This window comes from Pholis gunnellus (assembly GCF_910591455.1).
Source record: "Pholis gunnellus genome assembly, chromosome: 13".
NCBI classification, from domain to species: Eukaryota; Metazoa; Chordata; class Actinopteri; order Perciformes; family Pholidae; genus Pholis; species Pholis gunnellus.
Genome location: NC_136540.1, coordinates 6040671 through 6183200, shown reverse-complemented (window position 1 = coordinate 6183200; position 142530 = coordinate 6040671). Strand labels below are relative to the sequence as shown.

General features: G+C 42.4%; 10 protein-coding genes across 15 annotated transcripts; 3 read left to right on the top strand and 7 right to left on the bottom strand.

Moving 5' to 3' along the window:
- Window positions 1-1085: 1085 nt before the first annotated feature.
- On the bottom strand, window positions 1086-9656 carry gucy2d (guanylate cyclase 2D, retinal; the record flags this gene model as incomplete). Its single annotated transcript, XM_079170962.1, has 18 exons — window positions 1086-1170; window positions 1281-1363; window positions 1456-1550; window positions 2806-2904; window positions 3446-3620; window positions 3866-4058; window positions 5400-5563; window positions 5677-5825; window positions 6207-6356; window positions 6452-6608; window positions 6699-6875; window positions 7025-7105; window positions 7196-7315; window positions 7464-7572; window positions 7657-7741; window positions 7848-8220; window positions 8368-8669; window positions 8807-9656. The coding sequence occupies 18 exons, from the start codon at window positions 9654-9656 to the stop codon at window positions 1086-1088; spliced, it is 3447 nt and encodes a 1148-aa protein (XP_079027088.1).
- A 6289-nt stretch (window positions 9657-15945) lies between these two features.
- On the top strand, window positions 15946-22124 carry hsd20b2 (hydroxysteroid (20-beta) dehydrogenase 2; the record flags this gene model as incomplete). The annotated part of the gene is made up of 11 exons (XM_079171975.1): window positions 15946-16096; window positions 17979-18025; window positions 18205-18280; window positions 18959-19069; window positions 19686-19753; window positions 19909-19953; window positions 20090-20124; window positions 20219-20300; window positions 20439-20504; window positions 21615-21764; window positions 21855-22124. The coding sequence occupies 11 exons, from the start codon at window positions 15946-15948 to the stop codon at window positions 21996-21998; spliced, it is 975 nt and encodes a 324-aa protein (XP_079028101.1). The 3' UTR covers window positions 21999-22124.
- Window positions 22125-22180: 56 nt separating this feature from the next.
- Window positions 22181-31308, bottom strand: slc12a9 (solute carrier family 12 member 9). The gene is made up of 14 exons (XM_079171974.1): window positions 31129-31308; window positions 28857-29088; window positions 28570-28704; window positions 28338-28475; window positions 27912-28214; window positions 27684-27791; window positions 27356-27467; window positions 27111-27268; window positions 26943-27025; window positions 26745-26869; window positions 26088-26280; window positions 25820-25994; window positions 24463-24609; window positions 22181-24378 (listed from the first exon to the last, which is right to left on the bottom strand). Exons 2-14 carry the CDS (start codon window positions 29059-29061, stop codon window positions 23537-23539), a joined length of 2724 nt encoding a protein of 907 aa, XP_079028100.1. The 5' UTR covers window positions 29062-29088; window positions 31129-31308; the 3' UTR covers window positions 22181-23536.
- A 2743-nt stretch (window positions 31309-34051) lies between these two features.
- Window positions 34052-41672, top strand: gnb2 (guanine nucleotide binding protein (G protein), beta polypeptide 2). The gene is made up of 10 exons (XM_079172056.1): window positions 34052-34265; window positions 36091-36170; window positions 36270-36308; window positions 36726-36832; window positions 37478-37541; window positions 37677-37839; window positions 38404-38470; window positions 38559-38760; window positions 39570-39786; window positions 40382-41672. The coding sequence occupies exons 2-10, from the start codon at window positions 36114-36116 to the stop codon at window positions 40486-40488; spliced, it is 1023 nt and encodes a 340-aa protein (XP_079028182.1). The 5' UTR covers window positions 34052-34265; window positions 36091-36113; the 3' UTR covers window positions 40489-41672.
- Window positions 41673-42897: 1225 nt separating this feature from the next.
- Window positions 42898-73278, bottom strand: mink1 (misshapen-like kinase 1). Of its 3 annotated transcripts, XM_079171960.1 has the most exons (32): window positions 72041-73278; window positions 67480-67545; window positions 66924-67106; window positions 66722-66832; window positions 66542-66632; window positions 66305-66435; window positions 66161-66215; window positions 64134-64212; window positions 62214-62389; window positions 61989-62058; window positions 61670-61880; window positions 58659-58766; window positions 57970-58056; window positions 56024-56059; window positions 55658-55834; window positions 55384-55554; window positions 54787-54993; window positions 54192-54271; window positions 53982-54085; window positions 53797-53888; window positions 52905-53056; window positions 52613-52730; window positions 51720-51836; window positions 51331-51442; window positions 51004-51153; window positions 50277-50420; window positions 49663-49797; window positions 49427-49527; window positions 49164-49313; window positions 48919-49078; window positions 48670-48809; window positions 42898-48567 (listed from the first exon to the last, which is right to left on the bottom strand). In XM_079171960.1, exons 1-32 carry the CDS (start codon window positions 72095-72097, stop codon window positions 48484-48486), a joined length of 3855 nt encoding a protein of 1284 aa, XP_079028086.1. In that variant the 5' UTR covers window positions 72098-73278; the 3' UTR covers window positions 42898-48483. The 3 variants fall into 3 exon arrangements, with proteins under 3 accessions (XP_079028086.1, XP_079028087.1, XP_079028088.1); XM_079171961.1 differs by lacking the exon at window positions 56024-56059; XM_079171962.1 differs by lacking the exons at window positions 56024-56059; window positions 57970-58056.
- Window positions 73279-74288: 1010 nt separating this feature from the next.
- Window positions 74289-89246, bottom strand: pld2 (phospholipase D2). 3 transcript variants are annotated; one of them, XM_079171426.1, is made up of 24 exons: window positions 89111-89246; window positions 85477-85634; window positions 85247-85374; window positions 85005-85147; window positions 84759-84852; window positions 84300-84365; window positions 84147-84205; window positions 83806-84051; window positions 83551-83694; window positions 83379-83462; window positions 83171-83249; window positions 82944-83054; window positions 82642-82851; window positions 82379-82535; window positions 82168-82286; window positions 81667-81780; window positions 80416-80520; window positions 79920-80011; window positions 79559-79672; window positions 79227-79273; window positions 78815-78949; window positions 77466-77619; window positions 76969-77086; window positions 74289-76825 (listed from the first exon to the last, which is right to left on the bottom strand). In XM_079171426.1, exons 2-24 carry the CDS (start codon window positions 85604-85606, stop codon window positions 76601-76603), a joined length of 2874 nt encoding a protein of 957 aa, XP_079027552.1. In that variant the 5' UTR covers window positions 85607-85634; window positions 89111-89246; the 3' UTR covers window positions 74289-76600. The 3 variants fall into 3 exon arrangements, with proteins under 3 accessions (XP_079027552.1, XP_079027554.1, XP_079027553.1); XM_079171428.1 differs by having other exon boundaries at window positions 85477-85629; window positions 89111-89243; XM_079171427.1 differs by lacking the exon at window positions 89111-89246 and adding an exon at window positions 88925-89033.
- A 1651-nt stretch (window positions 89247-90897) lies between these two features.
- chrne (cholinergic receptor, nicotinic, epsilon) lies at window positions 90898-97911 on the bottom strand. 2 transcript variants are annotated; one of them, XM_079172367.1, is made up of 12 exons: window positions 97816-97911; window positions 94560-94693; window positions 94310-94354; window positions 94021-94130; window positions 93759-93914; window positions 93453-93553; window positions 93173-93373; window positions 92638-92752; window positions 92411-92525; window positions 92111-92318; window positions 91875-92008; window positions 90898-91718 (listed from the first exon to the last, which is right to left on the bottom strand). In XM_079172367.1, the coding sequence occupies exons 1-12, from the start codon at window positions 97883-97885 to the stop codon at window positions 91551-91553; spliced, it is 1557 nt and encodes a 518-aa protein (XP_079028493.1). In that variant the 5' UTR covers window positions 97886-97911; the 3' UTR covers window positions 90898-91550. The 2 variants fall into 2 exon arrangements, with proteins under 2 accessions (XP_079028493.1, XP_079028494.1); XM_079172368.1 differs by having other exon boundaries at window positions 94560-94688; window positions 97816-97860.
- Window positions 97912-101344: 3433 nt separating this feature from the next.
- gltpd2b (glycolipid transfer protein domain containing 2b) lies at window positions 101345-106029 on the top strand. Its single transcript, XM_079171236.1, has 4 exons — window positions 101345-101536; window positions 104113-104171; window positions 104352-104530; window positions 104662-106029. The coding sequence occupies exons 1-4, from the start codon at window positions 101467-101469 to the stop codon at window positions 105278-105280; spliced, it is 927 nt and encodes a 308-aa protein (XP_079027362.1). The 5' UTR covers window positions 101345-101466; the 3' UTR covers window positions 105281-106029.
- A 5763-nt stretch (window positions 106030-111792) lies between these two features.
- atp1b2b (ATPase Na+/K+ transporting subunit beta 2b) lies at window positions 111793-121812 on the bottom strand (the record flags this gene model as incomplete). Its single annotated transcript, XM_079172353.1, has 8 exons — window positions 111793-111957; window positions 112117-112212; window positions 112455-112481; window positions 112735-112794; window positions 113045-113250; window positions 113443-113550; window positions 113644-113772; window positions 121722-121812. The coding sequence occupies 8 exons, from the start codon at window positions 121810-121812 to the stop codon at window positions 111793-111795; spliced, it is 882 nt and encodes a 293-aa protein (XP_079028479.1).
- A 3411-nt stretch (window positions 121813-125223) lies between these two features.
- nyap1 (neuronal tyrosine phosphorylated phosphoinositide-3-kinase adaptor 1) lies at window positions 125224-137135 on the bottom strand (the record flags this gene model as incomplete). Its single annotated transcript, XM_079171226.1, has 6 exons — window positions 136933-137135; window positions 129749-130116; window positions 127812-129668; window positions 127453-127695; window positions 126249-126355; window positions 125224-125655 (listed from the first exon to the last, which is right to left on the bottom strand). Exons 1-6 carry the CDS (start codon window positions 137118-137120, stop codon window positions 125224-125226), a joined length of 3195 nt encoding a protein of 1064 aa, XP_079027352.1. The 5' UTR covers window positions 137121-137135.
- Window positions 137136-142530: the final 5395 nt, after the last annotated feature.

The window sequence follows — 142530 nt, the reverse complement described above, 5'->3', positions numbered from 1 at the left end:
GAGCAGAAATACTGTGCGCGACAGAAATCAGGTCTCCCCATTGCTGTGCTATTGGAACCCGGTTAAACACACAGCTGTACAGTACACTCAGCCATGCATGCAGCATGTTTCAGTAATAGGCTACATGTAGCTACTTTAGGGGAAGCAATAGTGAAAATGCATTGTCGTTAATGAGCAATGGGTCTTGTTTCATGTTGTGTACATCTTCTATGATTTGGTAGAAAATGTCAGGAAAGCAATACACACATTGTTAAAAAACAATACATACAGTATGTATAGTATCATGACGTTATTGGGGAGAGAAACATATCTTTAAAAACAATATTTTGTGGGTCACTTAGCATTTTTCTGAAAATGATCTTTCATTAAATGTTGGATTTTATTCATTATTTCAAGCTTTGCAGATGTTTTGGCCCCGATATCATTTCCAGTATGTATCTTTATAATTACCACTGGGACAAGTAATCTAATCTAAAATGTAGAGCACATCTTTATCTAATTGAATTGACGAGTTAGTCAAATATGCCTATTGCAGTAAGGGGACAAAATGTCAGGTGACATTATCACAAAGATATTGTGGTTTGTTTTTTCATCTATATTCATCAAACATTAAATAAACAAACCAGATCATTCGTTTGACACATTTGAACAATTTTTTGGATTATGAGGTTTCATTCATCAAATGTGTGAATAATCAGAGTAATGCTGCCGCCAAAGCAAAATCAGAGCCACCCTTGACCGGAGCGCTCAACCTGTCTGATCTATCCGGTGCTCTCCAGCTTAACTTACTGTGAACATGTTTCCATTCCGAGTTGTTGCAAAAGGCTAATGCTTTGAAAGTGAGTGTTCTATTTTACCCGAGATGAATAGTCAGACAGTAATAGCTTCCACCCCCGGGATGTTCATGATAAAATATCTCCAATATCTCTACAAAGCACAAAGATAAGTACAAATACGGAAAAAAACCGTACAAGTACAAATACATCCAGTACTTGAAGTACACCAGTGTTACACATGATACTGTAAACGACTCATCCATCACAAGCACTTCTTGCTGTCCTCTAAACCAATGCAATTTGGTCAGCCTAGCCCATCTTCTTCTGTCGATCCAGGAATTTTTGTCGTCTGTCCGGAGGTATCTCATCTAAACCGATACCATGATTGGCTCCCCTGTAATAGGAAATACAGCTTCTTATGCACAGAGTAATGCAGTGTAAAGATGAAATCAGGCAAATCACATTAATGCATAATGTGGAGGAGCAATGAAAACATTCTCTTACCCTGTAAGGTCTGGAGGAATAGGCAGAGGCTTGGTGAAATCCTCTCTTCCTACCAACCAATATGTGTTCTCAACCCCTTTTCCCTAAAAATAAACAATCATTAGAATTCATTAGCTATTATTACGATGCCAGTGTTACTGTGGGTACATTATGAAAGCGTGTCTAGTCATTTTACCTTTAACTCTGTCATGCCTCTGTGTTCAATTTTGTATCCCAGCTTCAATTCGTTCAGAACATCGACCGTTCTTCGGTTGACATGGATTCTGTAAGCTATGATGGAAATGACAGAAGCACACGGCAACATTTCCACACTGAACGGGCTTTAATATCAGCTGAACATGTAAAATCTCTACTGTCTTTGGAACTTTAAGGTTTAAAATGATAATATCTGAGAAATGTATAGAGTCAGGCTGTCGTTTTGGTATTAATCCACCTGGTGGCAGTAGACTACACATTAATACCTTGCTGCTAATGGCGTAAATTCCTAATTGTTATTTTCACAGTGGATCGTTTACTTCAGTAAAAATCCACACTGTGAAAATAATCCACTACAGATTATAGCTCTGCGTTCAAATCTGTACTTAAGTAAAAGTATTAAACAATCATCAGCAAGATTTACTTAAATTATCAAAAGTAAAAGTACTTATTGTGTAGTAAAATGTTACTTGTCAGTATTTTACGATTATATATGATGTTTATTGGATTAATATGACTGCTGCCTTAATGTGTATGTTGCATTAGTGACTGTCGTAGATGTGTAAGAAACATGCTCCTCTATAAAGTAAACTCTTAATGAGCTCAGAAATAGAGCCCTGCGTTCAGCTTTGTGACGATGCATTTTCCAGCTGACCCAAGAGGCTATTTATATAGTTTATTTAGCTGAAGATGTAGAAGAAATTTCTCAACACATAAAGCAATAAGATAAATAAATTCATTTTTCAAAATCATCAGTAACCACTAGTACAAACTAGTAACTAAAGCTTTTTGACAAATGTGGTGGAGAAAAAAAAAGTACAAACACTTGCTTTAGAGATAAAGTGGAGTAGAACTATAAATCTGCATGAAATGGAAATACTCAGATTTGTACCTAAGTACAGTACTTGAGTACTGAGTTTCATATATAGTAAATTAGACTTCTACTGATCAGTTCAAAAGGTGAATAGTTTCATGTATTACAGATCTTCTGGGAGCTCCATCAAATGGAAGAGTTTTATTCCTAAACATAAGTTAAGTGTACTTAGCAGCTAATACGTAAGTTCATAGTTATTCAGCATGCAGAGTGTAGCGGAGTCAGAATTGGTCACTGATGTTGACGTTTACACCGAAACGTCAAATTGGCCTCTAATTCTGCTGATAGTCTTAAAGGATTAGCAAGGACTGCTAACTCAAAGCCCTGTTTAGGCTCAGGCAGCATGCACACAGACTACATACTGTATGTACTCTCAACCACGATATCACTTTGAAAAAAAAAGAAAAAAGAAGAGGAGCTCCGTCTGGTCTATATATTGATGTATGAGACACTCACGCAACCCTGTGGACTCCATTCGAGATGCCGTGTTGACAGTGTCTCCAAACAGGCAGTACCGAGGCATCGTAAGACCCACTACTCCTGCTACCACTGGGCCTGCAAACATAGCAAGCAAACACACACACACACACACACACACATGACTATGACGCTTCTCCTAGACAAGCAGTACATCGTAACCCATTTTGTTTTCTTTTTAGACTCCGAATCAATTTTCATTTCAATAAAAGCACGCTAATTATTTTCACAAAACAAGACGTTAAAGCTATGAACTGCCACTTCTGTGTGCATAAAGAAATTCCTAGATTAGAGTTAGAAATCTCAAGTATGCAGTGTGTTAATTGGATGACAGCGCTCTAAGTGGATAGCGTTTCACTGTTCCAGGAATAAGTTCCAGACGAGGATAAAGGAGGTAAAAATACCCCCTTGCCTTAGCAGCTTGGGCTCCTGCACTCTTATTCCTCTCTAACATATACACCTTTACTCACTCTGGAAGGAGGTTTTGATTTATTTCATGCCATATTACTCATTAAACGTGCATGTGGCTCTTACAGTAATCACTCATGGCAAATATGCAACATTACCACCGTATATAGAGAGAGCATTACAGCACAGAAAGGACGGACATATTGCTCACCAGAGTGCAGGCCGATACGAATTCTGACCCTCAGTTCAGGCATGTGCCTCATCTTGAAGGTCCCGATGCAGTGGAGGATGTCAAGAGACATGTTGGCCATCTCGGCTGCATGACGGTTGCCGTTCCTAGTGGGGACTCCTGAGGCTACCATGTAGGCGTCTCCGATAGTTTCCACCTTAATGCAAAAAAAAAATAACAGTTCAGCAAACACACAACTGCATAGAATTCTTTTGATAAACAGTGGACATAAATTGAGGTGGCACATGATTTCCTGGATCAGATCAGATTCAGGAGCAACAGAAGAAATATTTAACAACATCAAGCAATTATTTTAGAGATTTTGATGGGAGATACAAAAAAGACCATAAGCAGAGTAAAATAGGTCAAAAACAGAGTCGTTCTTCGTTACTATACACTCACCTTGTAGACATCATGCAGTCCAATGATGGCGTCAAAGAGTGTGTAGAGGTCGTTGAGCAGGTCGACCACCTCGATGGGATCGCTGAGAGCTGAGATGGTGGTGAAGCCCACGATGTCACTGAAGTACAGCGTGACCTCGCTGAAATGCTCGGGTTTGACTGGCTTGCCTGTCTTCAGCGCCTGGGCCACAGACCTGGAGGAGGAAGATGATGAGCGGGCGGCACTGCTGAGGTGCTGAAGCAGAAACAGTCTCGAGACTGAGCTTGAGACTGCTCTAAGTAATCTTACATTTATTTGGCAGATCAGTGATGATTTCAAACACAAATATGATAAAATATGATAAAGATTCAATAAGAAATGATTAAACTAATCCAATGCAATGAAGAACACAGTTGAGTATTCACCCCCTTGCAATCTTTCCTTTTGTTGCATAACAACTTGGAATTAAAACTGATTTTTATGTGTCACATAATGTGTCACATGATCTAACGGAGCAGCATTAAATCCATGAATAGGAAATGGAATGAACTACAACAAACCTGCAACAATACCCACGGACCGGACAAGAAAGGCATCAGAGAAGCAACAAAGAGACCAAAGACAACCCTGAAGAGGAGATTGGAGTATCTGTCCATGTAGGATCACTTTAAGCCGTACACTACACAGAGCCGGGCTTTATGGAAGAGTGGCCAGAAAACAGACATTATAAAGACAAGTAAAAATAAGACATTTGGAGTTTGCCAAAAGTATGTGGGACACTCCAAATGTGTTTTCTTATTTTGTTTTGTTGCATCTCTGATTAATGCCCTCCTTGACTGGTCCCTGAGTTTTGGCGGATGCCAAATTATTTCCATTTTCTAATAATGGATTTAATGGTGCTCCATTATATCATGTGACACTTAAAGTGCACACAGCTGGACTCTATTTAACAAATGACGTGATGTTACCGATTGATTGTCATTGTGATGTTATTTAGGGACAATTCTAATGTGAAGCCCTAAAACAGATTACAAATCATACAGGAAACACAACTGAGGTGCTGATCAGTTGCACATACTGAGGCACATCCACATCATTGGTTGTTGCACTTAATATTCCCACATTCGAAAATTGCCCCATAACTAGAGCTATGTGTTTGGTAGAAAAATGTAAGAGAAAGATAGAAAAATAGGTTTTGACTGTTTGTGTTATCCTGCTTAATGACAGCCCCATTCAAGAAGAATCTCACATCATGTTTTTTACTTTGGTGTTGATTCACCCGCATTTTGGTCCCCACAGCTCCTGAGAGTTATTACGTTAAACCTCTGCAGGAGACCTGATACTAATACAGTATGTCAGGGAGCAGCCACCCTGCTGAACTGAGTCCCTAATAGCTTCAGCGAGGCCCTCTCTGACCTTTGACCTCCCTGAAGATACAAAAGTAAGCATAATCTGTTGTAATTGTGCTGATGCTCTACAGGCCTCAAGAGGCCATGGTCTTTAGTGACACACGACGACGTCTGTCGTGTGTCAGGTAAAGTTGCTGGACACTCACTTGGGCAACATCTGAGCCACCAGTTTGTCAGTCTTCTGCCTCTCCACCTCCAGCTCCTCTGTCCTCTCTCTGATCAGGTCCTCCAAGTTGGAGGAGTACTGCTCCAACATGCGCAGCATGGAGTCGATGATGTTGGTCTTCTTTCCTTTGGTGATGTTCTTGAACTGTCATGTGAAAAGGAGGGAACAGGATGTTCATCTCCAGCTTGCTACTTTCACACAGAATAACAAATAAGGAGGAGCAGACGTGGATCGACACGCGTTTTCAGTGTTTTTACCAGTTTGAAGATCTCCTCAAAGGTCGGCCTCTTCGCTGGCTCTTCATTCCAGGACTGTTTTATAACCTGTATCACATCCACTGGGGACTCGTCAGTAGACAGGACAGGCCGACACAACGGAGGAGGCTCTTTGAGCTTGCTGATAATCTCTGTCAACACATACAGATGTTATGCATCAAAAACAGACAAAACACTTCGGAAGGAAAAATCATTGTCTCTAATGTGATTTTCTGCACCCAATTTTGTCAAATAAACAAGAACGTCATTGGTGATTACACCGGGCCGCATTTTCAGCAACAATCCTAATATTTGTAATGTTCTTTTCAGCTCAGTGGGAACTGTTTTGTGCATAAGGTGAGCGGAGAGAAATACAAAAACAGCATGTCATTAACATAAAAGACAGGATTTCAAATAGAACCTGTACAAAACTATTTAAAATCTTCGTAGATCTTTTGTACATGGCCTTGTACTACGTCACCGTTTCTTTTCGCGTATCCACCCTTTGGGGTTGCTAATGCCATATCACTCACCCTTGGGCGGCATGTCCAGCATGCAGTAAGGTGTAGAGCGGGTGATGATCTCCTGCCCGATGATGGAGAAGCTGTAGACATCCCCAGCGTAAGTGCCCTTCCTCCTTAGACTGGCGTTTCTCAGCAGCTCAGGAGCCGTCCAAAGCAGATCTTTACAAAGATTGCACAAAGTAATAAATAAACACAAAGTATTGATAGGCACGAGCTTGGTCACTAAATTAATCAGCGAATGCACATGAACTCACTTTCTGGCTTTTGATCATCAGTGTCAATGCCTTGGGCAATCAAAATTTCATTGAACCCATAGTCTGTCACCTTCAATACAAAGCGGCCGTCTACCACACAGTTACGGGATTTGAGCCGTCCGTGGATGATGTCACGATTGTGCAGGTACTTCATTGCCTGAAGACAGTTTGAGATAAACGTCTGAGCGATGAGGCAACATGACAAGATGGGAAATGAAAGGCATGTTGGTCATTTCGTCTCTCTCACCCGAATCAGATCCATTAACAGGGAAGACTTGAACATCCAGTCAAGACGCACTTCCTCATTGTTGAGCAGATTCTCCAAGCTGCCCCTGGTGCAGTGTTCGGTCACAATTGCAAGGATCCCAGAGTCGCAGAACAGTCCCAGGAACAGATTGAGGTTCTCGTGCCTCATGTCTCGGAGCTGATTGGAAGACAATGGAAACATCAAGACACAAGTCACTCAGTTTGATGCGTTTTATTGCGGCCAGGGACCAGACCAGTCTGTATTTGGGGTTTCCTGGCAACAATGGAAAGTCAGTCATTTGGATAATGACATACACATTCACGAACCTTGACAAAGACAAACTCAGTGCTGCTGTTGACACCTGATACAGATCCACCGGGGCATTTCTTCAACCAAACCCAGTCACCCTGGGACAAACACAAAACGACAGTCTTTGTGAAACCAAAAACCAACCAAAAGGATAAATCAGAGTTTATTGAATGTGTCAGTCGCCTCACCTCAAACACAGCAACATTGGAGCTGTCCGGTGTGGACGCCATGTAGCTGCGACCGGACACCGAGTGATGAGGTGTCTTCAAATCAAGCTGGCTTTTCAGGATACTTTCGTCATTGATCCTCTGCTCACACACACACAGTTGAAAAAGGACGGGGCAGCTCAGAGTACATCATATTTTACAGGCAAACAACTGCCACACAACACATACTTGCAAAGCAGAGCGAAGCAAAATACAGACAGTATAGACAGAGATTCAGCAAGGAACTGACCCGTTTGCTGAGTTGAGTGTTGATGAAGACCAGGTCGTCCAGTGTCAGCACTACCTTTGTTGATCCACCGTTACTACCTCCAAAGCTGAACCCAATCCTGCCACTTTTCCTGGACAAAAGAAAAAATCTGTGTTTCTGAAAGATCACACAAGACCGGGTGAGATGTGATTCTTTGATACTCTGCTGTACATACTTGAGACTAATAAAGAAGTTAGCTCCACATCCAATGACTGCAATGAACACAAGGAGAAGAAAGAAGAAAGTGACTGCGTCCAGGCCTTTGGGAAGAGAAGAGAAACACAAAGACAGTTTGAATGCACTGTATTATTTAGCAGTGCACCGGCTTATATTTATTTCCTGCGATGACACAACCAGTGCCCTCACCTCCAGTACAGGCAAAGTATGGGCTAAACCAGCAGCCGGAGTCTGTGTAGGGCGTGCTGCCCGCAAAATGGACGGAACGGCCGAGGTATTTCAAGCTTCCGACCCCTCCATATGTATGAGCGGCATCCAGAACATGGGTGGAGTAGAGATAGTGGCCAATGCCGCTGTAGTCCAGCACTACATAGCGAGCTTGCATGCCTTCCCCTTCCTTGCCAGCCGTCAAGTGCTGATTAAAGCCGTCAAATTCAAAGCCGCCCTTGCTCTCACCCAGGATCGGACCGGTTACCCAGCGGCCTCCATTGGTGCGGGCCTGCTCAGCAGCCATAGCCGTGTAGTAGAGCATGTTGTAGATGGTGCCAAAGAATGGAGAAACCTTGCAGAGGAGACAGTAATGTGATGATTTTGAGTCAATTACAATGTTTGCATAAGTGCCTTTGTGTATCCTCTTCTTCCAGATTTGTCATATTTTTTCTATTATCATTTACCATTACTATACACAAAGGTGTCACACAAATCTCACCTGTTCTGGTGGGGTGGTGGTGCGGATTTCATAGCTGTCCTGAGCGTCTTTGAAAGCCTCATGGAAATTGCGTTCGCCAGAGTCCATAGTGATGGTGAGGACTCCGTCAAAAGCTTTGCGCAGCTTGGTGTCATTGCCAAGCATATAGTAGGGTGCATCGTTGTAGGGTAGTGAGTAGAGGAGGGCGTCGTAGGGGATAAACACGTAGCCACGGTCGATCATACGCATGAACAGGGCTGTTGTCAGAAGCTCGTACTGGGCTTGGCCACCAATCAGGACAGAGGGCATGCACATAATCACCACTGTGAAGAGAAGAGGGATTAAAAACGGATTCATTTGCATGATTCATGTGGAATAAAACAGTGTGAAGGACATTTTAATGTTGTTACATTCAGGTTTTTTTGTTCTTGTTTCAGTCATCTTCACATCTAAAACTCACCTCTGACCCGGTCTGCTTCCCGCACCTTTTTCAGCGCTCTCCGAGGCCCATCCTTGTCGGACTCCATGGTCACCACAGGGTTGACAGGCAGGCCAAGGGCCCTCAGTGACGAGGCCAGCTCCTGTCCCGTGGCTTCCCACAAATCTGTCTCCTCTGAGATTATGGAAACGTGGGCCCAACCAAAGTATCGCAAAACCGAGAAAAGTACACGGGAGGACAGTGGCAGCGGCCGCAGGAAGTTGGAATACATCCCTAATTTATTCATGTTGGGTTTGAGGCAACCCCAGGAAAGAATCCCAACATCCCACTCTTTTGCATACAAAGCGGCGGAGGAGCAGTAGCCTGGGTTGGCAGGGCCCAGAAATGCAGCGCCATAACCTTCCAGCTCAGCAAAGCGAGCCAGGGCACGGGATGACTTGCAGTCCTCATTGACCAGCGTGTAGTCATACCAGTAGCCTTTGTTGAGGTAGGGGTCCTTGTTTATGCGAGCAGTGGCAAGGCGGGCTGCCAAGTCAGGAAGTGCTTTGGAGTATAAGAGGTCACAAGTCCAGGGTCCAACCAGGACCACCTTGAAAGTGGTCGCCCAGGCCTGACAGGGCAGTAATGAGAGTATGAGCAACGGCAGAATGAGCCAGTTCCCACACCAGCTCCTGGAACCTTGCATGGAGAATGATGGCAACTGTGGTTTTGATGGTGAAGCTGCTAATGATTTGAATACACTATATCCACTGCAACTGTTTGCAGCCACTGTCCGCACGCGTCCCTTTCTCTTCACTTTTGTTGAGTCGTGCCGCCATCGTGGGTGGTAGGACAGGTTGTGCAGAAAGCGAGGGTCTCTGTGACTTGCCATTTTCCTCTCACAGCTATGCTTTAGACACAGCAGGGGGAGCGGAGAGTTTGTGGTGTGACAGTGAATGTGTCTTTGTGGATAGGACTGCCTCCCTTGGCACTCAGCAGGCCTCTAGTCCAAAACTGGACAGGCGACGAGACAACCCCAAGTCATCACTGCCTCCGGGGAATAAGGGAGAAAAAAAAGGTGCAATTAGAAAATGTGTTGCTCAACAATTTAGTGTGATCTGCTTTCGCTTCTTAGGTTCTGTGACACAAAAAAAGGATACCTCAGGGCTTAAACAGTCTTGTACTGACATGATCCCTGGCCTGACTGTGCAATTGTGGAGCGGTTTGTGCCACAGAATGTGATGTTGCATTGTGTCAGCATCCATCTGTCTCACTGAGTCCATGGTATCCACAGTGCCAGTGCTATTCCTTGAAGAATTAATGGCTTGTGTGGCAAGCTGATAAGCTCTGCTGGGCCCATGGAGTTTATAAAATCAAGTGCCAGGTAACAAGCTAAATCTGGCCTTGGCATCTCTTCTCCCTTCAATAGTCATTCTCATTGATTTCTGGATTATTCTATCCTCGGATTCCTAAAACCAGCATCTAAATTTGCACCAGCTGCTGAAATATCTAGGATGAAATGATAGATTTACACTGCGGGTTCAGGTTAAATTAAGAAAGACAGTCGAACCCTATTAATCTTCAAACATTAACTGAATTGAGAGTTTGAATTTATTTCTGAAAACGAGGACACAAAAAAATCAAACTGAACATAAAGTTGTTGCAAATAGTTTCTATTATGTGCTGGACTAACTTTAAAAATATAAAAGACTGATGCTGACTATAATCTTCTGCATTGGGCGCTTTAATAACCAAGTGTAACCCTGGCAATTTGAAAACCTACTTTTAAATCCTGTTTGTAACTAATACACTAAAATAGCTGACTTCATTCTGTGTTCAGAAACACTTAAGAATGGCTGCTAATGCCAAAAGAAGGGACATTGACAGCTGAGCAAAAGGCCTGACCAACCTGCCAGTGGTGAGGGGAACTTCAGTGGCAGCTAGTGCTAAAATTCAGAGCATTGCTTCTGAGGTTTAAGGACGTTCAGCTTGAAAGAAATAAAAAAGTTCCACCAAGATAATGCTGGTTCATAAAGAGAATTTAAAAAACTTAAAGTTCACAGCTTAAAATACTGACAGAATTTCCCTTTAGTGAAACAACAGTGGATGACAAAAGTGCTACTCTTGTGCTTGTTGTGTTGCGTATATATTATAGTCTGACTGATACTGGATATTTTCAGGCCAACATCGAAATCTGAGAATCTAATGGTGAGTGTTTGTTTTTTTTTTACATAAAATATGTCATAAACTAATATCTTGTTATTGATTCCTTTGATGAAATAAAGAAAATTAATTAAGAATTGTGACAATAATATACACTAAGTGGAACATTTTACAGCTAAAAGATGAACTTGTCAGTTCTCTCTGATAGACAAACTATAAAAGACTACCCCCGCTTCTAAATGATCTCAAACTTAGTTCGACATTTCTGTCCTGCAATCTCTTTATATCGATATGTCTCCTATAATCGGCCCATTTATCAGCCTGGCTGATTTATCTCTCAAGCTCTAGTATTTATGTGCTTGAATCTTAAATGAGGCCAAAATCTATGTTAAACCTTACATATAAACCACCTGTAGCCATCAGTGGTTCAAAAATGACATTTTAAAAGCCAAGAATACTGGCTGATTTGAGTAACCTTCAAGCAAGCGGCGACCAACAGGCCTTCTAAAGTGACTAATACGGTCATTGGCTTATCAGTTCATAATAGGTTCAGAGTAGCACTGACCTATATGCTAGCATTGTTCTAAAGTGATGCTGAGAATAAGAAATAGGTGAAATTATGTTAACACATCAAAATGCTTTTTACATTTCATGAATAGTGGTATTTTCTTTAGTCTTCATGAAGGGATCGAACAAGCCTTGGCGTTCTAACAGTCTCCCCTTTGCTGGAGTAGCTCTGCTGCAAAGAGATTCGAACGAGGCTACAATGACACTTGATAGTGGTAAATCAATGACAATGAAATTCAATGAAACAGATTTAATAAGAGACAGCTCTGACCTGGAGCAGTTTCACTACATACTGTAGGAGCCATATCGATGTTGGAGCGGTTGAATAGCACCATCCAAACTCCAGGTGGATTAAGTATACGGGAGTATACAGCAGGAACAGTGGTCGTTGTCCTTTTACTGGGAAACAATATCATAGGTAATCCAAAGAGAGTGGAAAATAAAAATAAAAAACAGGAATTATCTCCTCTTGTATCCAAGTTCCTTAAAGACAATACTGAAAATGAAAAATGTCCACATTTCCAGTAGTTGCTTTAGCTCTCGATGACCCCGTTTTGGACTGGGACCCACCCCAAACCACAGAGGGACAGTGCATGGAAAGAGGTGAAACCCCGATCCAGCGTCTGGATTGTTAAAAGCTGTCCGAAAGCTGTGGTGAGGTAACAGGTAAAAGAAAGGTAAGAGTGGGAAGGACTGGCAAGCCAAGCTCTGACTTCTCCGCCCTCTTTAGCTTCTAATCCACACAAGTGTGGGAAGCGTGTGTGTGTGGGGGAGGGCTGGTGGGAGGAAAGAGAAGGTGAAAGTAAAGGTATGTTCACTCTGGACCATTTACGCAGGAGCATATAGGTGCTGATGTAGATTAGAACGTTTGAAATAAAAATATAAATAATTGACTGACTCGATTGATAGATTGGTCGGCTATTTCAACAGTCAGAACTGGGAAGAAATGGCCTTATTTATTAGGAGGACCATAAAAAGTACATGATCTTGTGAAGAACTCAGGACCATAGTTGGTGTGAGAGTTTATGGAACTTCTTGTGCCAGAACAGAAACACTCCACTCATCAAAACCCATGAACTTTGCCTTTGAAAGAAAGATAGGTTCAATTTCAACCCTTAGCTAAGTGTCGTTCCATCATTGATCATCATGCACACCTTGAGAAACCCCCTATTCTCTCAGCACTAAATGTACCCAAAGCAAAACATTTATAAATCTCAAATAAAACCTTTGCAATGTTAATTATTGCTTATTGCTTATCCCAGATGGCTACTTTAAATTGTAGAATTGCATGTAATCACCTGCAGCTTGAACCTGGTGCAGGGATTAAGGTGTATCTGTAGCCCTATATAACCCTGCTGCTGCAGCGGTATAAATCCCTCTGAGACGTTCGCTTATGCTCTTGGCCGTTCCACTAGTCTTACGACAGTATCGCCAAAGATGCTAACTGAAATTTAGCATGGCTAAAACTCTCCACGTACTTCAGTAAAATTGGTCTTTTATCTCATCATTTAGATTTTAGATTGATCGATTATGTTAAGATGTCTTATAGGAACATGTTTCTGACAACTTCGTAGCCTCCCTCCTTTTCCGAGATTGGGCTTCAAGTTCTGGACAAGACAAGAGTCAGAGAGCAAAGGCATCTCACATATGGGGAGCAATGCTAATAAAGGCACAAGGACTATGTGAGCTGGAGCCAAGGGCTGAAAATATCCTGTGGTAAGCTACTAAAAGCCTGCTGTTGCTCTTTTCACCTCGCAGCAGGTCCAGTTCACTACAGCTGGATTTTAAGCCTTTGGGGGGGGGGCTCCACATTTTTAATAAACATTTAAAAACAAAGATGCTCATGAACGACACGGTGAACACATCCAGCATATAGCCTCAGTGTCTGAGCTTTTTGAAGACGGTCCCCTACATATGGAAGTGTGACGATGCGTTTGTTTTTTGGTCCTGCCTTGCACATGGATGGCAGCCTTGCTGTAGTAATCAGATTAGTCAGGTGGGGCTGTGCTAAACTGATCTGCTGCCTGCAAGCCTCTTAAAAGTGACATGGCTAACGGCACTGACAGAGATCACTTCAAAGCAAGGTCAGACACACAGGCGGCCCAGTTGAGCAAAGAACCAGCAACTGCAGAGGTAGCAACACTGCACAATACTGACAAGAGGATACAAGCACTTCTGACCATTGTCATTTAGCCCTAAATGCTATTAACCTGTCTAAATACACTATCTATATTCTAATATGACATACCTGTCTTGATACTGGCATGTGCTTGGTCACATGGCTCTCAAAGCTGTCATGTGATTTGACGATTTCTAAGTAAATCTCTCTTGGAATTCTTTACTTTCTACGGAGAAGCTATTTGTCGAAGTTCATTAATCAAATACTGGAAAAAAAAAAAATCCCGTGGGAGGAGCGATAGAGAAGCTTAAACGTTTGTCTCCTCCGTGAACCCGCGTAACAGATCGGGTGAATTCATTAGGCCGCCTCCCACAGCGACTTCACTCTGTGTTCCCAGCAATCATCTGCTCAGAGCTGTAGGAAAGCAGGGAACCTTCCCCGAAAAGAGTGTTAATTTACATTACTACAACAATCTTTGAACTAGTTATGAAAAAAAAATCAATGCAATACTGATGCCACTATATGACCTACATAAGCAAACAAGAACATCAGCGAGAAGCTATTTCTATATGGTGATGTGATGGTGGATGTCCTTCATGCTCGTCATCAGGTCAGATTCCCTGTGACATCAGACAAAGCTAATTACTGCATGTATGTTCGCCACCCGCTTCTTAGGAGCCAACACCGACACCACGGAGCTGGAGGCCCGGGCTGTGTTGCTGGTTCTGCTGGAGGGGAGCGAGACGTGGGAGAACCAGCTGTATCTTTATGACACCGAGCTGTGGCGCTCATGGAGACACGATGGCTTTTGTCCACCTAAATCAACACAAAATGAAAGATCCTTGTAGTAACTTTAAAATGGGTGTTCGGTAATAGGAAGGCCATCACTGATCCTGGACAATGTCCTCCGAATTTCAATATTCTACTCACCACCTACAAGGCACTCAACAACCGGGCTCCCCCTCCGTCTCCGACCTCCTCCACCAGCACGCCCCCTCCCAATGCCTCAGATCTGCTGATGCCAACCTCCTGCAGGTCTTCTGGGACCAAGTGCCAAACCTCGGGTGACAGGGCTTTTTAAGTCGTCGCCCCCTCCCTGTGGAACTCATTACCAAACCACATCAAAAATGCGCCCACATTGCCATCATTCAAAACCCACCCACCATGTTTTTAAGTCCTAGTCCATCTTTATTCTATTCTGTTATATTATCATCCTTTTCCTCCCATCTGTATTAAAGATTTTACTGCAGGTTTCCTTATTTTATCCTACAGTATGTTAAGAGTCTTTGAGAACTTTGACATGTGCTATAAAAATCGGTATTATTATTATTATTATTGAATAACTGGAGTTGGTCCCTGCAGATCTGTGACTGCTCACTGCAGTACACATGCGTGCAGGAAATTCAGGATGTTTTCCCTCCACAATGTCTGCACAAATCAATAAAGATTAAAGCCTGAAGAATAAGCCAACACTTTTAAGAAACAATTCAATAAAAGTATCAGTTTCCAAAAGTTTTAAAAGATTGATTATACATTCAACTACTCAACTAATTGAAAATCTACTGTATACAATTGAATAGTTTTGAGGTTTTCAATAAATCAGTTTTGTTTGTTTTTATTAAATAATTAACAGTATGATACATCTTCTTAACAAGCAGAGAAATAACAGCAATACTATCCTACAGTAGAATGTCATGAGTTAATAAACAGAAACAGACTTCACATCCCTATGGAGAATCACACATGTTCCCCTAATGTTGTGATTCCTCAACTTACTGCTTCACTTAACTTAAGTTGCACTTCATATTGTATGTTGTTGAGTGTATGCTCACCTGTAGAACTAGTATGTTCCAGGTCATTTTTTTTTTTTACACTGAAATATGGATAAAAGAAAAAGTCAAACAAACACTAATTTGCAGAATGACATTTGCACATTAACTTAACTGAGCAGGTATCTCATTGGTCATCACTGTATCCCTCTGTCAAATCCTGGTCCAGCTGTGGCCGGTTAGAGAGCGGCAGCACCCTCTGTTGGTTCATCTGATACCTGAATAAAACAGAGATAGAAGGGTAATTCACTGCAGATAGTCATCTGTTAAAGCACCCCAATCTCTTTGATGTTAAGCTCTTGAAAGACATTTTTGTCATTTTTGTCAGAAAAGGATCTTGCGTCTTTGAATGGCGATTTAAAAAAAACAAAACAGTTCCTTTAGTTCAGTCTGCAGGGTGTCGGAACTCCCGTTTGTACGTAAACAAAGTTTTCACTTCCTCTAATATTTACCATTGTCTATGAAGGAAATCCTGTTCAGTCGAGAGCTCTGCTGTAAAAAAAATGTCATTTATTGACGCGCTGGCCATCATTGGGGGATTTACTGTTGTTTTCCACCTGCTGAGACTGGCCTGGAGATGTTGGTGTGGATTCAGACAGTTTGTTTTGTCGGAGCTTTGGCATGTGGATTTAAAGACATATGGACAATGGGCAGGTAATGTCAAAGAAAATCTACGTTATGATCTCTTACGTGTTGCTTTTGTGGCTAAACAAAAGCTTGAGTTGTTACAGTCAGATAGCTGAGAGAGGACTGCTCTCTATTTTTTAACTGTCTTTCATTCTTTTAGGTTGCAGAAAGACTTCTTTACAAATAGATTGTTGTTTTTCTATGAAGGGTTTGTTTTTTACATGGAGAACAAAATGCTGTACAATGGACTGACAATCGAAGGAGCAGAAAGAGACAAAGATCCCACCGACAGTTATATAAGAAGAAGTCTGTCATTGGTAAAAGAAACTGGAAGATTATCATCAAAATGTGTGCAGATTTAAATAGTAAGAAGTTTCATGTCTCAGTGTCAAGTGCACAATCACGCAGCCTATAACAAGCTGGAATATTCACAGGTATGTTGCTTAGGCAAAGCTTTCTACTTCACACCAGAAATAGAAGATTAGTGTAGGGTTTGCACTATTGGTCAGCTTAACATACTGTGGATTTACAAATCACAGTTTAAACTCTTCTATCTAACCACTGAGTGGACTGCAGAGGGCCAAAAGAAAAACAGCCACCACAATATTTAGAGCCCAAATGCTCTAATGTGGTTCAATAATGATCTACAGTCCCTGCTTGTCTGGTCTGGGGGAAAGAAAATCAAAATCAAAAGGTTATTTTGGGGGAAAATGGTTACAACAATATTCTCACGTCGCATTCAACACTGCGGAGTCCTTGATTAAACTTAACCTTTAATCATTCAATTTGTCTTCTTTAGGGGCAAAAACTATTTCAAATGTAAACTATACATTTGGTTCTTTTTGTCTCTGTTAAAATAGTCATTATTGAAGGAAAGAAGAAATACGTCAATATACGGGATGAGTCTAAACTTCTGAAAAAGGTGGTAGAGACTGTAAGTTAGTGAACTACAGAGAGCAGACAGCTAAGATGTGGGAATATTTGGATATTCTTGCAACAATAACTTCCATCAGTAGCACCAGACTTCCTTTCTGTGACGGCAGTTTGATAAGGGACTTGATAAGAATGTTCACATTCCTACATGATGGGACGTTTCCTGCAAACATTTCGATCCTCTACAGGCACGCATCAACTTCCAAGTCAATTTCCCATAATCCTTTGTTAAGGATGGTGCAGTTTGTTTCCACTTCTGACACATTTCTGATGAAAAAAACTATTTGGACCCCAAATAAGTTTTTTCATCAGAAAAAGTGTGTGCCCAAGAGAAACCGGGCCTTTTGTCTTGTTTTTCTGCGTGAGAAGGATCTTAACTTCATACAGTAGAAGAGTGTTTTCTCTCGCGAGGCAACAGGGGATGTTTCCTCCTCTTCTTACATCTCCTCTCCCCTGTGCATCTCTCAGAAGTCTTACCCGTTTGACCTCACTATTTCCCTTTGGCTCTGCTTTATACTTGGATGATTTAATAACTAACACTTGCACCTGAAGCTCACTGTGGAAAACTTTGTTTTATCCATGCCGATTGTTTGAGATGCAGAGTAGTGTGCAATATTTTTGCAAAATGGACAATTTAGAGATCTAAAGAATGTGTCTGTATTTTTGCAGCGCTGGTTGAGGAGTTTGGTAACTGAGCCGACTTGATTGTAGTTACTGTGTCAAAGTTCTAGAGGTAATATGTAAGCATCAGGTTAGAACAATATACCGACTACAAGAAAGAAAGGTAGCTACTTAATAAACGCAGGTGTAATGCTCCATTTTCAGCCTTCATTTTTACATAACATCAGGGTAATGTTGAGTCGTCTTGGTGGTCAAATCCACATCTTGTAAACTTCCGTCATGACAAAGGTTTCAATAAATCTAAAATGAGTGTAAAATGTATTCCTCTAACGTGTGTGCTTTCTCATTTGTGCAGTTGTCACCGGCGCCACATCTGGCATTGGCAAAGCTTATGCCCGTGAGGTGAGTCTCCCAACAATTTCTTTCCATATTGGGGTCCATATTTCTAGTTAGGAGCAAGACAGTTGGTTGATATTTGTTAAGTTGTTTTGGACCGAAGGGTTTGAGATCTCACCAATGCAGAGTGTTGTTGTTGGTTAAAAGAACCAACAAACTTATCTGTCCTGTATGTCTCCTCCTAGCTGGCCCAAAGAGGCCTGGATGTTGTTTTAGTAAGCAGATCTGATGATAAGCTTCAAATGACTGCCAAAGAAATAGGTGAGTGAAGACAAAATAAAACTGCTGTTCTACTACTGTTTTCCACAGGAGGCAACCTCCGGTTGTGATAAGTGAAGCCAATGAGGAGGTTCCTTAAACCTGCCTTCTTTCTAATGGCCATCAGGGGGCGACTCTTCTGGTTGCAAAAAGAAGTCAGATTGTATAGAGTTCTATGAAAATGACCGTACTTCTCACTGATTACCTCAGTAAACATGGTAAACACGAGGTTATGGTCTCAATCGCTATAGTTTCAAGTCTGTGTCAATACAGCGTGATGTTCATTTAGTAAATTATGGTCCCATTAATTAAAATAGACCCTAAAACAGGGCATGCTTTACGGCGTAGCTTCCTTGTGATCGACGGGTTGTTAACAATGGTTTTGTCTTAATTTACTTAAAGTTAATTGTAACATTTTTGGTTGCCTAAAATGTCTTATTCATCGTTCTGTTGTACTTAGCACCACTCTCTAGTGTCACTTCTGGTTGCAAAAAAACAAGATGGTGACTGCCAAACACCAAGATGGCCACGGCCAAAATGACAAAATAAAGGCTTCAAAACTGAAGAATTAGTAGTTGTCCACAAACCAATGGGTGACGTCACAGTGACAACGTCCACTTCTATATACAGCTTATGGTTTTCCCATTACAGTAAACAAATGTGTCTTTCCATGTGCAACAGAAGATCAGTACGGACGAAAGACCCGCACCATCCAGGTGGACTTCACAGACAGCCAAAGTATCTACCCTGCTATTGCTGAACAACTACAGGGACTGGAGATTGGGATTCTGGGTAATAGGACAACCAATTACAGAGCACAAGAAAAGTAGTAGGAAGTAATTCAGATGCTTTGGAAACTGAGAAATATTGCGAGAAAAATTTACTCTCGAAAAGCTGCTGTTTACTGGAGCAATAAGTCATCATTGCCGCCATATTGGTCAGGGGAAGCAACGTCTCCTAATCCAGGCCCCCTCTGGGGGGCGCCAAAGATCACAGGGTTTGCTACAAATGCCGGACGTGAATGAATGATGCAGCAAGCTTGGCTAAATTTATACTTTTATCTTGTGTAGATCGTAACAGTAATAGTATATACTATATCTGAAATCAAATATTATTTATTACTGCATGTAAATTAGCTTCCATGATGTGATTTTGTTGACAAATTTGGAAATTGTTTGGTTGAAGAGCTGAAGTTGGACGGCACCCGGTTCAAGGAGTAGGCTACTTTTGTGGTATTTGTCCCGCCCCTCCTACGCTGCGATTGTGACAGTGACCCCCAAAAGATGAACATTTTTCAACTCTCGGCAGCCAGAAAAAACATCAAACATGTAGCGCTCAGTTTAATCAGTCAATGACTGACATAAGACAACATTAACAAAGGTTGTTTGTGTCTTTGTAACCCTCACAGTTAACAATGTAGGAATGACCTACTCTGATCATTTTGCCTATTTCTTGGAAATACCAGATGCTGAACAGGTAACATTTGTCTGAATCTGAATTTGCATCCTTAATATCATTTTCTGAAGGCAATACAACAGATGATTTATTTTGTCTGACTCAAGCTGTTAGAGGTCATGTTTGTCTCTAATATTTCTAACTCATAGTTTCTCTTGTGCATTTATTCTGACCAGAAAATCACTCAGATTATCAACTGCAACATGCTTTCAGTCCCTCAGGTAAGATATCTGTGTGAGTATTTACTGTATGGCTGTGTGTTTAAGTACCTTTTCCACTATATCTGAAGTTTTATTTTTTTGTAAATGGCTGATGCTGCATATAAAAAAGATGGTGATTTATATTTTCTTCACTCAGATGACCAGACTGGTTCTTCCAGGCATGGTTGAAAGGTAATGTCACAAAAGTCCAGAAGTTAAGGGTTGATATGAAGTAACGAGAATATTAAATGAATTTATGGACGTCTGTCTTTGCTCTCCTTCCCAGAGGGACAGGGCTGATTATCAATATCTCCTCTGAAATGGGCGTCCGTCCACAGCCTTTGTTGTCCCTTTATTGTGCCACTAAGGTACTTCCTCATCCAGACATTATGTTATTTACATGTACACATTGATCCAAACACACAAACTCACTTATATATTCACTGTTAATGCATGACACTCACCCGCTCTTCTGCTTGTTTTGTGACTTTCTTCTTTTATTTCAGATTTTTGTAACATATTTCTCTCAGTGTCTGCATGCAGAGTACAAGTCAAAGGGAATTATTGTTCAGGTAAAGTATGGAGTACTTAAGTCATTCAAATGTACTAAAGCGGAAATGTATACGAAAATGATCATTAAGCCCTTAAAGTTGTATTTACTTTAAACAAGATATTATTTCAACATGTTACCAAACACAAAGAACAAAGAAAGAGCAATGCAGACTAAACACTCAACTAGAATTGAGAGGAGTTGACACTTGAAAATAATGATGTCATTACAATGGCTTGTTTCTGTGTTGCTGTTTTTAAGGATATTTTACAGTAAGAGACTCAGTAAAAGTGGCCTACTTTTTGCCAGGTCGGTGGTAATATTAGATGGGAAATAAATGGTGGGAAACCAAAAGATTGGCAACACAATTTGATATAAAGCGCTATATGACGTTTCCCACACACTTTAACACAGGTAGTCCCACTTACTGGGTACTTACCTGTTCTCATCAGTTTGCTGTTGTGCTGCTCAATCCCCCGTTTGTATGTGCTGTCAGTTTGGATCAATGCAGATTCTCCACATCGGTTCACGGTGACCAACTACAGCTACTATCTTCTTTAAAAGCAGTAGGCTACTAACCAGTGATTTTGGAGATTGGGATTAGGCCCAAATGTTTGCGAGAACCCTCAAACGCTCAATGGTTTGACAGAGGAACAGCCCTAAACCCTCACATTGGGACATTGGAGTTAGGCCCTTGACAATGCGAGCTGTAGCTACTTCCATAACAAGCACAATTAAAACAACATTTTAAAACAATGCATTCAACCTAAAGTGTATTAATTTCTAAGTTACTCAGTTCCACAAAAACTGACCTTTTTCTCCTGACGCATGTGGCTTTGAATTGTCTGTCAGAGTGTTTTATTCGGTTGAACAAACATTCAGCTCATAAAATGAACAGTTGCCTCCTAATGCTCTCACCTACAGTCTATGGTTACATGGACACAGGTTATCTTCCTCTTTTTGTTGTTATTTACTGCATGGGAAGCTGCATCCAACACACTGTGCTTTGGAGACTTCTGCACTGAACTCATTGTTTTTCAGTCTCAGTGCTCAAAACAGCAAATTGCTTTTAAAAGTAATTAATGTGTATGAATGTAAAGTAAAGTTCAACCTGTCCAACATTGTTCCCTAGTGCGTGGCCCCCTTCATGGTGTCCACCAACATGACGAAAAACGTGGCCGTCAACTTCTTCGTGATGAGCGCTTCCGGGTTCGCCCGCGAGGCCTTGAACACCGTGGGTCACTCCAGCTACACCAGCGGCTGTCTGTCCCACGCGCTCCAGGTCAGAGGGACGAGAGACCGAATCACTCACAGACCGGTCAGCTGCGGCGATATCTTAACGCCTCTCCTTCTCTTTCCCATCATCCCGCAGAACACGGCTCTCACAATACTGCTGCCGGACTGGTTACGCATGTCACCGTTCCTCGTGAGAAAGCTGCGGAACGTCGCAACAGCCAGCCGACATGATGCAAACGTGTGCAAGCCAAAGGACGGGCTTGGACAAAAGGAGGAGTAGTCACGTGCCTGCGTCTGCACAGAAGTTCTTACTGACATACATGTTAACTTTTACAGATGAAAATAGGCTTCACAGATTTCTCAAAATGTGTGTCATAGCATGGTTACTATAGTAAATAAACTACACTAAACATGTAAATTGTTATATTTTGCCCATTTATTTATTCTCAGTTGCATTAAGTTTTGATTCATCTATGGAGGTAATCTGCAGAGTAATTATTTCTATTAATATATATATATACACTATTACACAAAAATACACGCACACAATCTGTTTGTATCGCATTTAAACAATCTTTTAAATACTTATTTTCTGTGAAGATTTTACAATATTACATTTGATACCGATACACATTACATTTGGCATATATTTACACCTAAGACAAACAGCAGTTTAATATGTACATCTACAGTAATGACTTTTAGTATACAAGAGTCAGTCCTTTCAGGCTTTTCCATTAACAGTTAACCACAATTCAAGATGGCGCATACCAAAAGACCATGCAAAATGGCCTTTTAAGCAACTTCCTATTTGTTAAATGGACCTTTCATGGATGTTAAAAGGTCCATTTGAGTGCTGCGTCGCTATAATAGCAGACGTGAAAAGAAACAGTAACATTTATTCTGTATTTTGTATTGTAAATAGGGTAAATTAATTGTGTAAAAATGTTTCTACTTGCTCTGGTTTCAGCCTTGAGTTGGTCTGATTCATCCTTGGTCGTAGTGGATTAGAGTAACTATCAATGAAACCATTTTTGATGTACTTTGAGAGTCTGCATCATGAAGCACAAAATCCAAGTGTAGTTTTCAAGTAAACACACACACAACAGCAACAGATGCTGTTCATCATTCCGAGGTCACATGTATAAAACGGTTCCCTTTGTGAAGACTAGAGATGCACATTTCACAGCGAAAGAAGACATGTTTGCAGAACTGCATGGGAAACAAAAATCAGACCTCAATTCAGATCAGAAACAAACAAAAAAAAGTCTTTGGATGACTTGGTCCAGCAGAAATCTGAGGATGTAGGACAATGTAGGTTATGCTTTAACACAATACCATTTAGAAACTTTTACCGTGGTCAATTGCTATCACAAATTCATAATTTCATCCCTGAAATTATGAATATAAATTTCTATATTAAATGTCATAGACAACCCGTATTGCTCCAAACTAATTGTGTCTTTGACAGATTTCTTATTTCCGCCTCATGTGAAAAGACCAGAGGATGTATCAACATAAACCACACCCACAAAAGTTAGTATTCCCACATTTTTAGGCTCAATCTACAAGCCAGTTCAAGTGTATGTAAATAGGAAAATAACCTATTTTAAAACCTGGCGTATTCTAAAAATGCACTCTGTGATCCTATTGTAAACTTGCGTAAAACAATAAAAAAGCTTCATTAGGTGAACATATTTTAACTGGTGCTACATACTGTAACTTATGTGTTAAATATACTTGTAACCAGAGTTTAAACTCACACAGATAAGACTTTGCTGCATCTACAATACCAGTGAACAAAACAGCCGCACATGCTCACAGATCAGTGTAAGTGACTGGGGTGACCCCGTGAATCAGGAGCGTTGGCCCCAAACTGTTGGTCACTGCTTCCACCTGAGCCAAGTACTGCTGTGACTGGCTGCGCTGAGCGGTGGGTCGAGGTAAATACAGGAAGCGAACGGCGGCTTGAGAGCTGTGCTCCATCAACATGCAGTTCACTGCGGACAGGAACTCCTCGGACAGAGCTCGCGTGGGCTCTGCGGGGGGCTCCCCGTTCGGCTGAACATGGTGCTGCACCACAGAGTCCCACGGCACGATCTTTATCGACGCCCTGATCCTCAGCTTCCTCAGCAGCTCCCGGAACGTCTCCTCGTTCACCACCCAGCCCTGGTCGCTGGACTCCGTCTCCACGTTCAGGAAGATTCTCATTCTTGCGTGGCGCCACTTGTTGGACATGTTGAGCACGCAGGCCATCTGCAGCAGGAACAGGCTGCACACGTCCTCGTAATCCCGGCTGTCCGGCTGGAGCAGGTTGAGGGGCCACACGTCTATTGTCCGCGCCGACCCGTCCACCTTGCTGTCTTTGCCCTCTCCCTCCAACTGGAAGAAATAGCGGCCGAGGCACACGTTCTTGTTCATTTTAATGGCGTCTGAAATGATGCCCACGTACTCCTCTGGCGACAGCCAGCGCGGGCTCTCAACATGCCGGACCGGTGGGAAATGGGCCTGCAATGAAGGCAAGTCGACCCCAAAATTATATTCGCCCTCACTCCCTTGTCCTATCGAAGAGTCACAGAAGGCGGAATCTTGTAGGAAGAAGTCCTCGGGAGTGCAGCTGTCGTAGAAACCCAGAATCAGTGTGTTGGGCTTCATGCCGCCTTGTAGAGGGAAACAGAAGTACGGATAAATGCAACACCATAATCTGTGCTGAATGCGGGAATGGCAGGGACGAGAGAGCTTACCGAGGCCTGTGATGCGCAGCAGATGCTGAGTTCCCTGTCTGACAGAGGGGGACAGCGTCAGGTCTACAAAGGCCTTCACACCGAGTTTATCAACTAGGCTCAGCCAGAAGTTGTACTGCTGCTGAACCGGGTCCGATGGCAGAGAGTCTAGAACACAGGAGAATTAGAAAGAGATGTATTTCATACATAGATTACATAGTACAAACAGTAATACAACACAGGGCTTCCATTTATAGATTAACAACTACTGAACACAGTTACATTAGTGGATGAAGTTCTCAGGTCCTTTACTTAAGCAAAAGGTAAAAGTATCACAATGTAAAAATACTGTCCTGCATTTAAAAACAGAAAAGTACAAGTACATAAGTTAAGTTTATCAGCTTTAGTACAGCTAAATGTACTTAAAGTAATAGTACTTGTGCTGCAGTAAAATATCTCCTTGACCTGATATATTATTATTATCACATTATTATAGTGTCAATAGTGGTAAATCAGTGCATCAGCAGCATTTCACCGCTGTAGCTGGTTGAGATGGACTTTATATACAAACCAATACAATTAGTCTGGTCCAGTGGTTCCAGCGGTTGACTATTCTTAACTGAAGTTAACAACTTATTGGTCAATTTGACTTCTTTGTAAGCGATCCAAAGCTAAAAAGGTACAATTTAATCTTGAAAGTAGCTGACAAACAAATATAGTGAAGTAAAACATAAAATACTTTACACAAAAAAAATGCAAAATACTCAAGTAAAGTACAAGTACCTCAAATTTGAACTTAAGTACAGTACTTGCGTTCATAGACTTAGTTACTTTCCAAAACTGTCGTTAACTTATCTAATTGCAACTGTGAGTCAGTGAATGAATGTCCGCTTTCTGAATCACATAATATCATTTCGAACAATTTGAAAAGGATTTGTGGCTATTTAGCTAAACAAACAAGGAGCTATACATTTGGCTGAATTAAAGGATGTCTGGTTTAAACTCTCAGGTGCTGATGCAACAATGAAACAGAGGAAACTTGTTATCTTATAAATAATGCAAGAGAAGCAGCAGATGGAAAGTGAAAGCCCAGGAGGCCGTCTTCCATGATGGTGCCCGTGACTTCAGGGAAGCCAATCGGATCTGTTACACAACCTCAGTAATATGCGACCTGCTCTAACATTTCCTGCTTGTTCATGTGCTCTCAGATAGAATGATAAGACTAATCACATGATGCCATGTTGATCGAATACATCAGCGAAAGGCTTCCAGACACATGAAAGGGCCAAAAGGTGAGTTACTAAATAACTCACAGATAAGATTAATTTAATACTGTTAGCTGTGGATGAACAATCACAGACCATCCACAGGGAATTACCCAGATCTCCCAGCTGCACGTGGCCCAAAACATAGAGGCCTCCCTTCTTCAGCTGGTTGACGAACAGGATGAGCTGACAGGAGGAGCGAGGGTTGGCCACCATTAACAACATCTGCGGCCTCCAGAACTTCACGTGGTCCTTCCTCACATCCAGCATCAACAGGTACTTACGCACCTAAACCAAAAGGAAGACGGCATTGTTGACACGCTGTGGCGCTCTCTGTTCATGTGTGTGTGTGTGTGTTTGTCTCGGCACGAGTCCAGATACCTGATGGAAAATGAGAGCCTGGCTGATGTAGCCCCAGCTGCTGGTGGGCGATCTGTAGTGGAGGAAAAGCAGCAGCAGTAACAGGAGGACGATACTGCCCGAGGAGTACACGGGGTTTATGACGAACATCATCACTAAACAGCTCAGGATGCCCAGCAGGCAGGTGTGCCAGGAGAAGAGCTGGAAGGTCGGCCTGTTAAAACACACAGAGACAAATAATCGAGGCCGCCGGTCACGTTAAAAACAGAAGCCAATAAGACAATAAATATTGCTTTATTGCCCCGTAAATTATATGAAAGTAATAAATCCAAGTGAGGCCGATTGGGTTTTAAATATATATGTTGTTGAGTCTGTACTCTCTAAAAGAAGACACCTTTAAGCTAGCTCACATTTTCAGCGTTTCTTGTATCACTGAGCAATTTCAGATTCATGTTCTTACTTTATTTGCCAGAACTCAATGAATAAGTAACAGCTGTTTCAGAACTAAAAGCCTAAAACTTGTCCTTCTCAGACAGTATTTCATATTTTACCTCAACAGCAGGTGTTTTTGTTTGCAATATTATTCTGAAAACAACAATTACACGCTGATGAAAAGTATGATAGCAATGCTGACCGATAGCTTATTTTTCCTTTTATAGCGATTTGATCTTTTATTACCTGAAATTCGGTGCCGACGCCCACTCAAGAGCCAGACAGGCCAGGTCAACCGCAGCGTAGGCCAGCAAGTAGAAAACAGTCACCAAACCTGCCACGGCGTTGAGCTGGCCTGCAAACACTACGCACTGAAACACAGACGCACAACAGCTTAGGTCACCACTCGTTATTCTGAAAATATGCCGCAGAAGCTCCGCTCACCTGTGCCAACCCCCAGGTGTACAGCACCGCCACCCACGGATTGCCAGAGCTTGATGTGATTGTAGCCGGGGCTAATGGCAAACCTGTGAGGGGGAAAAACAACAGTCTGTTAGGAAATGAGTGAAGAGGGCCCCGATATGATGAGCCAAAAACCTCCTCAAACCGTACCAAAGAGGTGATCCAGAGCGAGAGCGTGGAGGATACGGGACGCTCCGATCATAGCGCACATTGCAGCTGAAAGGGCAGCGCAGAATATCCCGACGGTGACGAGCGGCGACCAGAGGTTTATCCTCTGGAGGAAGCCATAATCCTGAATCAACAGGGTCCTAAAGAAAAAGAAACAAATGACTTTATATTGGTGATCTCTCTTTAAGGATTCATATCAGACAACACCACTAGGAACCATTTCAGACCTGTCACATGTGGCGCTGACCAGGATGAAGAGGAGGACGTAGACCGTGAAAGTGTAAAAGACGGCCACGATGGTGCCTTTAGGGATGGAAACACTCGGACTCTTCAGCTCCCCTTCGGAGACATGCGGAGCGAGAGCAAACGTCACGGTGTGCATGTTTGTGTGCACAACGCAGATTTACTGAATTTAAACAAATCTCTCGTTTGACAATGTTCTGCATAACGACATGCACATGAATCAAAAGCTAAAAGTGGCAATGGCATCATGGCAGAAATACTCCAGTTACCTTCCACCAATGTGATTATACATGCGAGACAACAAGCTTTAACCTGACATGTTGGCTCCGGCCATGATCCCGGTGCAGCTGGTGAACATGACCGCAAACACGGTGGCAAAAGACATGACAGAGTTGGTGCTGTAGTCCAAAGAGTAACCAGCTGCAATGACAAAAATGAGGAACAACAGCGAGACCGTGAATAGACGACCCCAAAAATGTACAAGAAGTCAATGTACTTTCATATCCTCTCTGACAACAACATCAAGCCCCAAACACTCACAGCCCAGGTTGTTCCTCAGAGTGGTGGCGTTGAAGCCCGTGTAGCTGGCGTTGTAGCGGAGGGTCTGGTTGCCGGCCCCCTTGTGGGTGATGACGAAATCCCGAGGTTTGACCGCCACGGAGCTGATGAAGATGGACAGCAAGGACACAGTGACCAACAGCAGGATGACGAAGGCGGTGCGGGAGTAGATGTGGGCGCCCACCAGACACACGAGCAGACACAGCAGGAGGACCGCCGAGGAGTACAGCACCGTGTACCAGTAACCCTGAGGAAGCACGCGCACGCCCTCCGACACAGACGACTCTACAGCAGAGCAAGGAGAAAACTGAGAATCCTCAAGAAAAAAAAAACAAGGGATGTGTTCTAAGAAGTAGGTGGAGGTAGTTTAGTTCACACAAAAAACATGAACATGAACCAAAGACTTACCAGGATCTGAACCGAATACATCGAGGATCGCCTCCACAAGACCAAGAACGTACTCTCCACATGCAAACACTTTGGCCAGGAAGAACATCAAACCAATGCTTCCTCCAAACTCTGGGCCCAGCGACCGGCTTATCATGTCTGGTCACATTTAGTTAAGGGCCGACGTTTCAACTGAAATGGCAAGATCAAGCAACACTCGGTGGACAAACAACAGTTTGGTCTCTAAGGATACAGTAGGCTCCCCCACCTTGTATAGCACCGTTGGTGGAAATGGCACAGATGGACAGTATTGTGAGAGATATAATGATGTAGGCCACAACCACCATCAGAAGACCCTGTAACAGCCCCGCGTGACCGACCACGAACCCTGCAAGAGAGAGCGATGACGTCAGTGTTAGTCACTACTGCGCAGCACAATGACTCAGTTGTGTTGTAAGGGATTCATGCTAACTCCCACTGTCTACAACCCAAAAAAAAACGGCCTTCTAGTCTTCTGTTCTCTTCGCGCGAGTCGCTCACCGGTTCTCAGGAACAGCACGATGCTGAACATGGAGAGGATGGTCGGCACCATCACCCCGAAAAAGGTGTTCAGCTGTCGAGGGTCTTTGCTCGGTGTCCCGGGGCCGGATTCGGTGGCGGCGTCCAACTCCACGCCGCATGCCACCGCGGTCACAGCCAGACCGCACACCCCTGAGGTGATCAGAGGGGTGCGCTCGCTCGACATGGTTGGTGCGAGGAGCCTGGGATCAGTCTGTCAAAGACAAAATGAATGAAGACATGTTGTGAGAAGGCCTGCAGGGTAATGGATGCCGCATGCCCCGGATGCACACAGTCCACTTTTAAGGCCAATGCGTGTCCTTGTTGAACAAGTTCCCATCTTTTACGGACAAAGTGTGACAGTAACGCAGCATATAATGTCAGCGTTACTTATATATGTAACTTATATGTGTGTATACAGCCTTTGTTTACTTGATGTATTGTTCTCCGTTTCAAATCAAGTGTAGCAACAAGCTGCAAACACACAGGCGTTTGTTTTTGTCACACCCATGAACACACAGTGAGGTTGCTAACCTTGCCAGCGCTGGCCAAGAAGTGAAGATCATCATGTGATCAGCAGAACAGGTCATGCACCGCCTCATGAACACTTCAGGCCTTACATAAAACAATTGTTTACTCTGAAGAGTTGAGAGGCTTTTTGAGCAGCTGAGTTTGACAAACCTTCAGATTTAGAGGCTTAACACAAGCATGCTAATTTAAATCAGCACTCGGGTGCCACACCTGGCTGATACTACAATGTTAGTACCGGTTCTGTTACTTCTTTTCCACAGACCGTCACTTCCCTTCTTTACGTCCCTTCACTGCAAAACATTGCTAACATCGAGCACCGAAACGCCACCAGAGAGTCTGCGGCTCACACTGCAGGTTGGTATTTGCAGTCACCTGATTCACAGCTGCTTGTCTGTTTTTACACGCAGCTCAAAAGAGAAGAGCAGACATCTCAGCTGAGCAGCCTGAGCATGCCCCTCTGTGTTCAGGTGATCTTGGTTGTTTTATTTCTCTCTCTCTCTCTCTCTCTCAGAGGCCAGCAGCGCTCAACTTTTCCCATGTTTTTTTTTCCTCAAAGAGGCAGTTTTCATCACTGAAGCTGTGGCCTCAACAACCCTGCTCTCTGTGAGCTATGAAGTCATACAGGAATCACATGACCACAACAAGATGGGACATGATCTCCTAATTAATATAGGGACCACACCCAGTTACTGATTCTTTTCTACCTAAGACGTTACTGTATTTTACCTTTAGAGCTGAAACAATTAGTCCATTAATCGGTTAGTCGTTTAATCATACGGATCATTTTTAAAGCAAAAATGGTTCCAGCGGCTCAGATTTGACAATTACCTGCTTTTATTTGTCCCCCAATGTGTTGAGTTTTAGACCGATGGTCGGACGAGCAATTTCAAGCTCAATGACTCATCGATGACTCATCAAGAGAATAATGGACGGATCATTCGATCTTGTAAATAATTACATTTGCAGCTCAATTTAACAAATGCATGCCTGTTTCCAGGGAGGTACTCTTTAGGCATCTCTAGTCTATCGACCCTTTGCTGATCAAAGGTAATTTGGCTGTTTGTATTACATTTGCACAACATTCACACATATAGTAAAACACATCTTATGAAACATTCTTTCAACCCCATGATGGGGAGATGAGTTATGAGCAGTTTAAAAAGGGAAGTAGTTTACAATGTGAACTGTTTACTGTCATGTACTGATCCATATCAAGTGCTCTGCTAGTTCCCTTCTCCTCGGTGATGCTGGAAGCCGGCTTTAGCCTCTCGGCCAAGCTCTGCAGGATGCTGTCAGTGGCGCACTGAGCCAACATCTCTCACGTCCATGCAGACCGCCTAAACCCACCCGAAGAGGCCCTCTCGGGGTCCACGGACCCGACTTCAGAAACAAGTCGGCCACCCAAAAAAAAAAAAATCACCGTTTCCGTCACATACACATACGTGACGGTGGAGCAACTGCGACATTAAAACTTTACGTCTTTTGTGAAAACATTGGCTGAATAATACGTCATTTAGCAGCTTCATGTTGTTTACGTTTTGAGGCTCTCTGCCAGGAAGTGGCCGCGCCGGCCGGGGCGGTCATAAAGCAACGCACCCGGTGTGAAGCGCTCGCGCGCAGTGTGTGCGTGTGTCATTCAAACGGCAACATCCAGGATGTGATTCGGTCAGACGCACCCTCTGATGTCCAGCATCCCCAAAACACCGAGGACAGCCTAACTTACCTCGAGGAACCTCCACGGGACAGTTTCACCCACTTCCTACTTGTTTCCGTGGCCCAGAGGTCTGCCTATCTGCCTCTCTTGTCGCTCTGCTTTTAGTAGAAGATATAGCCCGGGTCAGATGCGCAGTGGACGGTCAAAATATAACCGCAGCAGGACGGTGGACATGACAGGACGTGAGCTGTCCCGAGAGTTGGATGCTGTGAAAGATGTGCCGCCCAATAACAACACAGCAGCCATGGCACGCCTCGTTCCCCTATTATTTGTTCAAAAGTGTCACGGGAAGAGCAGAAACCGACCATGTGACTACCAAAAGGGGAGGGCAAAAAAAAAGACCACAAACTGTATGAGCAAAGGTACTGCTGCTTGCCTAAAGTTACCACGCCCCTTACTTGCAGTCTAACGTGACATCTCCAATAACGTATTAATAACTTCCAAAACGTGGAGCCTACATGAGGTGGGTCCACCGAGATTTAAAAAAAACTTGAATGCACACACACATATATGAGCATGAGGCGCTGGTGTAAAGTTGTTCTGTCGGCTGGACTGTAATGTCTCTTCTCCACACCAGGGGTCACTGTTGGGACAGAGATGACGTCCATAAATAGAAAGGGAGGGAGGAGGGTCATCATGGAGCAGGACTGACCTGTGATGTCAAGTGAGGTTATCGTTAAAATATTTGGATTTTTTTTTTTTTATCATAACAAAAAAAAAATGAAATAGTCTATAGAAGCATTTGTAGCTTCAGAAAAAACAAACACGCTCTGACAATGAACAAGGGGATTGATATGTGGATTGTGATGTTATAGACATGCAGCATCGCCCAATATCTTATAACACTGAGCAAACACCAACATGTTGTGTTCTCAAACAGTTGCTTATTTAGAAATACAGAAGATAATGTGCCTTTATTTAATCAGCTTCATATAGATAGACAGACAGACAGACAGACAGACAGACAGACAGACAGACAGAGAGAGAGAGATAGATAGATAGATAGATAGATAGATAGATAGATAGGGAGAGAGAGAGAGACAGACAGACAGACAGACAGACACAGATAATAGATAGATAGGGAGAGAGAAAGACACACAGACAGACAGATAGATAGATAGATAGATAGATAGATAGATAGATAGATAGAGAGAGAGAGAGAGAGAGAGAGAGAGAGAGAGAGAGAGAGAGAGAGAGACAGACAGACAGACAGATAGATAGATAGATAGATAGATAGATAGATAGATAGAGAGAGAGAGAGAGAGAGAGAGAGAGACAGACAGACAGGCAGACAGACAGACAGAGAGATAGAGAGAGAGACAGACAGACAGACAGACAGACAGAGAGACAGAGAGATAGAGAGAGAGACAGACAGACAGACAGACAGACAGACAGACAGAGAGATAGAGAGAGAGACAGACAGACAGACAGACAGACAGACAGACAGACAGACAGACAGAGAGATAGAGAGAGAGACAGACAGACAGACAGACAGACAGACAGAGAGATAGAGAGAGAGACAGACAGACAGACAGACAGACAGACAGACAGACAGAGAGATAGAGAGAGAGACAGACAGACAGACAGACAGACAGACAGACAGACAGACAGACAGACAGACAGAGACACAGATGGATGGATAGATGGATGGATAGATAGATAGATAGATAGATAGATAGATAGATAGGGAGAGAGAGAGAGACAGACAGACACAGATGGATAGATGGATAGATGGATAGATAGATGCAATGAATGAGGAGTGATGGTAGAACATTGGGGGGGATTTCTGAATCACATCCACATTTATTTCATACATCCCATAGAAAATAAAAGGACTCACTAACTGAATCAGTCTCAGCAGAGTAGAACTACTGCAAAACGTCACCTGATCCAACCAGCACTTCAGCTCTGTATGCTCTGATGTCTTGTTCATTTGACCTCGGTGATCAGTGGGACAGCGTGATGTACATTCCGTAACATCAGAGTGGAGAGGATGGGCATGTATGTTCACAATGAGGCCATGCTTTCACATATGCTACTCATTGTGCTGCATCCTGAAGAAAGAAAAACATGAAATGAGCATTAGTAAAAAACAACAACATTGCATTTGTGACATGAGCAACCTGAAGGATGAACTCATGGTTTCTCCCTCTGAACATCTACAACTGACGAGTCCAGGTGACAAAAGCATCCCCAAACTGCAGAGTGATCAGAGAAGGGGGGGGGGGGGGGGGGGGGTTCATGGGATTTACTAGTATTTAAGAGATGGGTGTGGTTGAAACATGCTTCATGCCCGGATTTGAGGATCCTTCTGCAAGCGCCCACCGCGTGATCTGGCTGCTTGTTTCTGAATAATGATATTCAGAAAAAAAAAAAAAAAAAAAAAAACAGGAACCGTGTGGATAACTGACCGAGAGGGCCGCGGCTCATTATACTGTGACAAAATCCACGCAGTCGGTCTACTGATGGGTTGATGTCTTGCAGCTTATAGAAGCATTTCTCTTTTTGTTTAACGGCTTTATTTTCTCATATGAGGCAGATTTGACTCAGTAATTCATTGTCGGCTCGGAGGCGGTTGTCCTGATGAAGTGTCGGCAGAGGGAGGAGGAAACCAGAGAGAGGAAGGAAACGAGGATAACGTCACGAAAAGCAGAATCGGAGTGAAACGGACTGTGTAGTATTTAATGGACAGCGCTTGATGCGGGCCGAGCACCGAGCCGACATTCTGTTTGTTTACGTCGCATTTGAACAAAGATGTTTTTGTTAACTGATCGGGCGTGAAAAGAAAAAGGAGGGGAAAACATTTCGAGGAGGAAACGGCAACACAAGCAGCAAGCAGCAGCAGATCTCATCTTCTTTTTTTTTTTTTTTTTTTTTTTTTTTCAGGAGGCTCCACTAAAGCAGAGAAATGGAAATGTGTGTAGCCCTCCTCCGTTTGCCTGTTCGCTGAAGGATTTGTGAAACAGCATAATCGTGACACACGGACTTTAAAGTGGATCTCAATTTTTTTTTTTTTAATGAGTGAGAAAGACGTATAGTTAAAACCCTTCCACGGGATTCCTTTTTTTTCCGGGGGACGTTGCTTTTTCTTTTCGCGGAAGGAAAAAAAAAAAAAAAAGCTGCAAAATCATCGGGAGAATTAACAGGTAGCCACCCCATTATCAAACACTGTGACAACAGCTGTAGGCCAGCGCAGTGAGCGTAAGATGGCTGGGCGATGATGTGCTCTATTCGTGGCATCATTTCGACTAAATTAACTTAGCTACATCCGCATTTTAGGAGCTCAGCATCTGAAACGAGATGTGGTCAAGGCCTCCATCAGCCGCTCGGTGCTGATCGATATGTGATGTAGCCTGTTTTCACGGGGGCCTGCCCTGCTTATTTGGAAACACTGGGCTTATATATAAATGCGGTGAAAGAAAAACAAAAAAGACCCTTATGGAGTACATCCTATATATCTGAATCTGGCTTGTACCCGCTTCTTTCTTTACTGCGGCTTTTTTACACCGTGCGGAGCTCCCAGCACACAGGCCTATGCGCGTGTGTGTGTGTGTGTGTGTGTTAACCTGGGTTATAGTGAGCGGAGCCGCACAGTCTCTCTGACATTAACATTTGCTCTGTCAAACATGCAGCGGCTTCTGCACTCCATCTGCAGTTTTGCAGATGTAGTCATGCCATGTCGGTGTAGCTCCACATCAGATGTGCATCCGAAGGGGTGGGGCCAGGCACACTTTCGGGCATCATTTCTCTCTCCTTGTGTTATAAAATGTGCTCTGTAAAAAAAAATGTACAAAAGAGGCCACGACTCCCCCAGATGTTCAGATGAGGCTTTATTCTAACGTTAACCGTCCTCATCGTCGTGAAGGAGGTAGGCTACAGCCTCTTGTCGGGCCATGCATCAGTGCAGGTGGAGTCTGTTGGCTGTGATGTGTGTGGGGGTCTTTTTTTTTTCACTCCGTCCATCGGCATGACTTCGTCACAGCTCTGCTCGCCATCCAGTCGATGCTCGCAGGCGACTCGGAACATGCATCCGAGCATCTGGTCGGACCCATCCAGGCCTGATCTGTGATGCATCCCCCCCCCCCCCCCCCCCCCCCCCCACACCTCATCTTTTTATCCTCCTCATTGGCTAAATGAGCAGCTGTGCCAGGAGACTGAGACCCATGATGCGCCCCTTTTGGCTTCCATTATTGCCGTGTGATCCATCTGGTCGCAGGTCCCCTCCAGGGAACAGTGACCTACTGTAGCTAATTGCTCTTCCTTTGCAGTGTGCACTGTATGCGTGTTTGCTGTGGATTTGAATTGCTGCACAAATGCAAATAGAAGCTCCCTGTTTGGGAAGCGGTTTTCAATGTGTAACTGTGCTCCTATCAGGAGCAGGAAATGCTGTTTCCTCCCGAAAGCTTGATGTGATGTACAGTGTGAGAGCACCCAGTTGGCCCACAGCTAAATGATATAACTCCTGCCATGTTAATTCTTCCCCCGACGACATGGAGATGACTGTATCCAGCATTAGCACCAGTTCTGACTTGATACACAACCTGTAATTGCACAGTGTAACAAGTTCCCTCGGCTTCAGAGGGAGTGTTCTCTCAGTATCTGCTGCCTGGTAGCGATGCTGGCTGCTCGATAGAGGCTTAGTCATTACAGATTATTCTCCTCAGTTAAACCAGGCATGGTTGCACAGCCATAAACAGATTACAAGGTTTTTTCTCACTGTGTGGGTTCAGTAAACCGTAGAGATTAAAATTGGTGTGTTTTTATTTTATTATTTTGTACAAACAGTGTTTTAAGCAAATTATTTAACCTAATTGATTCATTTTTGATGAAAGTGGACTCCTGGATTATACTGGATTATCAAATCATAAAACTATGCTAATCCCTGTGGGGCTCACTCATATACATCAATTATGAGATGATACTTTATGTAAATCTGAGACTGACATTTGAAGTTTTTTCCACGACCAACAGGTGACAGCTCAGACAAATCCAAAATGAGTGAGCTGGAGCAGCTTCGCCAGGAGGCCGAGCAGCTTAGGAACCAGATAAGAGTGAGTCCGATGTTTTTAGAGTTTAGTTTTCATCCACCGATATATTTACATGTTGTGTAATGTCTTGTTTTTTTCGTCCTATGATTCCCTGTCCAACAGGATGCCAGGAAAGCATGTGGCGATTCAACCCTGACACAGGTAAGTGCCCCTGAATGTCTGTTATATCTGATAAGAATTGGTTTGGTGACCATCGATTTGGAACCATGATAATAAGTTCATGGGAGACACTTATTTTTGGGAAAATATAGATGCTTAGTTATTGATGATTTATAACTAATTTCCACCTACATGATCACCAGCAGTATAAACATGGTGGTTTAACATGTTTCTGTGCTGTGCTTTATACATTACTTTAATATCATCATTTGTAAATTAGATTTTTTTGTTTTTTACATTTAAATGTATTTGTATTATCAAATTTGGCATGGCACATTACAATATTGTAACAATCTCAAGACACTTCACTGTGCAACCTCCCATCGCACAGTTATCAATAAAAAAGGGTGATTTTTATTAAAACTCATTTATTTGTTTAACCTCTCCTCTCTAACCCAGATAACTGCTGGTCTGGATCCTGTGGGGCGGATTCAGATGCGGACGAGACGCACCCTCCGCGGCCACCTCGCCAAGATCTACGCCATGCACTGGGGCACTGACTCAAAGTGAGTCTCTACTGTAGCAAACACTTCAAACATTGCAATTTGGCTCCATTCATTAGCAACTTAACATGAGATAATACATTATATATATATATATATATATATATATATATATATATATATATATATATATATATATATATATGGAACAAACACAAACTTGCTACCTAGCCGTTCTGAAAAGTAGCCTAAACTAGGTCTTTGCCTGTTTACACTGTGCTATGTGTTTAGTGTAGCATGCCTACATGTCAAACTAAGATGGGGATCACTGTAAACACTATACCTGCTTTACATCTGCATGTTAGCATTGTCGCTGCGATAGCATGCTGACCAAAGTATAGCCTCACAAAACTAATAACTTCTGAGTCTTCAAAAACACAGAGCCAAAACATCCAAAAAGCAGTTTTAGCTTTAAAACGACACAAAGGATATTCCAAGTGTGTGTGTGTTGTGAAATATGTGTCAAAATCAAAGTTTTCAGTCTTTATTAATGTTTCGCCTGTATTACCAGTAGACCGATCACTGTGGAAGACTGGTGTGTTTGTTTCCAACGAGTCCACAGTTTGAATTCATTCAGAAAATAAACACAAAGCCAAACTGAATGTCCATCAATAGATGAATAAAGTTTGAACGTTTGTGTCTCCACAGGCTTCTGGTTAGTGCCTCTCAAGATGGAAAACTGATCATCTGGGACAGTTACACCACTAACAAGGTAAAGTCAGCCGAGTAATTCTTCTCATCAGCTGGATGACATTAGCATTAGCATTAGCTTAGTGTTATTACTAGGGTGTAGGGTTTTTCTTCCTAGTCCAGAAGTTTAACGTCTGTTGCCTCCACGCCTTCTTAGATACACGCCATCCCCCTGCGCTCCTCCTGGGTGATGACCTGTGCGTACGCCCCGTCTGGGAACTACGTGGCCTGCGGAGGCCTGGACAACATCTGCTCCATCTACTGCTTGAAGACTCGCGAGGGCAACGTCAGGGTCAGCAGGGAGCTACCTGGCCACACAGGTGAGAGAACGTCACGCTCTCAACCACATCAACCGACGAGACCCCTACCTCGGGGGGAAAGCTCTGCTCCCAAACCCCCCCGAACAATGAAGATTTCGTTCACGTGGTCAATCAATCGCAGGGCAGCGCCGTCTTACTGAGCGGAGACGTCGACTCCTGTCTGCGAGACTCTACTGCGCTGCTGTGCGTGATTTGCAGAATGGGCTGCAATGTAATTAAGATGTCTCTAATACAAAGCTATTATCATAAAATATCAGGCGTCTGTCAAAGTCTACACAACGGAAAGTTCAATAACCATTCCATCATGAATTGTTATTTGCTTGATCGATATAAATGTATAGATTTGCAGGAAATGGCATTCCCATCACCTCCACCTTTACCCTAAAGTCCTTTCTGTAAAGTCAGTGTACTGTTGCTTTTGTGTCTGTTGTAATACAGTATACCCTAGGAATGCCACTTTACTATCACCTTTTGTTAAAAAATGCATTTAAATATGTATAGGATCACCTGTCAATATGCAAGTTCCATTCAGTTCCTCAACAAACACCTGCTCTGTTCTCTCAGGTTACCTGTCATGTTGCCGTTTCATTGACGACAATCAAATCATCACGAGTTCAGGAGACACCACATGGTGAGCCACAGAGATCAAAAAAACACAGTCGATGTCGCGGTTTGTCGCGAGCTGATCAGTGTCTAACTCTTGCCTCTGCGCCCCCAAGTGCACTGTGGGACATCGAGACGAGTCAGCAGACCACGGTTTTCTCGGGGCACAGCGGCGACGTCATGAGCCTGTCCCTGTCGCCCGACCTCCGCACCTTTGTGTCAGGAGCCTGCGACGCCTCGGTCAAACTGTGGGACATCAGGGACAGCATGTGCCGGCAGACCTTCACAGGCCACGAGTCGGACATCAACGCCATCTGCGTGAGTGTGTTCGGGGGAACGGGTGGCCCTGTGACCAAACAAGTACAAATATATGTATCTTCATTGGTACTATTTAACAAAAAAAATGATCTGTGATTGCAGTTTAAAGGGGCACTCGTCAATTTTTACTCAGGAAGTTCAGTTCATGCGTCATGGGAAACATTTTCTTCCTAAAACTCTGCAGGAGCTTTGTTAAGTCTTAAAAAATAGAAAAATAGAAGCTTCACACTTCACAAATAATAACAAATCTGAAGAGAGATGGAACAAAAATGTATCAAGAAACAGTTTTGTGCATAACCCGATATGTCTATTAGGAATTCAAAATGTCTGGCACTGGTGTCGGCGCAACAATGGTCTAAAGTGGCAGTCTGTAAACCGACTAATACACGATCAACAGAGCGCCTCCAGGATTTGTCTCGGTGACGTCACACGCTGTCTTGTCTCCAGCTTTGGGGGGGATTTAAACTGGGAGCACGCCAGAGGATTATCAAGATTATCAATTAACACCATATCTGAACATCCTGCATCAGTCCAGACTCCCAACTGTCTGGACTGATGTCCCACACAGGTTAAATCTGATAGATGACAGCTGGACAGATTTGGTTTTTGAAAACACCGCGATCATCTGATCAGATTCAGTCCAAGTCCCGAGACACTAGAAGCCAATGAGAGCATAGTTTTCTGTCATAGAAGGGCATACAGGGGAATAGGGGGACTATATAGGGGACAGAATCACCTACTTGTTGTCTCTTCACATACTTGTATCCACACTTCCTGCTTCTCATTCATCTCCCCGTGCTCCTCCTCAGTTCTTTCCCAACGGCAGCGCCTTTGCCACCGGCTCAGACGACGCCACCTGCAGGCTGTTTGACCTGCGCGCAGACCAGGAGCTCAGCCTCTACTGCCACGACAACATCATTTGTGGCATCACCTCCGTGGCTTTCTCGCGCTCCGGCCGCTTGCTGCTGGCTGGTTATGACGACTTCAACTGCAACATCTGGGACGCCATGAAGGGAGACAGAGCAGGTGAGTGGGACAGGCGAGAGGAAACAGCCCGTGTGCGCTCAAAGAGTAGGACTAGAAAGGTTCAACCTGCAGCTCAATCAAAATCAAGGATTATAGGATGAAAAGGCAACAGTCCATGTCCTTAACTGAGCACCATGGAGCAAATGACTCAACCAATGCAGACCAATAGGATTTAGGTGAAAATAGTTTTTGTTTTTACTGACCCAAAAACAATCATGTGTCTCTAATGAGTGGTAAAACAATGTGTAACATGGTATGCACATACATTGTGGTTTGTAATTGGAAACTGAGGGGTGTAAGCACAAAATACAAGATAATGTCATCATGAAATGGATTTTAAAGAACGATATCACTGAATCATTTGTCCGTTTTAAGTTGACCTTTGAGTCATTTTTGGGTGTGCCAGACTTACCAGTAAATTCACACGTCTCGAGCCTCGTTTTGTGAAAACTGAACCTGTGTTGCCAGTTAAAGCAGTAATAGACACAAGGTTGCTGTGTTCCGTGTGGTTTTTCAAAAGCTTCGGCGCAGTCTGGAGAGCAAAACATTTTTACAGCAACAAGTCCTCTTTTGTTTGTCCCCGTCCCCCCTGCAGGGGTCCTGGCCGGCCATGACAATCGTGTGAGCTGTCTGGGTGTGACGGATGACGGCATGGCGGTGAGCACCGGGTCCTGGGACAGCTTCCTTAAGATCTGGAACTGAGCCACGCACATAAAGCGCAAAACACACACACACACAAACACACGCACACACACGCACGCACGCACGCACGTCCAACAAACAGACAGACATCGCTCCCGTCTTGGGACACTGTTTGCACCCTGTATTCACTGTATGTAAGATTCAACAGACAAACTGCAACATTGTACTGTACATAATATATATGACTTAGATATGAGTTTACACACACACACATACACACACACACACACGCGCACACACACACACACACGCTGTATGCAGGACAAGATGACACAAAACCTGAACACATGCCCTCACTACCTACAGCTGGTTTAAGTACAGTACCACACACACACACACACACACACACACACACACACACACACACACACACACACACACACATAATCTGTAAAATGTAAAAATGTGACAAAAAACAGTTGATTCTTCAGCTGCTCAAATAAAAAACACAAATGCCACTATTACCTGAAGCCTTTTAACACGTCTAACACGCTCATTCACTTAACACATACACATACACACACACACACACACACACACACACACACACTTTTTCCTGAGAGACACTGCTCCTCGAGTTAAACAGGGGAGAAGACGTTATTTGACAATTCTGTCTTTGTTTACAATGAAGTCCAAAATGCACTTCAGACAAATTTTTCTGTACTATTTTTGTCTCAGTACCACATGTATCTCGGCGATGCTAATGTGAAGGAAGAATGGTTGTGGAAAGAGAATTATGTGAGTCCATTAACACTGAAAACAACAACAAAACAAAACACTGACAGACAGGATGAGCCGATGATCGACAGAGTCCAAGGAAATATCAACTCTTATTTTCATCTGTTCGAAACATCGTGTAATCACTGTTTTTATAGATATGTACCCCCACATACAGTAAATCTCCTCTTCAGTTTTGGTTTTCTTCTTTTGTTTTACACTTATTTTATTCATGTTCTCCCTGTGTGCCTCAGATACACGTTAAGGATTATTAATAGAGAATATTGATAAAAGTTAAATTAACAAAAACATTAAAGATCTGAGATTCAAAGTTGAGTGAAAAAATAAATAAAAACATTGTAAGACGCATCTTAATAAAGCAGGAGCCAGTATTCATACTTTGACTTTATCAATGTATTATCTGGACATGACAATGGTATAATTGTACATAATATTAATAAATAATAGCCTCTCCTGCCAGTTATTGTGGTTTCCTTTTTTTAAAGCACTGTTTCTTTATTCATACACTTGTGAAGCTGATCAACCTGAGAGAAAATGTTTCATGTGTACATGACATTCAAATAATTGTTCTGGTACATTGACCCATGCTGTTAAATCAATGGTATAAACATTTTAGCACGAATAAGAACAAGAAACTAGTTAATCTCGTTTTACAATGAAACAGACATTGGAAAGAGGGTTCTTTTAAGAATCTCAACTGAAATGTATTGCAGTGATTGTACCATTTAAAACCATTATAATAAAAACGGTATAATTGCAACAACATAATACAAAGTTTAAAGTTGGAACACCTGACAGCGGCTACAATAGCAAACTTAGTGGAAAGAACCTAAACCTTCACAATCACAAATGAAATATCTTGAATGTTGAGGTGCTCCGTTTCTACTGCAGAAACCTGCGCTCAGGTCACAGGAATGTTATTTGATACAGTTTCCAATCATCACTCATTGCTCAGGTAAGGACAGTTTGTGTTTTCATATCTGTTGATTGAAGTTAAACTAAAATGTTTCATACAGGAAGAGATTCTGCTATTTTTGCAGGATTGAAGTGTTTCTACCTTCAGCCACCAGGGGGTGCTGCAGCGCACTCAGCATCTCAGGTTCACAAAATAAAAAGGACAAATGGCTTTATTACAACAAAACAAATCTTTAAGGTAATTTATTTAATCCATTGAATGGCATGCTGGGAAATATTGGAGCTGGGTTTCCGGTGAAGTGGACATTTTGAATCTCGAGTCTGTAAAGTAGACGTCACACAAATCCAGTGACAGGGACAACAGGTCCAAGTGGATTTTTGCACCATCATGTGGTTAAACAGTGACTTATATTTAATATTCTCACTACTATATTCTTAAAGGCCCTGTGCACCCTCAGGTCAGCTCAATTATTCGCCCTGAAAATGCCTGTGTGTACACTCTGCTTGATTGACATCTTTATCTTTGCTGCACATTTACATCTTTATTAGTACAACTAAGTCCAGTGACCTCTTGTCATCCTAGTTTAGCTCCGCCCACCTTCAGCCTGAGCAAAGGTCTAATGGGGGTGAGCAGGGCCTTTAAAAAGCTTAGGTCTCCAGTAATGAGAAATCAAAGAAATGTAGTTCATAGACATTCAAATCTGTACAATGGACATTTATTCAGAAGTCAAAAGAAATGAAGCCGGACTAATGAGATTAAGGTATTTTATTTTTCAAACAATTCTGTATTAAGACATGAATTCATTCAACACAATCTTTTGAAAGTTTAAAGTTTTATCAGCCTATGAAATACAATCTGGAGTTAGTTAACCTCTCACAAGTAACACAGACGCGCGCACACACACACACTAAAACATTGCAAACATGTTTACTGTCGTTATTGAAAAAGAATAATAGATGTTGAAGTCCAGTCCAAAGATCCACATCGTTTTAGAGCTCAAGTTTGATCTGCCTCGCTCTCAGCTGCTAATCCATTCACACGTTATTGATAAGAAATAGAAGCTATGAGAGAGAGAGAGGAGTGCCTCATGACAATATTAACTATCGATTACTTCAGAGTTCACAAAAGGCAGTTCCTGGGATTTCACTATAGTGAAGCAAGAACAAGCATGTTAAACTGACGGGGAGAAGCAGTTATTCTTTGCGATTACGAACAAAAGTAAACGACTTCTGTAACAAGCGACACAAAAAACCAGCCTGCATTCAGTCTGCCAAAGGCCACTGAAGAGTCACTTTCTGTAGGCCACACGGAGATGCACAGCCACGGTTTGGATTTGTTCAAATGCTTGTATTGCTTATTAAAGAAAGAAATGTCTCTCAGGACGACGTTCTACATGTTCAGCGCTCCACCTACAACTCCTCTTTCTTTGTGATGACAAACTTTATGCATCTTGGCTGTTACATGAATTCAGCAATTAAATCTAACTTGTTGTGAGGTTCTTTTAATGGCTTTTGGCACAAAATGAAATATAACTTTTACATCGTCTTGTTACAAGAACTGTGTTACAAATTGCAACCTATTATAAGAATTTCCGCTGCATACAATTTAAAAAGCTTAATATTTGAAGCGACTGCCTCAAACAATATGACAGTCTGTATTAGCTCACCCGTTAACTACTCGTCCATGTTCACAACATTGTTTGAGCCACAAGAGTTGGAGCAGGAGCTCGTTTCGAGAAATCTTTTTTTTATTGGTAACATGAAAGGTCTTCATAAAACAAACAAGTCCGTTTTTACCAAGTGAAATTATTTAATTAAAATGCTATCCAGAAAAACAACAGTCAACACAAATCAGACAATAAAGAAGATTAAATGAATATGTCGCTATGGTAATTTGCTTCATCTTTAAACAATCATATTCAACTGCAAAAACCCGAGGTAGAAATACACTAAAGTATTCCAAATAAACTTTATATTAGGCAACGTGAGTGTGTGTGTGTTGAAGGGAGTCCACTCATTTTACACCACAGTCTGTTTCAGCGTCATTGGCAGTAAGTGCACTGACTGACGTTGCCAGGCAACACCTGAGACGTTGCAAACATCTCCGCAGAGGAAATGTCTGACCGCCGCTCTGGTTTTAGGGTTTGGGGCCCCACTTCTGAATTAGAAACACCAATTGAACTTTATAAATCCACGCATGCCATTTTTTATTCCATGTGAAAATCGAATGCCTACATTACCCACAATGCACTGCGAGTGCCAACAGTTTGGCGAGAGATCGTGTGGAGGAGCGAGCTAGAGAGGTCCGGTAGATTCACTTCTGTCTAAATCCAAACCTCAAAAACAAACCTCCACATGTGCAGTCGTGCCTGTAAACAGACTGGTGTGTAAGATCAGGGGGGAGTTCCTCTAGAAGGACTTTAATACCTGGTGACAAAAATGCGTAAAAAATTAAAGTTGTCCAGTATTGATAATTGACTAATTGTCTTCCTCTGTAATCTGTTAATGTCACTAATTGATCGATGCACTTTTCACTTCCTAAATGCTGCCTTTTTTTTCTGATACAATACCAAAGCCAAGAGTCAAAACACCTCACATCCCCACCTCACCACCCGTGTGCCGTTTCCCGTCGTCACCTGAGCATATTTACAGCCCGTCGTCACCTTCACGAAGACAAATTACACACGAGGCCAATCTGTGAGTCACCGCGAGCAGTCACACAGTCACAGTGGACTCCTCTGGCGACAAGAAGACGGACGTTATTTTTTTTGTTACGTCTACATAACTCAACAGACATGCTGCAGTAATTGACAGTCTACACACACACACGCACACGCACACAGCGGTCTCAGCGGACGACTCGTTTCACTATCACCAACTACTTCGACTGATTACATACTGACGAGTTTGACGACTGCTGAGTGAATGAGAAAAAAAACAACAACAAAAAACTCCATCTCTCCGTCGCACTCAATTATAGCTTTGATATCTGCCTTAAAATACATTGTGCTTTGATTATTAGAGCAGTACACATGTTCATATAAATACAAATCTGTCTTATAGATGTACATTCACTTTGATTTCTCAATATAGACTAATTTACACATGTTATAAAATAGGCTTTTCAGAATATATCAAGCTACTTCCCCCCACTACAAGATTACGCAATCAACATCATTCAAGAATAAGCGCTTCTCTCATCTTCGCTGCAAGAACCTACATTTTCTGAGCAGACGTCACACACACAGAGTTAAATCGGACACAAGTACTAAGTTTTCTCTACAAACGCGTTTCATACGTATGGCTTTTCACTATGGCTCCCGCTGTGAGCAGATCCTTCACATGTTACACTTGATTAATTGGACACGCAGCAATTTAATTGTTATTGCAACTTTGTGAATGGATTATTGTCAGAAAATCATTTTTAGGTCATATATATACGTGGCGCCATAAAAAGGCATTTCAAGTCAGTCAACGGGATATTAGGGATTTGACTTCAGTGGCACAAATCATATCAAGGGAGCAAATATAGTTCTGCCTCTTCAATGTGAGATTTCAAGTAAGACGTGTGTGTGTGTGTGTGTGTGTGTGTGTGTGTGGTGGGGGGGGGGGGGGGGCTCATAACCAATCATTACATCTCTCACCTTCCAAACTCCAAGGCACTGCTTTAACTGTAAACATGGCAGATTGATAAAAAAAGATGATTTGACCGTAAAAAGCACGAGTGCCAGAGCTCCTGGTGGATTGTAATTGTGGCATTAGAACTGAAAGTCGTGGCACAGACCAGATACTCAAGAAAACACATTCGCTAAAAAAGGGGAAAACAACTTTGATACAGTACTATATACTCTATTTCAATGGCTTACATGCACACTATCTGCTCGAGATATATGTTTTCTGAAGTGAAAGTGCTTTCCATGCCCATTTACAGTTTGTTTTATAATCTCACCACAAAAGTAGCCATCTGTGTATATACTCTTTGATTAAACGCCCTCCGTTTTGACCACGTACTGCATTCTCTATAGCTTTATTTTTGCCTGTATGAAATATATCTTCTACGTGACTTTTAGCAGACTATCCCACTGATCACTAGCCGAGGTTCCTTTATATAATAACCAAAAGCTTTTTCTGCAATTACAGGTTTGTTCTTTTAACATCAACATATCAGCTTCTATTTATAAGCAGATGAACTAACTTATTGAAAAATGTAGATATTTTCCACACAACTCCATGCTGATGATAGGAGAGACTTTTAAAATGTCCACCTGTTGATGCCAAAGTGCTGTGGAAGCACGGTGGTGCTGTAACACCGCGTGAATCACTGATCATAAATAGTGTGATTCATGTGTGGACCAACCCACTGCTGACAGGAAAATCAGCAATCTACTTCCTGATGACGCTGCCTCGTACTTCTACCGTACTGCCCGGTGTACAAGAGCACACAGAATCTCCCTGGTGCAGCTGCCTAAACAAAGCAGACAGTTAATTCCCATCAACAAAAGGGGGGGGGGGGGCTATGCAATACTAACAAACACAAAGTCAAGAACTATGGGAGATCCAAAGCAGCTCATTAAGCACGATACCATAATATTAGTGAGAAGGCAGCTCACATGTTTAGCTGTATATACACAGAAAGGAACATCGGTTAGTGATCTGTAGGAAGAGAAATCTTTATAGTCGCCGTTTTAGCCGAGTTCCTTTTGCCCTGGCTTCCTACACTCGCTGCAGAATATGCGGTGAACTTCGGCAGAATGTACAGATATAAAATATATTAAGTCTCATGTGTTCCAGCAGTCTTCTCCAAAGTGCCTGATGAGATGGAGTCCTCTGTGGTATTGCAGAGTCACCCTACATTAAATCTTTCCACTGGCCCTAAAGACAAAGAATGAACTGCACCACAACCAAGCTGTTCTCTGCAACAACAAAAAAAAAAAGATCCACACTAACTAAATAGTCTTAGAACTGAAATATAATACAGTAGGGTAGATCACTGTGGTAGGAGGGTGAAAGCACCACGAAAATGATCTCCCTTAATCACTGTAATCTCAGTGACACCCTCTTGTCACGTTCCTCCAACGTCCTCTTTTACAGACGAATGTCCCTCTCCTCCAAAAAGGTGTCACTCTCTCTCTGACACGACCAGCCAAGTACACAGACTCCCCTCTTCCAACAAAGACTCCACAGATTAGCATATATTGCAATATAATGGCAATATAATTACAGTAAAAGTAAGATTACCAGTAGGCTAATACCAATACAGAATCACTACATATAAATAACACATTGTTGTATTATGTAAATCTATGAAAACAAAAAGGTTTAGATACAAGCCTGATGAGTCAAATAATGAATGGCTTCACCTAAACCATAGAAGAAGAAAAAAAAAAAGGCAAAGCAGGAGATTTCACATTACTGACTGAGTACTGCACATGTATGTGACTTCTGATTGGTTTGATCAAGTTATTCATTGAAACTGAAATCTAGTTTGCTTTTGAAGCGTTCAAGGCTTACTTGCTGTGATTAAGAGTTGCCATTAAGAGTAACATCATTTGCCATTCAGGTCAGAAAAAGTTGGTGAAAGCCGGACTTCAGGTTACCGTCTACTATACAGAACTCAAAATACTTCAACAAGCTACTTTGTCCCGACTTTAATGTCCCTTTGTAATATATATTTCTGTACTGAATACTTCCTTTAAACCTCCCTGTAATCACGAGAGCCCCATAACAATGGGGGTCCGAAAGCCACAGCAGATGGGCGTTCCAGCATTTTTTTTATTATTTGACGTCCACACACTGACTGGAGGCGATATAAGAGGCCTGCAAATGACTCAGCTCTAAGAGTAAGGTGCTACCTATTTACAGCTTCATTTCAACATACAGTATTGGTAAATAATGCCTTCTTCAAAACGTACTGTAGAACCATCGAGGAATGTTTCTTTTTAACATACTTCACAATGAGGAACTAAATAGTTACGACGGAACACGGGTCCACCAAGTAAAGCAGCTCAAGACAAGAATATTTACAGAACAAATCAATAGATGGTATTAACATTTGAAGATCATCAGGGATATTTCATGATGACTCCAGGGAGTTATCAGGGGGGGGGGGGGGGGCCTCTGTGGAAAGTGTGTCTTAAGGAGTGTACATGTAGGCTGGAATGGGTTGTTTGTGTATGTGTGTGTTTGGCGCATGAGTGCGTGTGAGAGCGCGAGAGAGAGCTGAAGAGAAAGGGAGGAAGGTGTTCGCAGTTGCGTGCGTGCGATTGGGAGAATTTCGGATGCCCTTCCTTCTCCGAAACCCCGCTGGGTTCCACACACACACTGACCAGAGCAGCTGCTCCTTCACCAGTTCATGATGCAGTTTCTGTTCAGCGTCATGAAGTACACCTGGCTGCTGCCTCCAGACCGCACCGATGCAAAGAACACCTGAAGGCACAAGCACAGACACAAAAGGACACGCACGTGTTTAGGTTCAGCGGCTGTTAGTGGCGCGACCGTCCCACACTTTTAAGCTTGCATCTCTCTCACCTTGTCATTTCGCTCACAAAGGAACTTCAGCCTCTGAGCTCTTTTGTGCATGAAGACTCCGTCCAGGTGGCCGGTCTCCACAGAACGGATCTCAATGGCCTTCTCTCCCCATCCCATGATCTGATTTGAGCAGATATGAGCTGCAAGGCAAAATGTAACATTAGTACTTTGGCATGCCGATTATAGTTTGCTGATAACATCCACTTTGATCTATGCCCATGTAAGTTTGTTTTGGGATTCGATCCGCACCAACAGATGTGGGCATCTCGCCCCACTGCAGGACCACGTCCTTGATGATGCGCCCGTAGGTGTTGACGTAGACCCCCTCGTCTTCGTAGCACAGCAGCATCTCCATGCCGTCTGAGCTGGGCAGGAACACGATTGCGTGCGGTGTCACGTGGCTTTGAATCTGTTTGAGAGGAAAACAGAAGGGATGACTTCCTGTAGGTTTCACATCACCCAAAACACCAACGCCTGACGGCTGCACAACTCACATGAACGGGGATGTAAATGTCATAGTTGTTCCCGGAGTCCACGTCGATGGCGTGGAAGCCGGCACATGAACCGTAGATGACCTTTAACCTCTGACCCTCCTCCACTGTCAGGTCGACCAGGACGGGCCTGTGTGGCAGGTCTGCGAAAGACTGGAGGAGTGGAGGGAGCAGAAAGTGAGAGCGAGAAGATAATCTACTTAAATGCTCTTCGGGTTGACTGATCTGGCATCACTAATCCAGCTCATAGGAAAGGGGAGACTTACCTTGAAGGCCATGAATTTGTGATAAGGTTTTGGCGCCCAAGCATACACTTCCACCGCATTCTTCAAAGCAATCACCAGGAACTTTATCCTCTCGTATTTCACTGGAGAGAACAACCACAAGGCCATCTGACATCAGATACTCACAATCAATAATTCACTGGGCCAAATGCATTTATGAGAACTTCTCCGGAGTGGAATAGACAGCGGTGATAAAACAGCCCTCTTCTGTCACTCACCCACTTTGTAGTGCACGCAGCCCTCCATCTCCCCCACAGTGGTCCAGCCCTGCTTCTTCTCCACCTCAGGGTCATTGTGGAGGATCTTGTTCCTCAGCCAGGCCAGGTAGTAGACACGCACCTTGTTTTTCTTGCCTTAATAGACACAGAGATCACTTACAAAGAGGCTAATATCAGTGATTATGTAAATGCATTTAAATTTGGGTTACTGGCACAAATGTTTAAACTTGTGTTTTAGCTGTGCAAACATGTTCACGGTATATCTCTGCTGTTATGTGTAAATAACTGATAAGAACATTAGTAATCAACAAAATATCATCGATATTTCCCATTTTTAGCTCTCGATTGGCTTGACATATTTGTTCAAAACCATCTTTTCACAACACCTCCAAGCCCTTAAACACACGGCACACAAAAATAAAAAAAAGCTTTCCTGTGGCTTTGCAGTGCAAAGGCAAAAATGCAAAGCAAAACAAAACAATTACTCTGAAGGCATGAGCACAATTGGCATCTAGTGTTTGGCATCCCATTAAAAAGACAGACTTTTGCCAAAAGTACAGACGGCTTTAACCAAGTGTGGTGAGAGCAGACTGGTGATGAGCAGCGGTAATGACCTGATATGGTGATGAGCAGGTTGAGGCCCTCCAGGACGTCCATCTGCTGGAACCTGCGGGAGTTGATGAGGGGGTAAACCTTGCCTTGACCACTACGGTCCAGCAGCTTCAAACCGTTCTCTGTGCCCACCAACAGGTTCACACCTGGGGACACACACATCCACAAATTAATAGCTTTGACATTTTGAATACAATGATTCTAATGATTGCATTTTCTTAGTATTTGAACTCTTATTTTACATTTTGTATGCCTCCACGATACAATTTCAGTTTATTTAGAAGAGGAAAAAAATAAAGAGGTTTAATAAATATGTGATGTAACAATGTCATACCTACAGTACTATTGGAGGATGGAGAAACGGGACTTTGAAGGTCATATTGTTGACACATTATATAACAGCTAGTGAGAAGAGGCTTTAAGAGCAGGAATTGATTTGATAAAAATTGCTTTGAAAATGAAAGCAGAGACAGCTAGTTATTAATGTCACACTATGTTTTGGTCATATTTTTAACCTGAGCCCCGATGGAGCCGACATATTAGTTCTTTGTCAGGATGTTGAGCCAAAGATAAGAAGGGTTAAAATAATGGCACCAATAATCTGACTGAACTCTGTGTCTGGTAACTGAAAAGATAAACATATTTTGAGTTATAAGTTGGTTTAAGAGAGCTAATGTTTGACGTTTCATCTCCTTTGCATTTACACTCGAGTATTGAATCTGTTCTCACCCCAGAGGGCAGCACACAGGATCTCAGCGTTGAACCTCTTCTTGTACTTGCGGATCTCAGGCGTGTCATTGGGGGGGCGTGTGTTGGTGGGATTGACGTTCACCATGGATCCTTTCCTCACCTCCATCTTCAGCTGCTCAAACCTGGAGCCTAAACAGGGAGGCCCGATGGAAACGGCTTAATCGACGAAGGAAAACGCAACCGACGGCAAAATGGTACAAGCTTCGGAACGAGACACAAATCTCCCACTCATCCTTTTTTAAAAGGGAATTTAGCTGATGAACAAGTTACATTTTTAATTAATTATGCTGTAATTTAATGACTCACCAGTGACAGACATGTTATCTCCTGTACCTCCTGGGGACTGGTACATGCCCAGATCCACAAAGGTGGTGAAGGAGGACTTGCCAGATGCTTTAACCAAACCTCTGGACTGATACTGGTGGAGCAGAAAGGTGGTGTTTAAGTGAACATCATGTCTGTGCAGACTGTAGTTTGTTCATTGTTTGATTTTAGTTTCAAAATGTTAAAAACATACTTTTGTGCCTACTGTATGCACCTTTAAGTCATATTTTTGATGATGTCTCCACTAACAAGCTGAACAGATTGTCATGAAATGTAATGTGTTATAGGTGGACTTCATGGCTGGAATGAGGGCAGATAAAAAAATAAACCAAGAATTTAGGACTGATATATTTAGCCTCAGTAGAACTTACATCATAAACAGAGTCCTTCCCAGGGGAGGAGTGAGTGGCTGAATCTGTGGGGGAGTGGGAGGGCTGAACCACATCTGGCAAGTTAGTGTATCCATTATGGCTCCGCTTCTCTGGGGTCTTTCAGGTAAAAGAGAAAACACACACACCTCTATTTATTACTTCTCTTCAATGGCAGACTTGGATCTATGATAATCTGCTGCACACCACAGTAACTACAAGAAGTAAAGTAACAGTCGTGAACTGACACTGTTCTAAATAAATATTTGTGTCGTCAGTGAAGCTGACTTGCTTTAAAAAAACGAAAGTACATTTACAGTTTGTGTGAAAGTAAGTAAAATTCCTCTGTACAATGTATTTTTAAAATTAAAAACTCCCCAATCTTTCCCTGACAGTCAGTTGTCTCACTGTAGCTTGGCACAAGTATTTGACGCTCATTGCATATTCAAACGCTTCAACACAAAAAAACTCCCATATTCAATTCATCAGTAGCCACCTGCAAGATGTATGCCGCCCGTCACTGAATCATATTGCTGCCTCTCCAAAAATACTTATGCCAACCTTCTCTAACCCAGGGTGGTTTTTGGCATGTACAAAATCAAATGTATTATATTAATTTAATTCAGAGTGCTTTTTGAACATTTAATCTACAAAGGGGCTTTTCAGTGAAACATGAAAGTCATCGATGTTTTGGGCATCTTCATTTTCTGATATGAGACTTCATTAAGGGTGCATGGGAAGAGGTTCCACATAATGTATTCATTTGGTCAGTTATGTGTGTAAATAATGTGTCACCGAACAACTGTCCTGCAGCGTTGTAATATTCTTTGACTTGTGTTGTGTTTCCATCAAGTCAAAATGCATTTTAAGCATCGTTACGTGCACAGACGACTCACCCTCTGCACCAGCATGGTCTGATCCCCGTAGCCTCCGGCTTGCTCTCCCTCTCCCCCCTCGCTTTCGTCTTCATGAACCACCATGGTGTTGACTGAATCAGTGTCTGCGTCCCTGTGACTGAAATCAATAGAGGAATACAAGTCAAGGATGACACAAGACCCCGAGCCTGATAATGGAAAAGTGTGAAAAGAGAGTAGCGCAGTATTGAATACTGTACTTCAAAGTCAATTTGACAAATAGAGACAATGGTTTGCTTCTTGAATTGCTATCATTTGTAGGCGTTAGTGTTACCGATCTGTGGGGCTTTCTTCCTCCTCTGCTCCCTCGCCACTCTCACTCTCTTCACTACTCTCGCTGCTCTCTGATGAGGAGGAGTAGTCATTGGCCTTGACTGGGGGCCTTGGCTGCTCCTCGGCACGCTCCTTGGCAAAGAGGCCATGGTCCTGGACACACACACACACATACAATATTTACTTTAAGAATGCATTCAAAAATGTTGTAAACATAATCTCCGCTATCACAGAAAGTAGCAAATAATATTAAAGACAATCCAAACACAACTGAAGGTGAAGGCTCATCAGGAGGATGGCCTCAAAAACTCCCAGTACTCTGAATTCAGAGCCTGCCACCTGGTGACATGCTGGGATGATTTTGAGGCTTCAAGGCCTGTGTTGAGTGTAAGATGTCCACAAAGTAACAGAAAAAAAAAATACAAAACACATGAAAAAAAGCTTTTATTTAAAGAGTAGGATTTCATTCAAAGACAAAACATGATTACACCAATAAATAAAAAGTGTAGAGCAAGCGATTCATTCAACATGTACTACAGTCAATGAATGCAGACGCAAACTCATGCATGAACACTGAGGACTGCATAACGCACAAGGACACAGTGATACTAACCTCCCCTATAGCTCTCTTGTAACTCTGCACAATTGAGGTAAAGTCAACAAACAGGGATTTAAGAAGAGGAGAGACATGAAGCATAGAAAACAAAGGAAAGATAACGTGAGGAGAAAACCTTGAGTTAGTATACGACATGTCAGTTTACAAACCAGGTGTGTTTTAATTCCACCACATTATGTGTTGCATGCACCCCTACACTGATGTCGAACCTAGTTTTATAAGTAGGGGATACTGAAGAGACAGCGAATATATTGTCTGTTTGAAAACAACCACTTACTGCAGGGCGTCCAGGGCGGGAGGAGGTGCGAGACTCCCCTGGCTTATGACGGCTATCATGGGAGAGCATGGGCGAATCCATTTTGGAGGAACCTGCAAATAAGGTGGCGGAGTTAGAATTCTGAAATCAGACTCACTGTAAAGACAGACTGCAGAGAAATAGCATTGGGTGAGGGGGGGACTCACTGAGGATGCGATGCCTCTCTAGAGAGCCAGTCTGGGGAAGATTGGATATGATGCTCATACTGTCTCCTCTCTCCCAACGATCATTGCGACTGAGATCTGGATTGCTGCAGTGAGGATACAAATCAGTTATCTGAAGTCCCTCTACCATCATTTAGAAGGCACTCATTTCTGTAAGTATCTGATAAGTCATTGGGCTTTAGTCTTTAGTACCTGGCTCGCACTGGATGCCTTATGCCAGAGGTCAGGTTGGTGTTGAGAGCTGTGGCAATAGACGCTGTCCTTTGTGGAATCTGAGGACGGAAACATCACAGTCTTACATTTAACACTGTTGTGACAAAAAAAGTCCTCCTCTCCCCCCCGAGATGAAAGCACAGGGTGGAATTTTAACCACTTCTAAATGTACGTCAAAGCAGTGAATGGAAAACCTGTTGGATCCACCAGCTACTGTGTGAGAAACTGAGCATCATGTCCTAGACCTGCTTTTAAGCCACGTTTTAATTGTGTACTTTCTGTTTTTTGTGTCTTCTTAAATGTAAACTTTTGGCCCATATATGGTCACTTCGTGTTATTTATGCTTGTAATTCTACTCCTGTTAAGCACTTTGTGACAAATGTCTGTGAAAAGCACTTTATAAATAAATCCTACTTATTTATTCCTTTTAAAACAGACCTTTCAAAGTGAGTTTACTAACTGTAGTCCAGCTAACATACTATTTATGTGTCAATATGGGAGTTTTTTGCAAACCGGGGTTATGTTTTGGGTCTGTACACCTACTGCAGAGTCAAAACCAACCACAAGGTCTCACCTTGGGTGGGAGTTCCACATCTGGCAGGCGGATCCAGGGGCCGCGATCCTCTCCCATTTGGTGTGCCTGTGGTGCCGGGGTTTCAGAAGTCGGGTCAGAGTTTTGTCGCACCAACTCTCTAGAGTGGATGGGACGGGGTGAGGGGGTAAGGGAGGGATCCTGGGTGGGGAATGCGGACATGGTCTTAGTGGGCTGGTCACAGAGGGACTGGGAACGAGGGACAGGGGCGGCATAAGGCTTCAGTGGAACCAAGTGAGCCATCTGGAACTGCAGAGGACAGGAGGAGGAGCAGCAGCAGCACACCAGGAGGGAGGAGCAGCAAAGTGGAAGAACGAGCGCACAAGACAGTCGGAGAAGCAGGCCGAGGTGGAGAAGAATGCAAGGTTGTGTTTGTATTCCAAGGAGATTTTTTTAACATGTAGGGACAAAGTGATCACAGATGTGTGGAGAAGGAAAGGAGGGGTAAAGAAGGAAAAAAAAAAAGGCATAAATAAGGTAGCAGAGACAATGAAGGATAAAGCAGCTAAAGAATTAAGGGCAGAAAGGCATAAGCAGTTGTATCTTGTGTTGATTTAATCAACTGAATGTTACACGCACCTTTCCCTGCCCCCCTTGGGGTTCAACAGGCCTCTGCATTGGTGGGGTCTGACTGGACTGGACCATTCCCGACTGGCTGATTGAGTCGGAGCGAGACTGGAGGGCATTGTCGGAGACAGTGGTGCAGATCTTAGGTGAGCCCTGTCTGTTGAGCTTACTTCGCTCCTCCACCTGAGATAAGGATGACAATGAAAAGGAGGATGCACATTGCAGGCCAGTGTACAGCAGTTTGACTGCGGTGTTCAACGCTTTCAAATGTAGGTAACATTGCTACCTCACGGGCCCAAGTAGGTTTGTTGTTGGGCTCCAGGTTTTTGTTGTAGTGGTAGAGCTGGGGCTTCTTTTCTTGCTGCTGTTGTTGCAGAGACACCAGGTAGGCATGCTCCTGCTGCAGCTGCCTCTGCAGTCGCTCTGACTGACGCTGTTCCTCTAGCTGCTTGCGCTTATACTCCTGGGATGAAAACAAAAAACAAAAAAAAACACACTGCAGTCAAGTCATTGCTTGCCTCAGACTGGACACGAAAAACAAGTCAGGCAAGTCGTAAAAAGCAAAACGCACATCAAAAGAATGTTTTTAGCAAAACCTTTTTGTGCTGTATATTAAACTGACAAAGAAAAACCAATAAGTCAACTGACTCACTTTTACACTGTGAGTTGTAGGCACAGGTCTCCTCGCCTTTTGATGGCCACGGCATACATAACGAAACAAGCACATTGCTTCTTATAACAGCAGAGATTAGATTTCCATTCTCAAGCAGGAAATGTCTCACATAAAGTTACATTTGAGAAACAACTTTAGGTACACAGAATCAAAATTAACTTTTGTAATAAAGCTAAAATCTTTACTGTTGTTCTTAAATTGCAAATCACTATGAGCCACACAGCAAAGCATTACATCTACAAGTCAGTCTGCACTATAATGCTCACATACATGTTGTGGGTGGTGAGTAAAAGCACCAGACTGTGGATGCAAACAAACCAAAGTCCTCTCAGAAACCAATGAGGTGTTCCTGCACAGTGAGAGAAGCCTGGCACCTGGTGAGAATGCCTCACCCAGGTGCTTCCCTACGTGGGAGGACATGTTTGAATAGGCCGAGGACATAATGGACCGATTACAGCTCAGAGGGACCTATGAACAAAAGGGACATCTACCCTGCTGCCACCCCAACACACATATTTAACATGGATATATATATATTCTTCTGTTTTTAAAGGGGGAATCTTCCACACCTCCAAAAGTGTTTTGATTGTCATTTTGTCTGAGGTCGGGGCAGTAATTATACGCATTTATATCGAAGATCACAGAATGCTAATTTTCCTTCCTGAAGGATAATATGGAGCACAGCTCAATAAAGCAAAAGACAAGACCTAATGTTCTGTTGTGAACATTTAATGTTAGCCTAATTGTCTTGAATGGTATTCCCAAACAAAAAATAGCAGCGGAGAAGGTATGAATATAGATCTGGAAGCCCTTTTATCAAGTGTTCAGCAATGAATTGTGGCCGACTTCAGAGCCCATCAAAGCCGCCCAGCAGCACCTCTCTATTGGTGCCTTTTGTTTGATTTTCATTTTTAGTCCTATTTGATTCACATTTTGCCCGTTATTTTCTTCATTACATCTAATGAAAGGCACTATGGAAAGACTATTACTATGAATCAGCTGCAGGAAACGTTAAGTTTGCATCATCACAGCTGATTCAAGCATCAGGAGAGGAATATAGTGGATTACAGGCACTGTTGTAATGTCGGCGTATGAGAAAAGTTTTTTCTGGTGGCCAGTGAATGTCATGTTATCCTAAAATGCTGACTGAACACCAACATTGCCTCACAGCATTACAGGACTGTTCTCCTAGGGGTGTGCTACCACTTCAGGGCCACTGTCCTGTGGCTGACCCTGTGCTTTATGAAGATGCACATACCCATAATTCCTGTGTGTATGTGTAACGTAGGAGGAAAATGTGGAAAACTATCCCAATTGCCTCATAAATACAGTAGTGAGGATTCGGTTCTTTCTCCCTCCAAAAAACAGGAACAAGGAGCCGACACTACAGCTCAATCTAAATGACAGCTACTCGTACGCTTCACAGGAGCTAGCTAAAGCAAAGATGTTAGGAGTGTGGCAAATCTTCCCTTCACTGTAAGCAAGAGTCAATAACAAACTCTGAAATCTGCCCAAAACGGCCCTAAATAATCTAGGTCAGTGCATGCCTTTACAAGACACGCAGCATCGTCTGCCTTTTACTCGACCTAACAGCATCTACCTCAAACACAAGCAGACATGTAACACTGCAGTGTTTGTTTTGACAAAACACTGCAACACTGGTTTTCCTTATCAGAATGGAGGCTGTAAGGATAGAGGGTGGCATATGCTGTACCAATTATAAAGCCCCCTGAGGCAGTTTTGTGATATGTGATTTGGCAAAATAAGAAAACAAGCCATATTGTTGTGAGGACACACACTTTGTTTTGTTTTTTTCTGTGCTGATCAATAAATGTCCTTCACTAATGATCTATTGTAACCGAGAGGACATGGAAACCTCTGCAGTCAAAACAAGACATGATAAAGGAGTAGTGAGGACTAGTTACCATAAGCAGTGCTTGCTCCTGAAGCAACTGCTGCTGAAGGATTTCTAACTGCCGCTGCTCTTCTTCTAACTTATGTCTGATAAACTCCTGAGGAAAGGTAAGGAGGCAGGAATGACAGGCATTAAAAGGCGGGAAAAGAGAAAAGACAGGACATAGAAAGATAAGAGGCACAGAACAGTTACGCAACAGCATTCCAGTAAACAACAGACACCGTGCGTCGCACTGATGACAATTCTTTAAATTAATTTTAGCGGCAAAAAAACATGCACCGTCCCCGTTCAGAAGTTATACGAGACAAATACAGGTTACCACTGAAACATGACATCACTGTTTAGCACTACATAGAGATCGTCATAAATCACTGCGTTGAGAAGGTTTAAATATTTAGCGGTACATTGTGGTCGTTTTTGTGGCACACAATGTGTATTTGGGAGCACAGGGTGATGATGCCGTGTTGCCAGACTCTTGTGTTACTGAGGGTAGACTGGAAACAGAGCACAAGAGACGCAGAGAGCTCACCCACAGAAAAATCATCTCTGAATAAATACACTAATTTAGACCCTTGCTGCTATGGCAACCTACTCGTGGAATTTCACCACCAGAGCAACTGGCACTGTGTTGCCGGTGGACACGCCCACACATGACAGTGATTGGACGATTGCAGCCCCACATCTCCCGCGGTTGGTTACCTGCTCCCTCTCAGCCAACCTTCTATCTTCCTCCCGTCTCATATCGTCGAGCCTCCGGTGGGGACCTTTATCTTGCTGCCTCACCATGTCTCGCTCCTTTCTCTGTTGCTGGGAGAGAAGGGCGACAGGGGGGGAAAAAAAAAAAGAAGAGGAGAAATGAGCATACAGGCTGTGTTTGCACAGGGGCATTTATAATGGATAGCCTGCTTATAAGCAAACCCTCCCTTGTTTTTTGTGCAAAGAGCTGGGGGAAAAAAAAAGAATAAAATGGAGTGGGGATGCAGGGCAGAGAGGCTGAGTCATTCAAACAAAACACACACACACACACACACACACAGCATCCTAATCATCATCAGACTTTGCTGCTTTGATTCAAATTGATGACAGTTATTTCACGTTTGGCAGGGAGCGGTCTTTATCTTTTTGTAAAGGGACATTGAAACAACAGGGCTTGTTCTTTGTGCTGAAATGACACACAGCACACAAAGCTCTTGTCCACTCAGTTGTTGAGGAGCCAGAGAAGATAGACGAGGAGGTGGTGGTATATCAGGGGAGTTCATTTATACTGCAGTGAAACACTTACCAATACTGCACAACATTTTCAGTATCGGTGCAAAAAGTGTGCCTCATTAAAATCCCACAGAACTCCTCAGACATTTCACAGCAGCTCAGTTAAGGTCATTCAAAATAGAAATCTCTGCAAAACCTAAACTTAAATATACGCTACAAGCATAACATGTTCGTCAACCGTGACAATTAAATCACAGCATAAACAAACTCTTTATTTCATTCTGTTGTCCTTCATATCTGCATCAATATTTGCTCCCAAGTCCTTTATGTCAAACAATAACAAACTAACACAAAAATCACAGAGTGCCATGTTTGTAAAGTTTCCTATATTTGTTTAATGCGTGTAGTAACGTGATGCATGAACTGATTGCCGATAAGGGCTGATGGCTGAAGACTGTCAGAGAGACACTTTGTCACTATGACACTTTGTCGACTCCATGTCAGATAAAAAAAAAATTCAAAGCAAGTTGATCTGCCTTCTGGACAGAGAAGATAACACGATGACGCTTTCAGGGGATGTGAAATATTGACAACATTACAAGTGTAAATCAAAACTTTTTGTTAACCGCTACAACATCAAAACAGTCCTTGAGCTGTGCTACAAGGAGTTTCATCAACAAAGTCAGGAGGAATTCGTATTGTTCCATTTAGTAGCGTGCAAACACTTAGCAGCATTTACAAACCAACATGTAGACTAAAATCTGTGAAAAGGTAGTTTATTTAGACCTTTTCTGCACAAACTTGGTACTCACAAAACATCTCACTCTAGGCTACAAAATCATCTCACTTTGGGCGAATGTTTGCAGAATTAATAATTCATACCTGTGTTGCAGGGAGGTGGGCTTTCCTCCACTTAGTAATCTCCCCCTATTCCCCACTGTTTACCTATTTATTCAACTATGAATGTTAGCGAACAACATGTTGAAAATGGGCTGTTGCAAGTTAAGGTGACCGGAGATTTTGTTCAGTTCTTGCAACTAGTTATTAAGTTATGGAGGCTTTAAGTTGGTGAGGGGAATACAATAAATAAATAAAATAATGGATGGATAGGTTTTAGTTTAGTCACCATTTAGGTGTCTTTTTCATTTAGTGCAAAGGCCTTATTTCTACATTTCTAAGTATAAGGTATTTACACTTTGTTATTCTTTTATGTTGTATTACTTATGTTGATAGATTGATACACATTAAGTATATTGCATAACAAAAGTTTAGTAGGCCGATAATAGAAGGCAGGTTAAAACTGCTATGTACTTCTGACTAAAGCAACCAATGGCAAACCACATACATAATACAAATGACTAGTAAAAGGGCAACAGCAAGTAGTTAAGTGGGTGAAGAACAAGAGCAGACACAGACGAGGAACATGATATTCTTGCTGCTTGGTACAGTTTTGCTTTGAATTAAAAATGTTCCGCCTGTTGCATAATGTATTAGTATCATGAGCCTCTGGTAAAATGTGCAAGATTACATTTAATTATAAAACAAGGTTGACAGTGGAAATAAGGCCAAAGACACCATTTTATTTCTATCCCCGACAAAATCTGATCTGTTCGTACTTATAAATGTATCAGAAGGAATCGGAACCAGCACCACACAGGAAAGAGGAAGACCACGAGGACAAGATGCAAGTCAGTTGTGAAGATCTGGGATGATTATCTGACTTTGCTGTGAATGTGTGAGTGTAAACTAGAGACGCCCGATGAATGTGTTTTCATTCCCTGAAGTTGGGAGATGATTTATGCACAGGAGGTGAATTCACTTAAAAAGATACATTTCTGATACTCAGCCTACATTACAGCAAGTTCTCTAAAACACATCTACGTTTTGTACATTTAGTATCATATCTCTTAATGCACTGTGATGTGCTTTTCATCACCAATGCTGAGTTTATGCAGAATTGTATTTTGCAGATCCTAAAATCTCAGCATTGGGTGCATTACAATAATGGTGGACGATATTGGAATGTTAAGTGTTTTTTAAGATAAAAGGTGAGAAAATGACTTTTCTTTAAAAGGAGTATTTCGACACTTTGGGAAATAAGTTTATTTGCTTTTTTGCCACGGTTGCATAAAGAGATTGATACCAGTCTGTCTGTGTTAAGTATGACAAAAAAAAACACACGCTTGTATCCAGTGTAAAAATATTAAGATGTACTTTTAGAGAGTAATGTGCTGTAAGTATTTTTCTTTGAACATAGTGGTTCCCAGGAAACAGTTACAGCCCACATTTTAGAGGAGTTGAGTGGAGTATTTCTGAACTTTGTAGAGTCAGGCTAGTTGTCCAACTGCTTCCTGTCTAAGCTACGATAAACGTCTCCTCGCTCTACATTCATGTTTAGCATGCAGATATGAGAGAAGTACTATTCTTCTCATCCAACTCTCGAAAAGAAAGCTAATAAGCGTATTTCTCATAATACCACTCGACTAAAAGTTGATCATTACCTCTTCGAGTCGGCGACGCTGTTCCTTCTGCTCCTCGATGCGTTTCTGTCGGTCGTGCAACAGTTGCCTCTTGTGCTCCTCGGGATCCCGACGCTGAGCAGCCAGCTGGGCCTGCTGCCTCTTGTGAGCCTCCGAGCGCTCTTTGTTCTCCTGCTGCAGACGCTGGAAGTCCCGCCTCAGGGTCGACTCACCGGGCACGTTGAGGATGGAACTGTTGGCCAAAATAAAAGTAAATTAAAAAAATGAGGGCGAGGCTTTTTGGGGACAATCATTCACACGGAGAATATATTGATTAATGCAGTTAATAAAGTCAAAATACCTCGACTCTCGGTCATCTCCACGATTTTCATCCTCTTCATCACTACCACTGTACTCATACTCTGTTTCTTCTGTAATGAACATTAGCATCAAGAGAAGTGAATTACGTGAAAAAGATGGTGGCATAATCTACAGTATACTGTAACGTATAGTAAATCATGGTGCATGAAGAGACAGGGTACCCTGGATTACACCCATTTAGGCTCTTTCCATGTCATTTGCTCACCCTTTTCTCCCCTTTTCTTGCGCGTACGGTCGATATGGTCTTTGAGCTGAATTCGGACCTGGCGCTCGGTGGGCTGGTCCCGGATGAAGGAGTGCTTGAGAAGCTGCTCTGTGGATGGTCGGCTGGTGTACGTCTTCACCAGACAGCCCTCTATGAAGTCAATGAATTTCTTGGACCTGGGAGGAACGGGGAGGTGAGAGGAGGATAAACTGGTGAGGGAGAGTGGGAGGGCAGGGAGGAACGGAACAGTTGGCAGCTGGGCAGAAGAAGAGATGCAAGTGGGACAAAGTCCATCTTTAGCCACTTTAACATGTCTGGCATTTTCTGGGGAGGAGTCATGCACGTGACATTTCTAGGAATCCTTGCAGTCTTGTGTGTCACTGGGAAAAAAAATTATTAATAACATAATGCACTGACCCATTTCATTCTGTAATGTCTTTACAGAATGTACAGTATTTGATTGGCAGGCGAGCTAGTGGCTGCAATTTACCAGGAAACAGAGTGAACGGTGCAACCACAACATGACCACTGCAAAATACAACTCTATGCAATACACACTACCTGTATGGGGTTAATAATGTTCAAACATAGCAACCAAGAGTTATTGAGTCCATCCCTTACTTCTGTCTTTTATATTTGCATAATTGTTCATCTGGGTCACACCATATTGACTGACGGCTTCTTTATGATTGGAATTTCTTTTTTTTAAAGCAATGTGAAAGAAACAAATGCAGCGGGACCATAAACTCCACTAAGTGGGTCCATTAACGAGCCGCATGAAGATTAATAGGAGCAGGGTAGGAAAGAGAACACGGCAAATACGTTTAAAAGCCTTCAGCTTCTCATCTGGCTCACGATCATATTTGTCTCTGGGACAAAGGACTTGACCTCTCACACTTTGAAATCTGAGTGAGGGACAGTTATCCTAAATATCTTTGCCCAATAGGAGGGACAAATGCACTCAAAGTAACTTGAAGCACAACATCTGCTTTGAGACATCAGAGATGTTCCTGCAATCACTTCTTGTAAAGGCAGCATTCGTTCCATTCAGTGCTGTTCTTGTTGATTGTGTTTATATGCACTAAAGGGATAGTTTGGCTTTACCTAGTCAGACAGCGCTTTCCAACGGGGAACTGAAGCCGCTATCTATGCTCTCTTCAACGCCACGAGACTCCGTTAGAAAAACGTCATTTTACCTTGAAGAACACGGGAGTTTGCTGGTCTTCCGCCGCCTCGATCCGTTAGTTTGTTTGTGTTATTGTGAGACTTTGGAGAATCCGAACTAACCCTTTAAAACTCTTAATTCACACAACACACAAACAAACTAACCAATCGAGGCAGAGGTAGACTACCAACTCCCGTGTTCTGCTGTTTCAAGAGAGCATAGATGGATATAACTTGTTCAGTTCCCAGTTGAAGAGGGCGGGCCAGGTAAAACTGTGAAAGTATTCTAATAGTATGTATTTAAACTGCTATGGATTTCTTTAGGTGGGCCTTTTGTTCTGTGGCTAAAATACGTTTTGCTGCTGCCCCCGTCCACAGCAGTACTTTGCTCCCGTGCTGCTACTCCTGTCTGTTGCTCCAAACTGGGGGCGTACCAATAGTCATTAATAGACAGTGTATCACCTACAATAGATAAGTACCTCATGCAACTCTACTTGATTCTAAACTATCGCTTCAACCTGGTTATTGTTGCTCTGCAGTGACCTGCTTTCTCAAAGTAAACACAGCAACAACGTTACTGCAGTGCATGCAACTGTGCTCTCCTGCCACGTCCAGCATCACCTTTACTCTTGGGTTTGTCTTTGGAAACAGAAGGTTTTGAGACTCAATGCACATTTGAAATCATATGAGGAGAGCCTGCTAGGTGTCTAGGATAGGATATATGTAAGTAACACAACAGGATGGTCGATAACTCACCATTTTTTGGATTTAAGTTTTGGGGGGGGGTTCCTGGGAATGAGGAAGAGGGCTCTCATCGGGTGCATGTCACACAAGGCTGCAGAAATAAAAGAAGATGGTGAGTTGGTAGATATTATCAAATCCCCCTACCAAAGCCGAGACCTACAATAAAACGGAAGGGAAAAGCAACATCAGAATAAATCAAATGTAAGACAGAGTATCATATACTCCCACACCTGGTGGTTTCTAAAAAATACTAGCCACCATTACAGTCTTTGTATCCTCAAACATGGTTACAGCTGCTGTTATCCAATCTTTACTGGTGCCTCAGGCTTATTGTTACATTGAATGTAAGAGCAAGGACTGTGAGTCATTGTGTTCCCAGCGTAGGTAGGTAGCTAAACCTGACTGGTTAGCTTTACAGTAAATAGGATTTTATACGGCAGTCCTTTGGACGAATGCAACGTGACAGAGAGAGCCTAAGGCAGGAAGAACATTTTATTTCCGTATTTTAAGGGAACAAAAGGATCACAGCTACTGTTTGTGTGTGCTTCATATAACATGCATGTTTACCTTGTATCACATACAGCCATAATGTATAAGCGTTAGTATTTATGCAGTAGACTCGCATGGTTTATTTTCATTTAAGAAGGAATGGATCACCCACTGACAGGATGTTTTGTCAACATCCTGTCAGTGTGAACGATGCCATTTAGTGTTTTATTAAATACCTGGAGTGAACTGATCCGTTTCTGCTTTTAGCTGATCAATTGTACAGACAGTCTTCAACCTGTTTCTAAATGATTACCTGTTATTCACCATACTGACAGCCCCGTGTTTTTATACGTGTGAACAAACAGTAAAAGCTACGGAGGGTGTCTGTTAACACAGCTAGTGACGAAAAAAAAATTCAGTGAAAAGATGCTCAATAATTCACAAACAGAAAGCCAGTAACCCTGTAAGGCTAATGAATACATTACTGGAACTAGAACAATGACGCTCAATGGAACAGCGACGGATACCACAGAGAGCATTTGTTAGTCCTGTCTTTACAATGTGGTCGATGAATTGACCGCAGTTCCCCCGTCACACATCAATACAGATGTTCTATTGAATTATTTGGCTACAAACAAAATTGAACTACTGCTTTAAATATATAACTCAATAAAAACCAGTTAGAAAGATTCACTACATCTGGTGTTTATCATAGTCGCAATAATGATGATATCAATCAATTATTAATCAACCAATCAAATCAAAATATTTATCTATCTTATGTTATCCAAGACAAACGTGGTGTCTATATTTGTTTGGCAAACAGTTTAGCAAAACATAAAGGAACAGTTATGATTTTAAACAGAGAAATGAACTAATTCATAAAACTGTCTGTCGACCAACTCATCAAAATTTAATTTAAAAAAATGGTTTCAGCCGTAAAAACTAAAAGAGATCTAATCAAAAAACCAGGAATATTGCGACTTTGTAAGTGGAATACATACTTCAGTAATGAAACTGATGGAGTGAGTAATTACACAATGCATAATTTAAAAAGGTACGGCAGCTTCACAGTTGTCCCGTACGTCTTATGTCATTGGCAGCAGCAACGTGGTCTACAAGAGCTCTGTAGTTCTTATCAGTGATGTGAACAAAAGGCTCTCAGAACATCATCATTGTAAGTTCACCACAGTTGTGATTCATTTCACAAACATTTCAGCTGCTGCTCTTTGGTGAGATTTTCTTTTCTTCTTAGTCAGGTTTGACACTAAATCTCTAGACAGACATGCCGCCCCGCTTAGCAGACCGGAGAGATCTGTGCAATCAGCCTCCACAGGCCAACTGCCAGCTCACGACTACACTACCTTGATTACAGTGAGTCAGCTGCCCATCTGAAGACTCAGACAACAAGGCCGCACATGCAAGACGGACTCATTCATGATGTCTTCTCTGGCGATGAGAAACTGTCTGTTGCTGGGTACATAGAAATGCATGTACATAGAAATGCATGTTTCAAACAAGAACAGGTTCAAAGGAGTGTGTACACTTACGAGGAGCTCCCTCTGCCATCTCAATGGCTGTGATCCCCAAGGACCAGATATCACTCTGCAAAACACACAAGGGACCAGGTCAGCGTCTACCTTTCGTATGCTCCCCGCAGCATAGTGCGGACACAAACACAGTGCTTCCGTTACCCTGTAGTCATAGGTGGAGTCGGGGTTCTCGTCACAGGCAATAACCTCGGGTGCCATCCAGTACGGTGTGCCGATGAAGGTGTTCCTACGCCCGACAGTCCTGTCCAACTGGGCACTCACCCCGAAATCAACTGAATGTGGACAGAGCGATCAGAGGAAAAAGGATGTGAGACGACGCTGGGTAGCAGATGCCTACTGTTGCTCTTTTACCCAAAAGCTACAAAGCATTCAACGTACCCAGTTTGACCTCTGCGTTCTCCGTTAGCAGCACGTTCTGGCCCTTGATGTCCCTGTGGATGACTTTGTGGGCGTGGAGATGAGAAAGGCCCTGCGCACAGACAAAGAAGTCAAAATGGATCAGTAAGGAGTGACCTCTGCTGCAGACTTGTTTTGACTGGTGGGACGGCCATTTCTCACCCTTAGGATTTCTCTGCAGATGTAAGCAATCCAGTCCTCCTTTAGAGAGCTGCCCTTAGTGTTTTTCACCAGGTCGGTCACTGATCCCGCCCCACAGAACTCCATCACCAGCTACATACAGACAAATGCAGACGTAGTGAGCACAATCAATGAGGCACACTGCTATTAAAAAGGATCAGGCCAGGTAAAAGGGGAGACCGACCCAAAGTTGGTCATCATGTCCGGGTGGACTCTTCTTCACAAAGGCACCGTAGTACGTGGCTATGTTGCGGTGGTGGCTGTATTTCTTCAGCATGTTGATTTCAGCTTTGATCTCCTCTTCTTCCTCCTCCGTGACATCCATCACCTTGATGGCAGCCAGCTGGCCCGTCTTCACGTGACGGCCCTGACAAGTTCATCACAACAGTGGTCAGTAAAGTTCAAAATGAACCCGGGACTCCTCGTCTCTGAAACTCTTTGAATCTCGCCGCATCAAGTGTGGCTAATTGCGTTGTCACACCACTTCACCGTTCTTATTTTACATTTTCTTCTCCAGTGTCTGTTATCTTTCGGTCACAGACAGTTTTAACTTTTCAGGCTGACAGCTTACTTACAGAGCAATTAGCTAAATCTACTGTAATCTGAGAAATGAATGCAAAAAATATTTAACACAGAGCAGGCTCTAGAGTGGTCTTCGGTGCCCAGTTTTATAGCAACTTATCGCACAGGTGAAAAAGAGCACGACATCATGGAGGTATAATTTAGGCATCATGTCTCACCTTGTACACCTGCCCATAGGTCCCATTGCCGACGACCTCGACCAGCTCAAAGATCCCTGCTGGGTCCTACGGGAGACACGGTCAAATTCATGAGACGTACAACATACAGACAGAGCCGGGTCAGATACACCATGAAAATACAAACCGCCCCAAATACAAACAGCATTTCAATAAAATAAACAGCATTTTGTTTTGCTTTTTTATATTTGCTAAATTAAAAACGGCTACACTCGAAGCGAACCGTATCTATTTTTTGTCCTAAGTGTCTGATGCTCGCTTTGTTCTTCTTTGAATCCTACACATCTACACTTCAATGCCGGCCTTAAGTGGAGGTCGTATTTCACGTTGTTACACTCATGTTTCCTCAGTTAAAAGTCACGCTTAGATACTAAATTCATACTAAACTGCACCTGCTCTAGTAACTCCTGCCATCTGGCTTCAATAATGTTGGAAGTCTGAATACAAAACACTGTTGAGGACACAAAATAAAAAATGTTTTAAATTAAAAGTCTAATATATATATATATATATATATATATATATATATATATATATATATAAATATAATGTGTACATCAGTTAAAGTGTAGCAGTAGATCTATTGAGTCCATCAACAACACATCATATAAACAAACAAAAGCGCAGAGATTCATACATAAAAACAACCCCAATGGTTTCTACTTTGTATACACCAAAGCCAATTTTAATCCAATATTACCATACAAATCATCTGAACTCAATCTTCCTAGCCACCCACACACACACACACACACACACACACACACACACACACTCACACACACACACACACACTCACCGCCCGCCCACATCACGGAGGAAACAGACGAGCAGATACACTACATATTGATATTAGATTAGATATGGATTTGACATGGACATCCATCTGGCCTTTTCCTGATTTGTTCGTGTTAAGTTTCAATAGAGTGAACACACATTCTACCGACACCAGGGGTGCTTTGACTTAATTACGCAACCCCTCCCCCAAGACACAAGGGAATATGACAATCAGTTCCACTTTCAAGCAATTTCAATATGGCTTTAAGAAGATGTGTGGGTGGTTAGACTGCTGCTTTGGGTTTAGAATGTACAGCATGACCTATCCTCCTTTCATCTGTTTTCAATGATGGGTGTTCTGCCTTCAACAAGGAGGGGGGGGGGGGGAATTCCTTTGAGACAGGAAACATTTATGGGAAGAAAATAGCATGTATACTTATGAAAGATTTGGCAGTAAAACTGGGAAGTGACCACACATTTGATGCAAATGCACACACAACCCAGATGACATAAACATACCATATTTTGAAGCGTGTTCTAACACTAAAGAGGGGGAACTGTAACGTAAAGCAGGAGGCAACAACGTGATGCTATGGAAGAGAATAATGAGTGGGTGGCAAGGCAGAGGCGGGCAGCTTCGCCCACGAGAGTGGGATGAGAGGAACGAAGTGATAGAAGGGGAAGGGTACAGTTATGTTCAAGGATTAGCACCACCAGCACACAGTCAAACACATTGCAATGATTACTAAAACGGCAAGGAAGCAGTAAAACCACGGGGTAACTGGAGGAGAAAGCTGCAGTCAGCCTGCTTAAGTGATACAAATGGCAGCTCTGGTAGTTCTTATGGATATAATGCTGTCTTATTAATGTGTAAACTTATGTATTGATTAACCTCAGGGAACAATGCAGTGCATTCCCATCAAAGTTCAACAGGGTATAAACTTTAAAAGACACGGATAATGGTCCATTGGGAAGTTGACCACACATTTCCTGCAGGGGTGTCAGCTGAGCTGACAGAGGAAGTCGGCCCTTTCTGTGGATACACAGCTGCATCAATAGTCAAAATCACAACTCAAACACTTGCATTCCCTGAATATCATTAGTGAACAACTTTACAGTTGACCTCAAATGTTTTTAAATGGCTTCCTGATACATAAATTTGGTACTTCAAAAGTACTTCATCTTTTTTTTCAAATTCAGTCAACTGATCCCAACAGCATGAATTTGCACATCTAAGTTAAGGTAGAACATTTACTTTTGTTTTTTCCATTGTTGGATTATGCTACCACTATGGGCCCAGAATCAGCCAACACATTGAGGGTTAATGTACATCCATCCAAAGTTAGAGTGTGTCCACAAAAAAATATTTTTTGTTCCACTGCACCAAAATAAAAAAAATCACAAGACTAGATGTGTCATGAGTTTCATTTCCAGAGGGCTGGTGCTCCTGGTAAACCAGCATCCAATAATCTCATCACACTATCAAAGCTTCGGTTTGAAACTGAAAATCAGCAAAGAAATCACTTTCCAATAGTTTTAAATTAAGAACAAAACAGGTGAAACTCAGCAGACATATTTGTTGGAGTGTGACCATGTCTCTTTAATTGTCTTAGTTCCACAAGTGTAACTTGCTATGCCAACTGTAGTTGAAACAGTTGTGCAGGTGTCTTTGATTGTATCCAGTGCGACTGACATTGAAACGTGTTACAGCACAAATAATTAGTTGTTGCACGTGTACAGTTGCTATGTAGCCCAATGCTGGACTCCTCCTGTGATTGAGCCACTTAAAGGTTCCCCATGGAGTTTTTGTCCTCTAGTAGCGCCGTGGAGCCGTTTCTCTATGACTGGGACCCTAATGCGCATGAACAGGGACATGCACGCGCACAAGGGTGTCGTGCTCCACAGTCCTGCCAATGGTTTCACACTATTCCACTCATCAACAGGTGGCAGTAGCGCCCGAGACATGCAGCATGCCCCAACAAAGGCACGGAAGAAGAGGACTGTTAGCTAGTAAACAATGCTAGATTCAAAATACTAAAAAATGTTTTATGAGGAAACTCATTTAACACATTTGTTGGAGCTCAAGGATACACACGATGCCTTTTGGTGAGTGATACTGAATGTAAACATTTCACTTTTGTTTGTTTATAAGAAACCTCCACAGGGCAACTCGAAGTCTAAATGGTCAGCTAACACAAATCACAATTAATTATAGTGGTAGATGGCCAGGCAGATATTGGTATTTTTTTGTATTTTAAGGATTTCATTACCACTTTAAACCCAACAGTAACTTCACTTTCCAACAAAAAAAACTTTCATATTCAAACATGACTTCAATTTACTGAACAGAGATATTATTGAGATTGATAATTCCCAAATTCAATGAAGTGATTGCATCTTATTTTAAACGGAAAAAATAAACTTGGATAATATTGGCAATCTTCTCATATAACCATTGAATACAGATATGTTATAAAGAGCTGGGTCAGCTCTAACGATATGAAGGGATTTTGAAAAATCTCTTCATTTAAAGTCAGGGAGAAGAACAGAGGTCCAAGCATGCCAAGATACAGATAAACTACCCCTGATCTCCTGTTAAGCCCCATAAATATGTGAATTCCTCAACACTGTTTATTTTCCATGGAGTAACCCACCCAGAGGAAAGTCACTCAGAGTAACCTTTGGTCATTTTGATTCTAGACAGAGATATAAAAAATAATAATGAAAAAGAAAGCTATTGTTCTGTTTCAAACCTGTAGCTAAGTGGGGCGACAGGGCTGTGATCTACCTTTTCAAAAAGGCAGTGACTGAACGCATAAAAAGCGTCTTTATAATGCTAATAAGAGTGTCTTTGGGGGATTTACTGCTGCAACACAATCATAGATTTTGACACTTCCCATTGAAATGGAGAGATGCATCAAAAGGGAACATCAGGGCTGTGGTCTCAATTAAGAAACTGTAGCCTTGGAAAGAAGATTTTTCTTCAAATCAGAATAGTCCTGACCCTTTTTATCTCATTTGATTTAAGTTATTGTCAGTTAAAGTGGTTCTATTGTTAGAAGAGGGTAGTCAGAAAAGGTTGATTGATTTTTCTGTTAAACTGAGGCCTTCAAGGAGGACCACTGCTAATACCAGATCAGTAAGAACAAGGTCTAATACTTGTAGTATTTTAAGAGAAACCAAACCAGAAAGACCAGAACCAAAATTCACAAGGAAATGGAGAGAGGATTTCCCATTCAACTTGGAATCACGACTGCAAAGCCCCCATATGGGAAAACACCTCCAAACAACAACAATAGAGATCGTGTTTGTGCATCTCAATCTCAAGAGTTTAGAACTGGTCACGTTAGTTTAAAATACATTATAAAAAAAACAGACTAATAACTAATAACTACATGACAATGACAGAGTTTCAGGTGATACACAGAAGCAGCCATCATTCTTGTGTTTTTGTTATTTATTAATTTATTTTTTATTAATGCACTAATCACTAAAAGTTGTCCAGGCTGTAAACTCGTTTCTTTATTTATTAACTGATCCCTGATGTGAATCTGTGACACTGAAGCAGCTCAGCTGCCTGCAGCAATGCAGGGCCAAGGGATGTTTATTCCACCTCAACTTTTGTCGCGTGGGTGTTGAACGGTCGTGCTCGTGTCGGGAGGCAAACCGACACTTCAGTTCATATGACATAACATCCACTGAGTCCGTCTGCCATCATTCTACATGAATAAAGTGCAGCACACGCATCTTTACAACAAATACTCACCCTCAGAGCGGCGAGGTCTATGTCGTCCAGGCTTCGTGTGGGGGCGTTTTCAGACATAGCTGGAGAAAACTTAGAGCCTTAGCTACCAAGTTAGCCAGATATTTGACAAGAAGTACTGAGGGGGGTTATAAGTGGCTGCTACGGCGATCTTGACCGGTGTTATCTATGGATTAAATTCAGCAAAACGGGCTGTCCAATGTGCAGAAACTGTTGCGGAACAACACGGTTAGCACTTAGATTAGCGAACACATCGCAGATACAGGCGCACCCAGCTGGCTAGCTCGCGAGAGCTACACTGTTATCCGCAGTTGTTGTTTTTACAGAAATCCTGCTTACAATATTTAATTAAAATACAGTTTAACTTCACACAAGAGATTTCAACAGAGTGGTAACGTCACCGTTAGCCGGCCATCGGTACCGTTCTACCAACAACGCGATGCACCTCCACTGTTGTTGAACACCTTGCTGCGTTCATTTTGACAAGACGTCTCTGCTGCTGTACAACATCCAGCTAATGTCATGTGTGAGAGAAGGATGCGTCTAAACTACCCGATAGGACCGGTGTGTCACTGAAGCATTCCTAGTGGGAAACAACATGTACGGCTCAACGGTTGTTTTTTGTTTTTTTTTAAAAAGGACGCAAACGTCTGATGTGATGGCGTCCGGGTCCGTCCGCACCAGAACCGTCTGTCAGGCTGTCAATATTAGCCTCGAACGTGTGTCCTCCCAAAATATAAAGACAAAGTGCGGAAAATGAAAATAATGGCCTCGTTTGAAATACGATCCTTCGCGACTGCAGTTGTCAAACTTGTTAACACGACTTAAATATTCCTCAGTCCGGACCCGGAGCGCACGTTCATCCGAACACCGAGTCAGGTGCGTGCAATCAACCGCACGTTAACTGGCTAGCTAACGTAGCTAAGCTAGTCGGCTAAATAGTCTTTTCCAGAATAAACTTTCCTTCTTCATCCATTTTCTCTGTTGACAGTCGCGCCTAGCACCGCCACAACCTTCCGGGGAAAAAGCGCAGGCAAGCAGACGAGCACTATTTTTTTTATTTTTTTCCGCGAGGCACCGCCGTAATACTAGTAAATTGGGGCCAACGACTCTTTAAAGTTAAGCGTTGCCTTCGTGCTCACGCGTCCGATTTGTATGAACTGGTAGTTATACTCCAACACTAAAGACACGGTGCAGTTTCAAAAGCGGCGACAGCTAAACTTGTTATTTCGCCATGTTTTGCTTCCCGAGTCCTCCCTCCCACTCCCAGCCTTGTTGTAGTCTTGCGGGGTTGTACTGACGATTGGCTGCACACGTTCCTCAAGTGTTTGCTCTGGATGACTACGGTGCTTCATCAGGGACAAATTACCTGCAACATTACAGCGGAACGCAACCTACGCAACTGCATCTGTCTGCTCCCAGCAGCACAGCCGAGTTCGTCCTCTGACATATCTGTCCTGCAATGACCTACTCCGGCTCAAAAATAAGTTAAATTTAAATACAATTCTGCTGGATAACTAAAAAAACACGCTGCAATGTATCATTCCTAGTGTGTCTGTGGCTCTTAGTAACTAATTGACCCTTTCCTGTTCTTTGTTTTGCTCTGATATGTCTGCCATTCTAAGAGCTTTATGCCAACTACAGTTATTTTACATTAAGACAGGCCTACTTTATCTTCAACAGATCATAATGCATGATTCAAGTCCAAAGCTGTCCACAAAGAGTTAAAAAACAATCTAACATGGTGCTTTATTGAAGATTTCATCATTCATATGTTAAATTAACTTATTTAAGTGTTAAATAGTCCCCATTTACATGTTCAGTTTCTATGTACACTCAGTCTTGAAATTGATCTACTAAAATACATTATTTGTTCCAAGAATGAACAGATAACAAAGGATGGATTTGAAAGTACTAGTGATACCATTTTGTTGCTGCTGTTTACATTCCTTGTGATGCAAATTCCCAAAAAATGCACGACAGGAATGTGTTACTGTTTTTGTTTTGTTTGCCATGTGTTTGTTGTGTTGAAAATGGGCTACAACTAACTTTTGTTGTGCATCCCTGTGTTGCATCATGACAAAAGATCCTTGAATTTTAGGATTAGAATGTTTCCCTCGTCATATTTTCTTTTTTCTTGAAAAATGTCACACTCTGTTTCCAGATGGTATCAGTAGTTCTGGCTGTGGAAGGCTATTTTTTGATTCCCATGGCCATTTTGATTACATTTTCTTTTAAAGTCACTTTGAAACTCCATAAAAAACAAGTTTATTGAGGAAATAAGAAAAATAACATACCTTGAAGTGAGGTTGTTCATAACTGTTTCTAAATGATTAAGGAAGAATATGTATTATCTCTCTAACCCTCAGTGTTAGTAGGCTATACATCAGCAACTCTAAGCTAAAAACAAAGATATGCAAGTTTTCATACATAAAGATTTTCACATGGTAACTTTTTTGTTTAGTTTCTGTTAGTAGTTTATTCATAAAAATGTACTGGTAATGCTGGCTATTAGTCCAATAAAAACAAAAATCATGGTAAAACAGTATAAGGTTCTCAGTATATCACAGACATTTCGGTAGAATCCTTAAACAAAGTATACCCCTCAAGGCAACCATTTTGTGCTGTAAAAGACAGGTTACAGCAAATACCCAGTTTCTAGTGTGCAAGAGCTCATAGTGTCGTCCTCTGTGAAAGGTGCTTCATGTAGTGACAAGGCAGAGTTCATGTGTGACACTTGTCATCTGTCAGGTTCACTGATGCATTGGCTCTGGAGCAGCAGTAGGGCCCAGGCCTGGGAACTGGCGGGTTGTAAGTTCAAGTCCCTGTACGGACTAAGAGCGGAGTGTTGATTGGTACTGGAGAGGTGCCAATTTCCCCCCTGTGCCTAATGTTCCAAGAGTACTTTTGTACGCTGTAACCACCTTGGTAGTGTTGTTGACAAAAAGCTCTGTACAGACAAAGAAGTCTGTGTATTTCACTGGCTCTGTCGTATGTTCAGCAATTAAAAGAAAAATATTTTTAATGCAATGCCATGCACATCAATCCAATATTTTAAGTCTCTATAAACATACAGATCTCTTTTTTTAAAAATTCAATGAAAAAAACACGAAAGAGTATAAAAGATAAAGTCCCATTCAAAAGCCTCACATTCTGCCTTTTGTCTGCCTCGCTGCTGCTGGTTCTCTAAAATCTTGTTATGATACAGGAGCTTTGCCGTTTCTGATAAACTTGGCAAGACTGTGTTCCAGGTTCTGCTTTGCTACGAGATATTACATGATATTTCCAAATCAGTCAATGCAATATGGATGCTACATGTTTATCCAGTGCAAGACTTGCTCAATGGTAGTCATTCAGTGCTAATGGCTCAAGTCAAGACAATTAGCAGGTTTTGAGAGAATAACTACCGTAATTTCATATGAAACAAAACCTAAAACGCTTTGTGATTTAAGGCTCGATGTTGCTCCGGGGGAATTGCACCGTGAATACAAGCCACATTATGCCACGACTCAGTTACAGTGTAATGGCTGAATGTAATGAGCCTAATAAAAGCCTGGTGCATGTAAATCAATAAAAAGTGTAGATATGTGAGACATGTTATGGCACCTGGACACAGAATTGAGGAACCAGCATGGAAATAGCTGATGTGGATACTGGAATGTTTTGTTCTGTTCTGCTGACAGAATGATGTAATAATAATTCACTTTGGTTGTCATGGTGACTATAGAAAAAAAGAAGAAGCAACATTTAGCAGTAAATCAACCTAGCAACCTTTAATTATCTTGTCCTCCTTTTCTTTCCCTCCTGATCATTCATCCAAAAATATTTAAATGATTTTGCTCCCACAGAAATGATCGGTCCTCTTTCAACATGTTACCGTCTACAACATCCTGATGTAGTAAGTTATCCCTCCTATCGGTACTCTCCCTTTTCTGCCCTCTCCAGTTTGTGTTTCAGCTACCATCCAGTCATCTCTTTATATCCGTCACCATAACAACCACAAATGTTCTGACAGATTTGCTGGCACTGCAGTGAGAGGTGAAGCCTCAGAGGGAGAGAGGGAGTGCGATAGAGAGAGAGAGAGAGAGAGAGAGACAGAGACACCCACCCACCCAAAAACCTTGCACCAATAAATGTACACTATGTTCCCAGATCATGTGAGAATGCTTGATTTCCAATACAACCTCGCAATCCTCTCCTGACTCATACATTCATTTACGTGTGTCTAACACCACCGCCAGCCCCGCAGATCAGATTGCACTGTAGTGCAAGCTATGCAGCAGACGCGATCGTCACGAACAAACGGTCCAGCTCAGGTTAAGCTACTGTTCTAAATCAGTATGAAAAATCTACATTTCAGTGGTTATGTTCGGAGTCATCGTCAGTCAAAGAGACAATATAAAAAACGTTAACTGTGTTGAGGAGATGTCTTTCCTCACCATTGCAGCGTCAGTGTTGGACCTACTTAAGGTTATCGTGCTAAACGTTAGGAACTACAGGGAGCGTGTGCTGCAGCAGCCCCCTTAGCTGTTACGTAGTGGTCTGATCCGAGCTCAGCTGCGCTTAAGTCCACAGCCCCACCGGAGCCATGCCTTCTTTAGTGTTCAGTGGAGGCAGCAGGTTCTCCTCGCACAGGAACTTCAGCGGGAAGTGGACCAGCAGCCCTCGGACGGCCTTTAGCTCCTCTCTGGCCTGCTCAGGATCTGTGTCGCAGAGGCGTTTCTCGCTGGCGTGTTCCTTCAGCTGTCGCATGTTGTGGACAGCGTTGTGGGGCAGGCATTTGAAGACCTGTTGTAGAGCAGCAAACAAGAACAAAGGGGGGGGGGGGGGGGGGGGGGGGGGGGGGGGGGGTAAGAAAACAAACTACATCTATCTAACCCTGAATAAAAATATCATGATTTATGATCCACCATCGTTTACATAATTTATACCTTGTCGTATATGGTGGCATTCAGTTTAGCAGGTGCATTCCAGCCTAAGAAGAAGAAGTCATCACTGATTGGATCGTCAATATTGACACTGGGGTCTGAAGAAGCTCCAACAAGAACTCTGGTGGGGAAAATAAATAACTAAATAACAGGCGAATGTTCAGCAAGCACAGAGCATTCAAACGTCCAAAACGTTCTTATCATGTCACATTATAATTTAAAGTTCTTCAGTGAGAATTAAACTATTTAGGTTCATCATAAAGGAAATATTACATCATTTTCAAATTAGATGATTTTCTTGTAAGTCTAAAAAAATACATAGATAGTTCCTCACTTGTTGCCAGATTCCATTTGGTAGCCGACCCTTCTCAATAAAAACAAACTAAGCTAGCCTTGATATTTTCCATGACAGACAGATAGGCGACACACTCCCTTAGAGGTAGTAACAGTTCATGCATAAAGAGAACGCACATTTCAGGAGTTGCATATCTCGTCCTGACCTGAAACACTCTTTACGCAGAGCGAGTGCGAGGGGTCCTGCCTGGTACTCCTGCCCTCCCATGACGGAAAGGACCCGATCTTCATCTTCCACAAACACTGCCATCTCACTATCTCTGTTGCCCAGCATGCTGCGGTCATTGATGTTGGCTGATCCTGGAAAGCAAGTGGAAATTACGAGCATTAACAATCTGTAATTTCAGAGGCGTCACTCGTCAAATTCAACGCATGAAGCAACTCTCAAAGTGAAATAACGTTGTATCGGAAATATTCTTCGCAATGAATCCAGGGTTCTCTTGTTCGATACGGTGTAATCTGTGTATTTGTTGTTCAGAAATGGATTTGAACTTGAATGCTACAGGTTTATATTCTGTAAATGAAATGAAGTCTGTGAGTGCAGAACTCAAAGCTGACTCATCACAGAGTCTGTGGAAGAAACTAATCTTGGCAAACAAACCGCTGATTTAAGCGTTTTGATTTATATTTAACAGTCTCAACCTGGTTTAACATAAAAAAACAATGTGCTGTAAAAAAGGTACAGTGCTTAAGATTTAAGTCCTGGCTATATCTAATTTGGTCACAAATACATTGCATTCCTTGTGCATGCCTCACAATAAAGGCCACCGCAGTCTTTACGGCTTTACATGTGACAGAGTAGTAGAAGAATAGTTAGGTTTGCATTAGCAGTACCTTAAGACACAATTAGGAGAGTGAACAGTAAACAATGAGGCTCAATGAGATACAATTACAAATAGAAACGCAGGATTACATGTTTACATCGTTTCCTGTGAATCCCGTGTGTGTGTGTGTGTGTGTGTGTGTGTGTGTGAAGGCAATCTGAACCCAGCACCGGAATGGTGGACTCCACCACTAAGAATGAAAATTACAGAATGTAAATACTTTAAATTACTTTCTATAAAAAATATAACAACCATAGCTATGATCAAAAATGGGGTTTGACTTCATGACATCTTTTTTTAGATTTTAACTTTTTAACTACTGAAATACTGAAACGAATGACAGAATCTCAATAGAGGATCCTTATTATTTTCGATATCCATACTGTACACTTGATCTTGGTATCCCCGTGCAAGTGTTCCTTTGTATACCTAATTTAAGGAGCTTAAACTTGTAAATATTAAATGTCATTGTCTTTATTGTTCATTTTTATGAATAAATGTCCATCTATTTGCCCACTTGCAATGTTTTTATTCTACAAGTGTTGACAGTGCTAATAAACTACAGCTAAAACTCCTGGATTAAAATACACTGTAGTTTCATAGCTCAATGATGACTTAAGGTAAAAATGATAAAACTGTCGTTGAATGAGTTTGCATCAGTGGTGACGTACCAATGATATAGCGGCGGTCATCAGCAATGAGGGTCTTGCTGTGAACATAGATGAGCTCTGTGACAGGCGACTGGGCGAGCTCGGAATGTGTTCTCAGGCCGCAGAGTGTGATGTACTCTGTCCACAGGTCCTCAACTGGGGGGCAAACCAGAATCACATTAATCACAAAGGGTAATGCAAAACAATTGAAATGTATTAGGAAACTCACATAGACTCTTAAAATGGAAAAGAAGAAGAAGTCAAGGATGAAAATGGAAAATGGTGGGCAGATACCTATTACCAGTAGCTTCAGTTTAAAGGAGCAACACGAAGAAAAAGAAAGAGACATGTCAGAGAGGAAACAGGTGGTATTTTGTGACGTCAGGTGGATTTTTGTGTGGAAATGAGAGCAGGCAAGTGACAGAAAACTCACCTTTCTTAAGTCTTGTGAGAATAGAGTGTTCCCCTCGGCACATGGTCCTAGGAGATTAATCGTTCACAAAAAAAACATAATTAACACATTATAGGACAAAAATATATCAATCAATCAAGTTGCACTTTTGGTTGACAGAAACTCCAGCCTTGTGCTACAACTTTGAACTAAAACTACTAATTAAATAACTAAAAAAGTCACTGGTGAAACAGCTACTTCTTTTGTAATACACAAAAGCCAAAAGAATGGAATATTATCCCAATTAAATTTGAAGCAAATCCTCAACTTTTGCATTTTGTACATAAATGATAACGGGAGGAAAAGGCTCTCACCTGTAAGTGAAGTGCAGAATAGCTTGGATGGCATTTCCACCTCCCATATTGATGTCTCCCTCAAATCCAGGAAGCAAAGGAACCACCACAAACACCCTGTACTTCTTCTGCTCTCTGCAGCAAGACACAATGTCAACAAGTGGACCATTTAAACATTACTACAAGTGGACTGTTCCTTTCACTCTTATTTCTATTCTATGTTGTGATTTGTTGATTAAATGCTGAAATGTACTCATTGTTCATACTCTTTGAAATGTGATTTGTTTAAAATGTTTACATTTCACAGTGAGTTTCATGAAAAACTGCTTTATAACTTTAAGGTTCGAGATTATGGAAAATAAACGAAGCAGTCAAACCCGACCTGTGTGCACGCAAGATTCGATCCACAATTGCGTCACCGATCCCATTATGGATGGTCTTCCCATCATCGGCACAGCTGATGAAGAACTGGTTCTGAGGGCAGAGAAAAGGCAGATGGTGGCTCGGTATGAGGTGAGGGCTAACACAGGTAGGTAGCTGGCAGGGAAAGGGCCGAGCCGTGATTATATTCAGACTCATGATAAGAACTCATGATCAGACACACATTGGCAACGGAATCTCTCAGTGACACGTAAAATGAAAGAGTCAAATGTTATGTAAGTAAATAAGAATCACATGCTGAAACATCAGAAATAAAGGGAGGCCAATCTCTATATACAAATAGATGCATTTCTATACTAAATAGAACCCACTCTTAAGTGTTGCTACTAAAACTATTTGTGGTAACAGTGACAGGTATGCTATTATTTTAAAAAAGTATCAACAAATCATTAGAAAGCATTGATAGAGACATACGGATTCGTCTGTTCCTGCATTACCTCGATGTAGATGAAGTGCTCGCTGTTCTCGATGGTGTGGACGTACGCGTTGAGGATCGAGTTGTCATTGGTTCCAGTCGACCAGTGGTCGGCTGAGCGCAACACCTGAAGAAGAGACGAGTCAGTCCATGGGACATGTCTTTCACATCATAATAACTGCCTGTTGCCAAATCAACTGTAACCTCCAAGTTTAGCTCAAGACTTGGACAGAGAAGAACAAGGAACTTTAGCATTACTAGCATTTAGCATTACTATGCAAGTTACTTTTAAAAGCTTTAGCTGTATCATAGACGTGTAACAAATCAGAAACCTGAAACTGCTGCTATCACTTTTTGTAGTAATTTAAGCTAGTTGTGATGTACTCAGCTTGTGCCTTGCATCAACTTCTGCTTTACGTACTTTATCGTGGGGAAACTCTATAAGCTCCACAGCTCTAACAAAAAAATGTGAGAACTGAGTCCCTGAAACCCTGAATACGGGATTAACTAAACCTGATAGGAAAGCTACGGCATAATAGGGGGCAAGGGTTAAGGTTAAAGGCCACCGCCCACCGTAGAAGAAGAAAGTACACACAGCAAAAGCCATTGTTACCCAACGCTCACTCAGTCAGTACAGAGTGAGAACGGTAGCCTCTGCCATGCCAGTTGTGTTGCTAACGCTGGCAGTTCTCATGACCTGGACCACATTTCCCATGAAGCCTGTTAAAAAATGAAACGCTTCCACTTGTCCCCCCCCCCCCCCCCCCTCCCTCTCCCCGTCTTTGGCAGTGCATTTTGTTTTCTCTGGCTTAACTGAACAGGATAAACATGTTGGAAGTAATTTTCTTCCACAGGCTTTACTCTTGTTCCACCATCTGCCATCGCAAAAAAAAGCTCTGAATACTTAAGCTGCACTTCAAAAAGGCAGAACAGTGTCTCTTTGTTGTACTGTAAAGAAATCCACTTGATTTCCTGCTAGCTCTGACTCGGTGTCTCACAAAGTAAAATGCCAATGGTGTTGTTTGTTTACAGTAAATACATTTCACTAGTTACCCAACATAACAGCAACATCACTTTACATAATCCTCTCCTCAAATGAGAGTTCAAGCTTTCAAACCCTGATGGTGTCCTGATGAAGGGCATCTTTAAAGCTGGTTTGACACAGAAATCCCTTTTTTTTAATGTGTACACTAAGCCATCCTTAAAATACTTTGCTTGTTTTCTGTGTTGCCATCATGCGTGTATAGTGACTTGGTCTTTGGTGCTGAAATACCTGCACTTTGGCCTTGCTGGATCCGGGAACCGTGAATGAGAGCGAGTCAGCAGTGCATTGAGACTTGGGAAGAAGGTAAGGATAGAAGTCGTCCTTGTACTTGTTTTTGAAGATCTAGAGAAGACAAAACAAATGAATGTAAGCAAGATTTTCGACCTTCCTGCTGGTCCTGTTTCCTACAGAAGATTAGATACACTTTGTTTTACTACTTACTATCTGACTCACATTGTTGTCGTTGTGGCTAATAAACCCAATACGTTAGCGTAGCATACCATAATAGGTCCAAGGCAACAAAAGTCTCAGATTGCTTTAGCACTATGTGACAGCTTTAAATAATAATACACGCTAATATATGCGTTAACTAAAGCTTATATATGACTCATTTGTAAGGCTGAAGATGTTCCGGTCCAGAAAAGTGATGAGGATGTTTACAGTAATATGCTAATGTCAGAATAAAACCCAGGTAGCTTTAAAATAACGGAGCTTTGCTTTGAGTCTGACCTTGGTGAAGTTCCAGCGCTGGATGAAGTGGCGGGCTACATCTCGGGCAGCTTTGCCATGAACAGCCGCAGAAAAATCACGCCACGGCATGCGGGGAACCTGAGTCCGGTCGATGTTATCTGAAAAAATACAAAAAGCTAAACCTTGCAGCTCCCCCTTTCCTCTCAGTGTGTTTGCATGTATAGGATACTGAAGAAGATTAAGACGTTACCTTCAAATGGTTTGTCCAGTTGGACCCAGTCTTTCCTGATAAAGTTGCTGTAGTCTTTGCCAAGCCACAGTTTAGTGTTGCCAGTCAGGTCAACGGGGCCCTGCTCTGCTTGCTTATCTGGTTCAGCTGGTTTTGGACCACCAGACACATTATTATCCTAGTTAGCAGAGACACGTGTTAGTGTCCGCAGGGATTGTGACATATTGAAAGCACACAGGTTAATGAACTAATGTAAACACATTCATGCTTTATCAGTTTCTTACGACTGCATCTCCTTTGGGCTCCTCCTCGCTTACGCTGTTGTCCGTCTCTGTCAAACCCAGGTCAGTCAGCCGGTACTGGCTGTTATCCCACCTCCCAAACGCCAGGTCAATCCCCCCCACAAAGGCGACTGTTTGGTCAATGGCCACGGTCTTTTCGTGGTGAGCCCACATGAACACCACAGAGGACACGTGGTCAGGATGTCGCATCACCTGGCGGACATCGGGGTTCAAATTGATGTTAAGACATGAGAAGAGGCCTCTGGGTAATTGCGTGTATCAAATTCCGTGGGGATGTGACAGACCTTGATGTTTGGGTGCATGTTCATAAGAGTCCTCTTGCTGTGCTCACTATTGATGCCAAGGGCCATCTCCATCTCTTTGTACAGCATAACACACACTTTGACTCCTTGTTCCTGCAGGAAGGAGTTAAAGAAGAGGCAACGCCACTTGAGAAATGTATCAGCACAGGTCATCTGAAATTCGAGAATGATTTAATTGGTATGGAGGAGAAGACAGAGAGAATTCGTACTGCTTTGCGTTTGAGTATCTCATCCAGGCGCCAGTAGTTATCAGTTGCTGGTCTCTTTAGGAACACTTCAGGGCTGAGCCTGACAGGGAAGACATGTACATTAATGATATTAAAAATACACTTCATGTATAGCTAAAATATCTAAATGTTCCCAACTTAGTAAAACGAAGCCTCTTCATCACCGAATCCAGATCTTGCCGACACTTACCACCAATCTGTGATGAAGATTTCCTCCTTGGCTTGTTCGAGAGCATCAGCCAGGTCTGCAAAGTAGCCGCTTCCATTCACATACCTTCAAACAATATCCATGAGCCATAAAGTTTAGCAAATGAGGATGAAATGTGAAAACAGATAAATCTCCGGGAAAACATGTATCTGACCATTTGGTGAGCGTGTTCTCCCGTGGCGGGGCGAACCCCTGGAAGCGTTGCACTTTGAGAAAGTCGGAGGTGTCTGCCAGCCGGTTGATTTCATGACTCCACCAATGAGTCTGTCGATAGCTGCTGCATTTGATGACTAGATTCCTGAACAAAAGCAACAAGCCACGCGTCACAAACACAACATGACCTCAGGCATAAATACATGCAGTATGCTGGAGCTCTCAGTACCGAAAGGCAAGCAAACAGCTGACCTACCGAGTGAAGTTCTCAATGCAGACTCCATATCTGGTGTCTGTGTGAGCACGGCCCACTTTCACTTTGAACTCCGGGTCAAACAGCAACACAAAGTTGATGCTGCCGTTGTCTCGGTCCATATACAACAGGAAGGAGTCTTTCACCACCAGCCAGCGCCGGGACCAGCGGAAACAGAGCTGATGATGGCCAATGCAGTTGAGGCCTTGGATCCGGTGACCCCCCGACCTCTTGAAGATGGGTCCCTCCCTGAGACAAGTTGACACAATCAACCTCTATCACGCACTTGGGTCATTAAACCCACTTTTCCTTGCGCCTCACACACTCTCAGTAAGTTTGCTTACAAGCCTTTGGGTCCGAGGTCCGTGACGAAGGAGAGAGCACCGACGGAGAGGAATTCCAGCTGGAAAAAAAAAAAGTAGATGTGAAAATGTCATCGTGCTGCATGACATCCACTTTGTATGTGTGCATGCGTGTCTTTGTTTCAAAGCCGTTACCATGCTGTGATCATTCCTACAAAATGCGTTCTCCAGCAGACCATTCAGGTACTCCTCAAGGTATTTCTGCAACAGAAAAGCAGGTAAATAAGTGTAACTGTTTTTATTCCGTAGAGCTGATGTGTTACATGATATTTATAATGCAGTTAAATGTAATAAAATAACTCAAATGATTTTAAATTGTATTAGAAATAATTTTTTCGCAAAGAACTGGCAGTCCCAAAATATATTATATGATATTTCCTATAAATAAATGACATTGATCAGCCTGAATAAGGACTCTGCAAAGACCAACACAGCAGCAGTAGTTTGTACAGTAGTTAATAGAGAAGACCAATCTTCTTCTTTGAATAAAATACATTTGAATATCTTGCCACAACATCAATTAAGTGTGTGTACTCGAATGGGTTTTTGTGTTCTGTGTAAACTATTTGTGTATCCGATTGGTTTGTTTGATACCATTTTGCTGGAGCTCCTCCTGGTCCGTTCAGTCCCGTGTAGGCTGGGCATTTCCTCTGACATGGCTCTCAGCTGCTGCCTGTCCTTTGCAAATCTTTGAGAGAAATTTAAATATTCAAAACACTTGGCGCTTGACAAATCTGACGATAAAAACTCAGAGCAACACATCACAGGGATTTCCACCGCAGGTCTCTCAGAGCGAGAGGTCGATTTGCATGATTGAAATAAACAGAATAGTGCACCGACCTTCCCAGAGGTATCAAGTGAAGTATCATCTTGTGCTTGTAAAGGTCTCGATGCAGCTCTTGGAAGTGCTTGTACTTCCTCTTCACTACCCAGTGGAAGTGGCCATGTGTTAGCTGCACTGTGTACAGGGTGCCTACATGGACCTGGAGGGACATTATTGAAATGATGTACATGAGCACGGTGGTTTAGATTTAGGAAAATATGTGAATTATTTTCCACACGTGATTAAAAAACTGGTGTACCTTTGAGCGAGTAGTGTATTTCTCTGTGTTGTCCACTCTGCATGTAATAGGTATACCAGGCATTAAGAAAGGTATACCCTCATCTTTTACGTCAGGAAGATGATGCACCACAAGGAAAGGGCGACCGTCTGCAAAATAGAAGATTAGAACATAATCGATAAAAGTCTTCTGATGCAGCCATTAGAGTTTCAACGGTTAAACGTATTCATAAAAGGGACCGTTTATCTCACCACTGCTGGACATGAGGCCATCTATCTCGTCTGGAGAAATGCCGCGAGCGTCATGAGAAAAGCGCCTTCGAGCCAGGTTTTGGGCCGTCGCGCTTTGAGCTGCCGGCTCGATCACATCTGGGCTGGCCATTGCACTGTTGCTGCAAGTGCCAGCTGCCCTGGTGCAAAGACAAAAGAAAAGGGAGTTTCACATTTACAGTTTGGAGTGTTGGCACCTTCCCACCATACAAAACAATTGTGAACCTGAGACCTGTCTACAGCAGATAAGAGATTTTAAAGACACAAGCTTGGAGTTCACAGCATTTCATCACCTCAACAAATTAACAATTAATTGATTCGGTATTCCAATAAAGGCAAAAGTGAGCTATTTTGGAGTCTTACAATATTGTAACTCCACAGACTGCAAGTTCGAGATTTTAGCTGCATTAATTACATAATTAAAGGTCTTTATATCATAGTATATTTTATTGTAATTGATGGGATTCTGCGTATATTTTCTCTATACTGAACATGGCTTCATTATCAAATGACTACTGTTTTTGCCAGTGTAGCTATAGTTAAGTCATAAGTAGGCTGTTAACTTTCCTCAAAGTTTTAATTCTATTTACACTTTAGATGTCAGATCATCTATGTGTTATTCTATATGGTGCGTTTTTAAAACTAGAAACATTTTAAGTAATTTAAAAGTCTCCGCTGCAAAGTCTGAAGCAACGTTTTTGCAGTTATCCTTTGATTGAGTAAAAGTAGTGGAACTTTGGGTGGTATCAGTACTTCTACTGCTACCATTAATAGTATCAGTAGTTTGTAGCAGAAGTGCATGAACTAAAAATAACGTCAGTAGATGAAGCAGCCCCAGCAGCAGAGTAGTCATCGACACTGCGTCACATGAGAAGTCTAGGACACAGCTACCAGCGCGAGAAAAAGGTGCGTGTGAACCCTTTTGTGTGGGTAGATGTCTTTGAATGGCTGAATGTTTCCTGGGCAACCAGGCAAAGGAGAGGGAGGGAGGGAGAGAGGGAGGGAGGGGGGGGTGTGTGTGTAGTGAATTGAAGTGAGAGAGTTTGGGAATGAAAATGAGGATGGCACATATACCAATAATACTAACACTAAAGAACTCCCAAAATTGAGTGAAAATTTAAAATGATCGTCTATAGTTTTGATTCCATGAGAAACAAAAACTGTTCCAACTATAGTGATGAATCGTAATAAGCAGGTTAAGGACGGCGCAATACTGAACACAGGCTGGGTACATCAGCTGGACTGTGTTAGCTAGCTTCAGTAGCATCTAAAGACTTAATAGAAATAAAAGGACAAGTGACAGCTGCAATAAAACATACTTTCCTCTCACTAAAAATGTTTTTTTTTCTTTAAAAGGTTGCATACATTTTTCTGGAGAGGAGATGAAACTGTAATAATTTGTGTTTGATTATAATCTCTTTTGTAGATTCTTTTTTATCTGAGTTACTGTTTATTCAATTATTTCCTTCATAACAAATACCATATGTTTGTACTCATTAGGCTTATTAGGCTGGACTCAATGTACAAATGATGAACAACACTCTGTTGAGTTTCCATCATTTGCTGAAGAACATATTTAACATCAGGGATTACCATGAAAAGAACAAGTTGTGTTTTAATTTATGTGAAGCCCATATTAGGACCATTTCTTCTGTTTGCTGCAGAGCTAATTCTTCACTATTTCCGAGCTTTATTTGTTGTTTCCACTTATAATATAATATATATGTTGGCCATTCAGGCATGCAAATTAACATTAAACCCTGTCATTTAAATCTACTGCTGTTTGTTGAGAGAGATATGTTGAAAAAACAATATTTAACCAAACAACCTCTGTTGAGTGCTATGAATACTGGCAGTATAGCTTTTTTTTTTCTCTGATCAGCCTTTACTCTCAGGTGAAAAGCAAACTTGTAATTGCCACAGAGCATACATATTGTGCATGACAGAATTATCTTAAAATATATGTCATTAACCCTTTAAGGCAGAGAAGTCGAGCTTTTCTTGTGTTTTGTTTGTTGGAGTGAATCTTACTCAGGCATCCTACCTGTGAAACACACTACACCCACCCAGAGTCCTCTACAACATGAGCCAAATTGGCCAGAGGGGAGTGCTTTTGCTGAGAGCCAAGCAACATCTTACACACCAACTGTTCATAGGAGCATAAATCAACGGTGCTGGACCGGTTACCACTTAATGTTGCCAGCAGCAGTGACCGACAAGGCCATGAGAGATTTAAAGCACCTATGTGCAGGATTTGTCTTTGAATCGTCTATTTTTTTTCCACAAACAAAAACGTACACCATCAGAATAATTAAAAAGTGTATACAACAACATTAACATATTTCACAAAGGGGCTTTAAAGATCAACTAGACTCCACCCAAAATGTTTTACTGCTGACCATACTAGTTCTCACCCTGCTGCGATGATGTAGCGGCGTAACCAGGGCGTGGTCGGAACACCTTTACATCACTTCTGGGTGTGGTTAAAGTAAATAAGTTCATATAGTTCTATAGTTTTTTTTTACAAAGGTAGCCATGCCTGGACCTGTCACATATGATCTGATACATTTATTACTCTGCTTGAAGAACAATATAATCCTAAATTATAAAATGTTAATAAGTTAAAGAAATTGCACCTCAGGTATAGCTAGTTTCTCTCCATCTTAGGGGCAACAAGGTAAATACAGAGTAGTATTTATTGTAAAAAGGTGTCATATTGAATAAATAAGCCTGATCTTTACAGATGTTTATGTTCCCTGCTCTATGGGAAAGTTATGGTGTTTTTACATAATTGACCTGACGTTTTAGAAACCAGACATGCACGTGGCCTTTAAATGCATACTGAGACAAAATACATATCCCCAGACTCTGAAACGTGCGACCAAATGACAGGATGTGTCACACATTCCTACGTGACTAAACCAGCAGTGCTGACACAGTCAACCCGCTGCCTGCGCCTCAGCCCAGCGGATTTCCCCAAAATCTGCGCAACAGTTGCCTAAAATAAAGATCGTTTCTGACTGTTTCAACGTTTTCACTGCACTTTTAACCCATTACAGTAAACTGCCACGAGCTTTGTAACGTGGGTTAAGATACAAGTTTGGGAGATGAACACACACACACACTCACACGTTTGCCTCTTTGCATTCTTTTTTGAAAGTATGGACAAGTTGTGTAGACAAGCCTATGTGAGCTACACACCATCTTAAATTTACCCCTAATCTGTATGATCTACTTTCTTAATTCTCCCAACAGTGTGGCTGTTTAGTCACTTTCAGTCTCCGGATATCAAGGCAGCTCAGACTTCAGAGGCTGACATTGCTGAATGCTACTTTGTGGCGTCTCCACCCATAGCCTCGTTTCCTACAGCGATGCATTCCACAAAACAAAACTACAACACAAGTTTACAAAACTACGCCACAAACATCACCTGGCGAAAGTGACGACAGTCGACTGTTCACACAACACACCGACGACAAGCTATAATCACTGGGTGTTTCGTGCCTCGGTGGCGTGAAAGTCCCGCAGCTGGATCTTACATCTGCAATGCTGCGACAGCGCAGTCAGAGGAGTGTAACATATCCGTTTAGTTAGTTAGGCCCACGGAGATACTTACGTTCAGTTCAAATACCGACTCGGGACACACAGCTATTCCACGCGCGGGGACAGAAAAAAGACAACATGTAATTAGGCGTACATGCAGGCTAAAAGTAAGGTTTCATCGTTTTTCTCAATGAAGAGGTCATTCGTATTCCCCGTGGGTGATGCATACGGTAGTCCCTCCCACAGGGTGTCCAGTGGGACAGAGTGTGGAGGAGGAAAAAGGGAAAGGGAATATACGAAAATACGGCAGCAAGAGGCAGCTGTAGCACATTTTTTTGTGTCCTATTTTTTAATCCGATTTGACAAAAAGCACATGATGTTTATTCACAAACCGGGTGAACATTTTTTCGCGTGACAAAAGTTTCGACCGAGAAAAGGCACGACAAGTCCTGACGAGCCGCCATCACACACACGCACGCGCGCGCGCACACACACGCACACACACTCACACAAACACAGGGATCCAGGTAACCTAGACCATGAGTAAAGAGGAGGAGGTGGGCGCCAATGAAACTACATGACAGCGTTACTTATTATCTGTACTGACGTGTATCACAGGATTTCCGGTTCGTATTTTCTAAATGAAAAGCTTGCTTGCAAATATCGGACACTGAATTTCAGTTTTTTCTTTAGGTTTAAACGTTCCCGTTGTGAGGTGGATTTACCGGAAGTACCGGAAGAGTAGCTACATGTCGTGCCAGCAAGTCTCGGTTGAACTGTCCCACAACATTTTAATTTTGAATAGCCACAAAAGACAGGGAAATCCTATTTTAATTTAAACGTTTAACAATTCTAGTTCTTATGTATTCATCCGCACACACGTAGCTTAATGATTGTGTTTCACCTACACCACCACTTACAGACAGGAGAAGCAGACTGATTACTACTGTCAAGTATGTAATTGCAATATGACTTTACGCAGGACAGTGATTTAATTGTCTCTATAATCACCAAAAATCCAAATCAGTTCCTCCACACCGTTATCAAGACTGTTGATGACATTAAAATCGTCCCCAGGGATGTAATAAAGATGAATCTTTGATTGCATTAATATCCCCTCTGAAGGTTACTCATGTTTGTTTTTGTGTTCACCCATTCCACTTACTGAACTTGTAGACCTGTAAGCTGAATGAGATGATATATATTGGCCTACAAATAAACAGACTTATTTTTAGTGGAACACGTTGACTGAGGTGGACTGGTAAAATAAACTATAGGATAAAAGAACAATACTTGCAAGATATAAGCAAAAATTGGTAACAGTCTGAGACACTTCTAGTGTGACACTGTTACTGGGGAAAAAAAGCCCTTTGTGCTTTGGTGTAATACATGTTCACTCCACATGGGAGTGTTCAACCACACTAACACCAAAAGTCCAACTAGTGATTTAGAAATGATTCACAGCAGTGTATCACATCACAGACACTGAGCATGATGATTTAAATAATACATTTTAAGATGTTAAGATAATTAACCATATGTTTTTTAAGCATCCAGTTGATACATACATGACAATTTTTTTTTTTTTTAGCTTTAAGCTGAGCATACGTAAGTTTCAAAATCGCTGAAGAACAGCAGCAGAGATACACAAAGCATTTTTAACCACAATGCTGCGGTGACTGCTTATTATCATTTCCTGTCTTTTCTGGCATATGGCACGATCGGATGTAGCTTGTGAAGTACGACATGCACAACTACTTTGACACACAATTCAAGATTAGATTTTCTTCATTTTATATGTAAGGTGAGTTTTTCTAACACCTTACACTTTGTAATAAATTGATTAAGCGAGTCACAATGCACAAAATAAAATGTTTATTTAAAAAAAAAGGCATGGCACAATGAATCAAGACAATGTCGCTCCAAGACATCTGCCCCGAACAAGACTTTCTGATAAATAAGTCAAAGTAAGAAGAATAAGGCTTTGATTCAGAGTTGGCTGGCTCAAGTTAAAATTCTTCGCGTCAACAGAAATAACTTCCTCAGCATGGTGAGGAAACACCTTCAGCATTTTGTTTTTTAAACGCACCTCTGACCTGAAGTCTGAACTTGCTTCTTTTGTATCACAAAACAAATATTGATTGTACTTGATAATAATGATGATCATTATTATGAATTAAAATATCACTATTTCTAACTAGACCTGTTCCACCCATTTAATGTATACACCCAAAGAACTTGCACTAAAATGAAGAACTCTAACTAAGTTGAAGGTTTGAATGAAAAACCCTCAGCTGCCTGACAAGTGTTCACAAAGAGAAGTCCGAGCTGTGAACATGAACACAGACAGATTTGTTGTTAAATCTCTATTATTAAAGTCTGCTAACTCGACCCCGAATCTGAGCCTGGGACTCAACGAGCAAGATCGCTCAGCCTTATCGACAGCATGAGGCACAGTGACCCTCGCAAAGGTTTCATCAGAGCAAAAGGGTATTTTTTGCAGTCGTCTTTTTTTAACTCGGAGCATATTTTTTGCTCTGCCCCGGAAACGGAAATTCAGGCGCCCGGTTGAAGTGTCCTGTTAGGAAGATCCACACTGTGCCGATGATGAAGAGGAGAATGGCAGCCCAGAAACACACCTTGTCGATCATCTTCCCAATCAATACCCAGCTTTCAATTTCCTGTGTTTGGAAATCAAGTGAATATTGATTAAAGGACTAAGATAACAGCTAGCCTAAAACCATTATAGATAGGAAAACATGAAATCAATAGACATATTAAAAAAAAAAGAATTGAAATCGAATTGATGTTGGCTAAATGTTTAAAGTGACACTCACAGATCCAATGTTATTTTGTTGTCTCGTACTCTCAGCAATGAAGTTGCAGGCATCCACACATTGCTTGATCTCGGGGGCAGCTTGGGCCAAACTCTTATACAGGTTGGCTGTGCTGCTGACATCCATATTATCCACTAGGGGGGAAGGAGACCCAGAGTCAGACAATAGTATGCCACAACGTTGATGGCTGGTTAGATTTTAGAGACGGGTCATAGGTTTGAAAATAGACATCTTACCAATGGATCGTGTGAGACCATGCCTCTCTCTTTGTTTGTCGAACATCATTTCACTGCGAGGTTGTTTCAGTACATATTCCTCTGCTCTCTGCATGAGGCCAAAGGAGCTGCGGCGCCGCTCCCTCACTCCGTTCACCTCGGTTGTCACCTCACTGTCATCCACCAGTGGGGGCATGCCCAGGAAGCGAGGTACCATTTCCAGGAACACCTGCGGGAGGCAAAGAAGATAACAGAAGTTGACACAAAATAACTCTTCAATAGACTCATTTGACTCAATTCTGCTGCAGAGAATACACTTACATGTTTGATGGTATTTGACATGGTATGAGTGCTGGGGCTACGCAGGGAGAAGTTCAGCACCACTATTTGATTAGTGGCAATGAGAGTAGTGACAGACATGACAAAGATCAGGTACCTGATGGAGAACAAAGAGAAGATCTGTGTTGGAAACTCAAACTGCATGGATTAAAGAAAAAATAAACAAAAGAAGCCCAGCAGAGGTCAGCAGAGAACACACACAGACTCACTTGCCGATGAGAGGGACCGAGAGAGACGTCTCAGGGATCTTCTGGGCAATAAGAAAGAGGAAGACAGTCTGAGCCAGCAAGACAGAGATGGACACGGTCAACTTTTGTCCCCCGGCTGTGGAGGAGACAACAGAGACTCAGGAGACAGAGGAACACAGCAAATAAAAAAAATAAAAACAACAAAAACCAGCTTTGGGATCCAATACTCTCAGTACATTCTCTGTGCTCAGGCACTTTATTATAGCAACTAATTATACGGGGATAATGATAAAACATTATACTGAAAACAAATCTGCAAAGAGTGTTCTCTTCGGAATTTTTCTGACAACATACTTACTGACTACACGTCAATACTATAAGTCAATTAAAAAAATAACCTTTAATTCTGCTCTTTTTTTTATTAGTCAGAATAAGAGTAACTAGAATGAATAATTATTTTGGTTTTATGTCCAAAGTCCAACGTTATGACACTTCGCCTCATCTGAAACAATAATAATCTAACAGCTGTAGGGAATTAGACAACAGCTTCACTGACCTTGTGCAGGTAGGAAGTAGGCTAGCACCACCAACGAGGAGATGAGGGAGCAGGGCAGGATGATGTTGATGACGTAGAAGAGGGGCTTCCTTTGGATGACCAGATTGAACAAGATCTCCTGATATTCTAGGTCATCTGAGGTGTACCGTGTGTTGATCATCTTCCTGCCTGGACGATGGACGATGGCCCACTCGCCATTCTCTGAGGGGTGAAGACAGAATAAGCTGGAGAGGAATTGCGTGCTTTGAAAATTAGAGTGTTGAATGCAGACGTACTGTACCTGTGAAAGCCTCGGGGTCAATGTCCACCCACTCAATAGTCTCGCCTGAATCAGCGGTAGCCAAGATGAGGTCCACTTCATTGGCACTGTACGTCTGGGATCTAGGGGTCGTGGCAGGGACGATAGAACAGAACAGAAAATGGTTGTTACCTGGATGTAACTCCAGTTCTATGAGCATGTTTGTAGCCCTCTATTGGGGTTTGCTATTTGTTTAACCCATTCAGGTGCCATGTATGAAATAAAACAAACCAACAAATCAGCAATTATATATAGTTTATATATTGGAATGATATCATTGTTCCTCACCTGAATGCTAGCGTGCAGTTTTGATAATCAAATGGGAAGAAGGTGATCTCAATGGCACAAGTGCTGCGATAGATAGCAGGAGGCAGCCAGTACATCCAACCACTGCTGTAGATCAACACATTGGCGTAGTAAGCCACATCGAACTTGCCATCAATGCTGCAGAGATTGAGGGTAAAGAACATAAACAGCCACATGACACCAGACTAGATTATGTATGATGACACTGCAGGCGAGGAAAAAATGCACAATGTCACTGCCTTACTTGTTCTCCAGGACAATGTCAGGGAGCCAAACAGTCTTGCACGGAACACGAATAACGTCAATGTCATAATAGTGAGATTTGTTCCAGGCAAGGCGATAATCAGGCCATTGCTGTAGATGACATTTGAGAGAAAGGTCAACAGTGACATTAAAAACGAGACACGGCCGAGGGCTGAATAAGGGAGCAGGACAGAGTCCGCAAGGCAAAATTAACCGTACTCCCAAAAGTTTGACCAGGATTTGTACAAAAGACACAAAAACATATAAGTATGAAGAGAGGAAAAACTCACAATCTCAATCCACACATTACTCGTAAGAGTCTCCTCCTTTTCGTTCTGCGGTATAAGTGAAGAAGCAGTGTGAATATTTGAGCTGTAGATGTAGACCACACACTGCTAAAGTTACCACGCCAGTGACCTAACAGCCATTATTGTGCTCTGGCCAAAGTGCTTATTGTCCTGTGGGATTAATGGTGAACTACTTTCTTAAGAGTTGTGTAAATTGCAGCCAGGCTTTGATGCGACAACAGAGAGCTCTCACCAGGGAGATGAGGTTAGTGAGGGTCAGCTTGATCATAATCTCAATCTTGTCTTCGGGATGAACCACTGGACGAATATTCTTGTTGTAGCCTTTGAACAAGTCACCGATCAGCAGGGACTCCTCATTGCACTGCACTGCATGAAAGCAAAAATGAGAAATGGAGTGAGTTTACCTACATGTGTGATGGAATTACGTCTGATTAATATTTTATGATGGGAGGGGGGGAGAAACATCTTAAATAGTATTCAGTCCGAAAGGCAGGTAAACTAAGTTTGGGTCCGTTTATTTAAATGTGTATAGCTGTACTCTCAAATATTAACACTGACACCCTGCCACCATAAATGTTGTCAATACCTTCCAATCTTGTCCACAGTTGATTGAATAGTCGCTTTTGAGATCATTAAAGAAAAATGCTCTTGATAATGTGGAGAAAAGGAAGTGCAGATGCAAAATAAGTTATTTTTGTATGTACTTAGAAGCACCTATACTGTATGTTTTAACACAAACGTTTTAAGCCGATTTGACATCATGTGATATGTGTATGAAGAGTCTACAGACTATAAAGATGCTCAAAACGGCACTTAAAGGCAACAATGCCATCTGTCTCTCCTCCTCCGCTACACCATATTTCAGTATAAACTTGAAGAGGGACTAAGGCAGAGGTTATTTCCGACACATTGCCTCTTCCCTCCCAGCTGTCACTATCCGTAGCTCAGATTACACAGCAGCTGGGAAACTCGAAACTAGGACACTTTTAAGTCACGCTCAGGTCATCTACAATAATCATCAATTCCATCATTAAGCAAAGATGCAACACATACTACGAAGCAGTAAAGATGTCGTCCCCCGTGATCGATTCATTCCCAGGTCTGCCCGGTCCAAGCAGGCACAAACATGTCACATAGCGTCGAGCTATAATCGTAACTCTCCCGTGGGGGACAATCTGTGTAGTGGGCGGTGTGATGACACCTCACTTTCCAAGGGTTTGCCAGTTGCTAATGATTAAATATTGGTAAACAAAAAAGTGTAATTCCTGTGTATTTCATCAAAATCCAGCAGCACTGAAGCATCCCTTTAGGTCTTTGAAATGTAGACAGAAAGTTGACCGCCTTGCCTACTACTACTGCATCTGCTCTGGTGTTGCTACAATATATCTATAATAATACAGTAGAATAGCACTCCATGATTTTTGTACCCATCTACAAAAATAAGCATATAACAGAACAGTGGGAATGATCGACGGCTGCAAAGACACATTTCCATAGCAATGCTGGCATTGTAGTACAAAACAAAATATTACGAGCACCACAGCCTGAATGCAGAATAGTTGTATGGGAATGTATTTTTTTAGGAAACAGGGATGCACTCTACAATGGTAGAGTGCGAAACATACAATGATGTCTTACTCAACTCACACGGATCAGGGATGGCGTATTTTTGAAGGCCAGCCCCGGAAGTTAGCTTTGCAATGGTTACCTCAAAAAAAAGGGGGATTTTTTACTTTAGATTTGGGATTATTGCAGAAAATAAGCTCTGTGGCAAAAAAAACCCGTTTATGATAATGACACATTTTGTTTAGCAGGATGATCTTCACAAAGGAAACACCACTTTTGTGATTCCTGAAGCGTGAATGCAATCGGCAGAAGCAAAAAGTTCAAATTAGTTGCATGAGCGCGAGTATAGACAACGAGCCAGTGAAAGTGGACGAGTTGGTGTGATGATGTGTTATTTAGCAACTTGGTTGCAACCGCCTTTTTTAAAACACTTAAAAGCTTCAAAATTGACGAGGGGGATCTTCCGTCAGATTTCATATCGTAGAACAAAGCGTTAAACTCTCTTGAGCTTGTGTTAACCACAAACCATATTTCAGGCACCAAACCAAAAACCCAAGAAAATGGGATGATGGGAAAGCGACAGAGCCTGCAGGTGACCACTGAGGGGATGCAGTGCTGATCAAAATGGTCAAATGGATCGGATGTCTCGTAACGTTGGCAGATGAAATCGCTAGATAGCACGAGCTGTGAGTGAGAAAATATATGTGCTTCACCTGAGCAGACCCTTTAAGGTGACCAGAGAGCCGGTCACACAGCAGGTCAGGACAACATGGGCACCAGGTAAACATTACAACTTACATCACTGTTTGACTAGGGTAAAGGCAAACCAAGCTCACCCTAGTTGACCGTGTTGTCCAATGCACACCATTCATGCAACCATTTTGAACAAAAGTAGCAAAGAGAATGCAATTTCATCGAGCAAGAAGAAGAAAGAGTTTGTCCATCTTGCAGTAAGGCCTGTTAGCAGTCAGATGCTTTCCAATCCACTACACATCACTGTGTGGTCATCACTCGTCTGCATTGTTCCTCTTGGACGTCCTCAGTCCTATTTCCAGCATCCTAATGAATGCTTTCCAGAAGTCTACATTTCGGGGTCTGTCTCGTCCATGCCGGCGCCTCGTCACTGAGGAATGTTTAAACCACTCCGGTGACCTCTGCCAAGAAGACGGACAGGAGATTTGTCTACAGCTGTCGAGAGCAACATGTCACACCTCTTCCCTCCCGAGTGGCCAAATGGATTTGTAGAATCGTATGTTTTCAAACTTCCATCACACCGAGGCTCTCACTTCTGCTTCCACTACAGCCTTCGGTACCTTCCTGTTGCAGAACGTCATCAGAACAGCTTTACACACTCCGGTACTGCTGCTCTCAGGACAAAGCACAGACGACGCTCTGCCTTACTCAATACTTTTTTTGTGCTCATCCTATAAACTGCATTGACTTTGCTCAAAGAAATACTTAATCATGGGACAGGTTATGGAACAGAGGATTCCTGTAAACAGCGCACTTACTGTATGCGAGAAGAGATAAAAACCCAAACATGTTTTATGTCCGGTTTGCCCTGTATGCTACATGTGTTACAAAGTCATGCAAGTCTACAAATTAAGTGCATGGTGTCGTGCACGGATGTCAACAAAATGTATGTATGTATGCTTGCAGATCAACAGAAGGAAAATTACAAAATAGTCAAAAATGTGTATAATCTACACAAATTCAATGATTTACAAGAGTATGTGTTGAAGTTTTAACAACTTTTCCCGAGGATCTAAAGTAAGTTTTCTCTAGCATGCCAATCAATGTAGTAAGAGTTTTAGAGCTGGTTGTCTCTTTAAACGCTGATAATCTGCCGATCATCAGGCCTTTTGTGCTAAAAAGGAAGCCAGCCAGTCGATGTGCCAGAAGTTTTACACTAAGCCACTTACCCTGAACCATTAAAGTCCCGAGAACAGCTACGAGTCCAAAACATATCCACAACCTGCGTGCTGCCATCATGTCCCAACACCACTCCACTGCACGGCACTGCACTCAATCTAAATATTAAGCTTGAGAGAGAGAGAGAGAGTAAAGACTGTCGCCCACCCCGGCTGTTGCTATCCATGGCTCAGATTTCACAGCAGCTGGGGAGAACTAAACCAGGACTTCAAGTCACACTGCGGTCACCCACAATAATCATCATCACGATCATTAGACAACAACTGTCTGAGGCGATGCCAGATATTTAAAGCATTTCTATGACAAAATGTAGGCAACAGTTAGATTGTATGCTGTTTAACTCCAATATGATGGATGTCCAATATCCCTGCAATAGTCCTATACATTGTTTTGGATTATAATATTTCTAGTTTGATACGTGTCATAGATTGTAGGATTGATCGTTTCCTTCGATGGGAAAATCCCCAATGACGCGTTTTCATAGTAATGCTGACTTTGCGTATTTGTCCTGCATTTGTGTGTAACTGTTGTCTTAATAGAATGCGTGGGATCTGTGTGTCAGACGGAGCAAAGAAAACAACAACAACAAAAACAACATGGAGATACGTACACCCTTGGGTGCAGCGAGGTGTGCGGGGCCTGCTCTCTCCCTGCTATGTGTCTGGAGTATTAATACATACCGCAGAGCCCTTCAACAGCAGGACTCCAGGAGTGACAGAGTGAGGCGGACAATGCTCATAAAACTCCTCGGAGACAGAGACTTGGAACTGCTTTAAGATAAGCAGGAGAACTTTTTTTGCAACAGAAGTGATCTTGCTACAAAGGTAACTCCAAAAAGAACAAACCAGACGGACAACCGTGACGTATCGCTCATTTCAAATCCAGGGACTAAATTTGCTCTTATAATTAGTACTGTGAGTAATAGAAGTAGTGACACTCTGCAGGGACAAGGGCAACAGACTTGATTTTTTGGAATGTGCCATGTGAGTTGCACAGTATGTGATGTACTTCTAAATATACAGTTGGGGAAACAGAGATGAGCTTCTTTAAGGTAACTGGAGCCTCCAGAAGGCAGATTATATGTCTCACACTCAGTTCAGTTCAGTTTAGAGCTCAGAGACGGATGAATGGGTGGATCTGTCCGCTCACAGAGCAGAGCAAAAGATTAGATTCAGCCAAACATGGGTAAATTATAAGATAAGAGGGGCAAAAATTTTGCTTTTTTGACATTTTAAGATAAAGGAGCCTGTCAGCATACGGTTTAGGTCACATTTTCCCACTACACCCAGTCTGGGTGAAGTCCAGTGTTTACTCTTCTTACTCTGTGCAGCTGAAGCCAAGAATTTCTCTCAACTCCAACCAATGATATTTGGCAGTTCCTTAAAACAACTGACAAGGAGGCCTCCCTGTGCTAAATGTCAGGCAGATATGCTGTTTTTTTTTTACAACAAGTGCTATAAATATAGTTACATCCAGTGAAGCATGTGGGTCACAAACATTGTACGTAAATGCGGTTGGACCAAGAGCTGTAATTTGAATATACAATGACAACATTTTTTAAATCGCCAGTGCCTGCTGTGCATCAATGAATCATTCACTCTGACGATGTAATCCTCTGTTCAGGGATTTACATAAAATGTTTAAAGCTTGTTGCCAATGGAAGTCGCATCCACAAGGTCACATCCACAACAATCAGTAACAATCATGCTTTTTTTTTTCCCACATTACATTTTGAACGTCTGCACTGTTACCATTATGTTCAATCATCCAGCTCTGGATATATGTGCTCTACTTAAATTTAAACAAAAAATGATGAAGCCTAGGAAAAAAAAGAAGCTGATGGAGAATCCGGTGTGATTTTATCCGACAGAGACTAAATACCTCTTTCCTGCTCCACTGAACCCGCATACATAAATTAAGTCGAACAGCGTGGTGTCATGTGTTCCATGTGCTTAGTCTACTAAGTACTTTGCACCTGTGCACCTTGTCAAGCATAGACAGCTTTCTGCTTCTTTTTTTTTTTTTAACCAAACATACATTTTTGAAGGACTATATCTATTTTAAAATGAATATTATCATAGTGAGATTATCACATGTTTTCACAGGGATTCACAGTCTTCCCTTGTCAGTTGTTGCCCATTAAAAATGGGATCATTCATTGGTTGCACATAGTAAAAGCCCCATGACCAGCCCCTCCCAGCCAAGTAATTAATGCCCCGGCTTTCACCATTTTCCCGCTCCTCCGCTGCAAAATACCATTGTTAAGTCCCTCTTCAGGAGCACACATGTGGTTTGGCTTGAGTGTGGAGTTTAATCATTGTTCATCTTCCCCCGCAGCAGAGACAGCAAACCCAGTGATAGCGACCAATCAGTGGGTTTCCCATGATTATCACTATCAGAGGTGATAATCATGGGAACACCCTTTATGCACTACGTCTTCACTCCAGTTTTACTGACATGTGTCGGACTTTAGACTCCAACAATCGGATATAATCTCTAAATAATAAGCATTTAGAAATTCAGAAGGACGTAGAATATGAATCACATTTTGTAAAAGATATGGTGACAAGGGAAAGGAAATTAGATCTTTTTCTTTCCGAAATAGTTTCCCACTATGTTTGGTGGAACAGCAGATGTCTTTGTCATATCTATTAGATTAGCGTGAATGGACATCTTTGTTCATTTGGGCGTCTCAGCTAGAATAAGATTGGTAAGACTTTGTTATTCATTGACAAACGTGGATTTGGTATCACATCACTCTTGTCAGCTGATTGCAGATTGTGGGATAACACAATCTGCTTTTTAATTGATCATTACAGAGGTTTAATCCAGGTTTCAATAAAGAGATAAGCGTGTGGAAACATACATTTGTATACATTGAGAGTGTCCTGAGATACTCATATGTTTCATGTTATACTCCCATTTAAACCAACTGAAATGTGTGTCAGCACTGTTGTGTGTGGTAGTTGTCGAGGTGCTGCTAATGGTGTGTGTGAATGAGTTATAGAGCGAGAGAGAGAGAGAGAGAGAAGGAGAGGGAGGAGGGAGGGTGGTAGTGGTGGGAGGGGAGGAGAGGGAGCAAGTGTTTACTCTAACTGACCAGGAATATAGCGCTTATATAGAAGATGAATCTGGAGGAAGGGGGTTACTGGCGGACAAGCTGCGTTGGCTCTGCATTATCAGCCAGCGGCTGATCTCTGGACTCTCAGATTGAGCAACACCCCAAGAGACAGGCAGCTTGAAAATCAGTCAGAAACAAAGACAGGAAAGAGGAAAGACGTGAATCAAAAGAAAGCCAAAGGAAAACCAAAAAACTGAAAGAGCGGCAGCAGGCTGAGTTGTAACAGTGCGGCGGGGGGAGAACAGCTGCCGTAAAATAGAGTTAAACATTACCTCTGTGAGGTTCAATGGGTGAGAGAACTTTTGATTTAAGGTTTTGGGGAGGAGTATGAAAGATTCGCGAGGACGGGGGAAGGGGGGAGGGGGGAGGTGGGGGTCAGAGTCAGGGGTCCAGCAAGGAGTAATTGTGGTGACAGCCAGTGCAAGGGGACAAGGACCCTTGTGAGACACGGAGGAGTTAAAATATAGGGACAAAGAGAAGGAACCGAAAGGGACCGGCATACCCCAAACTGGACTTCAGTATGGGTGTTAAGAGCAAGGCTGCTGCTGCTATCGTAGTCCTGCTGCTGTTCTTCGGCTCCCTGTGGATCCGTGAGTATTTCTGTATGTGTGTGTGTGTGTGTGTGTGTGTGTGTGTGTGTGGTTTCTATCTTGTGCTAATAATCTATACAATCCCTCCCTTGTTTGAAATGCATGTGCTCCTCGTCAGGAATGTATCACATGGTGCGGTGGCTGCGGAATCAAGCATGATGGTCACACCGCTTAGTGCTCACTCTTCATGCTCAGAAATTTAATAACATAACAGAAGTATTTCTACGTGTGATTTGACATGTTTTTGGGCTGTGGAATGATACAGTGACTTATTTGTTTTTTTTTACATGAGCTATTTAAGTCACATCAGATAAAGTAGTGCCTCAATAAAGACTTTTTATACATGATGAAGATTCTTGGGACATAATGACATCTAAAGGTTTATAATGCAAAACAGCTCCAAACTCTTTGTATTTTATTGTGGGAATCTTGGACTATTTGACTAATATTTATATATTTATATTATTTAACTGTATCTTGTTTTATTTGTACATATGTAGACTTTTGGATTGAAAAGGAACCATTACATTTATTTATTTTCTTATATTAAAAAATACTGTACTTTATTATTGTCATTCTATACTTTTTAAGATAAGTATCAGTAGTTTTTCACATGGGAACAAAAATCTGGTAAGCAGTGTAACAATGGGATCATGTGATCTTTTTCTGTTGCTTGGATTAGAGTCAAAGATTTGAGAGACTTGAGTGAGATTTCAGAGTGCATACTAAGCTGAAAGGAAAGTTCAGTAGGGAGCATGAGCAGCCAGCTCTGCATCCTCATAGTAACTCAGTTAGGAAACTTAAATATAGATACAGCTCTTAGCGTGCGGTGGCAAACTTCCCTGTTGACATTTTTGGCATCGTCTACAGGAGGTCACACACAAGTTAGAAATGCATGTTTATAAGACGGGCTCGGTGTTGAATTTGAACTGAGAGAGTTCGGTAGCTCATTGAGGCTCACTGGCCAAGTTATCTGACAGGAAGCCCATTGTTCATGAAATTCTTCCAGGGTCAGTTTGGAGGCTGATGTTTAATGACTCATGTAGAGGAGCACTGGCAGATTTGAAGGCTTTTGGTTGCAAGGTGGTCGGATACACCTGTTCCTTGCCTGTGTGGTCTGGAGACCTGCAGAGGCCTCCCGACAGGAGGTCCCAAATCAAAGTGTGGATTAGTTTGACCTCAGTAAGCTGAATTCAATATACCAAGATATAGACCTCTGGTATATCAGTGTAAAGGGGCTTTTCATGTCAGTTATTTTTATAACTGCAACTTATCTATTCCTATATAGTATTGCCACAGTACACTAACGGTTCATGCATGGGTCAACGGAGGCATGTTATTAGAGATTTTTAATGCGGTCCAAAATTGATACCAGCAACTTGTCTTGTGCACATGATGTGTGCTGAGGAAGTCAGGGTTTTGTAACAATTGAAATCTTTGTCACAGGCTGGAATGAGCTCAAGGGGATTAAAACTCAACATCACGGCCTGCTGTTGAAAGAATGTTATTTTCTGCCTTGTTTTTCTATCCGTCTATCTACTTGTCTTTGTGCTGTATGATCTTAAACACTTGGGTAGGTAACAGTAGAGAAACCAGAAAGAGTAAGATATTTAAAAAATGATCCGGTGAAGAGCCATGAGTGTGCACAGGTACGCGGTTAACTAGATAGCTAGATAGTCTATCAGATAGTCTAAAGTTTTATCTGTAGGACAACCACTGAAGTTAGCATCACGGTCATAAGATATGTAAAAAATTCTAAATTCACTAGAGGGGTATCTACTTACATATTTATATCTAAAATGCATTTCCCTTTTTTTTTTCCTTCAAGTGGAATTAATCAAGACTTTTTTAATAAGACTATATACTTACTTATTCAAAGTAGCTATAATCAATTTTTTAAATTTCATTTTTTACAACATAAAACTAATGAGAATCTGACAATATAAAAAAGGGGTCACTCGTTGTAATGAACCTAAAAATACTTAGTAGCTGAATCTGCAGCTCATCTCAGCTTTAAGGAGCTTTATAGCGAGTTTCAGCTCATTGTTTTGCTCCTATAACGGGTTTTATTTTTAGCCGTGGCACGCAATGGTTGTAAGGGAAAAAGCTCTAAAAACCCTCTGTACACCACACAGACAAGGTCACACTGTAGTTGGTGAACATATTGGAGCATTTAGCAGCTAAAGAGCTGCAGATATTTTCCCTCGGGAGTCTGAGACATAAAACAGAGCTAAAAAAAAAAGAGTAAATGTTAGACTTACATTCATCAGGTGACCTGAAACATGACTCCAAATGATTTAATAATGTTACTCTGTAACTGCTGGATGCCTACATAAGTTATCTATATTACAGTAAAAGGATTTGTCAACATTGTGAACACAACCACAAATCTGTTATTGCAGGTTTAATTCTGTATAATTAAACATGGAAATGCATACTAATAAATATTTAATTTTGACGTGTTAAATGCAACGTACAATGTCCTTGTGTTGGAAACAGAGTTGCAGTATTATCAGACAAAAAAACGTCTCTGGAATGAAACACTAACAGTTTCTCTTTATAATGTCTCACTGCAGAGGGAGGTTTGGATTACCACTGGGATTCTTGTTTGAAAGGATATAATCAGGTGAACACGGTGAGACCACACACAGATTATAAAGCATTTCCTCACTTGCTACATTTCTTCCACGAGGCTGATTTTGTAAAGCAGATGGCTAATTTGAATGCAGTGAATCACTTCCGCTTTCTCCCTTTCTTTGTCCCTCGTCAATCGGCCCCACACTCGCATACCGCCCTTCCCCCCCCCAACTGTCAGCTTCACCAGCTGTACAACAGCAGTGAGGCAGACGGGGCTGAGGGCCCCCAGGTCATCGAGGGGTGCCCCGGTCAGACCTTCCAGGTGTCACTCCTGCACTCCCACCTGCTGGCTGCACCGGCCTACACCTCGGACGTGCTAATGCAGCCATATCTGTCCAGCTGGGACGAGCTTGTGAGGTAAACTCATCAGATAAAGCAGGAGCGGTAGATTCATTTACAGCCACTATAGCAAGAAAGAAGCAATTCACGGTTTATGGCATGCTGGACTCTGTAAGATGATTCATCTTGTTCTGGGTTTACTCCTCCAGGTTTATGGAGGCGCTGGGCCCCATGGTGGGACTGATATCTAAAGAGATTGAAAGCAAGACTTCCATAATCCGTCAACTGGCCCTGTTGTCAGAAGGGAACCCTGAAGCAGAGATGGGCCCAGATATACACTCAATAAACAGTGTGAGCGGAGAGGCTGGGACAAAGAACGATAAGGAGGCCTCACAGCGCGCCGGCGCTTATCACTCTGTGCGCTCCATGATCTGGGTGGAGCTGAACCGAGGACTGGTGGACTTCCACCACCAGACGGACTCTGGATGCAGGACTCTTCTGCGTCTGCATCGCGCTCTGCTTTGGCTGAAGCTCTTCCTGGAGAAGCTGGCTGAGACGCCGGCGGCCGGCCGGCTGAGGAGCCCCTCGGAGCTGTGCAGAGAGGCCTACCAGAGCACCCTCGCCAACCACCACACCTGGTTCGTCCGCAGGGCCGCCGAGCTGGCCTTCATTGCCATGCCAGAGCGCGGTTTCTTCTTCAGGCTGGTGTGTGTGCAGAACCAGGAGGAGCTGAACACGGTGCTGAACAGAGTGGTTCGGGCCATCGGGGAGGTTTATGACAGGACGCAGAAGGCCCTTGAGGAAAATAACATGCTGGACTTGCCATAGAAATGGGGCTAATCAGACTTGACCATATTTGCACTGTTCCTCATGGTTTCCTGGGCATCACACATTAACGTCTAGCTAAAAAAACGTGGCGTTAACTTTTCTCAAGGAAACACGAATAAACTTTTTTTCTAGCTAACATTCACACGTGCCATATCCCCCCCCCCCCCCGAACCAAAGTGCTGCATCAACAATCAACTGATACGGAAAGTCAGTTTGCTTTTATGAGCTCATGGCTCGGCTTCTCACTTAAGAGGCATTTTGAAGACAGCTGAGGCATTCAGGCTGGCTAAACACAGAATGTGAATTATTTAAGCAGGTGCACATAATAACATGGGCACCACACACCTAAAGCAATCCTTTGCCACACCACTGCGATAAATGCGGCATTTGTTAAGCTTATAATGTTCTCAGCACGTGTCACAGGGGAGGTGATTTTGTAATTGATTGCATCAGATTGTACAGTTCAGTACAGTTTACATTTTAAATTCTATTGAAAGTGTGCTGTTTTAATTGCAGCTAATGCTTGGTGATTTAGTATACTACCTCCAAAACTGGCTTGGTCTAGATGCCTTGTAGCCCTTAAATCTGGGACCAATCTATCCCAAATAAAGAGGTATTACACACAAAAAATCAACATGTGCTGAACAAAGGACTAAATGGAGCTTCATAGCATCTGTGGTGTGTGTGGAAAATACACGTTTCTGTTATATATTGTACATTTTTCTATCATGTTAATAATTATTAAATAACATAACAAAAAAAGAATCCGGATGCCTATTTTCTGACTTAGTCTGATCAAGTAATGTGATAACTTTGACATTTAAATGCCAATGACTGAACTGTGTAATGCTATCCACCATCCAGCAGAGGTTCTCTCTGCTACAGAATAATCTTCACTCATCATCGTAGTGGATAAAATCTGCTCTGTGTGATACATTTTGTGGAAATGGGCTTTTTAAACCCCAATACAAATGCTGTTCCCCTCTTTTTAGCTCTTTGTTTGTAAGAAAACATTAGATGTCATGGCTTAAATATTAGAAAAAGTCCTGATCCGAAGAATATGTGTCAGATTATTCAGGATTTTTATATATAGAATGTGTGTGTAACAGAGAGAACAGCATGCGTAAGCACCGGCGCTACTCTTGATCGAACTATTTTAAAGCCACAAATACCACTAATGCCACGTAATCCTGACTCTCTCTCCCTCTTCCTGGACTGTGCTCTCTCTTTCTGAGGAGGAGACAGTGAAGAACGGAGAGATAAGGATAGAGCCTGAAGCCTCGGTGTGAACAGGAGACAGGAGCCGGTTGAAGGTCACAGAGCGGAAGTACACTTCGCCTGTAATCTTGTCAAGCAGTTGGCGGCAGACTAAGGTGAAGCAGCCCCCAAAGGAAAAAGCAATACCAACTAAAAACAGAATTCACACATTTCTGAGCTCTGGTCGATCATTATTCATGATTGTGAACAACCATTTGTTCTACTCGAATCCAGAAACCTTTAACCTGCACTGTGTGTAGGAGGATGACATGTTGATGGTGGTATTTCCACCGCGTATTCACTTCCTCTTGATACTCTTGTGAAACTAAAGTGTAGAGACTCTCACTAGTTCACAGATGTGAACATTACCTTGACTCCTTTTTGCAGTATGTGTGCATCGTATACGGTGCACACTGGCGCTGTAGACTGTGAGGATTATGGTGAATGTGATAACATCACGCTTCTTTTGACACTGGCTGGATTATTTTTCTGTCCCCTGCAAACAGCGGTACTCTATTTGACTACATTAGGATTCATAATAAGCGATGAAAAAGAGGATCAACATTGGCATTATGGCCATTCCACTTTAAAAGGTGCAATGTGTAAGATCTGGCCACATGCTCCAAACAAATAGGGGGAAACATTTCACCTCTACTATTGGGTCCATAATCAATTACTGCCATTAGTTAAAAACAACAAACAACAAACAGCAACTACTAACTATTAAGGGCAAGAAAGATGCAAAATTCTAAAAACCATCAGGTATGGCCAATATTGTGTTTACATGCAGCTAAATGGGGGTTGCATGACCCGTGTGCGCTTTGATAGCTTAACATAAACTACCAAAGCGCACATGGACCTTCTACCTTCAAGGTGATTGACAAGCCCAGACTGGAAGCTGGTGACTCACTGTCACCTCTATGAGTGGCATTACACTTCAATAGATATCTCTGCTACACAATACATGGACACCTTTGACTTAACGTCAACATTGTTACTTCTTCACATGCAGTTGATAATGTTAGTTCATGTTTTAAACGTTTTAAAATGAAATGCTGTAATGGCAGGAATACACCAACACAATCACCATTTCATTACTCACCGAGTGTTGAATTTAGTTTTTTCTCGCCGATGGATTGGAGTTTATGGAGGCCTGGTTTAACAACAGCAAAACTATATTAAAATGTGTTTACAAACTCTTACACGCGCAGTATATTCCAAGTTTATCGTTTATCCAGTCGTATGCTCACTGACTTTACTTCCCGAACATTAATTTTCGCCAAAATTGTACTAATTCAAACACCGACGTCGCGAACGTCTCATACTTGCGCATGTGCTGTGTGAGTCTATGCGTGAGACAGGACAGGAGGAAGTGTCTTAAATAAAAGCTTAGGAAACGTATTCTTTATGTAGTTTTGCTGTTGTTAGACCTGGCCTCCATTTACTGCAACTCATCAAGGATTTGCCCAGGAAAGATAAATCCCTTCTCTCATCCTATGACGAGACCAAAGATGACTGAGAGGCAAAAAAACAAGTGTGAGTCTGATTTCCCTTAAATGACATTTATTTATTTATTTCTCTATCTTGGTTTGCGGTAAACATGAGCAAAAATATACATACAGTAAGAGCAAAAAAAAAAAGATGCAGAATCATCATCCTTTTGGGGCGAGAGTATCTCAACAAAATGTAATGTATTTATTCTTTGAACTATCCTTACAACTATCCTTACACCGCAGTCTCAGGCAATACAACGATATAAGACGAGGGGTTAGGTGGGGGAAATGAGGTGTGTTGAAGTTATGCTTTATTTGAAACATGAATAGTTAACTCTCTCTGACATTTGCGGACCGTGTTGTAGTTTTATTATATTTATATTCATGAAGGTTTTTGCGCTTGAAAGTTCTCTGAAAGCTCTTTCTGATGTATTCACTATCAATTTACTTTCAATGACGGTGTCTTAATGCTGAAACATTTGACCCCGGTCTTCAGAGAACTTTCATTGCTAGCTTTAATGGTTCTGAATTTGAATAAGGAGACAGGACTCAAACCATGACAAAACGTTTCTACATAAAAGAAAAAGAAGAAACCTTTCCAACCAAGCTGCTAACATTTTGCCATTTGTTGAATGGAATGCAGAAAACATATCAGGTAGCTCCCACGACATGGTACAATCCAAGTTTATACATTCTCTCCACTTTACAACAAAATAACAATAAAAATACTCTTTTATAAATAAAACACTTTTTATATTCCATCATGATAATGCACGCTGGCAAGGTTGCCTGACTGCATATATCTTTACTTTCTTTCCTACGTTTTCCTTGCTCTCGATGATACACTGACTTAGTTACAGCCGTTCTAATAAATACATACAGCCCCACAAGAAATAAATGTATTGCTTTTTGAGGACATCTCCAAATTATCACAGAAAAAAAACAAACAGATAAATGGAGATAACAGGAAATAACATTCTGTCACACTGGGGAACAACACTGTCTTTCCACCAGGAGGCACTGTTATGTTGAACACGTTCCTTTTGTGCGTATTATTATTACTATTATTTAAGAGTACGCCTTTTAATAACACAGGGCGCTTAGCCCTCCACCTGGATCCTACAGTATCTCTGCTGAGGATGTGTCAGTGCAGCACAAATAAATCAAATTTAAACTGTCATGAAGATCTTTGGTTGAAGAACTAATCTCCACATGCACATGAGTAAAACAAGAATGGCCAATTAGGTGATGAAGCAGAACATTTTATTTGCCATGATGTGATTTAATAGGGTTTGATCAATTTAAGAATGATTGGGGGTAAAATAGGATTAAATGCATTTTATTTTTTTAAATGAGCCTCGCTTTATATACATTTTGAAGACAGTGATTCAGGCGTTTGACAAAAGGAGGAAGAGCGACAAAGTAGGGTAAAGAAGTTGAGCTTGCCTGCTCTGGATTAGCTGACCAGATTAAGAGATTACAGAGAAAATTAAGTAAATGTTGCAGGAATGCCAGAGGAGAAATGCATGAACTTCTCAGTGGATGGTCACAAAAAGCACACAAAAAAAGAGCCTCGGATGACTGTTGGAGCACGTCCTTCATTATGAATAACCCTGCGGATATAGATCAGATAATCACATCAGATCTAATTGTCTTTCCTTGTCAAGTCTGGATCAGATAAAGAGGTCCTTTTTTTGACCACTGTGAGATATTTGCGAGAGAAACACATCGCTCTGAAAGAAATTAGTGGAGTTGAGCCCGACCTTAATGTGAGTGAACAGATGCTTGTGTTCCACATTTGCTGCGATGCCATGGCAGCATCACAGTCGCACTGGTACAATTTTCGTAGCCGTGCCAAAGTAATGGGGGTTTAAAAGACTCCACAGATTTCTCCAGACAACATTTAGAGGTGTTTCTTGAACTGGACCATAAATGCACGTTAATGTAAACAGCATCAAACTCGGGGCCCAATCTATGCTTTTTCAACAGGTCGGTTGTCTAGTTATCGTGATGGTTTTGCCGTCAGACTGATTCATACAACAGTGAAGAATACCACAAGAAAACCAAAAATTAAGATAAAAAATGATTCAAGGAAGTAAATTTGTTTTGTTAATTTCCTACAGGACAATAAAACAAAACTACCAACTCACATATTCAAGACTCTAGTAACCATTAAAAGAATATGCAAACTATACCTTTTGATATCCTGGATGAATATTGTCGAGGGTGATAACGGGTACGAGTGAAAGAGGGCTCTCTACTTTCTACATCCTTCAAAACTGCATATTAATTAATTCAAAGCACACTTCCAGTGTAAATCAATACAAAATTTGACAATGGCATCTATTTCTGATACATATGAAATAGATGCAATACACGGAAAAAAAATAGATATACTGTAAATATTTGTGTTTAAATTAATTAAAAATTGAGACAACAAGAAAATAGCTTTTGCTTGAGCTTTAGGAATTAAATGATACACACAGTGGGGAGTGTAACGTCATCGTGCAGCAGGAGGATCTGTTTTGCTGTTTACATTTGATATTTAGGTGGTTAGTTGAAAGCCTGCGTAGCATTACTGTTCTGTTTAGCAACTAGCTGATTAGTAGTTTTAGTTTTTTTCTCAAACCAAGGTTGATGTTGTAAGATGTCTGAAGCATGTCTGACGCCTCCTTTAATAATTTATCAGTGGTGTTGATATGAAATTAGAAGCCAAATCTGAACAACCACATCTGTTTCAGAAGCTGCTCTCAGGTCAAACAACCAGCACGAATATCAAATGATCCAAAAAGAATTATCGTTAAATGCGTTGTCTCATCCGAGAAATGGACTCAGACATTCATAATGTATGCCACTTAATGAATATTGCACAATGCATGCAACTTCCCGACCTACAGTATGAAATGGGACCTGTGAATGGAGCACTCACACACACACACGCGCGCACACACGCACGCACACACACACACACGCACACACACACTCACACATGCACAAACATACACGATCTTAAAGGTTTTGACCTCTACTGTAACTCCCTTTTTTTTTGGAGATGCCTATCTTACAGTATTGTTCTCAAAAGTACACACTTGCTGTGTGTAAGGTTCAGTAGATTACAGTGTGGCCCCTCCTGGTGGTCAGTGGTTTAACCTTATTTCACACTTAGCAGAGAGGTGGGACATAAGGGGCCTCCTGCCCTCATAGCACACTAAAGACAAAACACACATGCAAAATGACTTCATCTCTGCATCCATCCATCAAGATATATGTGAGTCTGTTGGATTATTCTTTTAAGTGCAACAAAATAGACGTACTGATATAAGGTTATGATACCGTATAAATACTGTAGATATACACATTTTGTATTTGTAAGTTGTGTATAGTTATAGAGGGGTACTCTATAAGGAGGCAGCAGGAGGGGAGCAGCAATAACGTGTTAATGTTGCTGATCCTTGCAAAACACATTTTCACATCCTTTACATCCCCTAGTTTTTCATGCAGTATAAATAGACGTCACCTGAAACTAATTTACAGAAACGAATTTGTCCCAAAGCTCACAGACAGAAATAATGACAGAATTACCACCCTTTTATTCTTGCCCCATTTCATCACACAACTGGACAAACAAGTTTCCCCCAAAAGTTTGGGGGGTGTTGTAAACAAATCCTACAAAGGGTGTGAATACTGAGATTTGTTTCTGTGTATGTGCAATGTTGCAGAGAATGAAGAAAGTAGTTTTCAGGAGAGGAGAAAAAGGTCAACCTAGTTGGTGTTGATCCTCAGCTTGAAAGACACTCTTCCGGCAAACTTGTCTCTCTCACTTCCAGCGGGAATGTTGTTGGCGTTGATCCTGCACTCGATGTTGACATCTTGATTGGTAGTAATGTTAAGGAACTTGACGGCAACTAAAGGCTGAGAGTAGTTCACCTGCGAAAACAGGTCCCCAGGACATCGTTAACACAGGAAGTGATGCATTTTGTCTGGTATGTCTTTAATAGACTGTCCACAGATACGTGATAGCTGCTCGGTTATTAGCAGCAATATTTGCAAATTTAAGTAATATTTTGATTTCAGACAAAATCTTACCTGAGCTTTCTTGCCATAGTAAGGGTAGTACATAAGGTTGAAAGTGCCATTTGGAGGGAAGTACACCATCTCTCCAATTTTGTCAGAGTCTTCTCTCTGAGGGGATGAAACAGCTTCATGAGTTACAGCCATTACATATATGTAGACGAGGAGAAGGTGAGCCCCACAAATCTCCTTTCTCTCAATCTAATTTCCCAACATGCCCTCTATCTACTTCAGCAGTCTATTTAATGCAAAACACGGTCTTAGTAGACATATATATCTAAAATCTACATTGCTACTATTCATGTTTTATCGCAATCTAAAGTCTAAAAACACAGGTTCCGTCCTGTTCTTACCCATTGATCTTTGCCAACTTTGTATTTCTGAGAGTGAGCAAATGAATGAAGCGCAATGGGGGAAAAAAAAGAAAATAGAAGAGGAGCATATGCAGGTGGTGTAAGTGACAACGTGGCATGCAATACAGATATGATAGTTGAAACGATACGAGCACAGACGTCAAAGGAAATGGAGACGAGTGATAGGTGGCAGATGAGAGTGAGGCACAAAAGCTATGAATGGGCTGAAAGCCAAATTGTTACGTTACACTTTTCATTGTGAAAGACAAAAGGGGATTACCTTTGCACCACAGGTGACGAACGGAACCTGTCCATTGTTTCCTGGCAGCATCCCAATCACCTGGCGAGACAGAGAGACAACTCATCTCCAGCACTATTCCCATTGCACTCATTTTAAACACAGAGGAATGGACAATCATGTTTAAAATTGCTATAAAAAAATATGCCAGAAATTAACAATAAATGCAATAACCAAGGACTGTTATCTTCATACTGACTCTTTTCCTTATTCCCAAGCAGTTTCATTATCTCAGTCACTCCATGTCTCCTAGCAACACCATCCCTCTTCCTTCCCTCTGTCTCTTTCATACCCGATTCAGCTTGATGATGATGCACGGCTTGCCCTCCTGGTATCCATAGTGACGATCATTGATTCCAGAGCATTCCTCCAGAATGGTGCGGTTGAACTGACAGGAGCGCTTCGGGTTGTTCTTCACATCGCCGCTGTCCTCCTGCAGGAAGTACTGGTCTGGGGTGCACTCGTTATTTTTCTCAGCCTGGAAGGAGTTGTTGTAGGCTGCAGGGGGGGGGGGGGGGGGGGGTATATTTATTTTGTTTGCAGGGGCTTATGACGCAACTGAAACCTTGGTGCAAGACAATTTCCTACCTCTATCTCTTATTAGGTAAGAAATTCATTCTAGATTGTTGAATAATCCACAGCAGTAAGCTTTTTAAAATCACTGTACGAGAGGCCGAGAGCCAGACTTACGTGTCAGGAACCTGTCCAGGGCCTGAGCGTACATGTCCCAGGTCTCAGTTTTATCGACTTTATAGACAATCTCATAGGTCTCATCTGATTTGGGTCTAATCACCATGCCTGTGAGTGACAAGAGAGACAGCAGGGGTTTCATGACACCGCGCCACGGGCTGTGACCTGTGTCCGCACAATTTGTATTATTAGCTACTGCACCTGGTGTGGAGAGCCTGTCTTGCCAGGTTGGTTTGTGTTCGTCCAAGGTCTGCAGCATGACATACATGGTGAGTGCAAACAAGCCGGCAAGGAAGATGTAGAAAACTAAATAGAAGAGAAGAATAAGACCTGCAGACAGAGAGGGAAGAGGGTTGTATCAGCTGTGAGCAATATCAGTGAGAAATGATCATCGATGAATTATTCAGCTCAATTACTCCTTCTGTACATTGAAACTTGTATCTTATTCAGGAGGAAATAAGTTGGCCTACTTAGAAAAGCTAAATCATACAAATGGAATAGATCATGCAAATATTTATTATTTCAATGAACATTGTTCAGATATCATACTGATGTTAGAAATAAACGTGTCTCACAAATCCTGTGTTCCTATTCTAAATTAATATCTAACTAAGCCTATTTGGCTATAGCTTCCCTGCTAAATTCAAGATGTCATGGTTGCGTATCCTCATATTTTTTGGTCATTGTATGATTTCCTAAGTGGTTCCTTTACACTTAATATAATGTTAAATTGTGATGCACTCACTCATTTCTGAACATATTGGTATCTGCAAAATCAAATCAATTCAGTTCAATTCCATTGGCATATATTGGCTAAGAACAAAATGGCAATGTACTGAAACAATAATTTATTGAGAATACAATTACACTAAGCATCATACAAACAAGCATTTTGTAATTTTGTACCACACACTAACACCAAAGAAGCACTGCAAGCAACACACCGTTCCCTTCTGATCAAATGTGATCAAACAAAGGGATTATGTAGAAAACGACAGCTGGTCTAAACTAACGTAATATTGCGTGTGTTTTCGTGTTGCTTGAAAGAGGCATGAGCTATGTACAGATAGAGCATTCTCAGATAGAGCATTCTCAGATAGAGCATTCTCAGATAGAGCATTCTCTGTTTTATTCATTGACATTTTCAAAAATGTTCTCTTCGTATCCAGACTTCTGCCGCACAATACACTCGTTTGTGCTGCTGGCGGTGCATTACAATGAAAGCTTTTTGATTTATGCATGAAGGCTACATTAGCTACATCTGCAACTTTGGGTAAGTGCAGTCACTTTCCCGATTACCTTAATGCACATTTTTAAGTAGGAATAATCTTAAATCGGAGCAGATAATGGAATCAGTTCATTTTAATTAAACATTGCTGCAGTGTTGCTGTGTGGTCACTTTCGGACCAATAATGTTCACAGGAGGCCGGTTAATCCTCTTTAAACTCTTAAACCATCTGCCTCTCTCTTTCTCTCTCACACATGAACAACCGTCCTTCACATACTTAAAATGTAACTGCACAACGTTGTCTAAAATGAAGTCAACTTGGTGAAAACAGTATGTTCATGGTTGCTTTCCTCACAATCTTGCATCCATTAAACCAAGATTGAAAGGCTGGTCTCTGAAACTCATAGCGTTTGCCTGTCCACAGAGGGGGAGGAACGATGACAGAGGGGGATAGAGAAGGAGGGAGAACAAGGACCCCCTGGAGACCGGGCCACAGGGTCAGGAGATTACACGGCATTTTATTTAATGCACAGAGGTCAGATGAACCCTCTCTGTGATGTGATGTTTCCTACTTAAATCATCAAATACTTTTGAAGCAGCTGTTTTCTCCCACCTCAGACATTCTCGTATACACAGAGAGCAGAACAACGTAAATAGCCTTGTCTATGACACATCCCTCATTTTGAGCATCAACACCTGAGGCCCGTGTTGTGGCCCCCAGCAAGGAGCTCACTCACTCTATCGGCAGGCGCTGCAGCTGCCTCCCCCACACACAGCCAGGCTTACAGGAATCCATAACAAAATGTCAAGGGGAAGCTGCTCCACTAGGGGGGGAATTACAGAGTGGTATCTTGATGATTTAGAGCAGGGGTCTCAAACTCAATTTACCTGGGGGCCACTGGAGCTAGGGTCTGGGTGAGGCTGGGCCGCATCAGGTTTTCAACAAAAAAAACGCATTTATTAAAAACAGAAAAAAAAAGAAAAAAAAACTGTCTTCAATGCTTTTGCTTCTGCTATACCCTACACTTTTTCAGTGCTTTGGTTCCGGTTTTCCACAAGAAAAGCTCTGATAAAACATTCCACTGTTCTCAAATATCTTAATTTTTAATTTTCTACACAAAATAAGATGAAAAAATAAATAAACAAATAAAGAATAAAGAAAATAAATCAATCAATCAGTAATAAATAAATAAAATAATAATAAAACAGCAAATAAGAAAAACTTAAGAAACCACATATAGTTGGTGGGTAGAGAAATTATTTTTTTTCAGATTCAAATTAACAGTATTAACAGTTATTTAACCTTTAACATGAACATTAATGAAACTTTCAACATGAGCTGTTCTGAACATGGCTTCTCTTGCCTACTTTTGGCTAGAGGTCTGGCAGCGCTTCCTCTTGCATAGCCGAGCCACATTTGGCTTGAGGGAGGAAGCAATTGAGACCCTCAGTAGACTTTGAAGATGCTCATCAGTAAGTCTGGTCCTGTACTTGGACTTATTGAAGTTCAAGGTGGAGAAGAGCTTTTCACACAAGTACGTGCTCCCAAAAAGGCACATGGTCCGCTTGAACATTCTGGAAAGCTCAGGGAAGCTGGGAGTCAATTCTCTCAAAAATTGCCCAAGCTTGTCTGCTCTTCCACTCACCTCCCTGAACTTGGCTTTGAGTTCAGAGTTGCACTGCAGGTCAATGAGCTCCATTTGAAGCACAGGAGGGGCATCTTGCACATCAAAGGAGAAGGGGTCCGCAAAAATTTGAAATGTGGCTCTGTGCGTCTTGAAGTCTGCAAATCTGTGGTCAAATTCCTCCTGTAGCTTCAAAATGGCATCAGCATACTTCTCACCACTGAATGGTGTGCCTGCATCCACAAGTGCCTTGCATGCTGGGAAATGGCAAAGGTTTGTCTGAGATAGCTGAACTTTCCATAGCATAAGTTTTGTGGAGAATGCTCTCACATTGTCATAGGCAGCACTGACAAGTTGCCCCTGGCCTTGTAACCTCTTGTTCAGTACATTAAGCTCATGCGTGACATCAACAAGAAAAGCTAAGTCCATGAGCCATATAGGATCACTTAACACAGGAACAGCCACCCCATTCTTCTCCATGAAGACTTTCACTTCTGCTCTCAACTCAAAAAATCTCTTCAACATGTTTCCCCTGCTGAGCCAACGTACCTCGGTGAAGTAAAGCACGTCCCCATATTCTGACTCCATTTCTTCTAAAAAAGCACGGAACCTTCTGTGTTTTAAGCCCCTGGATCTGATGTGGTTGATGCATTGCACAACAACAGACATCACGTTGTCAAATTTCAGGCATTTGCTGCAAAGGGCCTGCTGATGGATAATGCAGTGCAGAGCTATGGCTTCCTCCACACCCTCCTCTTCCAGTTTTTTTTGAACAAGTGCCACCAGTCCATTTTTCCTCCCTGTCATTGATGGCGCTCCATCAGTTGTTATCCCAACAAATCTCTTCCATGAAAAACCGGCATTCTCAATGGCATCACACAGCTGGTGAAATATCTCCTGAGCGGTGGTCTGGCCATGCATTGGCATTACTGTGAGCAACTCCTCTGTCACTTCAAAATTGTCATCAACACCACGGACATATATTGCGAGCTGGGCAGTGTCAGTGATGTCTGTGGTCTCATCAAGAGCGACTGAGTATACACTGAAACATTTTGCTTTCTCACACAGTTGATCATAAATGTCACTTGACATGTCACAAATGCGCTCTGCCACGGTGTTGGCAGAAAGGCTGATGTTGCTGAACTGACCTTTCTTTTCTGGACAGACAATACTTGCAGCCTGTAACAGGCACTTTTTGACAAATTCACCTTCTGTAAATGGCTTTCCTGCTTTAGCAATCATCTCACTAACCACATAGCTAGCTTCGACTGCTGCGTTATTCTCTTTGGTTACTTTCTTAAAAAAATCTTGTTGCTTCAGTAGACATGTTTTAAGATTGGCAACTCGGTTGGCTCTCTCATCTCCCTGGTATTTTGCATAGTCCTCAGCATGTCTAGTTGTGTAATGACGTTTCAAATTGTATTCCTTATGCACCGCAACTTTCTCTGTGCAAATAAGACACGTCGGAGTGCCCCTGTGCTCCACAAAGAAATACTGAATTTCCCACTTTTCCTGAAATTGTCTGTGCTCATCACCAACCTTTCTCTTCACTGCAGGCTTTGAGAAAGACATGTTTGGGGCTGTGTAATATATAATTCCACTAGGTATCGCTGTTGTGTTGAAGTTTAAGTTTTAGTGTTTAGCTGACGTACAAAGAACGTAATTTCCGCTGGTACCAGATTGGCTCAGGGTCCTGCGCCTGCATATGACGTCGAGCACGGCACAGTTAGTGATTGGTTGAACGTCAGAAACCATGGAAACACAAAGTGTTTGTGGTGGCCGTTTAATATTTATATTATAAGTTCTCCCTATAAACGTGCATTTTTTTCACACTGACAGGATCAGATAGTTACAATAAGTGTCCGACAACATACTAGAAAGGAGAAATGAACGTATGTCTACCTTTAGCTTGAGATCGCTGTTTGTTGCGAGAGCCAATCAGTGTGGAGAGTCTCATAACGTTACTGCACACAGGTCCTGTGCGGTGTCCTGCAGGCTGCTGTGCCCGCTGCAGTTTATGGAAGACAGAGTTTACCGACAACCGTTTAACGACCAGGAGAGTTTATGTTTCGCAGCCGGCTCTGGAGGGAGAGAGCCGGTGAATCCCCTGTGAACTTCCCCTGACCGGGGGAATGGGACTGGACCGGAGTTCGCTGGCGGTTTACCTGACCGGGAGTTTCGGAGGGAGAGAACCGGAGGAAAACCGACGAGATTACATACAAAGTCAATGCAGACCGGAGGTTGTTTATTTTTTTCGCGGGACTGGACCGGAGGACTGAACCACTGCTAGCTGGCAGGCAGCCGGCTCAGAGCAGCAGCACTGAAGGATAGAACTGGGGGAAAAACCCACAGTTTACCGGCGGCCGTTTACTGACCATGGGAGTATTTTTGAGTATTTTGCGATTATTTTTGTCGCTTTTGCTGTGAACACCCCTTTAGTCCACACAGCAACAGAACAACAACAAACAGCGATCTCAAGCTAAAGGTAGACATACGTTCATTTCTCCTTTCTAGTATGTTGTCGGACACTTATTGTAACTATCTGAGCCTGTCAGTGTGAAAAAAATGCACGTTTATAGGGAGAACTAGGGAGAATGTGACGCCTCCAGAGGGTATCATGTACCCAGAAATGACAGCGGAGCTTCGGACTTTCAGAGCAGTACAGCGCAGTGATGGTGGTGATCTCAGTCATGGATGATGAGAGAAAAAGCAAAACAGGCGGGCTCGCTCGCGTATGGGCGAGACAAAATCGTGTCAATTGTGTCCGGTGTGCACACAGCTTTAAGCTGTCATTTCTGGGTACATGATACCATACAGCATCCATGTCAAACTCGCGCGGGCCGCACTAACATTAAACTTTCATATCAAGGCGGGGGCCTCAAACTAGCGTCCGGCGGGCCGCATTTGGCCCGCGGGCCGCGAGTTTGAGACCCCTGATTTAGAGCTTGCGTGTGTGTTTTTTCTCACCCAATTGCAACTAGAGTCATTGGAATCCGAGGTGAAATTATCGAATGGCTGAGCGAGATGTCTGTTGCACGCAAAAGACCCAAGCTGAGTCATTAAATATATAAAGAGTCAGCCCTGCAGGCCCCGGACCACGCCAGAGGCACTACAGCGAGAGAGGCATCAGAGACGAGATGTGACAAAACAAAATGTTAAAGTGTTTTTCTCTGTCACCCAGAGGGGAAGTGGTGCAAACCGCAAATATGACACCACCCAGGGGAGACTGCAAGTGAAAACGTGCACATGGCTTCAAGCGTGTGGGCCGGGGGGCTTTCCCCCTGGCAGAGAGGGTGTTAGGTTCACGGTCGGCCCACTCAGGCCATGCTGATGACGGACAGTGAAGCATCTCTCTTTCACCCTGGTTTTGTTTGCAGATGGCAGTTGAAAGCAACATACAAAAGGCCAGGGTGGGGGTTTAGCATCACGTTCTTTATTAAATAATAATAGCAGGAGGTGTCTCTTTTCTTTCACAATGAATTAGGAAGACACGCTGTTCATTTGCTTTGTAAATTGGTGATCAAACGGATCTCTGGACTGAAAATGAAGTATCCTGGAGAAAGAATAAATAGCTATGCACTGCGGTCCTTTTATTGTTAAACCATCTATTCATTATCATTATATACTTGTATATGGTCTACAATCTTATACTGAGACCACCATCATGGCTGAGTTACCCATCGGGCCCGTTCAGGCTCTTTTCCTGTTTTGCAATATGAGCCTTTTGTTGTTTTTGGAAGTGTGAGGCGCAGAACACTTAATTAGTTCTATTTTAAATAGAGGTAGTTGTTTGAACATGTTTGCCTGGTGTCGGCTGGTGGCACTGCAACATCAAAATTGCAGGACTGTTCTGTTTTATCAAGGTTATTTCCATATCATCACAGCGCTTTACACAAAGCAGAACACACAAGCAAGTGTTCTGTGTTTCATCCTCAAAGAAGCCTTTGATCTAAGGCTCTGCATGTACATTATACTGCATAATTATAAATGTGAACAACAAATTTGCTTTTTAAAAGAGACTGCCAACCTGACTTGGGTGTTTTTCTCACTTTTTCCTGTGGGCATATTGACATAAGTGGGTAAAGACAATGGATGGATGGACTGCCACGCAGTCAAACAAGTGGACTTATGGGTAGGGTACGCACAATGCATGCATCATTCGGAGAATGAGAAAGTGCTACGGTGAAATGCCAAGTTTAGCAGACCTGTACGTAGTGGCTGACTACAGAAATAGCCTAATTAACAAGCCTTAGAGAGCACAGCTTAAAAAGGCCACCAGACCTTAAAGCACATGGGACGCACTGAGCCGGATTAACTCGAACACTGCACTAGGATTGCGGCAAAGGAAGCTACTTTCAATGATTCCCAATTTTGCGCTAATGGTAAAATGTCCATTAATGAAACATTATCAACACAAAACTTGAGTGCCGCTGAGATCATGTCCCCAGCGTAAAGATTAAAAAAAGAATCAAAATTCTTGAAAGTGGTTTACTTTTCTAGATCCTACCCTCTGAATTGATACCTCCCCCATCAGCCAATGAAGTCATTAGATTAGGATTAACTGATCACTGATGTACACTCACTGGGAGGGGCCGGGTTGGAGGTGATACAAATAGCTTTTGGCCTACGGCTTTACCCAGATTAAAGCGCTCCAATGTCATTAGAACAGAGCCATATGCGCCCTATCATTTCATGAATCATTGAAGTAGTTGCAAGCTGGTTGTATGGCAGAAAGGAGGACAGCATGTGGCAATTCTCCTGTGTTACATGGAGGCTGGGATTGGATCTCCCTTAAAATCTCGGGGGGCAGAAGCCTGAAAATGAATGACATCATGTTGAATACTCACTAGATAAAGCTACAGGCCTACAAACCTATTTATCTCCAAGGAAAAAAAAAAAAAAGTCTCATCTGCCGCAGAATTCATGTCGTAGCTAGCTAAAGCTCTCTCGTTGCTTTCAAAGAGAGGAGTTGATGATATGCACATTGCAACAGAGTGGAACCTGCCTCAGCAGCGCTGCAGTAATCTGGCTAATTCAAATGTGAAATAAGACCATATGCCTCCACCCCTATGTTGAGCGCATTGCGCAGAGAAAGCAGCGCCATAAATTAATAAAGAAAGAAAGAAAATAGGCAGTAGGATTTTTTTTTTCCTTCCACCGGCTTTCACAGAAGCGGTGCCGCATTCAGATTTCAGCACCAGACTATATAGTGGACAGCGAACAGCTCCAATCATTACCTGAACACTGGAAAGAAAATAATCAACCAACTTCTATCAGGGTGAAATTAATATTACAGTGACACACTTTCGTTTCTGGAGTCCTCTCCTGAAGCTTTAGGAAAGGCTAAAAAAGACTGTGACAGAGACCTGTTACAGAGCCGTGGAGGGGCCGTGTTTGCTGCATTGCTGTAGCTGGACAGTACTTACCCCAGCTGCTAGCTGTCCTGCCCAGAAACTCCCTCGTCCTCGAGTTCCATATAGATTCCTTCCACGAGCTTTTTTCTCCATCTTTCGACATTTTGTCATACAAGTTTGAACCCCTAAGCCCTAATAAATGCGCCCTGATGCAGTAAGCGCCGGGTTGAAACAATTGGCCAGACAGCCGAGAGAGAGAGAGAGAGAGGGTGAGAGAGAGAGAGCTACTGTAGCACCGCGGCTATAGGATTAAGCGAGATAATTAAACCCAATTTACTGACGCGCTCAGACGCACGAATGAATGGATATGAGAGTACAAACACTTCTTTAGACAATGTGATAAGAGAAGATGGAGAGTAATGTTAAGAGGTAGCGCTCCTGCACTCGAGTGTAGACCTAGTCTCTGCCCTCCCCCCCAGCTCTTGTCTGTATGCCGCAGAGTTTTGATGAGTGGTGCAAAAATCTAGTGATACTGCGGTAAAGCACTCCCTCCGCCTCTTTCAACCCCCCCACCCTCTCCATCCCCGGCAAGAGCTACTCCCGCCCCCTCCTCCAGCCTTGGCCAATCGTTTGCACCGCATCTCCCCTCCTCGTAGGCTATAACACACGAAAGATAACCATTGCAGCAAATCAAGGGCTGGCTGATGGGCGTCCTTTCATTGGCTCTCAGGCCCTTATCGTCACGTCCCCCAAAGAAAAACCAACATAATATCCCCCTGATATTCCTTGAGGACTCTAAAAGTGTCTCTGGTTCCCAGTGATACATCGTAGTCCCCATTGTTGTGTTTAATTATCTATCTTATTCATTTTATATTTTGCATGTAAAACTCACATTTTTTTTCTGCATGCGTCTGTTTGTTTTTTTAGCATTGGTTGCAGATTTAGAGCTTCAGGTAACACAAGTTGTAAGTTACCATTCAACATAGTTTAAAGCAAGAATACAAACTAATCCTAGTGAATAAAATATTTAAAATTCAAACTATGAAGGTAGTTAAAGGTCTGATGGATTACAATCGTTTGTGTGTGTGTGCTATATTGAAGCGGTGACTGTGGTGTTATGTTCGGAGCCACACCAGCAGCGGCGGAGAGTGAAAGTAGCGCCTTCACATGGACACGCAGGGTGTTGCAACACTTGCTGCAGAAGTGCAGTGGGAACATAATGTCCACCTCCCCACCGTCTCCACTGTAAAACCACACAAGGCATGAAAACATGCACAGATCCCGTTTGTTGTGTAAAGTTCATTATATAAAATTTATTTTTAATGACAATATCAATGCAAATATAGCACTACAGTGAGTTCCAAGGTACACCGTATCTTACCATATCAATATAGTATGGCACTCGTATAATGGCCACTGTTTTTAGAAGACACACAAAACCAACAGTTTCTGTAAACTATTTTGGAAATGATACCTAGGGTTCCATATCAGTCTGTGAAAGGAATCATAGTAAGGTGATTTACTTGGAGTTGGGCACAATAGTCAGTATCATTGCGTGGGACATTTTCAGTGTAAGGAATCTCTGCATGCATTGCACTTGCCCATTTCCTTCTACCTGACCTGTGTTTGTTTGAAACCTGGACCCTCAAACACGAGCAGGTGGGAATTAAAACAAAAGGCCAAGCAGTGACTCTCAAACATTTAGATAGGTCTTCTTTTCACTGGGTGTACTGTACTGTACAACTTGGTGCTAACTATCATAAAACGACAACAACCAAGAGACATTCAAGTGCCTTAATACTATTACAGAAGGGCTCACTCTTCAAGGTACAAACTTCATTTCACGTGGCTTTCAGAAAAGAAAAAAAAAATATGTAACAATAACCACTATATTAATGTTTCTTATGGTAACACGGTGTGGTTGAATGAACAACACCAGTAGTTCAAGATAGCAGCAAAGTATTCAAAATGTCAAGACAACGAGCTGTTGAAATCTGTACACAAATAAAAATGAATGTAGAAAAAAGGGGTATAAATAAAACAATAACACAGCTTAAAGGGAGTCTTGCATAAATTTAAATAAACAACTGTTGGACCATGCCTTTCTTCAGAGGGCTTACTGTTTATTAGTCGAACTATATGTAATGCATGGACTGGCTGCAGCAGATAAAGTACTTAATTCTTTTAGAAAAAACAAGTGAACAAAGTTATGTTTATACAGTATATGCTACATAATATGTATTGATTACAAGTATGAAAATGGAAATAATTGCTACATTTTCAATACAGTTGTACATATCTATTTACAGTACATTAGGGTTTAATTTCTCCTAAGCGTATACCATGTTTTGTGCAGATTGTTCCAGCATTCTGTTTGAGGTGATCAATACTCACAGTCTTATCAGTTGCACCATATTGTACAGTCTGTGTTGATGGGTGTCAGTGCTTGTTTTTCTGTGTGGTGGAACAATCACTAATGTGCAACTGTGGATAAGCATGGGTGATGAAGTTTTGTACCATTGATCTGTATCTATATTTGGCTGGACTGCACACAGTATGTGCCATCTTTCGCATCACCTTTTCTAACGATATACCCCCCAGGCGATATATTCATCTTTTTATACAACCACGTGTTATCATAGTGAAGATCTGCTGTATGTAAAAGTCTGACATGATCATCTCTACACATATTCTTTTACAATCCTGTATGTCTATTGTGACATGCAGAGAATGACACAGTAAATATGACTTATTCAAGTCTTAGATATGTATGTTAGGCTAGTTGACACAAGTTTTTAATTATGTTGCTCCAGCGTCCGGAGCATATTGCTATAAAATTGCAGAAACGTTGAGAAAGTAAATAGATTTACATTACAAATATGCAAACAGATACAGTAGGTAGCTTTTACTCCTCAGTGATGATTATTTGCATCCACAATGACAATCTATTGATACCAAGACATCTCATAAGCATTCACGATTTCAAGAAACACTTCAACAACTTATCAAGGAGTCTCGCCTTTTCTCATCCGCAGAGTAGTTTCTATGCAAGTTGGACACAACTTTGTGTTGGAGAAAATATATGATCCCTTTATGTCTCAAGTAGTCAGGAGGAAATTTGGCAACACCAATTTGAGAAAACATCCCACCCCTTATTACGATGGCATCTTGATTTTGTGGCAATACTGGCGTTTTGTGGCAAAAAAATCATTGGCAATTAGAACACATTGAGAAGGACATAGTACAGAGCAAGTAGAAATCACCCGGGTAAGAGATTAATTTAGTCTGATTGTAATACGTCCTTTCTTCACCTCTTTTAACAGCCTTTTTTTTTGTTTTATTATTATTATTATTTTTTTACCAAATGAGTTCAAAGTCTCCAATAACCTTCATCAATGTTCTGTGATCAGTTTCTCACGCAATAAGAGCAAAACTCTCTCGCTCATCTGCGGTTATTGTATGTTCCAGTTACTAAACCCATTGAACTCTTCTCTCTCATCAATTGTTCAGCCATCTTCAACTCATCTATCTCATCACTCTTCAGCGCTGTACTCGCAGGCCTTGTCTTCCCACCTCAGATAGCTGTGTCCCACACGACGGCCTGCGGCCTCTGGCAGGGTGGCGTGCCAGTCTTACGAGGCTCAGGTGTCCGTCTCCAGCTAGGGAGGATGGGCATGCTGTCCTGCTTGCACAGGCTTTTGTCAGGGCGCCTGTGGGCCTTGATCTCTTTGCACAGGCAGCGTTTACGCTCGATGACTTCCAGCAGCTTACCGTCTCTCTGGCTCTGCGCTGCGGACGGGGTGGTGCCCCCGCTGACAGGAGGCTGTCCCTGTGCCAGCTGGGCGAGCTGCTGGAACTGCAACTGCAGATGGTGCTGTTGCTGAAGCTGCTGGAGCTGCTGCTTTAACTGCAGCTGCTGCTGGTGGAGCTGAAGCTGCTGCTGCTGCCGAGACACACTGGGACTGCTGGGACTGCAGGGCACTTGAGGCTGGGCCAGACCATGCAGCTGAACACAATAGAAAATATGAATTAATTCATGTAGTATTTTTTGATATTATAGTACTTCAATTTCTATAAAACCTGCATTGTCACTGCAGTGTTGTCTGCAGTGCAACCAATCCTAGCACATGGAGAATAAAACTGCAGTTCTTCTGGACAGCCACAAGGATGCAGCGCTGCTTCATCTATTACAGGCTGAGGGAGGGTCAACCAGCCGCATGAAGACAGGCGCTGCAGTACACTCAAACTGCGTCAGCACTTGCTATGCAGCCAGAATCTGGGCAAAATGTGCTGCTGGAAGACTGCAGCTCATCACTTCAAAACATAGTACTGCATTTTCTCTCATCCACTATTCTCTCTCATTTTCTGATTACACATCAGCCTACGTCATATACCTTTGCAGCTCTTATTCTTTTGAGGTACGCCAGAGCCTTATTCTGCTCAGTGGGCATATCTACCAGCTATAAATAGATCTGCAGAAGCACTGTCTCTAGCAGGAGGGGAAGCAATAATGAGACCAATATTAATGTTACTCCCAAATCTACCATGAATGAAGTTAATAAGAGTCTAACGTTATACGGCTGGGTGCTATATATTAACCTTATTCAGGGCTTCTCGTGCTGGTAGGCTGCTCTGTCTCTGTACGTCTCCTCCACCCACCTGTCTCACTCCAGCAGCAGAGGAGGAGCGGCCCAGCCGCCCCACTTCTGTAAAAAGAAATGTACACATTTACACTGTGTGCCTGCTAATGAGAACACAGGGATAAAACTTTTCATTATAACACACATGCTGTGAATGTCGAACTACACTCATGTGAGTTGAGACATAGCTCTTGTACATTGTGTGCTCATTATACTTTAAGTTACCAGAAAATTGTAAACTAACCTTCTACTGATGAACAATGGAGGACATTTACACTGACATTTGTTCCTGTATCACTCTGTCAATGTTCGACTGTCAGCTGGATACCTCATATTATCTTGAAAACAGATTTTCATTCAATTTATTGTAACAGGAAAACATAATTAAATTTAGGTGGTGATCCTGATCTGTAATTTTCACTATTCAACAATTATTGTTTATCCAGACTTAAGCACAATATGATCCTGATTCAATTTTCTGCCAAAATATTTGCATTGTTAAAAAACAAGTGTAACACTAAAGTGATATAAGTGATACAGTAATTAAGTGAAACTGAAATGTGATTGCAGACAGCATTGGTAGGGTTTGCACTCTGTCTCTCTCTGACTGCATTATCCTGTAATATCACTTTACTTCACCGGCATGAATTGCACTCTGTCTGTCCATATACTTAGCTCATGCAACTAAACACCATTTATTTATTAAGTGTTTAATACAATCATTTTTGTCACAATGTACATTGTAAACACCATAAAAATGGGGCCATTAATGTATGTGTGCAGAGATGTGGGCCTGTTTATGGAACAATTGTTTTATTGGCTCTGCTTCAAGGTAAGTATTGCACTGATTCTCAAGGTAAGCAGCAAGCCTTTGTTTCTAGGGAAAAGCCTTGAGTGCAGATGAAAAGAGGCTGACAAAGAGAGACAGAGCTTCAAGACTAACTTCAGTGCAAGAGGATGCAATGGAGGCAGAGCTGTTAGCTTTCTGTGACAGTCAGAGGAGAGGAGAGGATGTAGTCTCTGATTCTTCCAAGTTTCAGAGCTACACCCCAGCAGAGCCAGCAGAAGAATCCCCATGTAAATCCGCTGCCATTCCGTTCGAAATAGGATGTTGTGGTTCGAGGCTATGACTAAAAGATTATGAACACTAAGTGTTTACTAACCTCCATTGCGACAGGCAGGGAAAGTCTGGCAGGGAAGAGGCAGACCAACTCTGGGCAGGGCTCTGAAACCCGGGCTGCTGTCCACACCAGCCAGGGACTCACTGTGACCGAGCGCCCTGCTGGTGGCACCGCTGAAGTGGACTGGGATGCCAGAGTGGCCTCCTCGGGACCCCATGCCAAGGTCCTCCTTATCCATCCTCAGTAGGGCATCAGCACTGCCATTCCACGCACGCCCCTCGTCCTCTGAGACATGGGAAGGAACAGAACGAAAGGGTATTTAACGTAACATTCCTTCAAAAGCCTGATTTCTTTTCAACACAGGGATCAACATTCTGTATTCAAAATGACTTCTGACTTACTCTCTGTCTCTCTGCTCCCATGGCTGAAGGACAATTTCCTCTGCATAGGCCAGTAAGATCCCTCATCTGCAGCTAAGCTGGCACTGCTGTCCCAGGGCATGAAGCCAACTTTAGAATGGAGGGAGGAAGACCCTCCGTTGCTCTTGATTGACCCCTCACCAAGACCAGTAAGACTTGAGGGCTGTTGCAGGGACGGCGTGTGAGAGCTTCCTCGCAGGCTCTCGTAAGCCGGCGGTCTCCGGAAGCCACCGGAGGGGTAGGTCCACAGCAAGGGGCTGTCCGAGGAGGGAGGCTTGTACGCTGGCAGGCTGTGAGGAGTGTGAGAGCGAAGATGGGGGCGTGAATGAGGACGCTGGGATGAGGATAATGGCGTAGGGGTTGAGCTGGTGCTGCTTTTAGACGTAGAGGGGACGTGATCCAACTGTAAGGAGTAGGGCCCTCCGTCCCTATCTCGATCCCTGTCCCTGTCCCTGTCCCTGTCTCTTTCTCTTTCTCTTTCTCTTTCTCTGTCCCTGTCCCTGTCCTTATCCCTATCTCTGTCCCTGTCTTTCTCCCTGTCCCTGTCCCTACCCCTATCCCTATCCCTATCCCTATCCCTATCTCGGTCCCTGTCTCGGTCCCTGTCTCTGTCCCTATCTTTGTCTCGGTCCCTGTCCCTGTCCCTGTCCTTGTCCCTGTCCCTGTCCCTGTCCCTGTCCTTATCCCTCTCTCCTTTATCAGACTTCAAGAGGAAGCTAACAGACTTGCCCTCCCTGCCTGTACTTGAGGTTTGGGTCTGGACTGTGGACTGGTTCTGAGAACTGCTCTTGAGTGGAGCGGGAGAGTCTCCTCTCTCTGGCTTGCGATAGTGGTGGTAGTGCGAGGGGCGATGGTGAGGGTGGTGGTGGTGATGGGAGAAAGGGGAGGTGGATTTGGAGGAGGGCGGCAGAGGTGTGGAGTGGCTCCTGGCTCTCAGTCCGGGAGCAGGGCCCAACTGGGCATCCCTGCTGTGTTTGTCCTGCTGCGATGCACTTCCCCCTGACGACTCCTTGGAGCCCGACAGCGACGAGGGAACATTCGAACAAGTTGAGGAGGAGGTGCTGGCTTGAGTTGTCACGCTGGATGTTTGAGTTCCCATTTTAGCAGACGCAGACTTGTTTTGCACCCCGACCCCGCTGGAGGCTGCTGCTGGCTGTGGGAATGCAAGCAGCGGGGGCCGGTGTTGTAGAAGATTGGGGAAAGGGGCTGGGATCTTCGTGTTGGACTCGGACTCAGATTTAGTCCCTTGCAGCAGGTAGGGAGTGGGAGCTCGTGGAGTGTGCGGACTGGTGGAGAGGACCTGGGGGACAGGGGTGGAGGATGCAGAGGAAGGCAGAGGAGACGAATGGGAGATCGACACTGTAGCTTTGGATTTGGAGTAGGAAGGAGAGGAAGAGGAGGGGCGTGGCAGAGAGGAGGCACTGCTAGAGGAGGAAGGGGTGACATGGAAGTGTTTAGAGGTTTTCAGTTTCTCATGTTTGGTAGGGTGGTGTCTCTGGGACTCTCTGTCCTCTTGCCGCGGGTATTTCATCTCCTCATAGATGGCCTCACTCTGGTCTGAGTCAGAGTCAGGCGTGGTGGCCACAGGTGTGACAGGATGGGGGGTGGCTGTCTGGGTGTCTCTAGTGAACACTTGGCCCACCATCTCTATATAGACCGGCTCATCCCCGTCCCCTGTCTGAATCTGAGAGTCTGCTGCCTGGAAAGGCAAGGATGTGGCAGAAGGAGGCACGCGTGGAGGGAGAGGGTCAAAGGAAAGCTGGGTGCTTGGACTTCTCTTGGGCTTTAAAGGAGGCACCTTCTTTCCTCCGAGCTCACCAGAGTCAGACTTCTTCATGGCTGTTGGAGAAATAAAAACGCATGTGAAGATACGAGATCATTTTTTCTGTGGCATATGCACCTGAAAATACACTTCTTACCATTTTTCTTCTCTGAGTGTTTGGTCTGCGAGTGAGAGCACGCGAGAGATGGCGGCGTGTCAAAAGATCCTCTGCCGTCAGTGGACGAGGCGCTGAGGCGAGTGTTGGGGTGACGTTTGGGTTTGGCTGGGGGGCAGCGGCCACAGTGATGGGATTGGGTGTCAGAGTAATCTCCGTTTTCCAGACCTGTATCCCCAGCACCTACAGCGTGGCAGGACTGTGAGCGCGGCGCCATGGCGGAGGCACAAGAGTGAGGGGACAGGTCCTGGGAGGCCGGCATGGTCATGAAACCCATCCGGAAGTGCCGGCGGAAAGAAGCCAAGTCTCTGACTTTGCCAACAGTGGCTGAGGGGTCGTTTTGATTGGAGCTGCAGTTTGGAAACAGGGTTGGGAAAATATTGAAGCGTGAAGAAATCATAGTTAAGTGCAAAAACATTAATGTACCAGCCTTTATAGTGACCTCCCTCTTTCCTCACTCTCTCTCTCTCTCTCTCTCTCTTTGGTCTTCAAAGATTGCCTTTGCAATAAATAAATGCCTGCAGGGCTTTCACTGCAAAGGGAAAGCCCTGGAGGCTCCTCCATCTTTCACATTCACATATCTTTCCATCTGAATTCCTCCACATCTGCTTCCTCCTCAAACACATTCAATTAGGAAATCAATTCCCCTGTCAAAAACAAAGTACTCGAAGTGTACACTGCACTGCTGGAATTCCCTTTTTCTTTATATCTTTATATCCTCAGCCCACATCTGCTCTCATGCAAAAAGCATTTAATCTGTTTCCATGGGAACAGTTGTGACTTTCATGTATTTTGATAGTTTGTCTTTGAAATCATCAATAATATGAGCTCCTGCGCAACAATAAATGAAACTGACAAAGAGGAAAATCAGATAAAAATAATGGCGGAATTGCATTCTTTCTTTTAGCGTACTGTGAAATACTTTAATTGAATGTAAAATGTATTATGTACCTTTTTTTCCATTACCACTGTGGGATCCAGATGCTTATTCTCTTTTATTATTGTGCTTTTTTACAGTTTCCAAAAAAAAAAAAACATATTTAAAAACTTTTTGTAGAGCATCATAAATACACCACATAACCTCAAATTAGGTAAAATATTTTTAAACTGTAAACTAAATTTGGTGACAGCTTGAAGTCAAGCACAGTTCAGGCATCAGTGTCAGCGCTTCAAGTTGTTGAGCCAAAACTGTGAGCCGAGTTCGCCAAAGCCTTACAAAATGGCTTCTGATAACCCTTTCTCTGCATTAGAGATAGGTGCTGCAATGGTGTGGTGTCTCCAGGGGTGTTGTGCTGCCTCACCTCACAGCAACACGAGATAAATCCCTGGCCTTTAAGCTAACTTCAATCAAACAAGGTTGAATTACTTTTCCCTGTGCAACGTATACCTTTCATTAACAAGACCACTGTGAAGCTTCTGTACCTACACTAAATGTCACAGGAGAGGAAAAAAAAAAGCCTCCACACATGGTGGAAATACCATCACAAGGAGGATAAAGACATGAGAATGTACTGCAGCAATGCGGGAAGAAATCACAGCTACATCAGGCTGATTCCTATCCCTGGTTTGTGTTGATCAGATCTTAGCCACAGGGAGCACATCTGGAGATCCACATCTGTGTGTACACGTTTGAGGCTTTGATAAATTGTGTTCCTGAGTGTGTAATTAAACAGCTCAAATGCACAATTATTCTGCGTGTAAGTGATTCATGATAGCACATAATGGCGACACATGACTACGGGGTCACGCAGTGCTCTCGTTTAGATCAGTTGCCATCCCTGTGAGGCAGCGAAGCACAGGAGAAGACAATTGGAGCTTACAATTTGTCGTCAACATTGCAAGCAGCAGAAGCAGAACTGAGGCTGCTCGTCACCGAGAACACAGAGGCTCCTATTTGCTTCCCCATCAAATATCAGTGTGAGGCAGCGCACGTGTGTGTCTGAATATGTGTTTTTATGTGTGTGTGTGTGTGGTGCGGCAACAAAGTGTGCTTGCATCTGCACAAGAATGTTTGTGCCCTTGAAGGCCTGTGGAGATTTACTTGTGACTCCTCACAATCGGCACAGATACTACAGGGCCAAAATTAGCCCAGAGCAGAGGTTGAGCAGCTCCTTCTGTTTTTTTCTTCTTCATAAAGCAGAAGAAGCTCTCTTCAAACCAAGACCAAACCCTCAGCTGTACAAAACGTATCTGCACTCTCACTTCTCTATTTGCTTCTCTTTCTTTGTGTGCCTAATCAACCGGCACTTAAATCAGAGGTTTGACAAATAACATAAACATAAGCTCAACAAGAGTCAATTTAAACATTTAGCTGTTAGTTACATAATGTACCAGTAGGCGAAAGATGACAAATATATATTAAAAGTATATATATATATAAACAATAAAAAAAAAGAGGTAGGTGCCCCTATAGCAACTAAATTCATGTCTATAAGTCGGACTGTTTCTGTAAATTGTAAACAATAATATATTAGTGCAATTATGCTGAATTAAATAACTGTGATTTATTATTATTTACCAGGTTGCTTTATATGATGTTTTCCTAAAATGTTAAACCATTCCTTTAATTCCGCATTTTTGACAGTAATAACTGTGTATTTGGCTCTGGTGCACTGTTTCACTGAAAATCCATACAATGAATTGAGCCTTGATAATTCAGGACAGTGTAGTAGCTCTTGTTAATTACTGGTACGATCTGATTGCTTTTTTAATCATAAATAGAGGTTAATCAGTAACAATTAACATTTCAAGGAGTTTTTCTCCTTCTGTCGTGCTTTGTCCAATGTCCAAATTGGGAATTTATCTGTCTGCATGAATCTGAGTTATCTCCAAATCATTTCTAACAAGTGTTACAGTTCACCCAAGAGCAAAAATGCCAATGCTCATCGCTGCTGATCTGTCGCCTTTTGAAAGACACCTTTGGCAGATTTATCTCTGGACCGACCCTTGAATACCTGCTCCTCCTCCTCAGAGTGCGAGATATTCCCAAAAGCTTTTAAGACTGTGGTAATAAAGCTTCTACTGAAGAAATCCAGTTTAGATCATTCTGCCCCTAGCAGCTCACCGTCCTATTTCTAATTTACCTTTTTGGGGCAGAGTTTAAGAGTGGGTTATGTTTAAACAGCTGAATGAGATTATCTGTAAAAAAAAAAAAAAAAAGAAATCATCTTTGAGAACATCCAATCTGGTTTGAGGGCAAATCAGAGCAGTTAAGTTGTGTCTCGTTAAAGTTTCTGATGGGTTAAGGTTGAGCAGCTGACACTGAGTGTGTAGCTGTCCTCATTCTGTTGGACCATACTGACATATTTGACACAATACACGACACTTTAATTGATTGCCTTAAGTTATGGGCCGTCTCTAGTGTGGGTTTCAACTGATATGATTTCTCAAGATTACATAAAAAGTGAAAGTGTCTTTTGGTATGACTCAAAACAATAAAGCACAAGTCTATTGATACTTCTAAGAGTATGCTTGTAGTAGTTGCCAGCCTGTGACACACACACACTCACACACACACACAGGCTCCCCAGTAGGTGCCCCTATAGCAACCAAACTAAAATAAGTTTCCCATTTATCTTTATCGTCACTGCTTATCCACGATGAATAACCACACAGACAACAACTTACTGAAGCGTCCGCAAAAAGAAAATACTTGTCTTTGTCTGCCTGAAAGACAAGTCTTCTTTGACTTCGACTTTCAAGTGTTTTACTCATGTGACAAAGACTGTTTTCCTTTGTTTATGAGGACACGCTGACAGAATGAGGAATACATTCACATTTGGTTGCCATGACAGCTGAACTAAATTATGCTCATAACAAAACTGAATGAGCTGAAATCATTCAGAACATGTTTTTTTTTAGGCCTGAACTGCTTTGAACCGTGCGCTTAAGATGTTCAGGGATAACAAAAGGCCTCTCTTCTCTGGGTTTGATGTATCTATAAAAGGGACGTAACAGGGATATGAATCTTGGACTGATTCTCTGTTTACCTCAATAAATCGTTGGTTATTCAACAGTGATTCAGATTCAGGTCAATGAGTTGATGCAACTGAAAATATATATATCTAAATAGAGATTTTGAGTGTAAAGATGCTGTTGTAGATGCTTTGTTTCAATCAAACAATACCCCAAAATAAGCTTCATCTATTCCACATGGTCCCATATTCATCAGGTGAGCTCAGCGTGAGACACATTCAGACAGTGGTACCCAACCAGGCGTCAGTAAATTCATACATCCATACAAGAAACATTTTATAGACTCTGGGCCCAAAGACACACTTTGTCTGTGATGTCCTTATTCTCAAATCTGCATTTTCCCCTTACAAGTAATAATACAAAACTTAGAGACACTCTGTCACTCACTACAAATACATTTGAGCTCTTAACTTCAAGCCTGAATTCCAGAAACTTTAAAAAGATTAAATTAATGATTCATTTAAAGCAAAAATGTTTCCATAGCAAGACCTCTGTGTGCGACGTAAGTGAAATCTAAATAAAGAAACTGGTGAATGCAAACATGCTTTTTTTTTGTATCTGTATCTTCCATTATTCCATTTATTAACCTTTAATTAACTGTACAGCCAACTTATTTTTCAAATTCCATTGTTTCCTAAAACAATAATCTATCCATAATTTGATTCACATTATAAATCCCTTTGTCATTTACAAACATTTCTTTGCATTTGTCTCTTATTCATCCCTCTTTGTCAAATTGTCTAACTGAATATCAATTAGTGAATTGCTTTAAAGGGATTTGCAGGGCTGTTTTTAGTCCTCCATATATCTGCATACACATTGGTACACCCATACCAGTCCATCACACTGGCCCTTTGTCACGAGGGGAAAAAGTCTGTCGGCCTGTATTAGCGGCATAAGAAACTCTATTTTTAAAAATCATATTGAAACTCACCTATTTACAATTCACTTTCTCCACAGCCGTCTCTGCTTTATAAAATGTGATATCTCTCCTGAGGGCCTTGAGATCTCAAACTGTCGACCAGTGCCCTTCATACTTTTTCCTGTGTCTCTCCTCCTCTCCCCCTGCCTCCCTCGCCCCCATCAGCGCTGCAGTCGGTGCCCGTCCTGCCTCCGGTCCATTTGGTTTCCATCCTCTCATCCCTGTGCGGTTTCATCCCCTGACCCTGCCCTGTTCGCAATCATCACTGGTCATGTCCTGCTTCTCACCTCTGCTGCTCTGGCAAAAGCTCAGCTCTGCTTTCATCGCTCATCATGTTCCACTGTCCTACTTGCTTGCCCTACACCTTCACTGGCCTGATGCTGCCATGGCGTTGATCTTTGCTGCCAACACGAGGGCCTCCAATTACTGCTGTGAGTCAGAAAGAGGTGGACGGCGCTTCTAAACGAACTGAGTTGTTGTCCTTGATGTTCCCCCTCTCCTCTGCGAATTTGGTGAATTATAGGTGACTCACATTTTAGTGGTACATCTCTACTCTGTCTCCGAAAACACACATCATAAACACGAGATCACTCACCAACAGGCTCTTTTTAAAACAATACTGTTACGACCAAACCGGGGTTCAGAGTGTGATGCTGTTGTTTGCCCACTTTTGTAGTCTTCTATTTTCATTGAATCTATTTGTTTTGATGCTTGGCTGTCTTTCAGCATGTTTAATGCAGTTTAAATAAATTACAAAAATCACACAAGATGATTTGTTATTATCATCATCATATTATTGACAAGACCAGCACTTAGTCTGTGTTGTGATTACTTTTCATCTCTGCTGGAAGACGTCTGAAGAGAGAAGCTGGACCTGATGCATCAGCAGCTAACTGTGTTGTAATGGTGGAGAAATTAGAGTCCTGAACACACACACACACACACACACACGCACACTCACACTCGCACGCACGCACGCACGCACACACACACACACACACACAGCACTTTACTTAACAACAACTGTTAAATCCCACTGAAACAGTGCTGCCATGTCGTAGTATTCAGATTCTAACTACCAATACAACAATCTCCATTTTAAGTTGAAGAACAGATCTGTCACCAGATTAAAGTATAAAGGGTTAGATTGTTAAAATGAATGTGTCTGTGTTTAAGTAGCATTTTACTGTTGTGGCTGGTGGAGGTTGGGTTGTTGGTCAGGGGCAGTTTAGTTCTGTGATTCCCAACCCGTGTGTCAGGCCAGCTCCAGAGGGTCACGAGATACATTTGAGGGGGTGAAATATGATTTCTTTTTCTCTCTAACCTTCATAACTTTTTGTGACATACTGGATAATGTGACCTTTTTGGGGCCTTCAACAGTTGATCACATTGAACTATCTGAGAAGTTTAGAGAGACATTTCTTGGCGGAACTGCTTACAACTCGTAGTCATCTGAAACACGACAAAGGAGCCCAAACTAAGCACTTCTGTCGGGGGTCACAGTACAACTAAACAATGGCATGAATTGGAAATACTTAAGTGCTATACTAGTACATCAAAAACAGTACTTCGGTACAGTGCTTGAATAAATATTTTTACTTCCTTTCCACTGCTGTTGGCAGGCTGAGCTTCAAGGACCACACTCCCTATTGTTGCTCTTCCATCACAACGGGCAAGGTTTTCCAATTCACTGCTTGTTTGAACTGAACAGGATTTTGTACATGACATATATGTTTTTGGCAAGCTACACACTGTTTCTGTCTTCTTTGATTCATCAACCAAACTTTCATCTTTGAATTCTTCTCGCTTCAGAGGAAAACTAAAGAAAAAAAGCGTAAAGGGGGAATGACCAACTTGTGTATGACACATTGCTGTGAATGAAGACAAATGGTCTCTCTAAAGCTTGAAGGTTAAAACCTCTGATGAAAGTATGTGGAGGCAAAATAATCTCATGTGAATGAAGACAAATTAGGCAACAACTCTATTTAATTTTCTTTTTCATAAGTTTTGGCCCCCGTTCGCCCTGTGACATTTCAGATGGCATTACAGTTTATCTCATCTACAGAACATATTAAGTTCATTATGAAGTTCTGCTATGCAAATTTGCCCAAGACTCTTCGGGCGAACCCCTGTGACTTCATGAACTGTGCTTGGAATTAAGATTTTGAAACTAAACTCATTCATGCTGGCTAAGAGGTTTATATCCCGACTGAACTAAACCCTAATGTAATCCCATATATGCAAAGCTCCTGTGAGCTCATCCTCTCACCTCTTTTTACTTCCCTCTTGGTCCCTCTGCCTCCAGTCCAAACGGCTCTTACGATACAGCAGGTTCATGTCGCTGCGGGGTCGCTCCTCCTCGCAGCCTATCACAGCGCAGTGTAGCCGCTTGCTTCGCCTCTCTATGTCACGCAGGAAATGCTCGACTGCCACATCCTGGGCAGAGCCAGAGCTCATGGTATAGAAGAAGACTCGGGAGAACAGGACGTATGTCGCAGGCAGCCTCCTCCAATTCCCCTAAACAAGAAGAAACAAGAGCAATGTTTGAGCTCATTAATCATTAAAACAACATGTTTCACAGTTTCCCAGCCTACTTGCAAGCTGACAAGATTGGCGGGGATTACTTCGAGATGTGGCGACGCACGATGAAACCCAAATAATCAAACCCAAATTACTGGCAGAACTTTTCGGCAGTCATAGCTTGTCATGCTCACCGCGAACAATCCTGCCCATTACTCCAACTGGCAGCCTTCAGAGCAGAGACACAGTGATGCATGATGATTGCGGCTGCAATTTTGTTTACCCGAACCTCTAGTGTATCACATGAAAACTATTTATACTTTCATTATCCAGTTATGAATATTTGAGTAAGCATGGTAACTCAGCTGCAGAGCGTCTCTGGCTGCAGGCCCCGGGATGGCCTAGCTAAGCCTGTCTGCTAGCCAGACAGTAATGGGGTTTGTCATATGTGGCGCATGCACAGCTTCCTACTCACGCTCACCAAGAGAAGCCGGGCCTGTTGTGGGGCAGATATCTGAGGGCCCAACGGTGTTTTCACGTTGGAGAATGTGAGTGCGCAACTCAATTGGCTAAGAAAAGCACAGCTGTCAGCTGATGCATGTTTCCAGTGTTTTTCCATCATAAACAGCAACAGAGTATGACTGTTTCTTTTGGTGGTGAACAGCATTATCATTGGTGCTTCTGGCATCAGTTTGCCTGAGTTTGAGTTGAACAGCATTGTTGGTGCACAAAACTGGCTCAGTCACTTCATAGGAGACACATTAAGTTAAGCTTCATATATTGCGTTTTTCGAAATTGTTGGTTTGTAATTTGAATGGCTCGTGTTGCCAGATCTTCTGTCTCACAAAGCAGGAAACAGTTACATACCGTAAAACAAATGTCACATGTTCCCAACATGTTACAATGAAAGTGAATCCAGTTTAATTAGCTCTTAATTGATTAAAGATACAAGCAGCATGAAAAGGGCAGGGAAAAATACATGACATTTACACTTTCCATGCTCTTCAAATTCTGTACATATTCAGGACCAGTTAAACCGCAATCACCACCAACTGCACAGCATCTTTACTGTAAGAGCAATATCTCAACCATCTCTCCCTATAACAACAAAAAGAAAAAACACAGTGGGCGCATCAGGCACCGTCACCTGGTGCAGGCGGCATGTTGAGCCGAGTAGCTGTGTGTGATTCTTTTGTCACGGCCCAGTGTGTCATCCAGTGTGTCAGCGTGGCTACTGCTATTCTTGTATCCCACAGCCCTCAACAAAACCCCGACTGCTGCTGCTGCTGCTGCCATGCTTGCTGACTCAATGTTAATTAGGTTAGGAAGCTGCGACTGTAGGTTGGGCTTTTGTTAACTGGAGCTTTGATTTGGGTTTCGAGGATCTGCCAGCGGAGCGGGCAGACCCTGCAATTGCCGCATTACAGGCTGTGGGTTGGTGTGCAATTAGCCGAGCTAAAAGAACCAGGTTTGTCTAATCAGACTGGGCTTCAAACATCGTTTTTTCTAACAGACCCACATGCAGTGCACTCATATAGGTTGTCTGTGACCAATCCCAGAGGTCACTTTAGATTCCAAATAAATTCAGAGCAGTTAGCAAGTTGTTTAAGGAGCATCTGTAGGGTCAGATGTCACTTGGATTCCTCTCATTAGATCCAGGAGGCAGATGGAGCCACGATTCATTTAAGTGGATCTGCATGCAACGCTGCAGACTACTCATTCATGCACATAAGCAAACAGATCACACATATTGAAATCCTCCATACATGCAAAACACACGAGCACGCACAGGGTGTGAAGCGGTAATTGCAAATGCTAAGCAGCTGAGTGTGGGTTACGGATGACCCAGAATTCAGATCATTATCGACAGAAAATTGGAAAAATGCAAAACATTTGAAGTCTCTGGGCGTAAGAAAGAGCAAAGTTCAGAGTGAAACGTTCAGGTTTTGCTTTGTGCAACGGTGTCTTCGGTCTGAAATCTTTTTGTCTCTACTGCCACTGAATTTAACACTTCTGGAGCGTTTTTTGCTGCAACCCTCTGCCCTCCAGCCTCCACCTCAGCAAGTGGCCCCGTAGTGTTGCTGCACCTCACTGTGAGCGAGGCCGTAACGCTGCAGGGTGGACGGCCTTAACATATTGGAGTAATATCTCTACGAAGCATATATTAAAAATACACATGTAATCACTTTGGAGGAGTTTATCCTCTTTTGTTTTGCAGACATCCACAAACAAAGTGATTTGAAACCAAATACTATTACGAACACCAAACTTCCTCCTTTTTTTGATTGCAGAAAAAGCATTCATAAGAAACATTTGCCTTTGCAAAGCTGATTGAATAGAAGAATATTCAAGTGGCAGATAGTACAGAACACCTTGTTTATTATAGAAGTCATCATCTTTCGTCTGCACACCCAGTCCTAGGACGATTGGGAATGCATCCCTTCAAGGCTGAACTATACTACTACTATAACTATACTACTACTTTGTAACTTAGTATGTGACAGTAAGTAAGGGAGAAATCAGGAAGGTTTTGTGTGTCCACAGATGTTTACGACTCATATTTATCAATGATGTGGGATCTGTACTGTTAAAAACACGAGATACGGTACATATGCTCGCGTTTATTCATGTTCCAGACATATCTGCGCATCCATGTACACAGCCGCATGGCACACCAGTCACCGCACTTCAGCCAGACACAATGCTGCAGTCCAGAAACAAACAGGGAGAGAGGACGAGAGAGAGGCAGAGAGGAAGCAGGAGCGAAACGTTCAGGAGAAGAATGAGCAGCAAGAGAGGAGGAGAGATCGAGGCAGCGGGAGAGAGAGAGAGAGACGGGAGGGGGGGCACGGTGAAAAATGGGGGAAGACAATAAATAGAGAGTCGCTGAGGGATCAACCGGGCTGAAGACAAATATGATTAGGCAGAAAACGTAAAACTGGAGACAGGCTGATGGAAGGAAATATCGAGGACGGGAATAAGCAAATGGAGGCGAGGAAGAGAAGATAGAAAAACAGTGAAAGGCAGCCAGACTACAAGAATGGGGGAGGGAGGTGAAATCAAGCCTCTCACACTAGTCGCTGTGTGTGGTCTCCTAGCAACACTGTCAGCCATGCATCTCTTCCTTAGCTACTGAATATGCAACAAAGACGGGACGTCAGCCTCGTCATACGTGATGATCCCAGGGTTGAACTTCACTGCGGCTTCATTCGTACCTGATCCCCCCCCCAGTAACAACGCATCTCACGTATCTTAAATGGAGATAGCATCTGTTTCCAATAGCAACCGTACAACCTCTCTGCATCCTGACGCACCGAGCTACACGCGGCACACTCGCTGCGCCTCAGACACAAGACGTACTCTGTCCAAAATAGGAAATCTGACAAATACACTGAAAGGAATAACATGTTATTCCTTGAACCCGAGGAATAACATTTTTTTTATTGATTGCTTTGAAAATGCTTTCAAGGTTGATTTGAATCATTTTTTTCTCCTCTTGCTTCAGTCTGGATATGGGAAGCCAGTTATTAAGCATGAAAATCAGGCATAGATGCAGGAATATTTCATCGCCTATCACAGCGGGAAAGAGGGCCTGGAAGTGAAATTTACATTAACTTGGATAATCTTGGATAAAAAAAACTAAGACTGTAACACTAAAACAGGAAGCCCATGAAATCACACCTGGTTCCCCTAAAGGAACTAATCTAAGGACAAATGCTCACGGCTTTCAAACACCAACTTCTACATGTGCTGGGTTGTCTGAAAAAAAACCATGAGGCAGATAATGAGTACATAACCCATTTGGTAAAACGTTACCAGCCACCTTCTTTATAATCTGCATTTTCCTCTATCAAACATACCGATAGAGCAGAGGCTTGCGTGACGTGACAAGAGGCGTCATTTCATCACCATTTAACGGTGGGCAAAGCAAAACCAGCTTTCAGAAGATAAATATCGGCCAGTGCCGGGAAATAAGGTCCGCTGGGGATTCACTTCCTTCCTTCTTACGAACATCTGGTTGGCGTTTACTTTTTCACATTCAAATGCACAACTGATTTGTTGCAAGCTCTTACAGGCACGTCTTGGGTGGTGACTGTGATCATGGGTAAGCCTGGCCGTGCTAATGATCCATAAATGTAATTAATAACTAAGATATCATATCTACGCTTATAAGCTGCAGGGAAAAGTAACGTTTACAAACAATCGATGTGACTAAATTACATATTGAAGCAATGGTTTCATCTTTTTTGGAAATACACTTTCATGCCGAGAGAAAGATGAGAAGATTGATACCACTCTCATGTCAGTGCCGAGGATTTGAAGCTAAAGCGAGCGGTCTGTTAGCTTAGCTTAGCACTGGAAGCAGGTGGAAACAGCCTGGTTCTTTCCAAAGGTAACACAATCTGCCTCCCAGCACCTCTGAAGATCACTGATCGACACTTTATATCTCTTATGTGTAGTCTGTACTAAAACTGAAGTGGTGCCGGACTATTTATTGGTCAAGTTGAATAACTTCCTGAAGCCTCTGCTGGTTGCCTGGCTCATAGTTACAAAACGAGTTTATTGTACCGAGTAAATAAACTAAATATGACGTGTTAATAAAGTGAGCTTTAGAGTGGCTGGACTTTCTTACCTCTAAACAGAGCCTGAGATACGAGGCTGCTGGCTCTGGCTTCATGTTTACAGTACCGACATGTGAGTCATATTGATCGTCTCATCTGCAGGTATGACATTAAGCGTAAATGTCTAACCATTCCTCTCTGACAAAGTGACAAAGACCAGTATGTATTCCAAAAGTCAACTTTGTGCTGACAAAGTACAAACAAGCACGCAGAAATCAATAACCAGATGGCCTTTCTGTTCACAGAAGCTTAACTTGCAAAGAGAGATACCGTCCGAAAAATGTGATCGCAGATAATGAGCGCTGTTTCACACGATTGACATCTAGCAGAGGTGTTCTACTTTGGGCAGGATATCCCATCTGAGCAGGGGACCACTGACACACTCAAACCTTTTAGAACATCTTCTAGAGTAGTGGAGAGTTCACCTATTGTCGGTAAAGTGACACGATCCACGTTTTTTAAAAACATATTAGATGTCAAAATACTGTGTTTGATGACCATGTCTGGTTTGCTTGTCCATGTGGAGCGCTGAGTTTGGCCATGCAAACTTCATCAGACATCCCTTCGGCACATGCACCTCCTCCCGAAGAACAGGTAAACAGTTTGAAAGTGATGCTGTCAGGCACACAGGATGTTGCAATCCTCTGACAGCCTTATTGCACATGCAGACATTGAGACGTGTCAGCCTTCAAACCAAAATCCTTGGAAAGCTCGCACTCTGCCAG

Coding starts and splice junctions, on each gene's coding strand:
- slc12a9 (XM_079171974.1), bottom strand. CDS start 29,061: ATGTCGAGCGAGCGCACCCCTCTGATCACCTCAGGGGTGTGCGGTCTG. Junction 28,476..28,569: donor ACAAGGTGGGGGAGCCTACT/GTATCCTTAGAG, acceptor AAATGTGACCAG/ACATGATAAGCCGGTCGCTG. Junction 28,215..28,337: donor TGTATTCGGTTCAGATCCTG/GTAAGTCTTTGG, acceptor GCTCTGCTGTAG/AGTCGTCTGTGTCGGAGGGC.
- gnb2 (XM_079172056.1), top strand. CDS start 36,114: ATGAGTGAGCTGGAGCAGCTTCGCCAGGAGGCCGAGCAGCTTAGGAAC. Junction 36,171..36,269: donor AGCTTAGGAACCAGATAAGA/GTGAGTCCGATG, acceptor CCTGTCCAACAG/GATGCCAGGAAAGCATGTGG. Junction 36,309..36,725: donor GCGATTCAACCCTGACACAG/GTAAGTGCCCCT, acceptor TCTCTAACCCAG/ATAACTGCTGGTCTGGATCC.
- mink1 (XM_079171960.1), bottom strand. CDS start 72,097: ATGTCTGAAAACGCCCCCACACGAAGCCTGGACGACATAGACCTCGCC. Junction 54,272..54,786: donor ATGTGGAACTCCCACCCAAG/GTGAGACCTTGT, acceptor TTCCGTCCTCAG/ATTCCACAAAGGACAGCGTC. Junction 53,889..53,981: donor AGAGAGGCATCGCATCCTCA/GTGAGTCCCCCC, acceptor CCTTATTTGCAG/GTTCCTCCAAAATGGATTCG.
- pld2 (XM_079171426.1), bottom strand. CDS start 85,606: ATGGCCAGCCCAGATGTGATCGAGCCGGCAGCTCAAAGCGCGACGGCC. Junction 80,012..80,415: donor AGCACTTCATCTACATCGAG/GTAATGCAGGAA, acceptor CTCTGCCCTCAG/AACCAGTTCTTCATCAGCTG. Junction 77,620..78,814: donor TGACCGCCGCTATATCATTG/GTACGTCACCAC, acceptor CTTGCTTTCCAG/GATCAGCCAACATCAATGAC.
- chrne (XM_079172367.1), bottom strand. CDS start 97,885: ATGATGGCAGCACGCAGGTTGTGGATATGTTTTGGACTCGTAGCTGTT. Junction 94,131..94,309: donor GTAATGTGTGGATTGAGATT/GTGAGTTTTTCC, acceptor TGTCATCTACAG/CAATGGCCTGATTATCGCCT. Junction 93,554..93,758: donor AACTGCACGCTAGCATTCAG/GTGAGGAACAAT, acceptor CACGACCCCTAG/ATCCCAGACGTACAGTGCCA.
- gltpd2b (XM_079171236.1), top strand. CDS start 101,467: ATGGGTGTTAAGAGCAAGGCTGCTGCTGCTATCGTAGTCCTGCTGCTG. Junction 101,537..104,112: donor CTTCGGCTCCCTGTGGATCC/GTGAGTATTTCT, acceptor GTCTCACTGCAG/AGGGAGGTTTGGATTACCAC. Junction 104,172..104,351: donor GATATAATCAGGTGAACACG/GTGAGACCACAC, acceptor CCCAACTGTCAG/CTTCACCAGCTGTACAACAG.